Source organism: Telmatherina bonti, assembly GCF_933228915.1.
Source record: "Telmatherina bonti genome assembly, chromosome: 13".
Classification (NCBI taxonomy): Eukaryota; Metazoa; Chordata; class Actinopteri; order Atheriniformes; family Telmatherinidae; genus Telmatherina; species Telmatherina bonti.
Window position 1 is genome coordinate 38,959,752 of NC_136611.1, and position 144,179 is coordinate 39,103,930.

Below are 144,179 nucleotides of genomic sequence, written 5' to 3' on the forward strand. Positions count from 1 at the left end.
GACAGGACGGGGACAGGTGGACAGGACGAGGAGAGGTGGACAGGACGGGGACAGGTGGACAGGACGACGAGAGGTGGACAGGACGGGGACAGGTGGACAGGACGAGGAGAGGTGGACAAGATGGGGACAGGTGGACAGGACGAGGAGAGATGGACAGGACGGGGACAGGTGGACAGGACGAGGAGAGATGGACAGGTGGACAGGACGGGGACAGTTGACCAGGACAGGGACAGGTGGACAGGACGAGGAGAGATGGACAGGACGGGGACAGGTGGACAGGACGAGGAGAGATGGACAGGACGGGGACAGTTGAACAGGACAGGGACAGGTGGACAGGACGAGGACAGGTGGACAGGACGGGGACAAGTGGACAGGACGAGGAGAGATGGACAGGACGGGGACAGGTGGACAGGACGAGGAGAGATGGACAAGTGGACAGGACGAGGAGAGATGGACAGGACGGGGACAGGTGGACAGGACGAGGAGAGATGGACAAGATGGGGACAGGTGGACAGGACGGGGAGAGGTGGACAAGATGGGGACAGGTGGACAGGACGAGGAGAGGTGGACAGGACGGGGACAGGTGGACAGGACGAGGAGAGGTGGACAGGACGGGGAGAGGTGGACAGGACGGGGACAGGTGGAAAAGATGGGGACAGGTGGACAGGACGACTGGAGGTGGACAGGACGGGGACAGGTGGACAGGACGAGGAGAGGTTGACAAGATGGGGACAGGTGGACAGGACGGGGAGAGGTGGACAAGATGGGGACAGTTGAACAGGACAGGGACAGGTAGACAGGACGAGGAGAGGTGGACAGGATGGGGACAGGTGGACAGGACGAGGAGAGATGGACAGGACGGGGACAGGTGGACAGGACGAGGAGAGATGGACAAGATGGGGACAGGTGGACAGGACGAGGAAAGATGGACAGGACGGGGACAGGTGGACAGGACGAAGAGAGATGGACAAGACGGGGACAGGTGGACAGGACAAGGAGAGATGGACAGGACGGGGACAGGTGGACAGGACGAGGAGAGATGGACAGGACGGGGACAGGTGGACAGGACGAGGAGAGATGGACAAGATGGGGACAGGTGGACAGGACAAGGAGAGATGGACAGGACGGGGACAGGTGGACAGGACGTGGAGACATGGACAGGACGGGGACAGGTGGACAAGACGAGGAGAGATGGACAGGACGGGGAGAGATGGACAGGACGAGGACAGGTAGACAGGACGAGGAGAGATGGACAAGAATGGGACAGGTGGACAGGACAACGAGAGATGGACAAGACGAGGACAAGTGGACAGGACAAGGAGAGATGGACAGGACGGGGACAGGTGGACAGGACGAGGAGAGATGGACAGGACGGGGACAGGTGGACAGGACGAGGACAGGTGGACAGGACGAGGAGAGATGGACAGGACGTGGACAGGACGAGGAGAGATGGACAAGATGGGGACAGGTGGACAGGACGGGGAGAGGTGGACAGGACGAGGAGAGATGGACTGGACGGGGACAGGTGGACAGGATGAGGAGAGATGGAGAGGACGAGGAGAGATGGACAGGACGGGGACAGGTGGACAGGATGAGGGGAGGTGGACAGGACAAGGAGAGGTGGACAGGACGGGGACAGGTGGACAGGACGAGGAGAGATGGACAAGATGGGGACAGGTGGACAGGACGGGGACAGGTGGACAAGATGGGGACAGGTGGACAGGACGAGGAGAGATGGACAGGACGGGGACAGGTGGACAGCATGAGGAGAGATGGAGAGGACGAGGAGAGATGGACAGGACGGGGACAGGTGGACAGGATGAGGAGAGGTGGACAGGACGAGTAGAGATGGACAAGATGGGGACAGGTGGACAGGACGAGGACAGGTGGACAGGACAAGGAGAGGTGGACAGGACGGGGACAGGTGGACAGGACAAGGAGAGGTGTACTGGAAGGGGACAGATGGACAGGACCGGGACAGGTGGACAGGACGTGGAGAGATGGACAAGATGGGGACAGGTGGACAGGACGAGGACAGGTGGACAGGACAAGGAGAGTTGGACAGGACGGGGACAGGTGGACAGGACGGGGAGAGGTGGACAGGACGAGGAGAGATGGACAGGACGGGGACAGGTGGACAGGACGAGGAGAGATGGACAAGATGGGGACAGGTGGACAGGACGGGGACAGGTGGACAGGACGAGGAGAGATGGACAGGACTGGGACAGGTGGACAGGATGAGGAGAGATGGACAAGATGGGGACAGGTTGACAGGACGAGGAGAGATGGACAGGACTGGGACAGGTGGACAGGACAAGGAGAGGTGGACAGGACGGGGAGAGATGGACAAGATGGGGACAGATGGACAGGACGAGGACAGGTGGACAGGACAAGGAGAAGTGGACAGGACGAGGAGAGATGGACAAGATGGGGACAGGTGGACAGGACAATGAGAGGTGGACAGGACGGGGACAGGTGGACAGGACGGGGAGAGATGGACAAGATGGGGACAGATGGACAGGACGAGGACAGGTGGACAGGATAAGGAGAGGTGGACAGGACGAGGAGAGATGGACAGGACGGGGACAGGTGGACAGGACGTGGAGAGATGGACAAGATGGGGGATAGGTGGACAGGACGAGGACAGGTTGACAGGACAAGGAGAGGTGGACAGGACGGGGACAGGTGGACAGGACAAGGAGAGGTGGACAGGACGGGGACAGGTGGACAGGATGAGGAGAGATGGACAAGATGGGGACAGGTGGACAGGACGGGGACAGGTGGACAGGACGAGGAGAGATGGACAAGATGGGGACAGGTGGACAGGACAATGAGAGGTGGACAGGACGGGGACAGGTGGACAGGACGGGGAGAGATGGACAAGATGGGGACAGATGGACAGAACGCGGACAGGTGGACAGGATAAGGAGAGGTGGACAGGACGAGGAGAGATGGACAGGACGGGGACAGGTGGACAGGACGTGGAGAGATGGACAAGATGGGGACAGGTGGACAGGACGAGGACAGGTTGACAGGACAAGGAGAGGTGGACAGGACGGGGACAGGTGGACAGGACAAGGAGAGGTGGACAGGACGGGGAGAGTTGGACAAGATGGGGACAGGTGGACAGGACGATGAGAGATGGACAGGACGGGGACAGGTGGACAGGACGAGGAGAGATGGACAGGACGGGGACAGGTGGACAGGATGAGGAGAGATGGACAAGATGGGGACAGGTGGACAGGACGGGGACAGGTGGACAGGACGAGGAGAGATGGACAGGACTGGGACAGGTGGACAGGACAAGGAGAGGTGGACAGGACGGGGACAGATGGACAGGACGAGGACAGGTGGACAGGACAAGGAGAGGTGGACAGGACGAGGAGAGATGGACAAGATGGGGACAGGTGGACAGGACGAGGACAGGTGGACAGGACAAGGAGAGGTGGACAGGATGAGGACAAGTGGACAGGACGGGGAGAGATGGACAAGATGGGGACAGGTGGACAGGACGGGGAGAGGTGGACAAGATGGGGACAGGTGGACAGGACAAGGAGAGATGGACAGGACGGGGACAGGTGGACAGGACGAGGAGAGATGGACAGGACGTGGACAGGACGAGGAGAGATGGACAAGATGGGGACAGGTGGACAGGACGGGGAGAGGTGGACAGGACGAGGAGAGATGGACTGGACGGGGACAGGTGGAAAGGATGAGGAGAGATGGACAGGACGGGGTCAGGTGGACAGGATGAGGAGAGGTGGACAGGACAAGGAGAGGTGGACAGGACGGGGACAGGTGGACAGGACGAGGAGAGATGGACAAGATGGGGACAGGTGGACAGGACGGGGACAGGTGGACAAGATGGGGACAGGTGGACAGGACGAGGAGAGATGGACAGGACGGGGACAAGTGGACAGCATGAGGAGAGATGGAGAGGACGAGGAGAGATGGACAGGACGGGGACAGGTGGACAGGATGAGGAGAGGTGGACAGGACGAGGAGAGATGGACAAGATGGGGACAGGTGGACAGGACGAGGACAGGTGGACAGGACAAGGAGAGGTGGACAGGACAAGGAGAGGTGTACTGGACGGGGACAGATGGACAGGACGGGGACAGGTGGACAGGACGTGGAGAGATGGACAAGATGGGGACAGGTGGACAGGACGAGGACAGGTGGACAGGACAAGGAGAGTTGGACAGGACGGGGACAGGTGGACAGGACGGGGAGAGGTGGACAGGACGAGGAGAGATGGACAGGACGGGGACAGGTGGACAGGACGAGGAGAGATGGACAAGATGGGGACAGGTGGACAGGACGGGGACAGGTGGACAGGACGAGGAGAGATGGACAGGACTGGGACAGGTGGACAGGATGAGGAGAGATGGACAAGATGGGGACAGGTGGACAGGACGAGGAGAGATGGACAGGACTGGGACAGGTGGACAGGACAAGGAGAGGTGGACAGGACGGGGAGAGATGGACAAGATGGGGACAGATGGACAGGACGAGGACAGGTGGACAGGACAAGGAGAAGTGGACAGGACGAGGAGAGATGGACAAAATGGGGACAGGTGGACAGGACAATGAGAGGTGGACAGGACGGGGACAGGTGGACAGGACGGGGAGAGATGGACAAGATGGGGACAGATGGACAGGACGAGGACAGGTGGACAGGATAAGGAGAGGTGGACAGGACGAGGAGAGATGGACAGGACGGGGACAGGTGGACAGGACGTGGAGAGATGGACAAGATGGGGACAGGTGGACAGGACGAGGACAGGTTGACAGGACAAGGAGAGGTGGACAGGACGGGAACAGGTGGACAGGACAAGGAGAGGTGGACAGGACGGGGACAGGTGGACAGGATGAGGAGAGATGGACAAGATGGGGACAGGTGGACAGGACGGGGACAGGTGGACAGGACGAGGAGAGATGGACAGGACTGGGACAGGTGGACAGGACAAGGAGAGGTGGACAGGACGGGGAGAGATGGACAAGATGGGGACAGATGGACAGGACGAGGACAGGTGGACAGGACAAGGAGAGGTGGACAGGACGAGGAGAGATGGACAAGATGGGGACAGGTGGACAGGACAAGGAGAGGTGGACAGGATGGGGACAGGTGGACAGGATGAGGACAAGTGGACAGGACGGGGAGAGATGGACAAGATGGGGACAGGTGGACAGGACGGGGAGAGGTGGACAAAATGGGGACAGGTGGACAGGACAAGGAGAGATGGACAGGACGGGGACAGGTGGACAGGACGAGGAGAGATGGACAGGACGTGGACAGGACGAGGAGAGATGGACAAGATGGGGACAGGTGGACAGGACGAGGAGAGATGGACTGGACGGGGACAGGTGGAAAGGATGAGGAGAGATGGAGAGGACGAGGAGAGATGGACAGGACGGGGACAGGTGGACAGGATGAGGAGAGGTGGACAGGACAAGGAGAGGTGGACAGGACGGGGACAGGTGGACAGGACGAGGAGAGATGGACAAGATGGGGACAGGTGGACAGGACGGGGACAGGTGGACAAGATGGGGACAGGTGGACAGGACGAGGAGAGATGGACAGGACGGGGACAGGTGGACAGCATGAGGAGAGATGGAGAGGACGAGGAGAGATGGACAGGACGGGGACAGGTGGACAGGATGAGGAGAGGTGGACAGGACGAGGAGAGATGGACAAGATGGGGACAGGTGGACAGGACAAGGAGAGGTGGACAGGACGGGGACAGGTGGACAGGACAAGGAGAGGTGTACTGGATGGGGACAGATGGACAGGACGGGGACAGGTGGACAGGACGTGGAGAGATGGACAAGATGGGGACAGGTGGACAGGACGAGGACAGGTGGACAGGACAAGGAGAGTTGGACAGGACGGGGACAGGTGGACAGGACGGGGAGAGGTGGACAGGACGAGGAGAGATGGACAGGACGGGGACAGGTGGACAGGACGAGGAGAGATGGACAAGATGGGGACTGGTGGACAGGACGGGGACAGGTGGACAGGACGAGGAGAGATGGACAGGACTGGGACAGGTGGACAGGATGAGGAGAGATGGACAAGATGGGGACAGGTGGACAGGACGAGGAGAGATGGACAGGACTGGGACAGGTGGACAGGACAAGGAGAGGTGGACAGGACGGGGAGAGATGGACAAGATGGGGACAGATGGACAGGACGAGGACAGGTGGACAGGACAAGGAGAAGTGGACAGGACGAGGAGAGATGGACAAGATGGGGACAGGTGGACAGGACAATGAGAGGTGGACAGGACGGGGACAGGTGGACAGGACGGGGAGAGATGGACAAGATGGGGACAGATGGACAGGACGAGGACAGGTGGACAGGATAAGGAGAGGTGGACAGGACGAGGAGAGATGGACAGGACGGGGACAGGTGGACAGGACGTGGAGAGATGGACAAGATGGGGACAGGTGGACAGGACGAGGACAGGTTGACAGGACAAGGAGAGGTGGACAGGACGGGGACAGGTGGACAGGACAAGGAGAGGTGGACAGGACGGGGACAGGTGGACAGGATGAGGAGAGATAGACAAGATGGGGACAGGTGGACAGGACGGGGACAGGTGGACAGGACGAGGAGAGATGGACAAGATGGGGACAGGTGGACAGGACAATGAGAGGTGGACAGGACGGGGACAGGTGGACAGGACGGGGAGAGATGGACAAGATGGGGACAGATGGACAGGACGAGGACAGGTGGACAGGATAAGGAGAGGTGGACAGGACGAGGAGAGATGGACAGGACGGGGACAGGTGGACAGGACGTGGAGAGATGGACAAGATGGGGACAGGTGGACAGGACGTGGAGAGATGGACAAGATGGGGACAGGTGGACAGGACGAGGACAGGTTGACAGGACAAGGAGAGGTGGACAGGACGGGGACAGGTGGACAGGACAAGGAGAGGTGGACAGGACGGGGAGAGTTGGACAAGATGGGGACAGGTGGACATGACGGGGAGAGGTGGACAGGACGATGAGAGATGGACAGGACGGGGACAGGTGGACAGGACGAGGAGAGATGGACAGGACGGGGACAGGTGGACAGGATGAGGAGAGATGGACAAGATGGGGACAGGTGGACAGGACGGGGACAGGTGGACAGGACGAGGAGAGATGGACAGGACTGGGACAGGTGGACAGGACAAGGAGAGGTGGACAGGACGGGGAGAGATGGACAAGATGGGGACAGATGGACAGGACGAGGACAGGTGGACAGGACAAGGAGAGGTGGACAGGACGAGGAGAGATGGACAAGATGGGGACAGGTGGACAGGACGAGGACAGGTGGACAGGACAAGGAGAGGTGGACAGGATGGGGACAGGTGGACAGGATGAGGACAAGTGGACAGGACGGGGAGAGATGGACAAGATGGGGACAGGTGGACAGGACGGGGACAGGTGGACAAAATGGGGACCGGTGGACAGGACAAGGAGAGATGGACAGGACGGGGACAGGTGGACAGGACGAGGAGAGATGGACAAGATGGGGACAGGTGCACAGGACAAGGAGAGGTGGACTGGACAAGGAGAGATGGACAAGATGGGGACAGGTGGACAGGACGAGGAGAGGTGGACAGGACAAGGAGAGATGGACAAGATGGGGACAGGTGGACAGGACGAGGAGAGGTGGACAGGACGAGGAGAGATGGACAGTACGGGGACAGATGGACAAGATGGGGACACTTGAACAGTACGGGGACAGGTGGACAGGACGAGGAGAGATGGACAAGATGGGGACAGGTGGACAGGACGAGGAGAGATGGACAAGATGGGGACAGGTGGACAGGACGAGGAGAGATGGAAAGGACAGGAACAGATGAACAGGAGGACAGAGTATGGAGGACATCTGCTTATCAGCCTTTAAGCTGATGAAGATGCTTTTCAGCCAAACCGTCTTTGATCCTTCATCATCTTTATCAGCAGAGCATGAAGCTATTTTTATGCAGATATTTTTAGATCCTGGAGACGTCCTGGTCCCTAAAACAGCCTTCTGCTTCCTGGTCCTGCTGAGACTCCTGCTTGATATGCATGTAAAACACTGGACTGAAGTAAACAGCTCTATTTCTTTTAACAGAAGTTCTCTTCCGTTGTCTTCAGTCAGCAAACTATGACTTCTGGGTCTGGATCAGGGTCTGTGATATTGTTGGGAGCCATTTGTCTTCAGCTGTGGTTCCTAGCATTTAACATAAAGCAGTGAAATTGTGAATTAAAAACTCCTGGTTTCTATGATCCCTCTCCAAGCTGACTTCTTTATTGGATACCATCATTTCAGCTTTGCTAAAGTTTGTTTCAGGATAAACATGATATTCTGGAGCTTTTTCAGTCTGAGCCGCAACGGGACATGGCCCAGCTCCTATGTCGTTAAAGGAGTCATCACCCATAAATTGCACTTTTTCAAGTTAAAACGTGTGTATTGGCGTTGATCCCTGGAAGCCTTTCTTTTGAAGACAGTGGAATTTTTCCGTCTGGGCGCTTTGTTTGCAGCAAAACTGTCCACAAGGCCTAAACCCGCCACTGTACTAGGCCTAAACCCGCCGCTGTTCGAGGCCTAAACCCACCCCTGTTCGAGGCCTAAACCCACCCATGTTCTAGGCCTAAACCCACCCCTGTTCGAGGCCTAAACCCACCCATGTTCTAGGCCTAAACCCACCGCTGTTCGAGGCCTAAATCCACCCATGTTCTAGGCCTAAACCCACCCCTGTTCGAGGCCTAAACCCACCCCTGTTCGAGGCCTAAACCCACCCATGTTCTAGGCCTAAACCCACCCCTGTTCGAGGCCTAAATCCACCCCTGTTCGAGGCCTAAACCCACCCCTGTTCGAGGCCTAAACCCACCCCTGTTCGAGGCCTAAACCCACCCATGTTCTAGGCCTAAACCCACCCCTGTTCGAGGCCTAAACCCACCCATGTTCTAGGCCTAAACCCACCCCTGTTCGAGGCCTAAACCCACTCCTGTTCTAGGCCTAAACCCACCCCTGTTCGAGGCCTAAACCCACCCATGTTCTAGGCCTAAACCCACCCCTGTTCGAGGCCTAAACCCACCCATGTTCTAGGCCTAAACCCACCCCTGTTCGAGGCCTAAACCCACCCATGTTCTAGGCCTAAACCCACCCCTGTTCGAGGCCTAAACCCACCCCTGTTCGAGGCCTAAACCCACCCATGTTCTAGGCCTAAACCCACCCCTGTTCGAGGCCTAAATCCACCCCTGTTCGAGGCCTAAACCCACCCCTGTTCTAGGCCTAAACCCACCCCTGTTCGAGGCCTAAACCCACCCCTGTTCTAGGCCTAAACCCACCCCTGTTCGAGGCCTAAACCCACCCCTGTTCTAGGCCTAAACCCACCCATGTTCTAGGCCTAAACCCACCCCTGTTCGAGGCCTAAATCCACCCCTGTTCGAGGCCTAAACCCACCCATGTTCTAGGCCTAAACCCGCCGCTGTTCGAGGCCTAAACCCGCCGCTGTTCGAGGCCTAAACCCACCCCTGTTCGAGGCCTAAACCCACCCCTGTTCGAGGCCTAAACCCACCCCTGTTCGAGGCCTAAACCCACCCCTGTTCTAGGCCTAAACCCACCCCTGTTCGAGGCCTAAACCCACCCCTGTTCTAGGCCTAAACCCACCCCTGTTCGAGGCCTAAACCCACCCATGTTCTAGGCCTAAACCCACCCCTGTTCGAGGCCTAAATCCACCCCTGTTCGAGGCCTAAACCCACCCATGTTCTAGGCCTAAACCCACCCCTGTTCGAGGCCTAAACCCACCCCTGTTCTAGGCCTAAACCCACCCCTGTTCGAGGCCTAAACCCACCCCTGTTCTAGGCCTAAACCCACCCCTGTTCTAGGCTTAAACCCACCCATGTTCTAGGCCTAAACCCACCCCTGTTCGAGGCCTAAACCCACCCCTGTTCGAGGCCTAAACCCACCCATGTTCTAGGCCTAAACCCACCCCTGTTCTAGGCCTAAACCCACCCCTGTTCGAGGCCTAAATCCACCCCTGTTCGAGGCCTAAACCCACCCCTGTTCTAGGCCTAAACCCACCCCTGTTCGAGGCCTAAACCCACCCATGTTCTAGGCCTAAACCCACCCCTGTTCGAGGCCTAAATCCACCCCTGTTCGAGGCCTAAACCCACCCCTGTTCGAGGCCTAAACCCACCCATGTTCTAGGCCTAAACCCACCCCTGTTCGAGGCCTAAATCCACCCCTGTTCGAGGCCTAAACCCACCCCTGTTCTAGGCCTAAACCCACCCATGTTCTAGGCCTAAACCCGCCGCTGTTCGAGGCCTAAACCCGCCGCTGTTCGAGGCCTAAACCCACCCCTGTTCGAGGCCTAAACCCACCCCTGTTCGAGGCCTAAATCCACCCCTGTTCGAGGCCTAAACCCACCCCTGTTCTAGGCCTAAACCCACCCCTGTTCGAGGCCTAAACCCACCCCTGTTCTAGGCCTAAACCCACCCCTGTTCGAGGTCTAAACCCACCCATGTTCTAGGCCTAAACCCACCCCTGTTCGAGGCCTAAATCCACCCCTGTTCGAGGCCTAAACCCACCCATGTTCTAGGCCTAAACCCACCCCTGTTCGAGGCCTAAACCCACCCCTGTTCGAGGCCTAAACCCACCCCTGTTCTAGGCCTAAACCCACCCCTGTTCTAGGCCTAAACCCACCCATGTTCTAGGCCTAAACCCACCCCTGTTCGAGGCCTAAACCCACCCCTGTTCTAGGCCTAAACCCACCCATGTTCTAGGCCTAAACCCACCCCTGTTCGAGGCCTAAACCCACCCCTGTTCGAGGCCTAAATCCACCCCTGTTCGAGGCCTAAACCCACCCCTGTTCTAGGCCTAAACCCACCCCTGTTCGAGGCCTAAACCCACCCATGTTCTAGGCCTAAACCCACCCCTGTTCGAGGCCTAAATCCACCCCTTTTCGAGGCCTAAACCCACCCCTGTTCTAGGCCTAAACCCACCCCTGTTCGAGGCCTAAACCCACCCCTGTTCGAGGCCTAAACCCACCCCTGTTCGAGGCCTAAACCCACCCCTGTTCTAGGCCTAAACCCACCCATGTTCTAGGCCTAAACCCACCCCTGTTCGAGGCCTGAATCCACCCCTGTTCGAGGCCTAAACCCACCCCTGTTCTAGGCCTAAACCCACCCCTGTTCAAGGCCTAAATCCACCCCTGTTCGAGGCCTAAACCCACCCCTGTTCGAGGCCTAAACCCACCCCTGTTCGAGGCCTAAACCCACCCATGTTCTAGGCCTAAACCCACCCCTGTTCGAGGCCTAAATCCACCCCTGTTCTAGGCCTAAACCCACCCATGTTCTAGGCCTAAACCCACCCCTGTTCGAGGCCTAAACCCACCCCTGTTCGAGGCCTAAATCCACCCCTGTTCGAGGCCTAAACCCACCCCTGTTCTAGGCCTAAACCCACCCCTGTTCGAGGCATAAACCCACCCCTGTTCTAGGCCTAAACCCACCCCTGTTCGAGGCCTAAACCCACCCCTGTTCTAGGCCTAAACCCACCCCTGTTCTAGGCCTAAACCCACCCATGTTCTAGGCCTAAACCCACCCCTGTTCGAGGCCTAAATCCACCCCTGTTCGAGGCCTAAACCCACCCCTGTTCTAGGCCTAAACCCACCCCTGTTCTAGGCCTAAACCCACCCCTGTTCGAGGCCTAAACCCACCCCTGTTCTAGGCCTAAACCCACCCCTGTTCGAGGCCTAAACCCACCCCTGTTCGAGGCCTAAACCCACCCCTGTTCGAGGCCTAAACCCACCCCTGTTCTAGGCCTAAACCCACCCCTGTTCGAGGCCTAAACCCACCCCTGTTCGAGGCCTAAACCCACCCCTGTTCTAGGCCTAAACCCACCCATGTTCTAGGCCTAAACCCACCCCTGTTCGAGGCCTGAATCCACCCCTGTTCTAGGCCTAAACCCACCCCTGTTCTAGGCCTAAACCCACCCCTGTTCGAGGCCTAAACCCACCCCTGTTCGAGGCCTAAACCCACCCCTGTTCTAGGCCTAAACCCACCCCTGTTCGAGGCCTAAACCCACCCCTGTTCGAGGCCTAAACCCACCCCTGTTCGAGGCCTAAACCCACCCCTGTTCGAGGCCTAAACCCACCCCTGTTCTAGGCCTAAACCCACCCATGTTCTAGGCCTAAACCCACCCCTGTTCGAGGCCTGAATCCACCCCTGTTCGAGGCCTAAACCCACCCCTGTTCTAGGCCTAAACCCACCCCTGTTCAAGGCCTAAATCCACCCCTGTTCTAGGCCTAAACCCACCCATGTTCTAGGCCTAAACCCACCCCTGTTCGAGGCCTAAATCCACCCCTGTTCGAGGCATAAACCCACCCCTGTTCTAGGCCTAAACCCACCCCTGTTCGAGGCCTAAACCCACCCCTGTTCTAGGCCTAAACCCACCCCTGTTCTAGGCCTAAACCCACCCATGTTCTAGGCCTAAACCCACCCCTGTTCGAGGCCTAAATCCACCCCTGTTCGAGGCCTAAACCCACCCCTGTTCTAGGCCTAAACCCACCCCTGTTCTAGGCCTAAACCCACCCCTGTTCGAGGCCTAAACCCACCCCTGTTCTAGGCCTAAACCCACCCCTGTTCGAGGCCTAAACCCACCCCTGTTCGAGGCCTAAACCCACCCCTGTTCTAGGCCTAAACCCACCCATGTTCTAGGCCTAAACCCACCCCTGTTTGAGGCCTAAACCCACCCCTGTTTGAGGCCTAAACCCACCCCTGTTCTAGGCCTAAACCCACCCCTGTTCTAGGCCTAAACCCACCCCTGTTCTAGGCCTAAACCCACCCCTGTTCTAGGCCTAAACCCACCCCTGTTCTAGGCCTAAACCCACCCCTGTTCTAGGCCTAAACCCACCCCTGTTCTAGGCCTAAACCCACTCCTGTTCTAGGCCTAAACCCACCCATGTTCTAGGCCTAAACCCACCCCTGTTCTAGGCCTAAACCCACCCCTGTTCGAGGCCTAAATCCACCCTGTTCTAGGCCGAAACCCGCCCCTGTGCTAGGCCTAAACCCGCCCCTGTGCTAGGCCTAAACTCGCCCCTGTTTTAGGCCTAAACCCACCCCTGTTTTAGGCCTAAACCCACCCCTGTTTTAGGCCTAAACCCACCCCTGTTTTAGGCCTAAACCCACCCCTGTTTTAGGCCTAAACCCACCCCTGTTTTAGGCCTAAACACACCTCTGTTCTAGACCTGAATACACTTGCTGGGCTGGCCTCAGTCCCTGTTATCAACAAGCTGTGAGAAGATGTGGAAACAGCAGTCCCATGTCCACTGCTCGCTTGTCCAGATTATATTTTGCTGATACTGCACCTGCATCTCCGTCGGCTGCGCCCTGCTTGTGTATTTTGCAAACATTTGGGAGAAAACCAGGTGAAGACGGCATTAACCCTGCTGCGGCTGGAAAGAGGAGCATTTGCAAATTTAAGCGGCTCTTCATCAATGCAGTCGGTAAGTTTCTCTACTGATATTTTTTGCTGTGACTGAGACGTGACATAACCTGATGCAGATAATGCTAATGCTAACGCTAACGGGACAAGCCTAAAGGTTTAACCTCCTGCTGAATAAAAAATGAGTCCCGTGTTTTATTTTCTTATATCTATCTTCTGCTCTACCATGTAAATGTTTCTAGAAGACTCTATTTCTTAATTTTCATGCCTGCTACCACACAGTAAGTACAGTATTCATGATGGTTGGTTTGTCATGATGCCGGTGTTTTCTTCTGACCACGACATGGCAGTTTTTATCTTTTAATCTAACACGGTGACCATCATGTAGTCCGATGCTGCCATCATTTCATCAGGGAGGAGATTTATTTGGATTAAAGAAAAGTGGCATCTTACTGTCTCTTTATTTCCATTAGCATCTGATTTTATCTCTGAACCAGTACGCAATCTTTTTATTTCTCTGAAAATTTCACATAACTTGTGTTAAACGGGAGCTGCGCAGGATGTACCATTTGCACATAAACTTTACTGGTAACACTGGGCAGAAATGAGCCTCCTGGAGGCTGAAACAGGTGAACTGTCTGTGTTTCAGAGGCTGAAGTGTGGTTAGTCAATATTTACTTATCACTCTTTATTACTTCCGTAAAGTCTGGTGGTGGATGGTCCTGCATGTTACCACTGAGGCATGTTACCTGCTATCTGGGTGGTTGCTATGGCAACAGCCTCTGTGGATATGAGGATCTGACTTTTGGCCTGTATGGATCTGAAATATCACATTTCCATCAAGCCAGATAATTATGACTTTTATCTTTATATATTTTAATCAACATGAAGTTTGTGGGGGGCAAAACGTTGTCTGTGTATAGCAGTGTGTGAAATAAAATAAATGTGTTTTTAATATTCTATGTTGTATATTTTGGTGTGAAAACCTGCTTTATTGAATATCCTTTTTTTTTTAAAAAAAAACTTTGGCATGAAAGTTCTTTATAAAGTTTGATTTCATCTATTGGTATTACAATATTTTGATTACTCATTAACTGCAGCTGTTTACACCTACAATCTATTCATGAGATGATCTGATATTTTTCTAACTTCTATCTGCAGATTTTAGTCCAGCACATCTCATGCCATGCGCAGCACCAGCGGTCTACAGGTAGATGTTGGCTGATCGTGACCCGGCAATGCAGGCAACAACTGGAACACAGCTGTCATCAAGGACTTTCCACCCTCACTTCAGAAGTACAGGTTTGTCGTCGTTTTCATTCCTTTTACATACAGAAAATGATAATTAATCAAACACATATACATTATTAATGGAAGCTAAGAGGCACTTTTATTGCTTGTTTTGATGTCAGTATCTGGTTCTGTGCAGAAAAGGAACCCAGGCGACAGCAGTGAAGATGATGCAGGAGTCTGCAGATCTCTTGATAACATGGTTCCAGCCTTCCCTGGTCCTAACAGCCATCCCTGAAGAAGTCTCAACTCAGTCTGGAGGAAGATGAAGATGAAGCTCATCCTTTTTGGATCCAGAATCACAAGACACCACATTTACCACATTTAACCCAGAAAACTCAGCTGTGTTCCCAGAATCAATAACAAAGAGTGGAAAATATCATTTTCATTTTATTACATGAAAAATTATTTTATTTCTGTACACTAATAAAGACATGATGTTTTAATGAGATGGTTTTTTTTTTTACTTCTGCTTTACATTCATTCATTCATTCATTTTCCGAACCGCTTATTCCAATTCAGGGTCGCGGGGAAGCTGGAGCTTATCCCAGCTGGCTTTGGGCAACAGGCAGGGTACACCCTGGACAGCTCACCAGTCCATCGCAGTCTGCTTTACATTTTATATTCAAAAGTCAGATGTAGAAATGTGTATATGGTAAAGTTTTACCATATTTACCATATTTACTTTAATTCAAGTACTTTTGTCCATAGTGACTGCATCAAAGTTACTATTTGTAAGATTAAATGGCAAGAACATATATAATCACCTTTTACAGTTATTTGCCATTTGATTAGCTTTATTTTTTTCATTTTTGGGTCTAGAAGAGAAACTTCCCTCTAATTTCCTCCAATAGGTAAATGTACATCATCCTGCTTATAAATGTTTCTTGCATTTTGTAATGAAAAACATTTAAACAGACAGGTTCTACGCCAGGATGTTGGATCAGACACTGGGGAGTTTGGAGCTTCATCCTTCTTTTCGAGCACCTGAGAAATGAAGAGACATTTTATTTTCTAAGCACAGTAATAAGTAATATCTTGCTGTGTCCCTGTTCTTTTTCTATTTGCAGAATTTCCACATGTGCAGCTCAACAGAGACGATAATTAGAACATAAAAGATGGCAGGTGATGCTGCATATATAAAACACGGGTCTACATAGGTCAGCAGGAAGCCTCATCAGGATGTTGCAGCCAAACCGTGACGCTTTATTTATACAGAATATTTAACTTCATGTTATTTATCTGTACAGTAACACGGCTGCACGGTGGCTAAACCAACCAGAGATCTGTCATGTGGACATCACCACATATTCCAGACTCCTGGCTAAAACATCTAAATAGGCAAATTAAGATAAACGCTGACGGTAAATAAAGCCTAAAGTAAACGCGCTGCTTTGTGCATTTCTGTGTCATTAAAATGTGTGTGTGCTTATCTGGCTGCCAGTAAGTTAGGTGTGGTGTGTGTGTGTAGGTTTGGTAGGGAAATATAATGCAGTGTCAACATTACTTCATTTTTTACATCTCTAACTTTGGATTCTTTAGAAGTACATTCATAGTTTAAAAAATGGTCCAACGCAGAATAAAACTGAGACGTATTAACATGAACAACATGCCTTGTTGTCAACATGCAATCTGACTTTACAGCAAGGTGAGCAGACATTAAATTGACGACTTTACCATTAAGAAACAGTTTGTTGTAAACGTGCTCCTTCCAACATCTACGTATCTTCTGTCTCAGGCACAGAGTTGGGTTCAAACATAAATGATTGGATTCAGAAAGCTGCTGCTGTCAGTTCGCTGCTATCACTAGCTGCTGTTTAGCATTGGTTGTACTGGCCCCGCCCTCCTTCCCGGCACTGGACTTCCACCGACCAATCAGCGTGCACCTCATTAACATTATTTTATGCTAACATTTGTGTTTATCAAAATCTCACATGAAATCTCACGAGAAAAGTTTCATTATGAATAAAGGGTCAGAAAAAGCCCTTTCCAAACTTTTTAGGTTTAATAAGTTTTTAAACAATTATTCAAAAACACTTAGAGGACAGTGGAGACATGGAAAGACCAGGTTATGACTCTGGAAAAGACACTCTGGAAATGGTACCCAAAACTGCCTCTCATGCTGTGGACCAGGACATGTAATATATCATTTTGTAGTTGCCTTTGTGTTTGTTATCCAGGCTTGTTTCCTGCTTGTTAGTTCACCTGGGACTATTAGCTCATCCAGTACACCCGTGTCTCATGTTGTCTGTATATTTATACCTCTTGGTTTCAGTTGTCACTTGCCAGTATGTTGATTTTTCCCTGTTCTTCTTAATGATATTAAAATACTATTCTCAGCATTTTCTCTGCCTTCTGCTATTGTTCCAATTGTGTCAAGAAAAATGTCCACAGACCACACAGTTTCATGTCCACAGACCACATAGTTTTTATGTCCACAAACTTTGTATTTATGTCCTCAGACCACATAGTTTTTATGTCCACAAACTTCCTGTTTATGTCCACAGAAGGTGTGTTTATGTCAAGCTGCAACCTCCGGCGGGTAAAAGTGAAACCCCACTACAGAACAAATCCCCACAAACCCACAGAAAAGACCAACAATACAAAATGGAAAAATGCAACAACAAATTAGGAAACAGCAACAAATTAAAAATGACAACAACAATTACAAAAAACACGATGACAAATTAAAAAACACAACAAATTTAATGAACACTACAAAAGATTCTAAAAAACACAACAAATAAAAAAAAAACACGAAAAAAAAAAGATAAAACACAATGACAAAAAAACGACAACGAACTTAGAAAAAGTAATTACCTTTTCTCAATGGTTCCCATCAGACCATCCTCCAATTGGTTTAAATCACTAGACTCCCACATATCCAGATTTCTCTGGAAAAACAAGCCATCCCGCATTAGTCTAAAAACTTTACAACAGACCAAAGACAGAGGTGGGTTGGACCTGCCAAATTTTAATCAATATTTCTTATGTAATAGGCTGCAATGCATCTCCAAGTGGCTTAATCCAAGGTCTTTGGATGAGCCATGGCTGGATGTTGAGCAAGCATTGTGTGAGGATTTAGTCATCTCTGATTTACCATTCATCAGCTCAACTGTCAAGTCATATAAGTGTTTTAAAAGCATTAACATCAGCTCCAGTTTAACGGCTTGGTGGGAATTCCTGAAAGTAACCAAGTCTGCGCTTATTCCATGTAAGCTACCACCCATCTGGAACAATCCTGACTTCCTGCAAAACAGAAAGATGATAAACTTCCCTCAGTGGAAGAATAAAGGAGTAAAGCAGTTAGAACATATAGTAGAAAATGGAAACTTTCTGCCATTTGATGCAATTTCTTCACGGTATGAATTCAGCAGCACCAAATTCTTAGAATACCACCAACTTAAATCTATCATAAGTAAGAAATACACCACTGATCAACTAAACTTACAGTTACCTATAAGGGTTGCAGAATTCCTAAATCTTAAGGCCCCGAAGCTACGATCCAAAATATACAGATTACTATTGAAGCTAGAAGATTCCATCTCTCTCCCAACTTCTAAATGGGAAGCAGACTTATCCAGCAACTTCAATCAAAATGAATGCTCACAAATCTGCTCAAACACATTCAAAATGACTAAGAATTCAAGCATGCAATTAATACAATTCAAAATTCTACACAGAACTCATTATACGGGACACAGGATGTTCAAGATGGGTCTGTTACACTCACATATCTGTCCACACTGTACTGACAACATGATTGACAGCTACTACCATGCCTTATGGTCTTGTCCACCTGTCCAGAGATTCTGGCTCCAGGTATGTAAAGATCTGTCAGACTGGTTTAAATGTAATATCCCTGCAAACCCCAAACTGGGCCTCTTGAGTCACTTAGGTGAAAATAACAGGGTTTAATTTAGCAAAACCAATCCTCAGCAGCCTGTGCATTGCAAAGAAAACTATCCTTGTGAACTGGAAAAGCAAACAGAATCTGTGTATCCAGCAGTTTAGAAATCTGTTATTAGATTACATCAGCATGGAAATGATGTCTGCCTCCTCAAAGGATCAGTCAGTTGGATTTCACTCTCTCTGGTCTCCTGTGATCAGCTCCATCACTTAGTGTAGGGGGGGGGAGTGTGACCTCATCCTGCTCGGGGCTGGGGAGTGGCTGGGTGGCTCAGGTGGCTGTGGGTCTGGGGTGGACCCCTGGACGGGGATCTTGGCTGCTTCATTACTGGGGGGGCTAGGTTTCCAGACCTGGCGGGAGGCCTTGGGTTGATCAATGGTTGGAGTTGCCTTTTGGCGGTGGGGCGAGGTCGCTGGCGGGGGCTGGATCGGCGGGTATTGGCTCCGTGACGGGTGGCCGTGCCGCTGTGGGGTGGGCGGGGTGCGGGTCCTGGTGCCCGGCAGAGGGACCCGGGCCCAAGATAGTTGAGGATGGGGGGGGTGCCTGTGTATATATGGGGTGTGTATGGAGGAGTGTAGTGGTACATGAATGTATGGGGGGTAGGGGTGCGTGTATGTGGGAGTGTGTTGAGGCATGTATGTGTGGGGGTGTATGTATGAGGGAGTGCGGGGGTGTATATGCGGGGTGTGTATAGAGGATTGTAGCGGTACATGAAGGTATAGGGGGTGAGGGGTGTGTGTATGCGGGAGTGTGTGAGGGGTGTTGGGGTGGAGGTTTAGGGGACTGTGATAGTACATGAGTGTGTGGGGTGTAGGAGGTGTGTGGTGGTTTATATGTGGGGGGTTTATGGGGAGTGTAGTGGAGCATGAGTTTGTGGGGGGTAGGGTTGTGTGTAAGGGGGAGTGTGTTAGGGCATGTAGGTGTGGGGGTGGAGGTTTTGGGGCGTGTGATAGTACATGATTGTGTGGGGGGGGGTGTGTGGATGAGGGAGTGCGTGGTGTGTGTGTGTGGGGGGGAAGGGGTAAGGGCTTGTGTGTGGATAATCTGGTGTTAAATGCATGGGAGATAGGGGTGTGTATATAGAGGAGTATTGAGGTGCATGTGTATGGGGGGTAGTGGCCCGTGTGTAGGGGGGAGTGGGGGGGGGGGGGGGGGGGGGGTGCATGTGTATGTAGGTGTATAGGGGGGTGAAGGGTCATGATTAGGAAGGGGGGAGGACTTCAGTGAGAGAAGTGGGGAGTTGTGGTGGTTTGTTCTAGGGTAGGTAGAATGAGAAGGGGTGTTGTGGTGGGCGGGGGGGGGAGTGGGATGTAGGGTTTTGGAGGTGGACTAAACTTTTGGCCGTGTATCTGTTAGAATGGGTGTGTATGTGTATAGATGTATGTGTGGGTCTGTAGGTGTGTGTGTGTGTGTAGATGTGTGTGTATACCAGGCTGATGGTGAGGGGGTGTGAATGTGTTGGTGTGTAAAGGAGGAGGGAATGCAACGTGTCTCTGGGTGGGGGCGTCTCCTAGGGGTGTGGGGGCGGTGGGCCCTTGGTCTGTCTCTCCTTCTCCCGCCCCTCCTCTTCTTTGCCCCCCCCCCCACTTTTGCATGTGGTTCGTTGGTGCCTTCTGGGGCCGGTGGCGGCTCCTTTGTTGGTGTTGCTGAGGGCCCAGGTTGTTGGGGCAGCTGCCCTTGGCCTGTCCTGGCCTTCGGGGGCCCCGGGAATGGGGGACATGCCTCGTGCCGCAGGTGGCTCATCTTCTTGAGGGAGGCGCGCTTCCCTCGGGACCTAAATCCCCGGACCCCCCTCCTTCCCTTCTTCCACCACACACAGGCAGGGCGTTGGGAGGTGGACACGTTGATCTGGATGGTGAGAGAGGCCATCAAGGTGGTCTCCATCGCTGCACCCAGCATCGGTTCACCTCCCAGTTTTAATTACACTTAGTCAACATAACACAAAACACACACTGACAACACATGGACATATTTTGGGGGGCGGGCCATGCAGTGTGCGGTGGGCGGGGCTGCTTTGGTGGTCCCGCTCCCAACATGATGTGGTTACTTCTTCCCAATTTTAATTGCAAACAACACACACTTCACAATCATTCATAAGCTGGGAGGGAGGGGGTGACAATGGGGTCCTGCCACGCCCCTATTTCTGGGGCTGTGCCGGGGGGGTTTGGGCGGGGGAGTGGTGCTGTTCAGGGGGCCTGGGTCTGGGCTGGCCTGGCGGGGGTGGGACTGCTGCTGGCCCTGGGTGGTGCTGGATCGGCTGCATGTGTGGGGTGGTGGGGGGGCGTTGACAGGGGTGGGGGGTAGTTGTGGGGCCCTGATCGGGGCCCTCCTATCCCCTGCTCCCCCGGGGGTGTCTCACAGGGGACACGTTGGGAAAGAAAGGTGAGGGCGTGCAGGAGCCAATGGATGAAGTGGTGAATGAATGTTAGGGTAGAGGGGGGGGTGGGGGGGTCAGGGTGAAAGAATTTAGGAAAGTGGGTGGCCGCTGGGATAGGAGGAAGGGGGGGTGTATGCAGATGGGTGGGGGTGTGTATGTGGGGTTATGTTGGTGGTACAGGGAAGTGATGTGGTGGGTGTACAATGAGGACTGTGAATGTGGATAGAGGGGTGTAGGGAGGTGTGTGTGTGTGTGTGTGTGTGTGCACATGTGTGTGCGTGTGTGCGTATGTGTGTGTGTGCGTATGTGTGTGTGTGTGTGTGTGTGTGTGTGTTTGTGTGCGTGGAGGGTCTTGGTGCTCGGGGAGCGCTGCTGGTGCACTGGGGTGCGGCCTGGCTGCCGCTCGGTGGCGGTCTGGGGATCCCAGCCCTCCGTCGGTGTGGGCTGGGCCCTCTGCCTGCGGGGGTGGGGGGTTGCCTCTGGGCTCTTGGGGCCGTGGGGCCCGCGCTCTGTCTGCCCTGGGGGGCCGGTGCCCGGCGGGGCCGGTCCTCGCTGGTCCGGGCCTGCTGGGGCCTGTTCCCCCTGACTGCGGGGGACTCTGGCTGGGACCCCCCTCTGCCGCCTCCTGGGTCGGTGCATGGCTGGCTCCGGGGTGGGGCGGTTGGGGTCTGTGCCTGGGGGTGGCTGCCGATGGCCCTGGTCTCGGGGGTCCTCCTGGCGTGCCTCTTGCCTTTGTGTGGGAGGGGTCACACTGGCATGATCACCTTTTCCGGAACACGTTCCACTCTGCATGTTCTGCATGTGACGCAGTCACCGAGTCGTCTGCAGGTTTATTCACTAACAGCAGCTGGTTTTCTCATTTCTGTTTGTTTCTCATTTATATTTAACTTTTTACATTCATAGTTTAGTTACTATGATCTAAAGTTGGCTTGTATGTGTATGTATATGTGTTAATACTGGCAAGTGCGTATATGTTTGTACGTATGTATGTGTGTGTATGTGTGTGCATAGAGGTGTGTGTGTATATGTATATGTGTACATATGTATATATTTGTGTATATATATATATATTATGTGTGTATACGTGTGTGTATATGTATGTGTATGTATGCGTGTGTATGTGTGTGTATATGTATGTGTGTGCCTGTATGTGTGTATGTATACATCTGTAGGTTGTTTTCTTTCTTTTTGTTTTTGGGTTATTTTTTAGTTGTTGTTTTTTTCTCTCCCTTTTCTCTCCCTTTATCTCTTTCCCTTTTCTTATGAGGTGTTTCTTCTCCTTTCTCTTTCTGTCTTTTGTCTGTCCTCTCTGGTCCAGCAGTACAAACTCTACAATTCAAACAACAATACAAAATAAACATAGAAATAAAATAAAAATTCAGAAAGTCAAGGGGATCATTATATCTATAAAGCTTCCCTTGGCAGAGAAAATTTGCTCAGCAGAACATCCAGACCATCATTCTGCTGCCTAAATGCTGGACATGACAAAAAAAAAAAAAAAAAAGAAAAAGCACAACGACATTAACATACCGGAAGAGGTAGGTACCAGCAGGCAACAAGAGAGATCGCTGATTGGACGATGCTGCCAGACGACGTAATGAACCGGAAGTTGTAGTTTTGTACCTCGTTCTGTTTGGAGTCGAGGAAAGGCTGAAGTCGTACTAAATTTGTTGTGTTAAATACTACAGAAGTCTTCAAAATAGTTTCAGTGTGCTGATTGAGACACATTTTGTGTAAAGTGTGTAAAGGGCTTGGCAACGGACGTGATGACGTAATGCGGGACGTAAATAGTAGACCAGTGACATTTTCTGAGGCCGTTCCTGAGGATCATTGATACAGATTATTAGAGCAGTGATTTTTATGTTGGAACAACTGCTGTCAACCAAAAGATAAAACGTTTCTTTTATTCACCTATCAAAAGCCAGCTGGTCTGAACCAGCCGATTAACGTGTTGCTATGGTGACGTCCGCAACCGAGTGATATGAACTTGTTATAATTAGGCGAACTACGTGTGCATGCAGACTAAAATAATGCACGCCAATATATATATATATATATATATATATATATATATATATATATATATATATATATATATATATATCGATATATAATTTTTATTTCACTTTCATCGGTCCTGCATTCTCAGCGGATGAACGAGCCTCCTCTCTGCCTGGGTGATGGTGAGCAGTATGCGGCCGCTGCACCTGCATGGCAGGAGTAGCTGACACCTGTACGCATGTAGCTGCACTCCTGTTTAAACTGGAGGCAACTGTCCACATCCGGGGAATGAAGACTGTGACAGATGTGCGAGCAGCATACTGGGTTTTGCGCAGCAACTTAACACAGATTTAACCAGTAGTGGGATATGAGATTACTATGAGGTTACTCAGTCAGATGACTGACCAGGTTGTTTGGACAGAACAGGACTTTGTAGCGGTGCGTCTTCCCAGACAGGGACTTCTTGAAAACTATCTTACAGAAGCACAGGTCTTCTTTAGGAGGGTGTGCTTCCAGAGCTACTTGCTAAATATTACACTAAGGCTGTGGAGCCCAGTGAGTAAAATGAACTTGAAAACAAGATTTTAACTTTGTTTTGCAACGATTACATTTTTGTCCATTATACTTTTTATTAATAAAGTAAATACTTCTACTGTCACTAAGTTTACCTTATTTGTCATTTCCAGGCAGTGTACAAACTGGGACTGTTGTAGTTTTAGTACACATACATATATATATATAAATAACTACACATATATACATATATATATATATATATATTTATATATATATATATATATATATATATATATATATATATATATATATATATATATATATATATATATATATATATATATATATAAATACATATGTGTGTATATATACACACATATCTACATATGTACACTCATACATCCATTCTTTTTACTTGAATCAGTATTAAGTAATAAGTACAAAATTTACCTCAGTTTCACTCTGTCAAGCTGTAATAAGTTTAATTTTTTTTATTGAAGAATCAGACATTTCATCGCTTTACATCAGTGGTTTTACACCATTATAGACACTCTTCAACATGCACACATCTCACTTGCATCCGGTCTTACAACAACACTTGGACACATGATTACAAGTATACAACAAACATTAACAATCTTATGAAGAGTAAATTCTTCCTCCTCACAGGGAAACAACAAACTTATTGGTAGTGTTTTGTGTAACAGTGTGTACTTGTTGCACAAGCTGCCTATCACTCTTTCTACATGTCTCCTCAGGTGGGCTAAAACACAAGTATCTTTAACATCTTTAGCATCAGCTTGATGTTGAAGTAGCTCCTCTCCTACAGCTCCTGCATCCGCTTGGATTCCACCTCTCTCATTTCCATTCATGCACATTTGTTTATTATTGCCTCTTCCTATGGATTCTCCACATCTGCGCCGTCTGCAGGTCTGGCGGTCTGAGACTGTGGCTTTCACCTCAGAGTGACCCAGATGTTGGAGCCCAGTCTGGATGTGACTCCTCCATCTCATATGCTGGTTTACCTTCGGGGGGGCAAAATAATTCACATGAGGACGTATTAACATCCAAGGTATGCTGTGAATGCATCAGACTAGAGACACCGTTCAGTTTCAGGTCTCACTAATTATTTATTGGTTAAGTCATATAAAAGTTTATTAATAAACCATTTTAAATTAAAAACTAACCCCCCCCCCCCCCCCCCCCCCCCCCCCCCCCCACCAAAAAAAGAAAAGAAAAAGAAAATAGCACAAAGTGAATGATGGTAGAAGTCATATTTTAACACATTATAAATCCAAGTTCCTCCACAATTAAGAATATAACCTAACAACAAAAAAACCCACATCTGTTTGTAAAGAAAAACAAAATCACATAAAAATCCAGCTACAAGTTATGTAAGAAAATAACGATTCTGTAAAGATCAACAGTCTTTGCAGCCTGGGGCTGTTTGGCAGGTGTCTCTGTCGATCAGCTTTAACCTTGCAGATATCAGGAATATAATATAAGAAACTTTTGTCAGGCTTAACTTGCTGACAAATTGAGCAAAATAGCTGAAAAAGGACTCGGCTGGTTGTTAATCAGTGTATCTAATGGGCCCGGCTGGGTGTTGTTTGGGTTTTATTTATCTGTGAGAGTCAGAGAGTCCACTGGCGGACCTCGGCTGCTTGGTTTCCGTCAGTGTGCTGCAGGACAGCTGTGGCTACACATGTTGCTTACTGTCACAAAGTATGAATGAGTGATGGATTAAAAGTAAAGCGCTCTAATGCCTTGTAAGGCGCCATATAAATCTAAACATTTATCACGATTATTATGTGATCTTTGCGTTAGCGTTCACTTAGCATGCTAGCTTGCTAGGCGCTATGTCAACAGATGCTCTACCAGCCAAAAGTACCTTTGGGTTATTTGATTGAAATCGGAACAAAATAAGAACACAATAATCGAATTACACTAAACAGTCACACTTACCGTAATGAAATGTCGGGAGCAGACTTTCAAAGATGTTGGGATGTTAGTAAAACTTAAGTCAGTGCGTCTAACGGCAGATATCCATCCGTCTCCTCCGGGTTACATCAGATACAGGACTCCTTTGGTTCTGCTTCCATGTAGGAAACGAGTGAAAAGATGAGCCGTAATCTATTTTTTCCCGATCGATCGTGTGCTCGGACATTGCAGCCGACTACACAGCAAGTTCTTCCCATATTTACTGCGATCCTTCTCTATGGCCTCAAACAATGGCAACTTTTCCCATCAGCCACTGCGTGGCCAACATCGTGACATCACGTTGCCAAGCCCTATAATCAAAATATTCTTGGATAGCAGCAGCTATGTCTGGGCTACGGGCATAGACTGTATATAAAGAGCTACAGGTTACGTTTATCTTTTGAAAACTACACAACAACTTCCAGTTCATTACGTCATCACGTCCGTTGCCAAGCCCTTTACACACTTTACACAAAATGTGTCTCAATCAGCACACTGAAACTATTTTGAAGACTTCTGTAGTATTTAACACAACAAATTTAGTACGACTTCAGCCTTTCCTCGACTCCAAACTGAACGAGGTACAAAACTACAACTTCCGGTTCAAAAGCCGTCTGGCAGCATCATCCAATCAGCGATCTCTCTTGTTGCCAGCTGATACCTACCTCTTCCGGTATGTTAATGTCGTTGTGCTTTTTCTAAGTTCGTTGTTGTTTTTTATTTGTCATTGTGTTTTATCTTTTTTTTTTGTGTGGTTTTTTTTTTTATTTGTTGTGTTTTTTTTAGAATTTTTTGTAGTGTTCATTAAATTTGTTGTGTTTTTTAATTTGTCATCGTGTTTTTTGTAATTCTTGTCATTTTTAATTTGTTGCTGTTTCTTAATTTGTTGTTGCGTTTTTTTGTTTTGTATTTGTGTTTTTTGTTTTGTTGTTGTGGTTTGCACTTCAGGGCCACCGTAGAAATAAACATGTTGACAGCAGAAATAAACACGTTTACAGCAGAAATAAAGCCCCGTGTGGGAACTCCAGAGCGTTATGACAGTGCTGAAAAGACTTGTGGCCCCTTCCTCACTAACTGTTCTCTTTTTTTTTGTACTGTAGCCCTGCACCTTCGCATCTGAATCGGCAAAGGGAGCTGTTGTCATCAACCACCTGACAGGCACAGTTCACTTATTATCAGAGTTTGGAGAGGAGGTCACCAGCCTGTGCTTCTTTTGACCTGTTTGCCACTGAACTTCACAAGGTTTGCTGGGCTTAAAGCAAGGCACAAAAACTGTGGTGGTCCTTCAGCTGGGACTCAAGCGGGTTCCCTTGCCTCACCCAGTTCTTGCTAGCGGATTAGATGGCCACATCTTGGGCACTGTTACACATCAGACCTCTCCTGTCCGTCTGTTTTCAGGAAACCATCATGAAGCAATCCAGTTCCACATCCTGAGCTCTGCCTGCCTGCCACTCATCCTTGGGTATCCATGGCTTCATCTTCATAACCCTCACATTGACTGGACCACTGGAGCCATTTTGGAGTGGAGTGCTTCTTGTCACCAAAGGTGCCTCCAGCAAGCCTCATCTCCATTCCACTCCTCCAGTTCTAAATCTTCTGCTGACCTTACCAGAGTGCCTCCAGAGTATCATGATTTCAGCGAGGTCTTCAGTAAAGTCAGGGCCACGTCTCTGCCCCCCCACCGCCCCTATGACTGCACCATAAATCTACTGCCCAGAACATCACCACCCAGAGGACACCTGTACTTCCTCTCAGAACTTGATCAAAGGGCCATGGAGACTTATATCAATGACTCCCCAGCTGCTGGAATCATTCGTCCTTCATCATTTCCTGCTGGTGCAGGGTTTTTCTTTGTTGAAACGAAGGATAAGACTCTGAGATCATGTATTGATTATCGTGGATTAAACAATATTACAATAAAGAACAGATACCCTTTGCCTCTCATGTCCACTGCATTCGAACTTCTTCAGGGGGCTACGATTTTTTTCCTAAGCTAGACCTGCGTAACGCCTACCACCTTGTTCGGATCAGGGAAGGGGATGAGTGGAAGACAGCCTTTAATACCCCGACTGGACACTATTAGTATCTCGTAAAGCCTTTTGGGCTTACAAACGTCCCTGCTGTCTTCCAGGCTCTGGTAAACGATGTGGTCAGGGACATGCTCAATCGCTATAGCTTTGTTTACCTTGATGACATTTTCATCTCCTTTCAGTCTAAGGAGCAACACATCGATGTCCAGTCTGTCCTTCAGCACCTCCTGGAGAAAGCCCTGTATGTCAAGGCTGAAAAGTGAGCTTCATGTCCCTTCTGTTTCTTTTCTAGGGCATATAATTGCGCTGGGGAACATGAAAATGGATCCAGAAAAGGTCTCTGCTGTCTCCTCCTGACCTGTCCCTGAGAATTGCAAGCAGCTTCAGCGTTTCCTGGGATTCGCCAACTTCTACCGTCGCTTCATCCACAACCACAGCTCAGTGGAACTTATGGACACCCTGCAACCAATCAGAATCAAGTATTCACCCAAACCGTGATATAAATACATTTATATCAATATATATATATATATATATATATATATATATATATATATATATATATATATATATATATATATATATATATATAAATAAATGTATAATAAATGTATAATATATTATAAATGTATAATATATAAATGTATTTATATCACAGTTTGGGTGAATACTTGATTCTGATTGGTTGCAGGGTGTCCATTTAAAAGTGATAAAGGACACCAGTTGAAAAAAAATCTGTCAAATAGCCCAATAGTTCTAAATCAGTGCACTGGCTCAAATAGCAGTTGGTAACCATGGCAAAAGAAATGTTAGCGACAAACTGGCAGAAAGAATATCTGAACTGACAATGTCAGATATCACATAAACATGATAAACATCATCCCGATTTCCTTCATCGTCAATCGCCCTCAACGTGGGCACATCATCGGGTATTTGTTGCAATAGTATCTGCTGCCGAACGTGTTGCAGGTGCTCTCAAAGCTGGTTACCTTGGAAACGCCACAACAAAAGACATTAAATTGTCCGCTCTGCCCTTTCTTGTGAAAAACATTATTTTAACAGCAAAAACAATATTAGTAATTGATCTTATATCATTTACTTTGTGAGTGACCATGGTATAAGCGGGATAATGCCCTCCAAGGTTTCCATTATCAGAAATTAATGGGCGACACGGGGACGTGAACTGTCCATTGCAAAGTCCATTAATTTCTGATAATGGACACCTTGTCGGGCATTATTCCTTATGTGTGTATGTGGAAATTTGAAACATTGAATTATTTTTTCGGCTAGTTAACTGATTGCTTGGATCTACAAGGCTTGTGTGAATTTCTTGTTACAGTAAACTGCGTTCTTTTACTATTGTGTTACTTAGCCACAGCTAACAAATACTTTTTTCAGTTTCTGGCAGGATTTATTTCAAGACATAAAAGTGATTTTCAGATTTATTACTTTATATATACTAGCTAATTTACTGTTGAATAAATTAGCCCTTAGGGATTAGTAAAGTAATGTGAAACTTATAAATGTACGGTTGCTGGTATACCATCTTGTTGCTGTTAGAGATGGTTATGGATGTAAATATGTCAACTGATCACCCTCCATCCATCCATCTTCTGCCACTTATCAGGGGTCGGGTCGCAGGGGCACCAGCCTAAGCAGGGAAGCCCAGACTTACTTCCCCCCTGCCACATTTTCCAACTCTGCGGGGGAGATCCCAAGGCGTTCCCAGATCCGAGAGATATAATCCCTCCAGCGTGTCCTGGGTCTTCCCCGGGGTCTCCTCCCAGAGGGACGTGCCTGGAACACCTCACCAGGGAGGCGTCCAGGAGGCATCCTGACCAGATGCCCAAGCCACCTCAATTGGTTCCTCTCGATGCGGAGGAGCAGCGGCTCTACTCTGATCTCCTCCCGGATGACCGAGCTCCTCACCCTATCTCTAAGGGAGAGCCCGGCCACCCTGCGGAGGAAACTCATTCCAGCCGCCTGTATACGAGATCTCGTTCTTTCCGTCACGCCCTACAGCTCATGACCATAGGTGAGGGTAGGAACGTAGATCGACTGGTAAATCGAGAGCTTCGCGTTCACGGCTCACCTTCTTTATTCAACATCCTTCCCTCACTCGTGAACAAGACCCAGAGATATTTAAACTCCTCCACTTGAGGCAGGACCTGACTCCCGACCCGGAGAGGGCAATCCACCCTATTCCGGCTGAGGACCATGGTCTCAGATTTGGAGGTGCTGATTCTCATCCCAGCCGCTTCACACTCGGCCGCGAATCGCTCAAGTGAGAGCTGGAGATCATGACCAGATGAAGCCAGCAGGACCACGTCATCTGCAAAAAGCAGAGACCCGATCCTGAGGCCACCAAGTCAGATCCCCTCAACACCTTGGCTGCACCTAGAAATTCTGTCCATATAAGTTATGAACAGAATCGGTGATAAAGGGCAGCCTTGGTGGAGTCCAACCCTCTCTGGAAACAAATCCGACTCAGGACCAGCAATGCGGACCAAGCTCTGACACCTGTCGTACAGGGACCGGACAGCTCGTACAAGGGGGTCCAGCACCCCATACTCCCGGAGTACCCCCCACAGGAGCCCCCGGGGGACACGGTGGACCGCCTTCTCCAGGTCCACAAAGCACATGTAGACTGGTTGGGCAAACTCCCATGTCCCTGCCAGGACCCCAAAGAGGGTATAGAGCTGGTCCACTGTTCCACGTCCAGGATGAAAACCGCACTGCTCCTCCTCAATCCGGGATTCAACTATCCGGCCGGACCCTCCTCTCCAGGACCCCTGAGTAGACTTTACCAGGGAGGCTTAGGAATGTGATTCCCATGTAATTGGAACACACCCTCTGGTCCCCCATGAGAAGGGGGACCAACACCCCAGTCTGCCAGTCCAGAGGCACTGTCCACAAACTCCATGCGATACTGCAGAGTCGTGTCAGCCAGGACAGCCCCACAGCATCCAGAGCCTTAAGGAACTCCGGGCGAATCTCATCCACCCACGGGCCTTGCCGCCAAGGAGCTTTTTGACCACATCAGCTACTTCAGCCTCAGAGATAGGAGAGTCCACCCATGAGTCCCCAGAGCCGTCTGGAAGTCTTTCTCAATGGCCTCGCCGAACTCCTCCTTTGCCTGAGTTTTTGCCTTGGCGACAGCCGGAGCCGCATGCTACTTAGCCTGTCGGTACCCATCAGTTGCCTCGAGAGTCCCACAGGCCATGAAGGCCCGATAGGACTCCTTCAGCTTGACGGCATCCCTCACTGCTGGTGTCCACCAACGAGTTCTGGGATTATCGCCACGACAGGCACCAACGACCTTACAGCCACAGCTCCAGCTGGCTGCCTCAACAATAGAGACACGGAACACAGCATATAAGATCTTCATTAATTGCAAATCATTTAGCTGGAAATTGGGCTAAATAAAAATGCTAAAAGTAAAAAAGAAACAAAAAGACACCAGACCTCATTATTCTGTTGCCGAAGGATATAGGCTACCAGCCCATGCAACAGATCAAATGTGTTTTTCCCCAAATACTTGTTTCATTTTCACAATGGACAATGGGGACAAATCCCTGTAAAACTACTGGTTTTTGTTGTTAACAAAGTTGTAGCTGCAAACCAGTTAGAGGAGGAGCTTACTGTTAAGCAGTGGCGTTGGGCATTTTAAACAGCCGTTGACTGTAGAAATGGAAACTACCACGGCATTTGCTGTTACAGGATTGGCAGTTGCCGTTTGCAGTTTCTGGATCTCAGCGTCTCTCAGTAGCAGTAGATCTGCAACTGGTTTAAAAGTGTGGAAAAAATGTATGGAGCCGTACAATTGGCTGAAAGCAAACATACCTGGTTAACTGATGAACCTGTCAATCAGAGTTGTAAATTTGGTTGACAGATTTATCAACCAATGGTGACATTCGTCGAACTCTGAGGTCAGAGGAGTCTCAAAATCCACCAAACATGTTTCTCTCACAAATGCGGAGATGTTCAGAAATGAGAAGCAGGTTGTAAATTGTAGCGTATTATCATTAATGCTTCCCCTGGGCTCTATTTTAAGGAAACATGGCATTGCTTTTCATTGTTATGCAGATGATTGTCAAATTTATGTCCCGCTTAAAAAGAAAGACAATTTCTCTGTCAGTGCACTACAAAAATGCCTGCGTGACATTAAAGATTGGATGGCGTTAAACTTCCTCCATTTCAATAATTCAAAGACTGAGGTTTTGGTTGTTAGTCCCAGTAATGTAGTTAAGACTGTGGACCTAGAAACACTAACTAAATATTCAAAAACTGAAATCAGGAACCTTGGTTTTAAAATGGACAGTGACTTTAAGTTGGACAGTCAGATTCGCTCTGTGGTGAAGTCCAGTTTTTACCACCTAAGGCAGCTAGCCAAAATAAAGCACTTTTTATCACGACAGCACCTCCTGAGTGTACCAAAAACCCACCGTAAACTCAGAGGGGACAGAGCCTTTTCAGTTGCAGCTCCAAAACTATGGAACGAGCTGCCTTTGCACATCCGACAGGCCTCTTCTGTACCTGTTTTTAAATCACGTCTTAAAACCCACCTGTTTTCATTGGCTTTTAACACCACCTGAGATGTTGACATTATTAATCTGACTGTTTTTATCATGATTCTACCAATTTTAGAAATCTTATTGCACTCTGTATTTGTATTATGATCATTATCTCTGTTTTATTCTGTACAGCACTTTGGTCAACTGTGGTTGTGTTAAAAGTGCTATATAAATAAAGTTGCAGTTGCAGTTGCAGTTAATGTTCATCTGTGATCCAATGTCTGAGCGACAGTGGGTGTTTTTATTAATTCGCTGTGTCCTTAGACAAGCGGACGATCTCGGGGCACCAACCAGCCCTAAATTTGTTATACGGTCAGGCAGGGAATACCGTAATATGACAATGATATTTGTCTAATAACAGATGATCATCAGCCTCAGAATACGCTTACCGTAAGTTCTCGTCAGAGGGAACAAATCACTTCTCAAAGATCGATCACGCTACCACGACTTCTTAAAATATAACACACTTTATTAAAACCACACCGGTTAAAATCATCAGGCACAAATAATAACATGTAAACCAGAAATAGCGACAGCAAGCATCAAATAGTGGATTAGCCAAGATGAGAGAGAGAGAGAGAGAGAGAGAGAGAGAGAGAGAGAGCGTATGGAAGCTCAAGCCGAGCCAACAAAAAAAAGTAAAATAAAATTATTAAAGGTAAAGTTATGTAAGCAGCTTACATAACTTACACAACTAGGAAGATTGGAAAGATGGCAAGTCTAATGAAGTTAACTAAATATGTCAGGGTAGACTATCAGGTGGATACCGGGGGAATGGGTTTAAAAAGGGCAGCTTCTGCTTACTAAGATACCAGCTGGTGATCGGAGACAGTGGGTCTATCTTATACAATGTCGGTGGTCGAGAACCCGGACCTTGGGTCCAGTGGGCAAGAATTCAGTGGTCGTCCTGATACTTGTCCAAAGGGGGCCTCTGCAGAAGTCAGGAGCTCGCCTGGAACTGCCTGGTTCAGCGTCTGAAACTGGATCAACTCCGAGTAGAATCCACGGGTCACGGGTAGCGGCAAAGTCCTGGGATCGTTGGACAAGTAACGTGCGGGTCATCCGTACGTTATCGATCACAGTCTTGGGGAGGCCGGAGTGTGACTTGATGATGTCAGAAGCTAGAATTGTTCAGCTAGAATTGGATGAGTTTTCTGGTGTTAAGCAGTCGAGCGAGCTTAGTGTAATAAAAAACGAACACGGCGCCAGACGGACAAAAACACGACTAAAGCAAACATCAAACGAACATGAAGAGAAAAAAACAAAAAGACAACAAGAAAAACAACAGGAAAAACAAAACAAGAGAGAAAAAGTAAGACTAGAGAAGAGAAACAAAAAAAGAGCGAGTTGCAGGAAGACCTGCAGTTAAATTTGCCGGCGCTCTGGGGCGGACCTTAGATTATCCAATCAGAGCGCAGGGGTCAGGACATGGGGTCTGAAGGTTTGGTCAAAATACTAAGACTGACGCATCCTCCAGTGTAGATGCCCCATGCTCATAACATTTTGCCTGAAGGATGGGATCCAACCCGGCAACAAAACGACGAATGCGTTCCATCAAAATGGCTGCTTCACCATAATTAGGAAATGCCTCCAGCACCAGCCTTGTAATTTCTGCAGCATAAACTTCCAATGGTTCCTTAGGCAAATGCTGTCTAGCATTGACAAAGGTTTGAAAGTGAAGCAAAAATAGTTTCGTTCCAAAGACATCATTTAGCTTTACCACAAATGTTTCATAGTCCCACTTCACATCCAGTGCTAAAGACAACCAGAAGATGAGTACATCTCCGCCGAGGCGGGTAGTAAGGATTGTGGCGATATCAAGCTGTTGTGTGTCTGAGCATGCATTCACTGCCAGTTCCAGTCTAGTTTTCCACAGAGAGAAATTTTCTTTATCCTTACCATCCCCATGGAAATATGGAGGTAAATCCACTCGGTAATGCACAACAGTCTTTGTGAGGTCTTATTTCTCGTGTCGTAGCGTATACTGGTCTCTTCAGGCGTGGATGAATGCGGGCTACAGTTGATAATTTCTTGGTATAATGTTTATTAACCAAATGGCAGGACAGCATTTATATCTTAGCACTTTGTGTTCACTCTCCACAAACTTTTTCTTTTTTTAACTGGAAGTCCCTTACTCTCCCTTTTCCCCCCAGAAACAAGGAGTGGGTGGGAACCAAAATATTTTTGCAACTATAATGACAGAATTAATCACGGTAACACATACAAAGCCCTCCACAGCCAGGCACCACTATATATCAAAGACCTCATAGTTCCTTATATACCAAGCAGAGTACTTCGTTCGCAGACTGCAGGCTTACTTGTGGTTCCTAGAGTCTCAAAGAGCCGAGCAGGAGGCAGAGCCTTTGGTTATCAGGCCCCTCTCTTATGGAATAAGCTCCCAGTTAGTGTTAGGGAAGCAGACACCCTCCCCACCTTTAAGACTAGGCTGAAGACTTATCTTTTTGATAAGTCCTATAGCTAGGGATGGTTAGCATCCCTTAGTTATGCTGCTATAGGTTTAGACTGCTGAGGGACATTTCCTGATACACTGAGCTTCTTTCTCTCTCTCTTTTACCCCCCCCCCCCCCCCCCCATAACAGTGTTGCATCATTGACATGTATGTCTCCTGTCTCAGCAGGTCTCCCTGGCCGGGAGTAGCAGTTCCTGTTGTCTGTTGTCTTTCTGTCCTCTTCCCCCCACACAGCAGAGGCAGATGGCTGCCTGTCCTTGAGCCGGGTTCTGCCGGAGGTTTCCTTCCTGTTAAAAGGGAGTTTTTTCCTTCCCACTGTCGCCAGTGTGCTTGCTCAGGATGGGAGATTGAGTTGGACTCAACTCAATCTGTTGGTTTTCTTATATAGACTGTTATGAATTGGCCTTCATTATGTTTTCCCCTCTGTCTGTAAAGCGTCTTGAGATGGCATTGCCGTGATTTGACGCTATATAAATAAAGCTGAATTGAATTGAATTGAATTGATCAGGAAACTTCTGGAGTATCTGGTCTACAACAAGTGACAGGATGACCACCCTGATGTGTCTTCCCAGGTATTCCCAGCACCAGCTAACAAAGCTGCAGTTGGAGCTGGCACTGGAGCTAATGGATATCAAACAGTCAAACAAAAGGACAGCGCCACCATTACGGACATGGGGAGTCCTAATTACCTTGTATCTGCCAACATAGACAGGAATATCAGGACTGGGTGATTAGTTGGTTTAGTTGGCGTTTCCTTATTACAGATAAAAGCGTGGGGTCCTAAATATAGTGTTTTTCACACTAGACATCAGCAGTGTTCCTCATTCCTCTAATAGACTAAATACACTAGACTAAAAACAGCCTAGGCAAAAGTTTAAAAATAATTTTTATGTATTGTTTTTTTTAAAAAATGATCAAATAAAAACTATATCAATTCTACATGTAATACGCCTCTTCAGCAGAAGGTTGTCCTTTGTACATTGAAACAAGTACAGTCAGCTTGCTTGAACGTGCGTCGACGGGCACATGGAAGACATGCTGTTTCCCGCATCAAACTGGCACGTTAGCTCTGGTTCGGCAGAAATATTTTTAACAAACACAAACATGATAGACTAATATAGTTTGTGTCACTCATATACTAATATTTTACTGAACAATCATTTTAAGGCGATCACTGCAATCAGGTGTTTTGCTGTAACTCTTGATAAGACTTCTGCACCTGTCAACAGATATTTTGTCCCACAGTTCATGGTCGCAGCTCTAGCTGCAGTTTCTGATCTCTGATTATCCAGCACTGGAATTTTAAGCCATTTTATTTCACTAATACTGCTCCATTTCCAGGCTTAAAGAAATGCCTTGTATTTAGCTCCACCCATGAAGTTAATACTTTCCCAGTCCCTAACTGTTGTGTTTTTGGTGTGCTAAGGCTTGTTGGGAAATTGCAAACTGTTTTCTTTCTTGTCCGTTTTAGCCTCCTCCAAACAGAAATCTTTCTTCCAGATGTTTGTGGAGTCTACTGCATGTATTTTTGTGAAGTTTTTCTGTTAGTGGTGTCTTTCTTCTGAACAGTCTTTCATTAATCAGCAGTTTGTGCAATTTACAGCTCAAAGTGACCAGACCAATCCAGTTCTCTGTGCTGTGAAGCCACGACCTTCTTCAAGTTTACTTTTTGTGTATATGTTGACAGTTTTATAAATGGCCTTTTTGCTTGGTCATAACCATGGCTGTCCTGGCAGATTTATGATGGTGTCATATTCTTGTAATGTTGGAATAATCAGTGCTTTTTAAGATTTCCAAAGTTTCTGATATTTTTTTAGCCCAAACCAAATTCTTCTCCACAAGGTTCCTGACTTTGTTGTGGAGATCCTTGGCCTGCAAATATCTCATACTTGTGGTTAGATTGTCTCCTGATTAATGGTGTTTCAGTGTCTGGAGCCTTTCAGATACTAACATCTTTTACCACTAAATTTATTAAACTTAATCCATTCTTAAGATAACTGTAAAACAGAGCTTATTAGTTACGGGTTTCATAGCAAATTAAGTGAATAAACGGGCACACAAAACTACTTTATAAGAATATTTTTAATTTAAATTCTATAAAGGTTTATAGTTACTTTATTTTGAGTATTTTATATTATAAAAAATACCAAATTATATATTTTAATTTTACCACACACACACATGCGCGTTCGTTCACTCCCACACACACAGAGGTAGTGTCCAATGTCCTCACTGTTCCTTATATATGGTAGTGTTCATGCCATTTATTGGGGTCCCGAGAGAATAAAGTAATGCACTCAAAATTACCCACAATGTATCTTGAAAAGTAGTGAGCATCGATTGCTACAAGACGAGACAATATGGACCACAATGCATTGTGGGCAGGAGCTCAAAGTGGCGCAAATGACACGAACGTCAAAGAAAAAACTAGAAAAGCACTCGGAGAGTGCAAACCCAAATAAAAAAATCCCTGGATCCAAACAGGGATCTGGATCACCAGCAAAAATAAATCAGTTCTTCCTTTTCACATTTCCAACAAGTCCTGAACATGTAATGAAAACAGAATGAAAATCCGTCCATAACTTTTTGAGTTATCTTGAACACAAACAAACAAACAAATAATCAAGCAAGTGAAAATATAACATCCTGGTTTTGAATGGATGGAATGGATGGAAAGAAACCAATTCATCAATAACCCCATGTAAACTCACACCTATCTGGAACAACCCTGACATTCTTCTAAACAAAAATATGATCAACTTTAAACAATGGATTAATAAAGGAATTAATTATTTAGAGCATATTATCCATAACAGAAGAATTTTATCTTTTGACACTCTATCATCACAATATGGAATTAATAGTAGCAGATTTCTAGAATATCAGCAACTCAAATCCATTATACGAAATTCCCCCTTCATCAAATAGACTTGGAACTTCCTCCCACAGTAGCAGAATTTATGGAACTTCGTAGCCCAAAGTTACTTTAAAAAATATACAGGTCGATGTCAAAAATAGATGATTGAAATTCCTTGCCAACTTCCAAATGGGAGGCAGACCTATCTATCAGTCTCAGTCAACCTTCTTGGCTGCAAATATGTCTAAATGCTTTTAATATGACAGACAGTTCAAATCTACAACTCATCCAATACAAAATCCTTCATAGAACACATTACACAGGACAAAGAATGTTCAAGATGGGTCTAAATCACTCAGAGATCTGCACACAGTGCACATGTAACGCAGTAGATAATTATTTACATGCTCTATGGCTCTGTCCACCTGTTCAAAATGTCTGGAATAAGGTTTGTGGGGAATTATCAACATGGTTCAGATGCAGCATTCCTGCATGCCCCAAGCTTTGCTTACTGGGAGACCTTAGTGACATCAACATGGACCCCAACAACACACACACTATCCTTGTGGCCCGATGTATAGCAAAAAAACTGTCCTGTTAAACTGGAAGTCCAAAAGAAGTCTAAGTATTAATCACTACAAAAATCTCCTGTTGGAACACATCAGTCTCCAGATCACATCTGCTTCCATCAAAAATGAATCGGCCAATGCTCGCTCTCCCTGGACCCTGCTAATTAATCACATCACGTATTGGAGAGGGAGGTTAGGACTTTGGCGGCCCTGGGGGGTGGATTGGGGGGACTTGGGGTCCTCGGGGCGGGGCGGCTCTCGGGCTGGTGGTCTGGGCAGGTCATTGCTTTGGGCGCTGCTCGCCTGGCCGGCTTGGAGCTCTGGTGGCCCGGAGGCTGGGGTCGCTTGGGGGCGGCCGGGAGTTCGGGGCGGTCGGGGGCTGGCCTGGGCTGGGTGGCCGGGTTGCTGTTGTGCGAGCTGCGTGGGGGGCCGGGGCCCCCCGGTTTCAGGGCTGCCTCCCTCTGGGATGGGGGGGCCTGGCCTGGACCTGGGGGGCCTTGGTCGCCTCGGGCATGCCCTCGGGGTCGCGCTGCTATGGTACCTGGCGGGTTCCCTGGGGATTGTGATGTGTCCGTAGAGGGATGGGGTTTGGTGCGGGTTAATAGAGGGAGGGGGTGGGGGGGGGGCATGGGGGGCGCGTAGGAGATGGGGGGAGGAAGGGCGGTGTAGGGGGGGGTGGCAGCAGAGAAGGGGGTGGACGGGGGGAGGGGGGGGGCGTGGGAGGGAGGGGGATGGTTGGGAATGGGTGGGGTAGGAATAGGGTCCATGGCGGAGGCGATCCTCCCTCTGTCTCCTCCCGTCGGCGGCAGTCTTGGCGTTGCTGGTGGCGCCGGGCCCCGGACCTGGATGGATGTCTGGGTGGGGGCCGGGGACTCTCCGGCCCCTGGAGTGCTGGCGCTGGGCTGCCGGGGATGGGGGGGACAACAGGGGTGCTGCCTCCTGCTCCACTTGGCGGGCCGGCACTTGCCCTTCTGCCCTGGGGCTGTCCCGGTGAGGTGGGGGCACCTACTGCGGCCAGCTGAGGAGTTGGTCGCCCAGGGGAGGAGTCCTTCTCCCCTGGTTGTGCCCCTCCCCATGCCCCCCTCCTCTTCCGCCACCCGACATCATACATACAGCATATAGGGCACGGTGGGGGGGTGAAGTCGGTGGTCCCGGGAACCCTAAGGGGCATTTTCCGATGGACCCCGGCGACCACCTGCCCCACTAAATTTTAACTGCAACATAGACACCAATATACATTTAGGGTTTGGAGGGGACAGGCGCCTTGGCCATGGGGGGGGTGGACAGGAGCTACAGCGGTGGCCCTTGCCCATCCCCTCCCATTGGGGTCTTTCTCCCCCCGATTTTACTCACAACTTAGACACTATTACATTTACACAAGCAGCACACACACTTAACACACACACACACTCACATAAACAAGGGAATGCTGGGGAGGGGGGGGTCTGGCTGTCTGGCAGCAGCTGGTCCCACCCCCCCACGGCCACCCCTTTTTTTACTTGCACTACAACCACGACCCACCCATGCACACACCACAGAGGCGGGCGGGTGGGGGGGGCAGGGGTCTTCCTATGCCCCCTCTTCGTGGGGAGCACTTTGGGTGCAGAGGGCGGGCCTGGTGCTGGCCTGGGGGTTGGGGACGGGGTGCTGCGGGGGGCCCTCTGTCCTGGGCGATGCCTGGGCCGCATGGGGGGGCCGGCAGGGTCTCTGGTTGGCTGCATGGGGGGTGTGGGGGTGTGAATGTGGAGAGTTCAGGTCTGGGGCCTGCAGTCCTCCGGCTCCGGCTGTCGCTGGGGGGGGGGGGATTGGGAGGGAGGGTTGAATGGGAGGGGGTGGGTGGAGGAAGGGGGGGCTTGGAGTGTTGGGGACAGTAGGGCTTGGGAGGGAGAGGGATGGGGAGGGTGCTGGTCAGGGGGGATAGGAAGCAGCGGGAGGGTTGTGGGAGGGGGTTGTTGGGGGGAGGGTCTACGGACGTGTCCTTGTCCTTGGGGATCCCGCCCCTGGTATCGTGGTGGCGCCGGCCCGCGATGGTTTCGCTCTGGGTGGGCGGGGCCCGCTGGGTCTTGGCCGGGGCTCTGCCGGGGGGACGGGTGGTCCTGGGGCCTGTGGGCTGCCGGCTCTCTGTGCGGCCCGCGCTTCAGCGCCCGCCGGGCCGGCGTGCCGTCGCCCTGTGCTACCCGGTGCCCCTGCCTCGTGGCGCCGGGTGGCGCCTGCCTGGAGGCTTCCACTGCTCTGGGCTTCGGGGGACGGAGGCTCTCTCTGCTTTGCCTGCCCGGGCTCTGTGTGCGGTGGGCTTGCCGGGCCCTGGGGGCCTTGGCTTCCTCCCCTACACCTCGGGTCGTGGTCGTGCTCCCCTACAAGCACTCAGCTGATCTTTGATTGCATGATCACAGGTTGAACACTCACACGTGCACGCCCACATGCGCTCATCTTCCCATCTGCTTCCTACTAAATGTTGCTGATGACTCTCTGTAGGTATGTTTAATAACAGTTGGTATTGGAATTGTTATTTTATTCATTCATTTACTTTTTTTTTACTTTTATTTTTCATTTTTTTGTCTGTTTTTGAATATTGTCACTATCCTACTGATGTCTTGTTGTATTTTTTCAGTACTTTATATTGTTTTGCAAATACTGTAACTTTAGCAGCTTAGACACGCCTTTCTTTTCTCTCTCTCTTTTTCCTCCTTTCATTTCCTCTTTTTTTCCCCTTTCCCTGCCAGGTCCAGCTCGGCCGTATCAAGACTGACGATAGCAAAATGATAAAAGGAAAAAAAAAAAAAAAAAAAAATTATCATAATAAAAATATTCAGATTATCAAGGGCAGCTATTTACATGAGATGTCTCCCTTGACAGAGCAAATCTGTCTGGCAAAAATACGGCACGCAGATTGTTGTTCTGTCTGCTGAGATGCTGGACAGGACAGGTTGAAAAATAAAAAATAAAAAAAATAACATCCTTGGCACAGGTAATAAAAATATATCTTTTTCACAAGAGTTTAGGTTGTATTTGGAACGATGGTGGAACGGCGTGATGTGTATTAAACAGACTTATCTGTTCGTATGACCGCAGTGATCAAGGTTGCCACCCACCCTGTAAAATATACAATCGTCCTTTAATTGACAGACAAATGTTGTGTCCCAGATAGAACCAATACAGGACGGACTTTGAGCTGTTGGAAAGTTATGAAAATACAGAACAATCTAAACAAAAAGTCCAACCGCCCCATCTGCCCAGGCCCCTCGCCCTTATGCACATGTCCATACCCCTCCCCCTCTGCACCGGCCCCGCCCCATCCCCCCTCTGCACATGTCCAGGCCCCGCCCCCTCTCCCTCTCCCCGCCCCCTCTCCCTCTATACATGCCCCCCCCCCCCCCCCCCCCCCGCACATGCCCTGGCAGACATGAGTCATGTGCCCTCCTCAGAGGACCCGCGCCTTTTAAACATGTCTACTGTAGCCTATCTAGTTTTTACTCTACGTCCTCAACATCAAAAGCTCTGCTGAACAGACGAGGGAGAAGAGCGTCCTTCATCCTCAGCTGCAGCAGCGCGATGTTTACAAGGCAAATTGTAAAAAGTGTCAGCGACTGTTCAGTCTCACACGGCGTATTGTCCCACATCTAACAGCATGGATTAGAAGACCAGGATCATTTATTTATATGACGTATTAGCCAATATAAATAACATATTGTCATGGTGTGTCTCATCTTGTGTTTTCTAAGTTCCAGATTCCTGTTTTATTTTGTAGTTTTTTCCTTTTTAGAGGTGAACCTTGAGTTTTCTCTGTAATGCACAAACATACGCTAGGAGTGATGAAGTGCAGCCGTGTGCACCACATAGCATGACAGCGCGCACTGCACAGAGTGAGAACGCACGGCTTCTTCTGACTCGAGAGGAGGAGGATAGAAACAACTCGTGTAAAAACTTTGGATCTGAATGAGCTGTTTTTTGGAGTGTATGCTGGGTTAGGGCGCAGCTCGACCAAGCTGCCGTCCCCTTGTATTCTGAGGCAGGAAGGCACCACCAAGAGAGCAGATAAATCACTGACTCTCCTTGCAGATGTCAGAGCAATTAACAGGGCAGTTTTCATGGACAAAAACTTTAGTGGGAACTGATCCAGAGGTTTGAAAGGTGCCTAAGTCAGTGTGTTTATAACCATGGATAAATCCCACTGAGGTGATAGGGCGTGTGACATCGATTTGCGCCTATGTACACCTTTCGTTTGAACATTTAACAGAGAACTGTCAGCAAAACCTTCATGACATGAGATAACCGTAGCGTAAGTTTTAAAAGTGTTGAAAGCCAGATTCCTCTCCAACAGCATCTGGAGGAAGGAGCGGGCGTAGGGCAGTGTGCACGCTGTGGGATTTTTTCCTCTTTCCAGACACCAGCGCTGGAAAGTTGGCCACTTAGACAAGTAGGACACCCTTGTTGAAGTGTCCCTTGTGTGGTGGAATGAGATTCCTCCCTCCCACATTGCACCTCCAGGCTGCAGCAGATTGGCAATCATTACTGGGCGGAGCCTTTATATTCAGCCAGGTGACTCCTTCAGCAGATCTTCCTTGCCTGGAGTAGCAGACTGGTAGCTGTGGCTAGACTAGCCTGAATGCCAATTCCGCTGCTCTGCATGCCACTGGCAGCTTAATTGAGCATCAGCGGAGTTGGGCGGCCTCACTTCTAAGGGTTTGTGGATGGCTAAATTTGAGCCGGGACAGCGGTATTCCTGTTCTCTTCCTTGTGGGAGAGGCAAACATTGGGTAAGGGCATGTTTTTTCCAAATCAACCAACAATTAACCCAGGTAATAAATAAATCTGTGCTTCAACAGGCCTGAGGAACTCCTACTGTTTTTGTCTCTCTGTGATCCCTGGTCATTCGTCCAGACTGCAGGCGGCCAATGACCAGGCTTTGAACATTGTCCCCCCCCCCCCCACACACACACACACACTTTTTGGTTGGTTTTTTTTTATACCTGCATTTCTAATAACCATACTGAGGTGTGCTGTTTTCTTTTGCATGTTTCTCTTCTGTTCTCTCAGGGCAAAGCCCGAGCCAGTTGTGCCTATGTACAAAAAGGGTGGAGGATTTTTAATACTTTTATTGACTTGTTAAATAAAATATTGTAACGAATCTGCCTACCATGGTGTATGTAATCGGACCTGTGGATCATTTCTGGTGACTGGGGTGAGAGTACAATTTCCCCCTGCCCCCGCCCCACCCCCAGTCTGGCGTTGTTGGACAATCAAAGTTCTCCCTTGGCTCCATGTCACACTTGTGTTCTGAATTGTGCACACAACCTCCTAAGAGTCCAAGCCCCTCTAACCATTCTTGCTCAGCGGCCAGATGCGGAGACGCTGACCCATCACTGGGTAACTCCAGATTGCTCCCCTCGCTTGTGCAAGCACCTCCATGCTCCATGGGAGTTTCCACAGTAGGCTCGACAGCAGCTGCCATAACATTTTTGTCTGTGTGGATCAGCACATGCAGATCCTACAGCAGTGGAGCAAATTGTTGGACTACCTTCCACACTGTGAGAAGTTCCAGCATGAGAGAGACATGTGAGCTGGATGCTTTCCTTCCACCTCTTGAGACCGACATGCTCCCAGTTTATAGAGAAGCTCAAGCCCGATGGATGACTGGAACTTCTTAAACTTATAATCGCAATCCAAATCTGCAAATATATCAACATTGAATTTTTAATTTTTTTTTCTTTGTCTTGTCCAGCATTTGAGCAAGCAGAATGGTCTGGATGCTGTTTTCTGCGGAGCAAATTTACTTTGGATTCTTTTATTATTTTAATAGAGTTTCTACAGCTGGAGAAGAGAGAGAGAGAGAGAGAGAGAGAGACATTTGCATAAACATATGCATATACACCCATATGCATTCACCTATATAAATGCAGGTTCAGACACAAACAGGCCAATCTTAGATTCTTATTCCCCCTGCGGAGGACTAGACTTTCAAGTGACGGCAGCATCAAAAACTCAGGTTAAATATTAATGGGAGACAAAGAAAACCAGCTGCTGTTAGGAATAATCCTGCACACAACTCAGTGAAAAGAGGGTTCAAAGAAGAGTGGCCACGCCCACACAGTGTGACCCCGCCCACACAAAGGCAAGGAGCAGGCCACCTCGAAATTCAGGTGGCAGGCAGCCACCCCCAAGCACTGGATCCAACCACTCCAGAGCCAGCTATGGACCCACCCAGGAGGCATTAGAGGAGACCCCCCCCAGAGCTGACAGAGCAGGGGCCCCAACCCTCAACCCCCGCAGAGGGTCCAGCCACGCTAATGGAGGGCTAAGATCCCCAGACCACAGTCAGGCCGCTGCCCCAGTGCACCAGCCGTGTTCCCCGGGCACAACACCCCCCCCACCACACATATCAATCTACTCATACACACATACTCCCTCCCAACACACACCCCCACTCCCTTTCCCCGCTCACATACTCCCCGATGCACACATACACCACATAACACAACACCCCTCACAAGCTCCCTCTCTACACACCTCGACACGCACGCCCCTTCTCACCCTTAGTTCACACACTCCCTTTTTTTTTTATCAGAACACACACCCCACCACACCTCAAATCATCCACTCCTCCCCTACACACACGCACCCCAACTCACCTTTCTGTCTCCATTCATACCCTACCTCCTGTACGTGCCCACACCTCCAACCCCCACCCCCCACCTCTATTCTCTTACATTCCATCCGCAACTTAATCCAGTCAGTACTGGACCAACTCAGCACAACGTGCACAACGTGCACACCTCCCAGCACCCTACCTGTGTGTGGTGGAGAGCGGGGAAGGAGATTCAGGACCAGAGGAAAGTGAGCCTCCTGGCACTAGCTACCATGTCTCCAAAAATTTAATCCGAAAGATTATGTCTACAAATGTGGCAGAGCTCTCTGGTTCCGATGCTAGCCTTGATGAGGCTAAAACTAGCCCTTGCACATTTCAAGATGCTATTATCTGCTTAGGGCTGCACGGTGGAATAGTGGTTACCACTGTGGCCTCACAGCAAGAAGGTCACTGGTTCAATCCTTAGCTCAGGTGGGGGTTGGGCTGTGACTGTGTGGAGTTTGCATGTTCTCCCCATGCATGGGTTCTTTCCAGGAACTCCAGCTTCCTCCCACCATCCGAACCTATGATGTTAGGTTAACTGGGTACTCTACACTGCCCATTGGAGTGAGTGTGAGCAGGAGTGGCTGTTTGTCTCTGTGTGGCCCTGTGATGGACCACACAGGGTGTCTTGGGTTATATCCTGCCTGTTGCCCAAAGACTGCTGGGATAGGCTCCAGCTTCTCTGAGACCCTTCACTGGATGACGCTATTGGGATAATGAATTAATAAATTATCCACTTAGTGAAAGAAGAGTTCTCTGCAATGAAGAACAACTTTAATAAGAAGGTTTACGGGCTAATGGACGCTGTCGACAAAGGGAATAATTATATTAATACACTGACAGGGCAAAGCTGGAGAGAGAACTGCTGCCTATGAGAATGACGAAGCTAGCCTGTCCACAGACGCCACCATTAAAGCTGCGATGAAAGATCTAATTCAGAAGGAAAATGATTTGCGAACGTCAGATTTATGCCTGATGGGATTTTACAAGCATGAAGAAAAAGGAAATATGTTTATGTATTTGGAGACGTGGATCCCCAAAACATTTGGCAAAGATAACTTTCCAGAACCGCTGATAATTGAAAGAGCGCACAAGGTGGTTGGACTAAACCACTGCACCTGGAAACCGATTCCACTCCCCTATCTCGAGCTGTGGTAAATAAGTTATTAAACTATGCAATGTGTTGCTGAAGGATCGCGATGTGAAAGTACATGTCTCCCAGGTCAATGGAGGTGAACCAGTCACCTCTGAGGACACATTCCAACACCTGTGTGATTGTCAGCATCTGAAACAATCTGATGATAAATTTGTTGAACAGCGAATGACTTGAGGATGGGTCTCAACCTCAACCATTCTCTTTGGAACTAGGAGGTAGTGGAAGTAAAAACCCTGATTTTCCTCTCCATGATTAACTCTGGGGATAACATCCTTCAACAGTAGCTTCAGCGGCTCTGACTGGAGAGCGAGATGCTGTTTGTGGCATGAGTGCACTGTTTCCAGGGCTCATATGCCAAAGGCTCCTCTTGGCACAGTAAATGTATCCAGCAAAAAACAGCAGCCTGACCCTCGTTCGGCTGTCATGATGGACAGGACAGAAAAATACAGTCCTACGCCTTACTAAAAGTGTGAGTCAGATGCTGGATAAAGGACTCTTGTTTTGTCCCTTTTTTTTCTTTAAATTTTAATCTTCTTTGCTGAATTGTGAGACGTTGCATGTTCCAGTTCCTTATTATACCATGACGCGAAACATCACGTCCAACATGAAGCTGATATTAGTTTCACTGAGCCCCGTATACCTACAGAAGACTGTGGGTGTTGAGGCTGTGCCTTAGAGAGCAGGGCTGGGATTAGAGGCATCCAGTCAGCAATCTTTACATCTGCCATTTGTGATGACAGCTCAAAGCACCTGACATTTTCCTTGATGACCATTAATGACAAAACCAGCCAAGTTCCCACAATTCTGGGATGATAAAACGTCCCACCTGACAACTCAGAATACAATTAGTATTTTCAACCAATCATCTTGAAGGCAGGAGGACATAAAGGATGTACCTTGATCCTCTTATGTACTCTGTAAATGTTTTTACTTAAAGAAAGTGATCCAGACGTATTCTGCCACAAATGCATCTTCTGGTAGGCCTATCCACCATCACCAACATTTTAGAGGGGACAGTCCTTGAAATTCAAGGATAAGGAGACAGTGTTTACCTGAGGTGCTGTTGAGAGGTTGGAAGGTCCAACTTCTAAGCAACTCGTTGCTTCAGTTCGTGATATGGTGTGTCCAGGGGGACCGACAGGGTCACAGTGTAGTGGGCTTTTACCATCACAGACCCTGCCTCTGCTCCCTCAGCCTGAGAGTTTGCCGTCTGAGATGACTTTGCTGTGAGTTGGTGAAAGTGGACCAAACAGCGGCAGTGTTCAACTTGAGATTAGATTTTAGACAAAAGAATCTATTTCTTACTTTAATATACTAATAAAATCAGTTGTCCCCTTCCAGGTTAGGACCTGTTTGTTCAAACATTCACACAGAGATCAGACTTTTTATGCTCTTCATGGAACATGAACGTCTAATGGTTATTAAAGGTGCAATATGTAGCATTACTGACATCCAGTGGTAAATATGGGGATAGCACAGCTGTGAAAGTACAGAGGCCAACATCTTCCAGACATTCAAGATTTAAGATTCCTTTATTTGTTATTTATTCATAAGAGTCTTCTTCTATGGCCTTTTTTGCGGCATTAATAATCCCAAACAGGGCTCAAGCACCGAGGGTACACCCAAAGTAGAGGGTTGCGTCAGGAAGGTCGTTCAGCGTAAAACATATGCCGAAGTACAGTGGTTGGTAGCCGATGATAAGCTATGGCAACCACTTCAGAGGGAGAAGCCGAAAGCAAGACAACCAAGTACCTTCATAGCCTGAACCCCATCGGGAACTGTGCTGTGTTCCCATGGAAGAAAAAGATACAGTAAAAGGTTTGGTTTTGCCACCCTGCAGGAAGTGAGCCATCCAGCCTCGTCATGTCCACCTGATCGGGATTTTGTGGCTTCCTGAGGAGATATTTAAGAATCACATTTCTGTCCTGCACTCAGCTTTCTTTCATTTTCATGAGTGGCTGGTTGTTTGAAAATGCTGGATGCTGTCACGGAGAGGTGGTGGTGTGGCCTCAAAACGCAGAGACGGGAGCCGGAGATGCAGAATCAAGACGTTTTTAATCCCAAAAAAACGAAACTGAGGCAAACCAACACATGAAGCAAAAACATGAAGCTAACACAACGAACCAGCGAACAGAGCTACAACCAAGAGCTAGAAGTACAGACAGTAACAGAAGACAGGTGAATCTAACCAACGGGAAAGCTACAAGATACAACAGGAATCCGGAACTAAAAGAGGACACAAAAAGTCCAAACCATGACAGATGCAAGATGGGTGGAGCCAGGTTTTTGTGTGCTGGGCCAAGTTTTCTCTCCAACTAATGTGAGCCATTTCAGCTGCAACCGTCGGTCATCCGAGCTGCAAACAGCGTCTACATTTAGGCCAAGCAGCTCTTCATGCAGGGATCTCCAAATCCAGGTTTTCAGGGCAGAACTGGATGTTTCCCTGCTGCAACAAACCGATTAAAGTAAAGTGGCTCTGTGAAGGACCAGTTCATCTGAACAAGGTCCAGTCCCTTCAGGACCCCGGCCCATCAGAACTGGATTTGGAGATCCCTGCTGTAGAATGTCCTTCAAAGCGCAGAAGTAGATGTCTTCAGTCATGGCATCCATTTAATGGACACATCAGAGACTTTAACTTTATTTCATTCAAACCACAGAAAAAAAACCAAAGCTGCTCCACCTCAGTCCATCATGTGTCCATCCGGATGCATGTCGTCCAGACCGGGGCCGGACCCCCTGAGGATTGCAGTTTTTACCCGATCTCTGAACCAACAGAAATGAATCATTGTGTCGGACTTTATAGACTGTTGAATCCATTTGATTTGAGTCATCAATCAAACCAAGAAGCTTGTAGCTCAGAAAGGATCTGGAAACAAGCAACAGCTCCTTTTACATCTCAGAATGAGGATTTATTTCAGTTTGGAAAGTGTGTGTGAACCGCTTTGCTTTGGTCAGGTCGTCGGGTCAGTTCACTTCAGGTTTATTTATGTTGCATGCTTACAACATTAACCATCACACAGAATGCTAAATTAAATGGTTATATACAAATATACGTATATCCACAGAGCCCACATATACATAAAAGTAGTTCTACCAAGAATAAAATGAAGAGTAAGGCAATAAATACTTCAAATGAAATAAAATATACCTGCAGATAATGAGGGACAGTAATACCTGTTGACTTTTTAGCCATTATTTTGTAAAAGAAAAACAAAACAAAAAAAAAAACTCCACTTGCCTATGCAGATTTTCACAATGTGGTGTTTACCGAAACTGTTTTTGGTTCATGACAAAAATCAAAGGAAACCATTTAAAAGCAGGCTATGTGTGTATTGTTAGACTAGGTGTGAAATTTCAAACTGTTCCACTCGAGAGATGCTGGATAAAGGGTACATGACAAATGTGAGAAAAGGTTGAAAGCTTCTAGCTTCTTTTTGTGATGACTGAAACAATGCAGTACGTTTTGAAAGTCCCTTCCAGTCCCTTACTCAGGAGAAAAGTTATCAGCAGACATTTTGGTGGCTGTTTTTACCAAACCCCTTCCCCCAATGTGAGTGTGTCCATGTGAGACATGTCCTGCTTCAGGAATGTCGCTTCATAAATTGCTAATCCGGAAGGTAATGGCTGCTTGGCTCAATGAAGACAGGGGGGGCGCTTGGCTTGATGAAGACAGGGGGGTGGGGGGGGGGGCGCTTGGGTGAAGCAGCTGGGCCAGGTTACTGGTTCTACAAGGCACTAGAACTGGGAGCAGTGGGGGGCGTTCTCTCTGTAGGCGAAGCAGCTGGGGAAGATGCCGATGTTGCCTCCACAGTGGCCCTCCAGCCACTCCTCGTTAACTGTGGGAAGGAAACAGAAACTGGGAGGTCTGGAGCTGTAAAATGGACCAGTAGCCAACCTGCAGCCGCTCACCTTCCCCCAGGATGTCGATGGTGTCTCCTTCACTGAACTCCAGGTCCTCTGGGCCCTGAGCAGCGTAGTCGTACAGCGCCACCATGTGGTAGAGGATGGTCCGACCGCTCAGAGGGTCTTCTCTCTACAAACATGAAGGAGGACGGTTAACAGCGTGTCCCCGCTCCATGACATGTCCTTTATGTCTCTGTGCAGTCTGGGGTTGGACTGCAGCATTTTCTATGTTGTTTATTTCTATTTGTCTTCTGTTTATTTTCCTTTCTGTTCTCATTCTATCCTTTTCTGTCTTCTCCAGTGAACCATGTCTAGTCCAGTTGAACCATGAAACCATGTCCACGTGTCCTCCCGAGACATGTCCACATGTCCTCTCAACACAGGTCCTCTCAACACATGTCCACATGTCCTCTCAACACATGTCCACATGTCCTCTCAGCACATGTCCACATGTCCTCTTAGCACATGTCCACATGTCCTCTCAGCACATGTCCACATGTCCTCTCAACACATGTCCACATGTCCTCTCAGCACATGTCCACATGTCCTCTTAGCACATGTCCTCTCAGAACATGTCCACATGTCCTCTCAGAACATGTCCACATGTCCTCTCAACACATGTCCACATGTCCTCTCGGCACATGTCTACATGTCCTCTCGGCACATGTCCACAAATCCTCTCAGCACATGTCTTCTCAGAACATGTCCTCTCAGCACATGTCCACATGTCCTCTCAACACATGTCCTCTCGGCACATGTCCTCTCAGCACATGTCCACATGTCCTCTCAGCACTTGTCCTCTAAGCACATGTCCACATGTCCTTTCAGCACATGTCCTTTCAGCACATGTCCACAAATCCTCTCAGAACATGTCCTCTCAGCACATGTCCACATGTCCTCTCAGAACATGTCCTCTCGGCACATGTCCTCTCAGCACATGTCCACATGTCCTCTCAGCACTTGTCCTCTAAGCACATGTCCACATGTCCTTTCAGCACATGTCCTTTCAGCACATGTCCACATGTCCTCTCAGCACATGTCCTTTCAGCACATGTCCACATGTCCTCTCAACACATGTCCACATGTCCTCTCAGCACATGTCCACATGTCCTCTCAGCACATGTCTACATGTCCTCTCAGCACATGTCCACATGTCCTCTCAACACATGTCTACATGTCCTTTCAGCACAGGTCTACATGTCCTCTCAGCACATGTCCACATGTCCTCTCAACACATGTCCACATGTCCTCTCAGCACATGTCCACATGTCCTCTCAACACATGTCCACATGTCCTCTCAGCACATGTCTACATGTCCTCTCAGCACATGTCCACATGTCCTTTCAACACATGTCCACATGTCCTCTCAGCACATGTCCACATGTCCTCTCAACACATGTCCACATGTCCTCTCAGCACATGTCTACATGTCCTCTCAGCACATGTCCACATGTCCTTTCAACACATGTCCACATGTCCTCTCAACACATGTCCACATGTCCTCTAAGCACATGTCCACATGTCCTCTCAACACATGTCCACATGTCCTCTCAGCACATGTCCACATGTCCTCTTAGCACATGTCCACATGTCCTCTCAGAACATGTCCACATGTCCTCTCAGAACATGTCCACATGTCCTCTCAACACATGTCCACATGTCCTCTCAGAACATGTCCACATGTCCTCTCAGAACATGTCCACATGTCCTCTCAACACATGTCCACATGTCCTCTCGGCACATGTCCACATGTCCTCTCGGCACATGTCCACAAATCCTCTCAGCACATGTCCTCTCAGAACATGTCCTCTCGGCACATGTCCACAAATCCTCTCAGCACATGTCCTCTCAGAACATGTCCTCTCAGCACATGTCCACATGTCCTCTCAGAACATGTCCTCTCGGCACATGTCCTCTCAGCACATGTCCACATGTCCTCTCAGCACTTGTCCTCTAAGCACATGTCCACATGTCCTTTCAGCACATGTCCTTTCAGCACATGTCCACATGTCCTCTCAGCACATGTCCTTTCAGCACATGTCCACATGTCCTCTCAGCACATGTCCACATGTCCTCTCAGCACATGTCTACATGTCCTCTTAGCACATGTCCACATGTCCTCTCAGAACATGTCCACATGTCCTCTCAGAACATGTCCACATGTCCTCTCAACACATGTCCACATGTCCTCTCAGAACATGTCCACATGTCCTCTCAGAACATGTCCACATGTCCTCTCAACACATGTCCACATGTCCTCTCGGCACATGTCCACATGTCCTCTCGGCACATGTCCACAAATCCTCTCAGCACATGTCCTCTCAGAACATGTCCTCTCGGCACATGTCCACAAATCCTCTCAGCACATGTCCTCTCAGAACATGTCCTCTCAGCACATGTCCACATGTCCTCTCAGAACATGTCCTCTCGGCACATGTCCTCTCAGCACATGTCCACATGTCCTCTCAGCACTTGTCCTCTAAGCACATGTCCACATGTCCTTTCAGCACATGTCCTTTCAGCACATGTCCACATGTCCTCTCAGCACATGTCCTTTCAGCACATGTCCACATGTCCTCTCAGCACATGTCCACATGTCCTCTCAGCACATGTCTACATGTCCTCTCAGCACATGTCCACATGTCCTTTCAACACATGTCCACATGTCCTCTCAACACATGTCCTCTAAGCACATGTCCACATGTCCTCTCAACACATGTCCACATGTCCTCTCAACACATGTCCACATGTCCTCTCAGCACATGTCCACATGTCCTCTTAGCACATGTCCACATGTCCTCTCAGAACATGTCCACATGTCCTCTCAGAACATGTCCACATGTCCTCTCAACACATGTCCACATGTCCTCTCGGCACATGTCTACATGTCCTCTCGGCACATGTCCACAAATCCTCTCAGAACATGTCCTCTCAGAACATGTCCTCTCAGCACATGTCCACATGTCCTCTCAGAACATGTCCTCTCGGCACATGTCCTCTCAGCACATGTCCACATGTCCTCTCAGAACATGTCCTCTCAGCACATGTCCACATGTCCTCTCAGAACATGTCCTCTCAGCACATGTCCACATGTCCTCTCAGAACATGTCCTCTCAGAACATGTCCTCTCAGCACATGTCCACATGTCCTCTCAGAACATGTCCTCTCGGCACATGTCCTCTCAGCACATGTCCACATGTCCTCTCAGCACTTGTCCTCTAAGCACATGTCCACATGTCCTTTCAGCACATGTCCACATGTCCTCTCGGCACATGTCCACATGTCCTCTCAACACATGTCCACATGTCCTCTCAGCACATGTCCACATGTCCTCTCAGCACATGTCCACATGTCCTCTCAGCACATGTCTACATGTCCTTTCAGCACATGTCTACATGTCCTCTCAGCACATGTCCACATGTCCTCTCAACACATGTCTACATGTCCTTTCAGCACATGTCCACATGTCCTCTCAGCACATGTCCACATGTCCTCTCAACACATGTCCACATGTCCTCTCAGCACATGTCCACATGTCCTCTCAACACATGTCCACAAATCCTCTCAGCACATGTCCTCTCAGAACATGTCCTCTCAGCACATGTCCACATGTCCTCTCAACACATGTCTACATGTCCTTTCAGCACATGTCTACATGTCCTCTCAGCACATGTCCACATGTCCTCTCAACACATGTCCACATGTCCTCTCAACACATGTCCACATGTCCTCTCAGCACATGTCCACATGTCCTCTCAACACATGTCCACATGTCCTCTCAACACATGTCCACATGTCCTCTCAGCACATGTCCACATGTCCTCTCAACACATGTCCTCTCAGAACATGTCCTCTCAGCACATGTCCACATGTCCTCTCAACACATGTCTACATGTCCTTTCAGCACATGTCTACATGTCCTCTCAGCACATGTCCACATGTCCTCTCAACACATGTCCACATGTCCTCTCAGCACATGTCCACATGTCCTCTCAACACATGTCCACATGTCCTCGCAGCACATGTCTACATGTCCTCTCAGCACATGTCCACATGTCCTTTCAACACATGTCCACATGTCCTCTCAACACATGTCCACATGTCCTCTCAGCACATGTCTACATGTCCTCTCAGCACATGTCCACATGTCCTTTCAACACATGTCCACATGTCCTCTCAACACATGTCCACATGTCCTCTAAGCACATGTCCACATGTCCTCTCAACACATGTCCACATGTCCTCTCAGCACATGTCCACATGTCCTCTTAGCACATGTCCACATGTCCTCTCAACACATGTCCACATGTCCTCTCGGCACATGTCTACATGTCCTCTCGGCACATGTCCACAAATCCTCTCAGCACATGTCCTCTCAGAACATGTCCTCTCAGCACATGTCCACATGTCCTCTCAACACATGTCCACATGTCCTCTTAGCACATGTCCAGATGTCCTCTCAGAACATGTCCACATGTCCTCTCAACACATGTCCACATGTCCTCTCGGCACATGTCTACATGTCCTCTCGGCACATGTCCACAAATCCTCTCAGCACATGTCCTCTCAGAACATGTCCTCTCAGCACATGTCCACATGTCCTCTCAGAACATGTCCTCTCGGCACATGTCCTCTCAGCACATGTCCACATGTCCTCTCAGCACTTGTCCTCTAAGCACATGTCCACATGTCCTTTCAGCACATGTCCTTTCAGCACATGTCCACATGTCCTCTCAGCACATGTCCTCTCAGCACATGTCCTTTCAGCACATGTCCACATGTCCTCTCAACACATGTCCACATGTCCTCTAAGCACATGTCCACATGTCCTCTCAACACATGTCCACATGTCCTCTCAACACATGTCCACATGTCCTCTCGGCACATGTCTACATGTCCTCTCGGCACATGTCCACAAATCCTCTCAGCACATGTCCTCTCAGAACATGTCCTCTCAGCACATGTCCACATGTCCTCTCAGAACATGTCCTCTCGGCACATGTCCTCTCAGCACATGTCCACATGTCCTCTCAGCACTTGTCCTCTAAGCACATGTCCACATGTCCTTTCAGCACATGTCCTTTCAGCACATGTCCACATGTCCTCTCAGCACATGTCCTTTCAGCACATGTCCACATGTCCTCTCAACACATGTCCACATGTCCTCTCAGCACATGTCCACATGTCCTCTCGGCACATGTCCACATGTCCTCTCAACACATGTCCACATGTCCTCTCGGCACATGTCTACATGTCCTCTCGGCACATGTCCACAAATCCTCTCAGCACATGTCCTCTCAGAACATGTCCTCTCAGCACATGTCCACATGTCCTCTCAGCACATGTCCTCTCGGCACATGTCCACAAATCCTCTCAGCACATGTCCTCTCAGAACATGTCCTCTCAGCACATGTCCACATGTCCTCTCAGAACATGTCCTCTCGGCACATGTCCTCTCAGCACATGTCCACATGTCCTCTCAGCACTTGTCCTCTAAGCACATGTCCACATGTCCTTTCAGCACATGTCCACATGTCCTCTCAGCACATGTCCTCTCAGCACATGTCCACATGTCCTCTCAACACATGTCCACATGTCCTCTAAGCACATGTCCACATGTCCTCTCAACACATGTCCACATGTCCTCTCAACACATGTCCACATGTCCTCTCGGCACATGTCTACATGTCCTCTCGGCACATGTCCACAAATCCTCTCAGCACATGTCCTCTCAGAACATGTCCTCTCAGCACATGTCCACATGTCCTCTCAACACATGTCCACATGTCCTCTTAGCACATGTCCACATGTCCTCTCAGAACATGTCCACATGTCCTCTCAACACATGTCCACATGTCCTCTCGGCACATGTCTACATGTCCTCTCGGCACATGTCCTCTCAGAACATGTCCTCTCGGCACATGTCCACAAATCCTCTCAGCACATGTCCTCTCAGAACATGTCCTCTCAGCACATGTCCACATGTCCTCTCAGAACATGTCCTCTCGGCACATGTCCTCTCAGCACATGTCCACATGTCATCTCAGCACTTGTCCTCTAAGCACATGTCCACATGTCCTTTCAGCACATGTCCTTTCAGCACATGTCCACATGTCCTCTCAGCACATGTCCTTTCAGCACATGTCCACATGTCCTCTCGGCACATGTCCACGTGTCCTCTCGGCACATGTCTACGTGTCCTCCCGGCACATGTCTACGTGTCCTCTCGGCACATGTCTACATGTGCTCTCGGCACATGTCCACATGTCCTCTCAGCACATGTCTACATGTCCTCCCGGCACATGTCTACATGTCCTCTCGGCACATGTCCAAATCTCCTCCCGGCACATGTCTACATGTCTTCTGAGCACATGTCCTCTCAGAACATGTCCTCTCAGCACATGTCTTCCTGAGATGAAAAGCCTAAAGTCTCCGTATGTTTTCATGTTCTGGATCATAGAATCCGGAATGCTTTCCGAACCTGATCCGTCCTCCAACAGGTCCTTTACAACCTGTTGGAGGCTGTCCTGTTTTGTCCCTTCGCGCTCCGACCGTCTTCGTTGGAGTTGTGAGCAGAAATGTTGAAAATGTTCCGATCTTACAAAGTTAAAGAATCCTTTCAACAGTTCCTGGATCCACACAGGAACATAAAACCTGTTCTATGACCCACATAGGAAACAGGTCTCTGGGACCACCTTCCATCCTGTCTCAGAGCGATGCAGGAAAACTGGTTCATGTTGGACTCCAGTGAGTTCTGGTGGTTCCATCCATGTTCCAAACCGTTAGTCCGATTAAGGGTGGCAGGGAGCTGGAGGCTATCCCAGCTGTTTGGGCGAAAGGCGGGGACATTCTGGACAGCTCGCCAGTCCATCGCAGGGCCTTCCTATCCACCCCAACTGGTCCACGAACATGGCCACAGTTCTGTTCCTGGTTCTGGTCCTGAGGGCCTCCACATCCAGCTCAGGATGGAGGATTGACTGAATGGGAAGATTTGAGCCAATCTGTCGACATGTTTCTGAGTTGCTATCAGAAACCAGTTCCAAACTGGACAGAGGCAGATTGGACATCATACGACATCATAGTGAACTGACTTGAGTTGATGACGTGACGGTTGTGGATCGGCTCTGAACAAAAAAGCTCACCTGGCACCACAGCGTGACTCTGCCAGCCTCAGCGATGTCCTGCACGGTCTGGTCCAGCTCCACCTCCCCGCTCAGAGGGGTCAGCACATGGGAGCCATGCTGCTTATGTCTGAGAGGAACAGATATGTTTCCTTCTAATCCTCACAAAGCATCTCGGTGGAAGAACACACAGCTCTGTTTAACTGCAATGACGAGGAGAGGTTTACCTGAGGCGCAGCTGAGAGGCTGGAAGGTCCAACTTCTGAGCAATTTCTTGCTTCAGTTCAAGATAAGGCGTGTCCAGAGGGACAGACAGGGCCATGGTGTATGAGTAGTGGACTTTTACCACCACAGACCCGGCCTCTGCTCCCTCAGCCCGGGACCTAGAGGTCTGGAAGCAAACAACAGAAAATCTGAAGAGTAAATCCACGTCTGTATCATTTTAAAGAGAAACGTAGGGCAAATCAGGAACACACATTCCAGTTCCAGCTTATCTTTATGGTATTAAATGGCTTCGGGCTAATTGTGAGAATTTGTTGCAATTCTGGGTATGTTGCATTTTATATGAATACATGAAGTGTTGGAGGCATTAAAGTAAATAGGATGTGCAGAAAGCCGAGCTCTGCAGGCGGATGGAAGAAGAATCACTTTACTGACCTCAGTTCCACAACATGATGAGAAAGAAATCTTATCATCCAATGATGGGCAAAAACACAATGTAGAAATTCAAAGATGGAGCCCAGAAGGATCTCCAAGTGCAGGCTGATCCCAATCCGTTTCTGTTAGACTTTATCTTTACAGCCGGAAGAAGCACATACTTCATGGAAACAGACTTATCTGCATGTTTCTAAGTTTTGCTCTCCTTGTCGGCCACACATGAATAATTAACACCCTATAGGTCCTAGTTTCCCGTCCAGTCCGATCCCCATCTACAGGCGGTCCTTGGGTTATACAGTTCTCGACTTACGTCGTCTTGACTTTACGACAGCCATTAAATAAATGTAAAGAATAAAATAGAGCAAGTTTCAAAGTGACGAGGTTCCATGTAAGGTCTTACGAAGCGTGACGTGGAGGCACATATATTTAATTAATTTACATTGAAATGTCTATTTTCATTGCCTGTATTGTTGTCCCACATTGTTTTTCAATTAATATGATGTATAATACTTGTATTTAGATAGTTTTTTAGTGGGTAAGGGGGTTATGAAGGGTGAAAATCCAACTTACGTAGATTTCGGGTTACACCATGGCATAGGAACGGAACTCGTTCTTAAACCGAAGACTGCCTGTATTCCCAGACTACTTCCTGTCTACTTCCGAGCCACTTCCAGACTACTTCCAGTCTACTTCTGAGCCACTTCCAGACTACTTCAAGACTACTTCCAGACTACTTCCGGTCTACTTCCGAGCCACTTCCAGACTACTTCAAGACTACTTCCAGACCACTTCCAGACTACTTCCAGACTACTTCCGGTCTACTTCCGAGCCACTTCCAGACTACTTCAAGACTACTTCCAGACTACTTCCAGACTACTTCCGGTCTACTTCTGAGCCACTTCCAGACTACTTCCAGTCTACTTCCGGTCTACTTCTGAGCCACTTCCAGTCTACTTCCGAGCAACTTCTAGACTACTTCCAGACTACTTCCGAGCCACTTCCAGACTACTTCCGAGCCACTTCTAGACTACTTCCAGACTACTTCTAGTCTACTTCCGAGCCACTTCCAGACTACCTCTGAGTGTCTTCCAGACTACTTCCAGTCTACTTCCGAGCCACTTCCAGACTACTTCCAGACTACTTCCAGTTTACTTCCGAGCCACTTCCAAGCCACTCCCAGACTACTTTCAGACTACATCCAGTCTACTTCCGGTCTACTTCTGAGCCACTTCCAAACTACTTCCAGACTACTTCCAGTCTACTTTCGAGCCACTTCTAGACTACTTCCAGACTACTTCCAGTCTACTTCCGAGCCACTTCCAGACTACTTCCAGACAACTTCCAGTCTAGTTCCGAGCCACTTCCAGACTACTTCCAAGCCACTTCCAGACTACTTCCAGTCTACTTCCGAGCCAGTTCTAGACTACTTCCAGTCTACTTCCAGTATACTTCCATTCTACTTCCAAGCCACTTCCAGACTACTTCCGAGTCACTTCCGGTCTACTTCCGAGCCACTTCCAGATTACTTCCAGTCTACTTCCGAAGCACATCCAGAGTACTTCCAAGCAACTTCCAGACTACTTAAAGTCTACTTCCAGACTACTTCCAGTCTACTTCCGGTCTACTTCCGAGCCACTTCCAGACTGCTTCCAAGCCACTTCCAGACTACTTCCCGTCTACTTCTGAGCAACTTCCAGACTACTTCAAGACTACTTCCAGACTACTTCCAGACTACTTCCGGTCTAATTCCAGACTACTTCCAGACTACTTCCAGTCTACTTCCGAGCCACTTCCAGACCACTTCCAGACTACTTCCAGTCTAGTTCCAAGCCACTTCCAGACTACTTCCGAGTGACTTCCAGACTACTTCCAGTTTACTTCCGAGCCACTTCCAAGCCACTTCCAGACTACTTTCAGACTACTTCCAGTCTACTTCCGGTCTACTTCTGAGCCACTTCCAGACTACTTCCGAGCCACTTCTAGACTACTTCCAGACTACTTCTAGTCTACTTCCGAGCCACTTCCAGACTACTTCCGAGTCACTTCCAGACGACTTCCAGTGTACTTCCGAGCCACTTCCAGACAACTTCCAGACATCTTCCAGTCTACTTCCGAGCCACTTCCAGACTACTTCCGAGCCATTTCCAGACTTCTTCCAGTCTACTTCCGAACCACATCCAGAGTACTTCCGAGCCACTTCCAGACAACTTACAGTCTAGTTCCGAGCCACTTCCAGACTACTTGCAAACCACTTCAAGACTACTTCCAATCTACTTCTGAGCCAGTTCTAGACTACTTCCAGTCTACTTCCAGTATACTTCCATTCTACTTCCAAGCCACTTCCAGACTACTTCCGAGTCACTTCCAGACTACTTCCAGACTACTTCCAGTTTACGTCCGAGCCACTTCCAAGCCACTTCCAGACTACTTTCAGACTACTTCCAGTCTACTTCCGGTCTACTTCTGAGCCACTTCCAGACTACTTCAGAGCCACTTCCAGTCTACTTCCGAGCCACTTCCAGACTACTTCCGAGCCACTTCTAGACTACTTCCAGACTACTTCTAGTCTACTTCCGAGCCACTTCCAGACTACTTCCGAGTCACTTCCAGACAACTTCCAGTGTACTTCCGAGCCACTTCTAGACTACTTCCAGACTACTTCTAGTCTACTTCCGAGCCACTTCCAGACTACTTCCGAGTCACTTCCAGACGACTTCCAGTGTACTTCCGAGCCACTTCCAGACAACTTCCAGACATCTTCCAGTCTACTTCCGAGCCACTTCCAGACTACTTCCGAGCCATTTCCAGACTGCTTCCAAGCCACTTCCAGACTACTTCCCGTCTACTTCTGAGCAACTTCCAGACTACTTCAAGGCTACTTCCAGACTACTTCTAGACTACTTCCGGTCTAATTCCAGACTACTTCCAGACTACTTCCAGTCTACTTCCGAGCCACTTCCAGACCAATTCCAGACTACTTCCAGTCTAGTTCCAAGCCACTGCCAGACTACTTCCGAGTGACTTCCAGACTACTTCCAGTTTACTTCCGAGCCACTTCCAAGCCACTTCCAGACTACTTTCAGACTACTTCCAGTCTACTTCCGGTCTACTTCTGAGCCACTTCCAGACTACTTCCGAGCCACTTCTAGACTACTTCCAGACTACTTCTAGTCTACTTCCGAGCCACTTCCAGACTACTTCTGAGTCACTTCCAGACGACTTCCAGTGTACTTCCGAGCCACTTCCAGACAACTTCCAGACATCTTCCAGTCTACTTCCGAGCCACTTCCAGACTATTTCCGAGCCATTTCCAGACTTCTTCCAGTCTACTTCCGAACCAAATCCAGAGTACTTCCGAGCCACTTCCAGACTACTTCCAGTCTACTTCTGAGCCACTTCCAGACTACGTAAAGTCTACTTCCAGACTACTTCCAGTCTACTTCCGGTCTACTTCCGAGCCACTTCCAGACTATTTCCAGTCTACTTCCGAGCCACTTCCAGACTACTTCCGAGTCACTTCCAGACTACTTCCAGTCGACTTCTGAGCCACTTCCAGACTACTTCTGAGCCACTTCCAGACTACTTCAAGACTACTTCGAGACTACTTCCGGGCTACTTCCGAGCCACTTCCAGACTACTTCCAAGCCACTTCCAGACTACTTTCAGACTACTTCCAGTCTACTTCCGGTCTACTTCTGAGCCACTTCCAAACTACTTCCAGACTACTTCCAGTCTACTTTTGAGCCACTTCTAGACTACTTCCAGACTATTTCCAGTCTACTTCCGAGCCACTTCCAGACTACTTCCAGAAAACTTCCAGTCTAGTTCTGAGCCACTTCCAGACTACTTCCAAGCCACTTCCAGACTACTTCCAGTCTACTTCCGAGCCAGTTCTAGACTACTTCCAGTCTACTTCCAGTATACTTCCATTCTACTTCCAAGCCACTTCCAGACTAATTCCGAGTCACTTCCGGTCTACTTCCGAGCCACTTCTAGACAACTTCCAGTCTACTTCCGTAGCACATCCAGAGTACTTCCAAGCCACTTCCAGACTACTTAAAGTCTACTTCCAGACTATTTCCTGTCTACTTCCGGTCTACTTCCGACCCACTTCCAGACTGCTTAGGAGCCACTTCCAGACTACTTCCCGTCTACTTCTGAGCCACTTCCAGACTACTTCTGAGCCACTTCCAGACTACTTCAAGACTACTTCCATACTACTTCCGGTCTACTTCCGGTCTACTTCCAGACTACTTCCAGACTACTTCCAGTCTACTTCCAATCTACTACCAAGCCACGTCCAGACTACTTAAAGTCTACTTCCAGACTACTTCCAGTCTACTTCCGGTCTACTTCCGAGCCACTTCCAGACTATTTCCAGTCTACTTCCGAGCCACTTCCAGACCACTTCCAGTCGACTTCTCAGCCACTTCCAGACTACTTCCAGTCTACTTCTGAACCACATCCAGAGAACTTCCGAGCCACTTCCAGACTAAGTACGAGCCACTTCCAGACTACTTCCAGTCTACTTCTGAGCCACTTCCAGACTACTTCAAGACTACAACCGGTCTACTTCCGAGCCACTTCCAGACTACTTCCAGTCTACTTCTGAGCCACTTACAGACTACTTCCAGTCTACTTCTGAGCCACTTACAGACTACTTCTGAGCCACTTAAAGACTACTTCTGAGCCACTTCCAGTCTACTTCCAGTCTACTTCCGGTCTACTTCCGAGCCACTTCCAGACTATTTCCAGTCTACTTCCGAGCCACTTCCAGTCTACTTCCGAGCCACTTCTAGACTACTTCCAGTCTACTTCCATTCTACTTCCAAGCCACTTCCATAATACTTCCAAGCCACTTCCAGACTATTTTCAGACTACTTCCAGTCTACTTCCGGTCTACTTCTGAGCCACATCCAAACTACTTCCCTACTACTTCCAGACTACATCCAGTCTACTTCCGAGCCACTTCCAGACCACTTCCGAGTCACTTCCAGACTACTTCCAGTGTACTTCCGAGCCACTTCCAGACATTTCCAGTCTACTTCCGAGCCACTTCCAGACTACTTCCGAGCCACTTCCAGACTACTTCCAGTCGACTTCTCAGCCACTTCCAGACTACTTCCAGTCTACTTCCGAACCACATCCAGAGTATTTCCGAGCCACTTCCAGACTACTTAAGAGCCACTTCCAGACTGCTTCCAGTCTACTTCTGAGCCACTTACAGACTGCTTCTGAGCCACTTACAGACTACTTCAAGACTACAACCGGTCTACTTCCGAGCCACTTCCAGACTACATCCAGTCTACTTCCAGACGACTTCCAGACTACTTCCAGTCTACTTCCAATCTACTACCAAGCCACGTCCAGACTACTTAAAGTCTACTTCCAGACTACTTCCAGTCTACTTCCGGTCTACTTCCGAGCAACTTCCAGACTATTTCCAGTCTACTTCCGAGCCACTTCCAGTCTACTTCCGAGCCACTTCTAGACTACTTCCAGTCTACTTCCATTTTACTTCCAAGCCACTTCCATAATACTTCCAAGCCACTTCCAGACTACTTTCAGACTACTTCCAGACTACATCCAGTCTACTTCCGAGCCACTTCCAGACTACTTCCGAGCCACTTCCAGACTTCTTCCAGTCTACTTCCGAGCCACTTCCAGAGTACTTCCGAACCCCTTCCAGACTACTTACAGACTACTTACGAGCCACTTCCAGACTACTTCCAGTCTACTTCTGAGCCACTTCCAGACTACTTCTGAGCCACTTCCAGACTACTTCAAGACTACAACCGGTCTACTTCCGAGCCACTTCCAGACTACATCCAGTCTACTTCCAGACTACTTCCAGTCTACTTCCAGACGACTTCCAGACTACTTCCAGTCTACTTCCAATCTACTACCAAGCCACGTCCAGACTACTTAAAGTCTACTTCCAGACTACTTCCAGTCTACTTCCGGTCTACTTCCGAGCCACTTCCAGACTATTTCCAGTCTACTTCCGAGCCACTTCCAGACCACTTCCAGTCGACTTCTCAGCCACTTCCAGACTACTTCCAGTCTACTTCCGAACCACATCCAGAGTACTTCCGAGCCACTTCCAGACTAAGTACGAGCCACTTCCAGACTACTTCCAGTCTACTTCTGAGCCACTTCCAGACTACTTCAAGACTACAACCGGTCTACTTCCGAGCCACTTCCAGACTACTTCCAGTCTACTTCTGAGCCACTTACAGACTACTTCCAGTCTACTTCTGAGCCACTTACAGACTACTTCTGAGCCACTTACAGACTACTTCTGAGCCACTTCCAGACTACTTCAAGACTACAACCGGTCTACTTCCGAGCCACTTCCAGACTACATCCAGTCTACTTCCAGACGACTTCCAGACTACTTCCAGTCTACTTCCAATCTACTACCAGACGACTTCCAGACTACTTCCAGTCTACTTCCAAGCCACGTCCAGACTACTTTAAGTCTACTTCCAGACTACTTCCAGTCTACTTCCGGTCTACTTCCGAGCCACTTCCAGACTATTTCCAGTCTACTTCCGAGCCACTTCTAGACTACTTCCAGTCTACTTCCATTCTACTTCCAAGCCACTTCCATAATACTTCCAAGCCACTTCCATAATACTTCCAAGCCACTTCCAGACTACTTTCAGACTACTTCCAGTCTACTTCCGGTCTACTTCTGAGCCACTTCCAAACTACTTCCAGACTACTTCCAGACTACATCCAGTCTACTTCCGAGCCACTTCCAGACTACTTCCGAGTCACTTCCAGACTACTTCCAGTGTACTTCCGAGCCACTTCCAGACATTTCCAGTCTACTTCCGAGCCACTTCCAGACTACTTCCGAGCCACTTCCAGACTACTTCCAGTCGACTTCTCAGCCACTTCCAGACTACTTCCAGTCTACTTCCGAACCACATCCAGAGTACTTCCGAGCCACTTCCAGACTACTTACGAGCCACTTCCAGACTACTTCCAGTCTACTTCTGAGCCACTTACAGACTACTTCTGAGCCACTTACAGACTACTTCAAGACTACAACCGGTCTACTTCCGAGCCACTTCCAGACTACATCCAGTCTACTTCCAGACGACTTCCAGACTACTTCCACTCTACTTCCAATCTACTACCAGACGACTTCCAGACTACTTCCAGTCTACTTCCAAGCCACGTCCAGACTACTTAAAGTCTACTTCCAGACTACTTCCAGTCTACTTCCGGTCTACTTCCGAGCCACTTCCAGACTATTTCCAGTCTACTTCCGAGCCACTTCTAGACTACTTCCAGTCTACTTCCATTCTACTTCCAAGCCACTTCCATAATACTTCCAAGCCACTTCCATAATACTTCCAAGCCACTTCCAGACTACTTTCAGACTACTTCCAGTCTACTTCCGGTCTACTTCTGAGCCACTTCCAAACTACTTCCAGACTACTTCCAGACGACATCCAGACTACATCCAGTCTACTTCCGAGCCACTTCCAGACTACTTCCGAGTCACTTCCAGACTACTTCCAGTCTACTTCCAGACTACTTCCAGTCTACTTCCAATCTACTACCAGACGACTTCCAGACTACTTCCAGACTACTTCTGAGCCACTTCCAGACTACTTCAAGTCTACAACCGGTCTACTTCTGAGCCACTTCCAGACTACATCCAGTCTACTTCCAGACTACTTCCAGTCTACTTCCAATGTACTACCAGACGACTTCCAGACTACTTCCAGTCTACTTCTGAGCCACTTCCAGACTACTTCCGAGCCACTTCCAGACTACTTCCGAGTCACTTCCAGACTACTTCCAGTGTACTTCCGAACCACTTCCAGACAAATTCCAGTCTACTTCCAATGTACTACCAGACGACTTCCAGACTACTTCCAGTCTACAACCGGTCTACTTCCGAGCCACTTCCAGACTACATCCAGTCTACTTCCAGACTACTTCCAGTCTACTTCCAATGTACTACCAGACGACTTCCAGACTACTTCCAGTCTACTTCTGAGCCACTTCTAGACTACTTCCAGTATACTTCCATTCTACTTCCAAGCCACTTCCAGACTACTTCCGAGTCACTTCCGGTCTACTTCCGCGCCACTTCCAGACTACTTCCAAGCCACTTCCAGACTACTTTCAGACTACTTCCTGTCTACTTCCGGTCTACTTCTGAACCACTTCCAAACTACTTCCAGACTACCTCCAGTCTACTTCCGAGCCACTTCCAGACTACTTCCGAGCCACTTCTAGACTACTTCTGAGTGTCTTCCAGACTACTTCCAGTCTACTTCCAAGCCACTTCCAGACCACTTCCAGACTACTTCCAGTCTAGTTCCAAGCCACTTCAAGACTACTTCCGAGTCACTTCCAGACTACTTCCAGACTACTTCCAGTTTACTTCCGAGCCACTTCCAAGCCACTTCCAGTCTACTTCCGAGCCACTTCTAGACTACTTCCAGTCTACTTCCATTCTACTTCCAAGCCACTTCCATAATACTTCCAAGCCACTTCCAGACTACTTTCAGACTACTTCCAGTCTACTTCCGGTCTACTTCTGAGCCACTTCCAAACTACTTCCAGACTACTTCCAGACTACATCCAGTCTACTTCCGAGCCACTTTCAGACTACTTCCGAGTCACTTCCAGACTACTTCCAGTGTACTTCCGAGCCACTTCCAGACAACTTCCAGTCTACTTCCGAGCCACTTCCAGACTACTTCCGAGCCACTTCCAGACTATTTCCAGTCTACTTCCGAGCCACTTCTAGACTACTTCCAGTCTACTTCCATTCTACTTCCAAGCCACTTCCATAATACTTCCAAGCCACTTCCAGACTACTTTCAGACTACTTCCAGTCTACTTCCGGTCTACTTCTGAGCCACTTCCAAACTACTTCCAGACTACTTCCAGACTACATCCAGTCTACTTCCGAGCCACTTCCAGACTACTTCCGAGTCACTTCCGAGCCACTTCCAGACTACTTACGAGCCACTTCCAGACTACTTCCAGTCTACTTCTGAGCCACTTACAGACTACTTCTGAGCCACTTACAGACTACTTCAAGACTACAACCGGTCTACTTCCGAGCCACTTCCAGACTACATCCAGTCTACTTCCAGACGACTTCCAGACTACTTCCACTCTACTTCCAATGTACTACCAGACGACTTCCAGACTACTTCCAGTCTACTTCCAAGCCACGTCCAGACTACTTAAAGTCTACTTCCAGACTACTTCCAGTCTACTTCCGGTCTACTTCCGAGCCACTTCCAGACTATTTCCAGTCTACTTCCGAGCCACTTCCAGACTACTTCCAGTCTACTTCCATTCTACTTCCAAGCCACTTCCATAATACTTCCAAGCCACTTCCATAATACTTCCAAGCCACTTCCAGACTACTTTCAGACTACTTCCAGTCTACTTCCGGTCTACTTCTGAGCCACTTCCAAACTACTTCCAGACTACTTCCAGACAAAATCCAGACTACATCCAGTCTACTTCCGAGCCACTTCCAGACTACTTCCGAGTCACTTCCAGACTACTTCCAGACTACTTCCAGACTACTTCTGAGCCACTTCCAGACTACTTCAAGTCTACAACCGGTCTACTTCCGAGCCACTTCCAGACTACATCCAGTCTACTTCCAGACTACTTCCAGTCTACTTCCAATGTACTACCAGACGACTTCCAGACTACTTCCAGTCTACTTCTGAGCCACTTCCAGACTACTTCCGAGCCACTTCCAGACTACTTCCGAGTCACTTCCAGACTACTTCCAGTGTACTTCCGAACCACTTCCAGACAACTTCCAGTCTACTTCCAATGTACTACCAGACGACTTCCAGACTACTTCCAGTCTACAACCGGTCTACTTCCGAGCCACTTCCAGACTACATCCAGTCTACTTCCAGACTACTTCCAGTCTACTTCCAATGTACTACCAGACGACTTCCAGACTACTTCCAGTCTACTTCTGAGCCACTTCTAGACTACTTCCAGTATACTTCCATTCTACTTCCAAGCCACTTCCAGACTACTTCCGAGTCACTTCCGGTCTACTTCCGCGCCACTTCCAGACTACTTCCAAGCCACTTCCAGACTACTTTCAGACTACTTCCAGTCTACTTCCGGTCTACTTCTGAGCCACTTCCAAACTACTTCCAGACTACTTCCAGACTACATCCAGTCTACTTCCGAGCCACTTCCAGACTACTTCCGAGTCACTTCCGAGCCACTTCCAGACTACTTACGAGCCACTTCCAGACTACTTCCAGTCTACTTCTGAGCCACTTACAGACTACTTCTGAGCCACTTACAGACTACTTCAAGACTACAACCGGTCTACTTCCGAGCCACTTCCAGACTACATCCAGTCTACTTCCAGACGACTTCCAGACTACTTCCACTCTACTTCCAATGTACTACCAGACGACTTCCAGACTACTTCCAGTCTACTTCCAAGCCACGTCCAGACTACTTAAAGTCTACTTCCAGACTACTTCCAGTCTACTTCCGGTCTACTTCCGAGCCACTTCCAGACTATTTCCAGTCTACTTCCGAGCCACTTCCAGACTACTTCCAGTCTACTTCCATTCTACTTCCAAGCCACTTCCATAATACTTCCAAGCCACTTCCATAATACTTCCAAGCCACTTCCAGACTACTTTCAGACTACTTCCAGTCTACTTCCGGTCTACTTCTGAGCCACTTCCAAACTACTTCCAGACTACTTCCAGACAAAATCCAGACTACATCCAGTCTACTTCCGAGCCACTTCCAGACTACTTCCGAGTCACTTCCAGACTACTTCCAGACTACTTCCAGACTACTTCTGAGCCACTTCCAGACTACTTCAAGTCTACAACCGGTCTACTTCCGAGCCACTTCCAGACTACATCCAGTCTACTTCCAGACTACTTCCAGTCTACTTCCAATGTACTACCAGACGACTTCCAGACTACTTCCAGTCTACTTCTGAGCCACTTCCAGACTACTTCCGAGCCACTTCCAGACTACTTCCGAGTCACTTCCAGACTACTTCCAGTGTACTTCCGAACCACTTCCAGACAACTTCCAGTCTACTTCCAATGTACTACCAGACGACTTCCAGACTACTTCCAGTCTACAACCGGTCTACTTCCGAGCCACTTCCAGACTACATCCAGTCTACTTCCAGACTACTTCCAGTCTACTTCCAATGTACTACCAGACGACTTCCAGACTACTTCCAGTCTACTTCTGAGCCACTTCTAGACTACTTCCAGTATACTTCCATTCTACTTCCGCGCCACTTCCAGACTACTTCCGAGTCACTTCCGGTCTACTTCCGCGCCACTTCCAGACTACTTCCAAGCCACTTCCAGACTACTTTCAGACTACTTCCTGTCTACTTCCGGTCTACTTCTGAACCACTTCCAAACTACTTCCAGACTACCTCCAGTCTACTTCCGAGCCACTTCCAGACTACTTCCGAGCCACTTCTAGACTACTTCTGAGTGTCTTCCAGACTACTTCCAGTCTACTTCCAAGCCACTTCCAGACCACTTCCAGACTACTTCCAGTCTAGTTCCAAGCCACTTCAAGACTACTTCCGAGTCACTTCCAGACTACTTCCAGACTACTTCCAGTTTACTTCCGAGCCACTTCCAAGCCACTTCCAGTCTACTTCCGAGCCACTTCTAGACTACTTCCAGTCTACTTCCATTCTACTTCCAAGCCACTTCCATAATACTTCCAAGCCACTTCCAGACTACTTTCAGACTACTTCCAGTCTACTTCCGGTCTACTTCTGAGCCACTTCCAAACTACTTCCAGACTACTTCCAGACTACATCCAGTCTACTTCCGAGCCACTTCCAGACTACTTCCGAGTCACTTCCAGACTACTTCCAGTGTACTTCCGAGCCACTTCCAGACAACTTCCAGTCTACTTCCGAGCCACTTCCAGACTACTTCCGAGCCACTTCCAGACTATTTCCAGTCTACTTCCGAGCCACTTCTAGACTACTTCCAGTCTACTTCCATTCTACTTCCAAGCCACTTCCATAATACTTCCAAGCCACTTCCAGACTACTTTCAGACTACTTCCAGTCTACTTACGGTCTACTTCTGAGCCACTTCCAAACTACTTCCAGACTACTTCCAGACTACATCCAGTCTACTTCCGAGCCACTTCCAGACTACTTCCGAGTCACTTCCAGACTACTTCCAGTGTACTTCCGAGCCACTTCCAGACATTTCCAGTCTACTTCCGAGCCACTTCCAGACTACTTCCGAGCCACTTCCAGACTACTTCCAGTCGACTTCTCAGCCACTTCCAGACTACTTCCAGTCTACTTCCGAACCACATCCAGAGTACTTCCGAGCCACTTCCAGACTACTTACGAGCCACTTCCAGACTACTTCCAGTCTACTTCTGAGCCACTTACAGACTACTTCTGAGCCACTTACAGACTACTTCAAGACTACAACCGGTCTACTTCCGAGCCACTTCCAGACTACATCCAGTCTACTTCCAGACGACTTCCAGACTACTTCCAGTCTACTTCCAATCTACTACCAGACGACTTCCAGACTACTTCCAGACTACTTCCAAGCCACGTCCAGACAACTTAAAGTCTACTTCCAGACTACTTCCAGTCTACTTCCGGTCTACTTCCGAGCCACTTCCAGACTATTTCCAGTCTACTTCCGAGCCACTTCTAGACTACTTCCAGTCTACTTCCATTCTACTTCCAAGCCACTTCCATAATACTTCCAAGCCACTTCCAGAATACTTTCAGACTACTTCCAGTCTACTTCCGGTCTACTTCTGAGCCACTTCCAAACTACTTCCGAGTCACTTCCAGACTACTTCCAGTCTACTTCCAGACTACTTCCAGTCTACTTCCAATCTACTACCAGACGACTTCCAGACTACTTCCAGACTACTTCTGAGCCACTTCCAGACTACTTCAAGTCTACAACCGGTCTACTTCCGAGCCACTTCCAGACTACATCCAGTCTACTTCCAGACTACTTCCAGTCTACTTCCAATGTACTACCAGACGACTTCCAGACTACTTCCAGTCTACTTCTGAGCCACTTCCAGACTACTTCCGAGCCACTTCCAGACTACTTCCGAGTCACTTCCAGACTACTTCCAGTGTACTTCCGAACCACTTCCAGACAACTTCCAGTCTAGTTCCGAGCCACTTCCAGACTACTTGCAAACCACTTCAAGACTACTTCCAATCTACTTCCGAGCCAGTTCTAGACTACTTCCAGTCTACTTCCAGTATACTTCCATTCTACTTCCAAGCCACTTCCAGACTACTTCCGAGTCACTTCCAGTCTACTTCCGCGCCACTTCCAGACTACTTCCGCGCCACTTCCAGACTACTTTCAGACTACTTCCTGTCTACTTCCGGTCTACTTCTGAACCACTTCCAAACTACTTCCAGACTACCTCCAGTCTACTTCCGAGCCACTTCCAGACTACTTCCGAGCCACTTCTAGACTACTTCTGAGTGTCTTCCAGACTACTTCCAGTCTACTTCCAAGCCACTTCCAGACCACTTCCAGATTACTTCCAGTCTAGTTCCAAGCCACTTCCAGACAACTTCCGAGTCACTTCCAGACTACTTCCAGACTACTTCCAGTTTACTTCCGAGCCACTTCCAGTCTACTTCCGAGCCACTTCTAGACTACTTCCAGTCTACTTCCATTCTACTTCCAAGCCACTTCCATAATACTTCCAAGCCACTTCCAGACTACTTTCAGACTACTTCCAGTCTACTTCCGGTCTACTTCTGAGCCACTTCCAAACTACTTCCAGACTACTTCCAGACTACATCCAGTCTACTTCCGAGCCACTTCCAGACTACTTCCGAGTCACTTCCAGACTACTTCCAGTGTACTTCCGAGCCACTTCCAGACAACTTCCAGTCTACTTCCGAGCCACTTCCAGACTACTTCCGAGCCACTTCCAGACTACTTACGAGCCACTTCCAGACTACTTCCAGTCTACTTCTGAGCCACTTACAGACTACTTCTGAGCCACTTCCAGACTACTTCAAGACTAAAACCGGTCTACTTCCGAGCCACTTCCAGACTACATCCAGTCTACTTCCAGACGACTTCCAGTCTACTTCCGAGCCACTTCTAGACTACTTCCAGTCTACTTCCATTCTACTTCCAAGCCACTTCCATAATACTTCCAAGCCACTTCCAGACTACTTTCAGACTACTTCCAGTCTACTTCCGGTCTACTTCTGAGCCACTTCCAAACTACTTCCAGACTACTTCCAGACTACATCCAGTCTACTTCCGAGCCACTTCCAGACTACTTCCGAGTCACTTCCAGACTACTTCCAGTGTACTTCCAAGCCACTTCCAGACAACTTCCAGTCTACTTCCGAGCCACTTCCAGACTACTTCCAGTCGACTTCTCAGCCACTTCCAGACTACTTCCAGTCTACTTCCGAACCACATCCAGAGTACTTCCGAGGCACTTCCAGACTACTTACGAGCCACTTCCAGTCTACTTCTGAGCCACTTACAGACTACTTCTGAGCTACTTCCAGACTACTTCAAGACTACAACCGGTCTACTTCCGAGCAACTTCCAGACTACTTCCGAGCCACTTCCAGACTACTTTCAGTCTACTTCCGAGCCACTTCCAGACCACTTCCAGACTACTTCCAATCTAGTTCCAAGCCACTCCCAGACTACTTCCGAGTCACTTCCAGACTACTTCCAGACTACTTCCAGTTTACTTCCGAGCCACTTCCAAGCCACTTCCAGACTACTTTCAGACTACTTTGTCTACTTCCGGTCTACTTCTGAGCCACTTCCAGACTACTTAAGAGCCACTTCCAGTCTACTTCCGAGCCACTACTAGACTACTTCCAGACTACTTCTAGTCTACTTCCGAGCCACTTCCAGACTACTTCCGAGTCACTTCCAGACTACTTCCATTGTACTTCCGAGCCACTTCCAGACAACTTCCAGACAACTTCCAGTCTACTTCCGAGCCACTTCCAGACTACTTCCGAGCCACTTCCAGACTTCTTCCAGTCTAATTCCGAACCACATCCAGAGTACTTCCGAGCCCCTTCCAGACTACTTACAGACTACTTACGAGCCACTTCCAGACTACTTCCAGTCTACTTCTGAGCCACTTACAGACTACTTCCAGTCTACTTCTGAGCCACTTACAGACTACTTCTGAGCCACTTCCAGACTACTTCAAGACTACAACCGGTCTACTTCCGAGCCACTTCCAGACTACATCCAGTCTACTTCCAGACTACTTCCAGTCTACTTCCAGACGACTTCCAGACTACTTCCAGTCTACTTCCAATCTACTACCAAGCCACGTCCAGACTACTTAAAGTCTACGTCCAGACTACTTCCAGTCTACTTCCGGTCTACTTCCGAACCACTTCCAGACTATTTCCAGTCTACTTCCGAGCCACTTCCAGTCTACTTCCGAGCCACTTCTAGACTACTTCCAGTCTACTTCCATTCTACTTCCAAGCCACTTCCATAATACTTCCAAGCCACTTCCAGACTACTTTCAGACTACTTCCAGTCTACTTCCGGTCTACTTCTGAGCCACTTCCAAACTACTTCCAGACTACTTCCAGACTACATCCAGTCTACTTCCGAGCCACTTCCAGACTACTTCCGAGTCACTTCCAGACTACTTCCAGTGTACTTCCGAGCCACTTCCAGACATTTCCAGTCTACTTCCGAGCCACTTCCAGACTACTTCCGAGCCACTTCCAGACTACTTCCAGTCGACTTCTCAGCCACTTCCAGACTACTTCCAGTCTACTTCCGAACCACATCCAGAGTACTTCCGAGCCACTTCCAGACTACTTCCAGTCTACTTCTGAGCCACTTCCAGACTACTTCAAGACTACAACCGGTCTACTTCCGAGCCACTTCCAGACTACATCCAGTCTACTTCCAGATGACTTCCAGACTACTTCCAGTCTACTTCCAATCTACTACCAGACGACTTCCAGACTACTTCCAGTCTACTTCCAAGCCACGTCCAGACTACTTAAAGTCTACTTCCAGACTACTTCCAGTCTACTTCCGGTCTACTTCCGAGCCACTTCCAGACTATTTCCAGTCTACTTCCGAGCCACTTCCAGAGTACTTCCGAGCCCCTTCCAGACTACTTACGAGCCACTTCCAGACTACTTCCAGTCTACTTCTGAGCCACTTACAGACTACTTCTGAGCCACTTCCAGACTACTTCAAGACTACAACCGGTCTACTTCCGAGCCACTTCCAGACTACATCCAGTCTACTTCCAGACGACTTCCAGACTACTTCCAGTCTACTTCCAATCTACTACCAGACGACTTCCAGACTACTTCCAGTCTACTTCCAAGCCACGTCCAGACTACTTAAAGTCCACTTCCAGACAACTTCCAGACAACTTCCAGTCTACTTCCGAGCCACTTCCAGACTACTTCCGAGCCACTTCCAGACTTCTTCCAGTCTAATTCCGAACCACATCCAGAGTACTTCCGAGCCCCTTCCAGACTACTTACAGACTACTTACGAGCCACTTCCAGACTACTTCCAGTCTACTTCTCAGCCACTTCCAGACTACTTCCAGTCTACTTCCGAGCCACTTCCAGACTACTTCCGAGCCACTTCCAGACTTCTTCCAGTCTAATTCCGAACCACATCCAGAGTACTTCCGAGCCCCTTCCAGACTACTTACAGACTACTTACGAGCCACTTCCAGACTACTTCCAGTCGACTTCTCAGCCACTTCCAGACTACTTCCAGTCTACTTCCGAACCACATCCAGAGTACTTCCGAGCCACTTCCAGACTACTTCCAGTCTACTTCTGAGCCACTTCCAGACTACTTCAAGACTACAACCGGTCTACTTCCGAGCCACTTCCAGACTACATCCAGTCTACTTCCAGATGACTTCCAGACTACTTCCAGTCTACTTCCAATCTACTACCAGACGACTTCCAGACTACTTCCAGTCTACTTCCAAGCCACTTACAGACTACTTCTGAGCCACTTCCAGACTACTTCAAGACTACAACCGGTCTACTTCCGAGCCACTTCCAGACTACATCCAGTCTACTTCCAGACTACTTCCAGTCTACTTCCAGACGACTTCCAAACTACTTCCAGTCTACTTCCAATCTACTACCAAGCCACGTCCAGACTACTTAAAGTCTACGTCCAGACTACTTCCAGTCTACTTCCGGTCTACTTCCGAACCACTTCCAGACTATTTCCAGTCTACTTCCGAGCCACTTCCAGTCTACTTCCGAGCCACTTCTAGACTACTTCCAGTCTACTTCCATTCTACTTCCAAGCCACTTCCATAATACTTCCAAGCCACTTCCAGACTACTTTCAGACTACTTCCAGTCTACTTCCGGTCTACTTCTGAGCCACTTCCAAACTACTTCCAGACTACTTCCAGACTACATCCAGTCTACTTCCGAGCCACTTCCAGACTACTTCCGAGTCACTTCCAGACTACTTCCAGTGTACTTCCGAGCCACTTCCAGACATTTCCAGTCTACTTCCGAGCCACTTCCAGACTACTTCCAGTCGACTTCTCAGCCACTTCCAGACTACTTCCAGTCTACTTCCGAACCACATCCAGAGTACTTCCGAGCCACTTCCAGACTACTTCCAGTCTACTTCTGAGCCACTTCCAGACTACTTCAAGACTACAACCGGTCTACTTCCGAGCCACTTCCAGACTACTTCCAGTCTACTTCTGAGCCACTTACAGACTACTTCTGAGCCACTTCCAGACTACTTCAAGACTACAACCGGTCTACTTCCGAGCCACTTCCAGACTACATCCAGTCTACTTCCAGACGACTTCCAGACTACTTCCAGTCTATTTCCAATCTACTACCGAGCCACGTCCAGACTACTTAAAGTCTACTTCCAGACTACTTCCAGACTACTTCCAGTCTACTTCCGGTCTACTTCCGAGCCACTTCCAGACTATTTCCAGTCTACTTCCGAGCCACTTCTAGACTACTTCCAGTCTACTTCCATTCTACTTCCAAGCCACTTCCATAATACTTCCAAGCCACTTCCAGACTACTTTCAGACTACTTCCAGTCTACTTCCGGTCTACTTCTGAGCCACTTCCAAACTACTTCCAGACTACTTCCAGACTACATCCAGTCTACTTCCGAGCCACTTCCAGACTACTTCCGAGTCACTTCCAGACTACTTCCAGTGTACTTCCGAGCCACTTCCAGACATTTCCAGTCTACTTCCGAGCCACTTCCAGACTACTTCCGAGCCACTTCCAGACTACTTTCAGACTACTTCCAGTCTACTTCCGGTCTACTTCTGAGCCACTTCCAAACTACTTCCAGACTACTTCCAGACTACATCCAGTCTACTTCCGAGCCACTTCCAGACTACTTCCGAGTCACTTCCAGACTACTTCCAGTGTACTTCCGAGCCACTTCCAGACATTTCCAGTCTACTTCCGAGCCACTTCCAGACTACTTCCGAGCCACTTCCAGACTACTTCCAGTCGACTTCTCAGCCACTTCCAGACTACTTCCAGTCTACTTCCGAACCACATCCAGAGTACTTCCGAGCCACTTCCAGACTACTTACGAGCCACTTCCAGACTACTTCCAGTCTACTTCTGAGCCACTTACAGACTACTTCTGAGCCACTTCCAGACTACTTCAAGACTACAACCGGTCTACTTCCGAGCCACTTCCAGACTACATCCAGTCTACTTCCAGATGACTTCCAGACTACTTCCAGTCTACTTCCAATCTACTACCAGACGACTTCCAGACTACTTCCAGTCTACTTCCAAGCCACGTCCAGACTACTTAAAGTCTACTTCCAGACTACTTCCAGTCTACTTCCGGTCTACTTCCGAGCCACTTCCAGACTATTTCCAGTCTACTTCCGAGCCACTTCCAGAGTACTTCCGAGCCCCTTCCAGACTACTTACGAGCCACTTCCAGACAACTTCCAGTCTACTTCTGAGCCACTTACAGACTACTTCTGAGCCACTTCCAGACTACTTCAAGACTACAACCGGTCTACTTCCGAGCCACTTCCAGACTACATCCAGTCTACTTCCAGACGACTTCCAGACTACTTCCAGTCTACTTCCAATCTACTACCAGACGACTTCCAGACTACTTCCAGTCTACTTCCAAGCCACGTCCAGACTACTTAAAGTATACTTCCAGACTACTTCCAGTCTACTTCCATTCTACTTCCAAGCCACTTCCATAATACTTCCAAGCCACTTCCATAATACTTCCAAGCCAGTTCCAGACTACTTTCAGACTACTTCCAGACTACATCCAGTCTACTTCCGAGCCACTTCCAGACTACTTCCAAGTCACTTCCAGACTACTTCCAGTGTACTTCCGAGCCACTTCCAGACAACTTCCAGTCTACTTCCAGACTACTTCCAGTCTACTTCCGAGCCAGTTCTAGACTACTTCCAGTCTACTTCCAGTATATTTCCATTCTACTTCCAAGCCACTTCCAGACTACTTCCGAGTCACTTCCGGTCTACTTCCGAGCCACTTCTAGACAACTTCCAGTCTACTTCCGAAGCACATCCAGAGTACTTCCAAGCCACTTCCAGACTACTTCCAGTCTACTTCCGAGCTGGTTCTAGACTACTTCCAGTCTACTTCCAGTATACTTCCATTCTACTTCCAAGCCACTTCCAGACTACTTCCGAGTCACTTCCGGTCTACTTCCGAGCCACTTCTAGACAACTTCCAGTCTACTTCCGAAGCACATCCAGAGTACTTCCAAGCCACTTCCAGACTACTTAAAGTCTACTTCCAGACTACTTCCTGTTTACTTCCGGTCTACTTCCGACCCACTTCCAGACTGCTTCCGAGCCACTTCCAGACTACTTCCCGTCTACTTCTGAGCCACTTCCAGACTACTTCAAGACTACTTCCAGACTACTTCCAGACTACTTCCGGTCTACTTCCAGACTACTTCCAGACTACTTCCGAGCCACTTCTAGACTACTTCCAGTCTTCTTCCATTCTACTTCCAAGCCACTTCCATAATACTTCCAAGCCACTTCCAGACTACTTTCAGACTACTTCCAGTCTACTTCCGGTCTACTTCTGAGCCACTTCCAAACTACTTCCAGACTACTTCCAGACTACATCCAGTCTACTTCCGAGCCACTTCCAGACTACTTCCGAGCCACTTCCAGACAACTTCCAGACAACTTCCAGACAACTTCCAGTCTACTTCCGAGCCACTTCCAGACTACTTCCTAGCCACTTCCAGACCACTTCCAGTCGACTTCTCAGCCACTTCCAGACTACTTCCAGTCTACTTCCGAACCACATCCAGAGTACTTCCGAGCCACTTCCAGACTAAGTACGAGCCACTTCCAGACTACTTCCAGTCTACTTCTGAGCCACTTACAGACTACTTCTGAGCCACTACCAGACTACTTCAAGACTACAACCGGTCTACTTCCGAGCCAATTCCAGACTACTTCCAGTCTACTTCTGAGCCACTTACAGACTACTTCCAGTCTACTTCTGAGCCACTTACAGACTACTTCTGAGCCACTTACAGACTACTTCCGAGCCACTTCCAAGCCACTTCCAGACTACTTTCAGACTACTTCCAGTCTACTTCCGGTCTACTTCTGAGCCACTTCCAGACTACTTAAGAGCCACTTCCAGTCTACTTCCGAGCCACTACTAGACTACTTCCAGACTACTTCTAGTCTACTTCCGAGCCACTTCCAGACTACTTCCGAGCCACTTCCAGACTTTTTCCAGTCTACTTCCGAACCACATCCAGAGTACTTCCGAGCCCCTTCCAGACTACTTACGAGCCACTTCCAGACTACTTCCAGTCTACTTCTGAGCCACTTACAGACTACTTCTGAGCCACTTCCAGACTACTTCAAGACTACAACCGGTCTACTTCCGAGCCACTTCCAGACTACATCCAGTCTACTTCCAGACGACTTCCAGACTACTTCCAGTCTACTTCCAATCTACTACCAAGCCACGTCCAGACTACTTAAAGTCTACTTCCAGACTACTTCCAGTCTACTTCCGGTCTACTTCCGATTCACTTCCAGACTATTTCCAGTCTACTTCCGAGCCACTTCTAGACTACTTCCAGTCTACTTCCATTCTACTTCCAAGCCACTTCCATAATACTTCCAAGCCACTTCCAGACTACTTTCAGACTACTTCCAGTCTACTTCCGGTCTACTTCTGAGCCACTTCCAAACTACTTCCAGACTACTTCCAGACTACATCCAGTCTACTTCCGAGCCACTTCCAGACTACTTCCGAGTCACTTCCAGACTACTTCCAGTGTACTTCCGAGCCACTTCCAGACATTTCCAGTCTACTTCCGAAGCCACTTCCAGACTACTTCCGAGCCACTTCCAGACTACTTTCAGACTTCTTCCAGTCTACTTCCGGTCTACTTCTGAGCCACTTCCAAACTACTTCCAGACTACTTCCAGACTACATCCAGTCTACTTCCGAGCCACTTCCAGACTACTTCCGAGTCACTTCCAGACTACTTCCAGTGTACTTCCGAGCCACTTCCAGACATTTCCAGTCTACTTCCAAGCCACTTCCAGACTACTTCCGAGCCACTTCCAGACTACTTCCAGTCGACTTCTCAGCCACTTCCAGACTACTTCCAGACTACTTCCGAACCACATCCAGAGTACTTACGAGCCACTTCCAGACTACTTCAAGACTACAACCGGTCTACTTCCGAGCCAATTCCAGACTACTTCCAGTCTACTTCTGAGCCACTTACAGACTACTTCCAGTCTACTTCTGAGCCACTTACAGACTACTTCTGAGCCACTTACAGACTACTTCCGAGCCACTTCCAAGCCACTTCCAGACTACTTTCAGACTACTTCCAGTCTACTTCCGGTCTACTTCTGAGCCACTTCCAGACTACTTAAGAGCCACTTCCAGTCTACTTCCGAGCCACTACTAGACTACTTCCAGACTACTTCTAGTCTACTTCCGAGCCACTTCCAGACTACTTCCGAGTCACTTCCAGACTACTTCCATTGTACTTCCGAGCCACTTCCAGACAACTTCCAGACAACTTCCAGTCTACTTCCGAGCCACTTCCAGACTACTTCCGAGCCACTTCCAGACTTCTTCCAGTCTACTTCCGAACCACATCCAGAGTACTTCCGAGCCCCTTCCAGACTACTTACAGACTACTTACGAGCCACTTCCAGACTACTTCCAGTCTACTTCTGAGCCACTTACAGACTACTTCTGAGCCACTTCCAGACTACTTCAAGACTACAACCGGTCTACTTCCGAGCCACTTCCAGACTACATCCAGTCTACTTCCAGACGACTTCCAGACTACTTCCAGTCTACTTCCAATCTACTACCAAGCCACGTCCAGACTACTTAAAGTCTACTTCCAGACTACTTCCAGTCTACTTCCGGTCTACTTCCGAGCCACTTTCAGACTATTTCCAGTCTACTTCCGAGCCACTTCCAGTCTACTTCCGAGCCACTTCTAGACTACTTCCAGTCTACTTCCATTCTACTTCCAAGCCACTTCCATAATACTTCCAAGCCACTTCCAGACTACTTTCAGACTACTTCCAGTCTACTTCCGGTCTACTTATGAGCCACTTCCAAACTACTTCCAGACTACTTCCAGACTACATCCAGTCTACTTCCGAGCCACTTCCAGACTACTTCCGAGTCACTTCCAGACTACTTCCAGTGTACTTCCGAGCCACTTCCAGACATTTCCAGTCTACTTCCGAGCCACTTCCAGACTACTTCCGAGCCACTTCCAGACTACTTTCAGACTTCTTCCAGTCTACTTCCGGTCTACTTCTGAGCCACTTCCAAACTACTTCCAGACGACTTCCAGACTACATCCAGTCTACTTCCGAGCCACTTCCAGACTACTTCCGAGTCACTTCCAGACTACTTCCAGTGTACTTCCGAGCCACTTCCAGACATTTCCAGTCTACTTCCGAGCCACTTCCAGACAACTTCCGAGCCACTTCCAGACTACTTCCAGTCGACTTCTCAGCCACTTCCAGACTACTTCCAGACTACTTCCGAACCACATCCAGAGTACTTACGAGCCACTTCCAGACTACTTACGAGCCACTTCCAGACTACTTCCAGTCTACTTCTGAGCCACTTACAGACTACTTCTGAGCCACTTCCAGACTACTTCAAGACTACAACCGGTCTACTTCCGAGCCACTTCCAGACTACATCCAGTCTACTTCCAGACGACTTCCAGACTACTTCCAGTCTACTTCCAATCTACTACCAGACGACTTCCAGACTACTTCCAGTCTACTTCCAAGCCACGTCCAGACTACTTAAAGTCTACTTCCAGACTACTTCCAGTCTACTTCCGGTCTACTTCCGAGCCACTTCCAGACTATTTCCAGTCTACTTCCGAGCCACTTCCAGACCACTTCCAGTCGACTTCTCAGCCACTTCCAGACTACTTCCAGTCTACTTCTGAACCACATCCAGAGTACTTCCGAGCCACTTCCAGACTAAGTACGAGCCACTTCCAGACTACTTCCAGTCTACTTCTGAGCCACTTCCAGACTACTTCAAGACTACAACCGGTCTACTTCCGAGCCACTTCCAGACTACTTCCAGTCTACTTCTGAGCCACTTACAGACTACTTCCAGTCTACTTCTGAGCCACTTACAGACTACTTCTGAGCCACTTACAGACTACTTCTGAGCCACTTCTAGACTACTTCAAGACTACAACCGGTCTACTTCCAAGCCACTTCCAGACTACATCCAGTCTACTTCCAGACTACTTCCAGTCTACTTCCGGTCTACTTCCGAGCCACTTCCAGACTATTTCCAGTCTACTTCCGAGCCACTTCCAGTCTACTTCCGAGCCACTTCTAGACTACTTCCAGTCTACTTCCATTCTACTTCCAAGCCACTTCCATAATACTTCCAAGCCACTTCCAGACTATTTTCAGACTACTTCCAGTATACTTCCGGTCTACCTCTGAGCCACATCCAAACTACTTCCCTACTACTTCCAGACTACATCCAGTCTACTTCCGAGCCACTTCCAGACCACTTCCGAGTCACTTCCAGACTACTTCCAGTGTACTTCCATTCTACTTCCAAGCCACTTCCAGACTACTTCCAGTCTACTTCCGAGCCAGTTCTAGACTACTTCCAGTCTACTTCCAGTATATTTCCATTCTACTTCCAAGCCACTTCCAGACTACTTCCGAGTCACTTCCGGTCTACTTCCGAGCCACTTCTAGACAACTTCCAGTCTACTTCCGAAGCACATCCAGAGTACTTCCAAGCCACTTCCAGACTACTTAAAGTCGACTTCCAGACTACTTCCTGTCCACTTCCGGTCTACTTCCGACCCACTTCCAGACTGCTTCCGAGCCACTTCCAGACTACTTCCCGTCAACTTCTGAGCCACTTCCAGACTACTTCAAGACTACTTCCAGACTACTTCCAGACTACTTCCGGTCTACTTCCAGACTACTTCCAGACTACTTCCGAGCCACTTCTAGACTACTTCCAGTCTTCTTCCATTCTACTTCCAAGCCACTTCCATAATACTTCCAAGCCACTTCCAGACTACTTTCAGACTACTTCCAGTCTACTTCCGGTCTACTTCTGAGCCACTTCCAAACTACTTCCAGACTACTTCCAGACTACATCCAGTCTACTTCCGAGCCACTTCCAGACTACTTCCGAGCCACTTCCAGACAACTTCCAGTCTACTTCCGAGCCACTTCCAGACTACTTCCTAGCCACTTCCAGACCACTTCCAGTCGACTTCTCAGCCACTTCCAGACTACTTCCAGTCTACTTCCGAACCACATCCAGAGTACTTCCGAGCCACTTCCAGACTAAGTACGAGCCACTTCCAGACTACTTCCAGTCTACTTCTGAGCCACTTACAGACTACTTCTGAGCCACTTCCAGACTACTTCCAGTCTACTTCTGAGCCACTTCCAGACTACATCCAGTCTACTTCCGAGCCACTTCCAGACTACTTCCGAGTCACTTCCAGACTACTTCCAGTGTACTTCCGAGCCACTTCCAGACAACTTCCAGTCTACGTCCAGACTACTTCCAGTCTACTTCCGAGCCAGTTCTAGACTACTTCCAGTCTACTTCCAGTATATTTCCATTCTACTTCCAAGCCACTTCCAGACTACTTCCGAGTCACTTCCGGTCTACTTCCGAGCCACTTCTAGACAACTTCCAGTCTACTTCCGAAGCACATCCAGAGTACTTCCAAGCCACTTCCAGACTACTTCCAGTCTACTTCCGAGCAAGTTCTAGACTACTTCCAGTCTACTTCCAGTATACTTCCATTCTACTTCCAAGCCACTTCCAGACTACTTCCGAGTCACTTCCGGTCTACTTCCGAGCCACTTCTAGACAACTTCCAGTCTACTTCCGAAGCACATCCAGAATACTTCCAAGCCACTTCCAGACTACTTAAAGTCTACTTCCAGACTACTTCCTGTCTACTTCCGGTCTACTTCCGACCCACTTCCAGACTACTTCCCGTCTATTTCTGAGCCACTTCCGAGCCACTTCTAGACTACTTCCAGTCTTCTTCCATTCTACTTCCAAGCCACTTCCATAATACTTCCAAGCCACTTCCAGACTACTTTCAGACTACTTCCAGTCTACTTCCGGTCTACTTCTGAGCCACTTCCAAACTACTTCCAGACTACTTCCAGACTACATCCAGTCTACTTCCGAGCCACTTCCAGACTACTTCCGAGCCACTTCCAGACAACTTCCAGACAACTTCCAGACAACTTCCAGTCTACTTCCGAGCCACTTCCAGACTACTTCCTAGCCACTTCCAGACTACTTCCAGTCGACTTCTCAGCCACTTCCAGACTACTTCCAGTCTACTTCCGAACCACATCCAGAGTACTTCCGAGCCACTTCCAGACTAAGTACGAGCCACTTCCAGACTACTTCCAGTCTACTTCTGAGCCACTTACAGACTACTTCTGAGCCACTTCCAGACTACTTCCAGTCTACTTCTGAGCCACTTACAGACTACTTCCAGTCTACTTCTGAGCCACTTACAGACTACTTCCAGTCTACTTCTGAGCCACTTACAGACTACTTCTGAGCCACTTACAGACTACTTCCGAGCCACTTCCAAGCCACTTCCAGACTACTTTCAGACTACTTCCAGTCTACTTCCGGTCTACTTCTGAGCCACTTCCAGACTACTTAAGAGCCACTTCCAGTCTACTTCCGAGCCACTACTAGACTACTTCCAGACTACTTCTAGTCTACTTCCGAGCCACTTCCAGACTACTTCCGAGTCACTTCCAGACTACTTCCATTGTACTTCCGAGCCACTTCCAGACAACTTCCAGACAACTTCCAGTCTACTTCCGAGCCACTTCCAGACTACTTCCGAGCCACTTCCAGACTTCTTCCAGTCTACTTCCGAACCACATCCAGAGTACTTCCGAGCCCCTTCCAGACTACTTACAGACTACTTACGAGCCACTTCCAGACTACTTCCAGTCTACTTCTGAGCCACTTACAGACTACTTCTGAGCCACTTCCAGACTACTTCAAGACTACAACCGGTCTACTTCCGAGCCACTTCCAGACTACATCCAGTCTACTTCCAGACTACTTCCAGTCTACTTCCAATCTACTACCAAGCCACGTCCAGACTACTTAAAGTCTACTTCCAGACTACTTCCAGTCTACTTCCGGTCTACTTCCGAGCCACTTCCAGACTACATCCAGTCTACTTCCAGACGACTTCCAGACTACTTCCAGTCTACTTCCAATCTACTACCAAGCCACGTCCAGACTACTTCCAGTCTACTTCCATTCTACTTCCAAGCCACTTCCATAATACTTCCAAGCCACTTCCAGACTACTTTCAGACTACTTCCAGTCTACTTCCGGTCTACTTCTGAGCCACTTCCAAACTACTTCCAGACTACTTCCAGTCTACTTCCGAACCACATCCAGAGTACTTCCGAGCCACTTCCAGACTAAGTACGAGCCACTTCCAGACTACTTCCAGTCTACTTCTGAGCCACTTACAGACTACTTCTGAGCCACTTCCAGACTACTTCCAGTCTACTTCTGAGCCACTTCCAGACTACATCCAGTCTACTTCCGAGCCACTTCCAGACTACTTCCGAGTCACTTCCAGACTACTTCCAGTGTACTTCCGAGCCACTTCCAGACAACTTCCAGTCTACGTCCAGACTACTTCCAGTCTACTTCCGAGCCAGTTCTAGACTACTTCCAGTCTACTTCCAGTATATTTCCATTCTACTTCCAAGCCACTTCCAGACTACTTCCGAGTCACTTCCGGTCTACTTCCGAGCCACTTCTAGACAACTTCCAGTCTACTTCCGAAGCACATCCAGAGTACTTCCAAGCCACTTCCACACTACTTCCAGTCTACTTCCGAGCAAGTTCTAGACTACTTCCAGTCTACTTCCAGTATACTTCCATTCTACTTCCAAGCCACTTCCAGACTACTTCCGAGTCACTTCCGGTCTACTTCCGAGCCACTTCTAGACAACTTCCAGTCTACTTCCGAAGCACATCCAGAATACTTCCAAGCCACTTCCAGACTACTTAAAGTCTACTTCCAGACTACTTCCTGTCTACTTCCGGTCTACTTCCGACCCACTTCCAGACTACTTCCCGTCTATTTCTGAGCCACTTCCGAGCCACTTCTAGACTACTTCCAGTCTTCTTCCATTCTACTTCCAAGCCACTTCCATAATACTTCCAAGCCACTTCCAGACTACTTTCAGACTACTTCCAGTCTACTTCCGGTCTACTTCTGAGCCACTTCCAAACTACTTCCAGACTACTTCCAGACTACATCCAGTCTACTTCCGAGCCACTTCCAGACTACTTCCGAGCCACTTCCAGACAACTTCCAGACAACTTCCAGACAACTTCCAGTCTACTTCCGAGCCACTTCCAGACTACTTCCTAGCCACTTCCAGACCACTTCCAGTCGACTTCTCAGCCACTTCCAGACTACTTCCAGTCTACTTCCGAACCACATCCAGAGTACTTCCGAGCCACTTCCAGACTAAGTACGAGCCACTTCCAGACTACTTCCAGTCTACTTCTGAGCCACTTACAGACTACTTCTGAGCCACTTCCAGACTACTTCCAGTCTACTTCTGAGCCACTTACAGACTACTTCCAGTCTACTTCTGAGCCACTTACAGACTACTTCCAGTCTACTTCTGAGCCACTTACAGACTACTTCTGAGCCACTTACAGACTACTTCCGAGCCACTTCCAAGCCACTTCCAGACTACTTTCAGACTACTTCCAGTCTACTTCCGGTCTACTTCTGAGCCACTTCCAGACTACTTAAGAGCCACTTCCAGTCTACTTCCGAGCCACTACTAGACTACTTCCAGACTACTTCTAGTCTACTTCCGAGCCACTTCCAGACTACTTCCGAGTCACTTCCAGACTACTTCCATTGTACTTCCGAGCCACTTCCAGACAACTTCCAGACAACTTCCAGTCTACTTCCGAGCCACTTCCAGACTACTTCCGAGCCACTTCCAGACTTCTTCCAGTCTACTTCCGAACCACATCCAGAGTACTTCCGAGCCCCTTCCAGACTACTTACAGACTACTTACGAGCCACTTCCAGACTACTTCCAGTCTACTTCTGAGCCACTTACAGACTACTTCTGAGCCACTTCCAGACTACTTCAAGACTACAACCGGTCTACTTCCGAGCCACTTCCAGACTACATCCAGTCTACTTCCAGACTACTTCCAGTCTACTTCCAATCTACTACCAAGCCACGTCCAGACTACTTAAAGTCTACTTCCAGACTACTTCCAGTCTACTTCCGGTCTACTTCCGAGCCACTTCCAGACTACATCCAGTCTACTTCCAGACGACTTCCAGACTACTTCCAGTCTACTTCCAATCTACTACCAAGCCACGTCCAGACTACTTCCAGTCTACTTCCATTCTACTTCCAAGCCACTTCCATAATACTTCCAAGCCACTTCCAGACTACTTTCAGACTACTTCCAGTCTACTTCCGGTCTACTTCTGAGCCACTTCCAAACTACTTCCAGACTACTTCCAGACTACATCCAGTCTACTTCCGAGCCACTTCCAGACTACTTCCGAGTCACTTCCAGACTACTTCCAGTGTACTTCCGAGCCACTTCCAGACATTTCCAGTCTACTTCCGAGCCACTTCCAGACTACTTCCGAGCCACTTCCAGACTACTTTCAGACTACTTCCAGTCTACTTCCGGTCTACTTCTGAGCCACTTCCAAACTACTTCCAGACTACATCCAGTCTACTTCCGAGCCACTTCCAGACTACTTCCGAGTCACTTCCAGACTACTTCCAGTGTACTTCCGAGCCACTTCCAGACACTTCCAGTCTACTTCCGAGCCACTTCCAGACTACTTCCAGTCGACTTCTCAGCCTCTTCCAGACTACTTCCAGACAACTTCCGAACCACATCCAGAGCACTTACGAGCCACTTCCAGACTACTTACGAGCCACTTCCAGACTACTTCCAGTCTACTTCTGAGCCACTTACAGACTACTTCAAGACTACAACCGGTCTACTTCCGAGCCACTTCCAGACTACATCCAGTCTACTTCCAGACGACTTCCAGACTACTTCCAGTCTACTTCCAATCTACTACCAGACGACTTCCAGACTACTTCCAGTCTACTTCCAAGCCACGTCCAGACTACTTAAAGTATACTTCCAGACTACTTCCAGTCTACTTCCGGTCTACTTCCGAGCCACTTCCAGACTATTTCCAGTCTACTTCCGAGCCACTTCCAGTCTACTTCCGAGCCACTTCTAGACTACTTCCAGTCTACTTCCATTCTACTTCCAAGCCACTTCCATAATACTTCCAAGCCACTTCCATAATACTTCCAAGCCACTTCCAGACTACTTTCAGACTACTTCCAGTCTACTTCCGGTCTACTTCTGAGCCACTTCCAAACTACTTCCAGACTACTTCCAGACTACATCCAGTCTACTTCCGAGCCACTTCCAGACTACTTCCGAGTCACTTCCAGACTACTTCCAGTGTACTTCCGAGCCACTTCCAGACAACTTCCAGTCTACTTCCAGACTACTTCCAGTCTACTTCCAATCTACTACCAGACGATTTCCAGACTACTTCCAGACTACTTCTGAGCCACTTCCAGACTACTTCAAGTCTACAACCGGTCTACTTCCGAGCCACTTCCAGACTACATCCAGTCTACTTCCAGACTACTTCCAGTCTACTTCCAATGTACTACCAGACGACTTCCAGACTACTTCCAGTCTACTTCTGAGCCACTTCCAGACTACTTCCGAGCCACTTCCAGACTACTTCCAGTCTAGTTCCGAGCCACTTCCAGACTACTTGCAAACCACTTCAAGACTACTTCCAATCTACTTCCGAGCCAGTTCTAGACTACTTCCAGTCTACTTCCAGTATACTTCCATTCTACTTCCAAGCCACTTCCAGACTACTTCCGAGTCACTTCCGGTCTACTTCCGAGCCACTTCCAGACTACTTCCAAGCCACTTCCAGACTACTTCCGAGTCACTTCCAGACTACTTCCAGACTACTTCCAGTTTACTTCCGAGCCACTTCCAAGCCACTTCCAGTCTACTTCCGAGCCACTTCTAGACTACTTCCGAGCCACTTCTAGACTACTTCTGAGTGTCTTCCGGTCTACTTCTGAACCACTTCCAAACTACTTCCAGACTACTTCCGAGCCACTTCCAGACTACTTCCGAGCTCCTTCTAAACTACTTCTGAGTGTCTTCCAGACTACTTCCAGTCTACTTCCGAGCCACTTCCAGACTACTTCCGAGCTCCTTCTAAACTACTTCTGAGTGTCTTCCAGACTACCTCCAGTCTACTTCCGAGCCACTTCCAGACTACTTCCGAGCTCCTTCTAAACTACTTCTGAGTGTCTTCCAGACTACTTCCAGTCTACTTCCGAGCCACTTCAATGATCACTTCCAGACTACTTCCAGTCTAGTTCCAAGCCACTTCCAGACTACTTCCGAGTCACTTCCAGACTACTTCCAGACTACTTCCAGTTTACTTCCGAGCCACTTCCAAGCCACTTCCAGTCTACTTCCGAGCCACTTCTAGACTACTTCCAGTCTACTTCCATTCTACTTCCAAGCCACTTCCATAATACTTACAAGCCACTTCCAGACTACTTTCAGACAACTTCCAGTCTACTTCCGGTCTACTTCTGAGCCACTTCCAAACTACTTCCAGACTACTTCCAGACTACATCCAGTTTACTTCCGAGCCACTTCCAGACTACTTCCGAGTCACTTCCAGACTACTTCCAGTGTACTTCCGAGCCACTTCCAGACAACTTCCAGTCTACTTCCGAGCCACTTCCAGACTACTTCCGAGCCACTTCCAGACTACTTACGAGCCACTTCCAGACTACTTACGAGCCACTTCCAGACTACTTCCAGTCTACTTACGAGCCACTTCCAGTCTACTTCTGAGCCACTTACAGACTACTTCTGAGCCACTTCCAGACTACTTCAAGACTACAACCGGTCTACTTCCGAGCCACTTCCAGACTACTTCCAGACTACTTACGAGCCACTTCCAGACTACGTCAAGACTACTTCCAGTCTACTTCCGAGCCACTTCCAGACCACTTCCAGACCACTTCCAGACTACTTCCAGTCTACTTCCGAGCCACTTCTAGACTACTTCCAGTCTACTTCCACTATACTTCCATTCTACTTCCAAGCCACTTCCAGACTACTTCTGAGTCACTTCCGGTCTACTTCCGAGCCACTTCCAGACTACTTCGAGACTACTTCCAGTTTACTTCCGTTCTACTTCCAAGCCACTTCCAGACTACTTCCAAGCACTTCCAGACTACTTTCAGACTACTTCCAGTCTACTTCCGGTCTACTTCTGAGCCACTTCCAAACTACTTCCAGACTACTTCCAGACTACATCCAGTCTACTTCCGAGCCACTTCCAGACTACTTCCGAGTCACTTCCAGACTACTTCCAGTGTACTTCCGAGCCACTTCCAGACATTTCCAGTCTACTTCCGAGCCACTTCCCGACTACTTCCAGTCGACTTCTCAGCCACTTCCAGAGTACTTCCAGTCTACTTCTGAGCCACTTACAGACTACTTCTGAGCCACTTCCAGACTACTTCAAGACTACAACCGGTCTACTTCCGAGCCACTTCCAGACTACATCCAGTCTACTTCCAAACGACTTCCAGACTACTTCCAGTCTACTTCCAATCTACTACCAGACGACTTCCAGACTACTTCCAGTCTACTTCCAAGCCACGTCCAGACTACTTAAAGTCTACTTCCAGACTACTTCCAGTCTACTTCCGGTCTACTTCCGAGCCACTTCCAGACTATTTCCAGTCTACTTACGAGCCACTTCCAGTCTACTTCCGAGCCACTTCTAGACTACTTCCAGTCTACTTCCATTCTACTTCCAAGCCACTTCCATAATACTTCCAAGCCACTTCCAGACTACTTTCAGACTACTTCCAGTCTACTTCCGGTCTACTTCTGAGCCACTTCCAAACTACTTCCAGAATACTTCCAGACTACATCCAGTCTACTTCCGAGCCACTTCCAGACTACTTCCGAGTCACTTCCAGACTACTTCCAGTGTACTTCCGAGCCACTTCCAGACAACTTCCAGTCTTCTTCCAGACTACTTCCAGTCTACTTCCAATCTACTACCAGACGAATTCCAGACTACTTCCAGACTACTTCTGAGCCACTTCCAGACTACTTCAAGACTACAACCGGTCTACTTCCGAGCCACTTCCAGACTACATCCAGTCTACTTCCAGACTACTTCTAGTCTACTTCCAATCTACTACCAGACGACTTCCAGTCTACTTCCAGTCTACTTCTGAGCCACTTCCAGACAACTTCCAGTCTAGTTCCGAGCCACTTCCAGACTACTTGCAAACCACTTCAAGACTACTTCCAATCTACTTCCGAGCCAGTTCTAGACTACTTCCAGTCTACTTCCAGTATACTTCCATTCTACTTCCAAGCCACTTCCAGACTACTTCCAAGTCACTTCCGGTCTACTTCCGAGCCACTTCCAGTCTACTTCCAAGCCACTTCCAGACTACTTTCAGACTACTTCCAGTCTACTTCCGGTCTACTTCTGAACCACTTCCAAACTACTTCCAGACTACCTCCAGTCTATTTCCGAGCCACTTCCAGACTACTTCCGAGCCACTTCTAGACTACTTCTGAGTGTCTTCCAGACTACTTCCAGTCTACTTCCGAGCCACTTCCAGACCACTTCCAGACTACTTCCAGTCTAGTTCCAAGCCACTTCCAGACTACTTCCGAGTCACTTCCAGACTACTTCCAGACTACTTCCAGTTTACTTCCGAGCCACTTCCAAGCCACTTCCAGACTACTTTCAGACTACTTCCAGTCTACTTCCGGTCTACTTCTGAGCCACTTCCAGACTACTTCAGAGCCACTTCCAGTCTACTTCAGAGCCACTACTAGACTACTTGCAGACTACTTCCAGTCTACTTCCGAGCCACTTCCAGACTACTTCCGAGTCACTTCCAGACTACTTCCAGTGTACTTCCGAGCCACTTCCAGACAACTTCCAGACAACTTCCAGTCTACTTCCGAGCCACTTCCAGACTACTTCCGAGCCCCTTCCAGACTACTTACAGACTACTTCCGAGCCACTTCTAGACTACTTTCAGACTACTTCCAGTCTACTTCCGGTCTACTTCTGAGCCACTTCCAAACTACTTCCAGACTACTTCCAGTCGACTTCTGAGCCACTTCCAGACTACTTCTGAGCCACTTCCAGACTACTTCAAGACTACTTCCAGACTACTTCCAGTCTGCTTCCATTCTACTACTTACGAGCCACTTCCAGTCTACTTCTGAGCCACTTCCAGACTACTTCAAGACTACAACCGGTCTACTTCCGAGCCACTTCCAGACTACTTCCAGACTACTTACGAGCCACTTCCGGACTACTTCCAGTCTACTTCTGAGCCACTTACAGACTACTTCCAGTCTACTTCTGAGCCACTTACAGACTACTTCTGAGCCACTTCCAGACTACTTCAAGACTACAACCGGTCTACTTCCGAGCCACTTCCAGACTACATCCAGTCTACTTCCAGACGACTTCCAGACTACTTCCAGTCTACTTCCAATCTACTACCAGACGACTTCCAGACTACTTCCAGTCTACTTCCAGTCTACTTAAAGTCTACTTCCAGACTACTTCCAGTCTACTTCCGGTCTACTTCCGAGCCACTTCCAGACTATTTCCAGTCTACTTCTGAGCCACTTCCAGACTACTTCCGAGCCACTTCCACACTACTTCCAGTCGACTTCTGAGCCACTTCCAGACTACTTCTGAGCCACTTCCAGACTACTTCAAGACTACTTCCAGACTACTTCCGGTCTACTTCCGAGCCACTTCCAGTCTACTTCCAGACTAATTCCAGTCTACTACCGAGCCACTTCTAGACTACTTCCAGTTTACTTCCAGTATGCTTCCATTCTACTTCCAAGCCACTTCCAGACTACTTCTGAGTCACTTCCGGTCTACTTCCGAGCCACTTCCAGACTACTTCGAGACTACTTCCAGTTTACTTCCCGTTTACTTCCAAGCACTTCCAGACTACTTTCAGACTACTTCCAGTCTACTTCCGGTCTACTTCTGAGCCACTTCCAAACTATTTCCAGACTACTTCCAGTGTACTTCCGAGCCACTTCCAGACAACTTCCAGACAACTTCCAGTCTAGTTCCGAGCCACTTCCAGACTACTTCCAAGCCACTTCCAGACTACTTCCAATCTACTTCCGAGCCAGTTCTAGACTACTTCCAGTCTACTTCCAGTATACTTCCATTCTACTTCCAAGCCACTTCCAGACTACTTCCAAGCCACTTCCAGACTACTTCCAATCTACTTCCGAGCCAGTTCTAGACTACTTCCAGTCTACTTCCAGTATACTTCCATTCTACTTCCAAGCCACTTCCAGACTACTTCCGAGTCACTTCCGGTCTACTTCCGAGCCACTTCCAGACTACTTCTAGACTACCTCCAGTCTACTTCCGAGCCACAACCAGACTACTTCCGAGCCACTTCTAGACTACTTCCAGTCTACTTCCGAGCTACTTCCAGACCACTTCCAGACTACTTCCAGTCTAGTTCCAAGCCACTTCCAGACTACTTCCGAGTCACTTCCATTCTACTTCCGAGCCACTTCCAGACTACTTCCAGTCTACTTCCGAAGCACATCCAGAGTACTTCCAAGCCACTTCCAGACTACTTAAAGTCTACTTCCAGACTACTTCCTGTCTACTTCCGGTCTACTTCCGAGCCACTTCCACACTGCTTCCGAGCCACTTCCAGACTACTTCCCGTCTACTTCTGAGCCCCTTCCAGACTACTTCTGAGCCACGTCCAGACTACTTCTGAGCCACTTCCAGACTACTTCAAGACTACTTCCAGACTACTTCCAGACTACTTCCAGTCTACTTCCGAGCCACTTCTAGACTACTTCCAGTCTACTTCCATTCTACTTCCATTCTACTTCCAAGCCACTTCCATAATACTTCCAAGCCACTTCCAGACTACTTTCAGACTACTTCCAGTCTACTTCCGGTCTACTTCTGAGCCACTTCCAAACTACTTCCAGACTACTTCCAGACTACATCCAGTCTACTTCCGAGCCACTTCCAGACTACTTCCGAGTCACTTCCAGACTACTTCCAGTGTACTTCCGAGCCACTTCCAGACAACTTCCAGTCTACCGAGTTACTTCCAGACTACTTCCGAGCCACTTCCAGACTACTTCCGGTCTACTTCCGACCCACTTCCAGTCTACTTCCAGTCTACTTCCGAGCCACTTCTAGACTACTTCCAGTCTACTTCTAGTTTACTTTCAGTCTACTTCCAAGCCACTTCCAGACTACTTAAAGTCTACTTCCAGACTAATTCCGGGCCATTTCCAGACTACTTCCAGTCTACTTATGAGCCACTTCCAGACTACTTCTAGGCCATTTCCAGACCACTTTCAGTGTACTTCCACACAACTTCCAGATTACTCCCAGTCTACTTCAGAGCCACTTCCAAACCTCTTTCAGATCACTTTCAGACCACTTCTAGTCTACTTCAGAGCCACTTCTGGACTACTTCCAGTCTACTTCCAGACTACCTTCAAATGACTTCAAGGCCTATTTCAGACTCCTTCCAGTCTACTTCCAGACCACTTCCTGAATACTTCCAGTCTATTTCCAGACTACATTCAGAACATTTACAGACTACTTCCTGATTACCTCCAGACTACTTCCGGTCTACTTCCAAATTACCTCAAGACCGCTTTCAGTCTACTTCCAGCCCCTTTTTATACTTATTTTAGACGACTTCCAGACTACTTCCAGTCTACTTCCGGTCTACTTCGGAGCCACTTCCAGACTACTTCCAGACTACTTCTAGACTACATCCGGTCTACTTCCGAGCCACTTCCAGACTACTTCCAAGCCACTTCCAGACTACTTTCAGACTACTTCCAGTCTACTTCCGGTCTACTTCTGAACCACTTCCAAACTACTTCCAGACTACCTCCAGTCTACTTCCGAGCCACTTCCAGACTACTTCCGAGCCACTTCTAGACTACTTCTGAGTGTCTTCCAGACTACTTCCAGTCTACTTCCGAGCCACTTCCAGACCACTTCCAGACTACTTCCAGTCTAGTTCCAAGCCACTTCCAGACTACTTCCGAGTCACTTCCAGACTACTTCCAGACTACTTCCAGTTTACTTCCGAGCCACTTCCAAGCCACTTCCAGACTACTTTCAGACTACTTCCAGTCTACTTCCGGTCTACTTCTGAGCCACTTCCAGACTACTTCAGAGCCACTTCCAGTCTACTTCAGAGCCACTACTAGACTACTTCCAGACTACTTCTAGTCTACTTCCGAGCCACTTCCAGACTACTTCCGAGTCACTTCCAGACTACTTCCAGTGTACTTCCGAGCCACTTCCAGACAACTTCCAGTCTACTTCCGAGCCACTTCCAGACTACTTCCGAGCCCCTTCCAGACTACTTACAGACTACTTCCGAGCCACTTCTAGACTACTTCCAGTCTACTTCCATTCTACTTCCAAGCCACTTCCATAATACTTCCAAGCCACTTCCAGACTACTTTCAGACTACTTCCAGTCTACTTCCGGTCTACTTCTGAGCCACTTCCAAACTACTTCCAGACTACTTCCAGTCGACTTCTGAGCCACTTCCAGACTACTTCTGAGACACTTCCAGACTACTTCAAGACTACTTCCACACTACTTCCAGTCTGCTTCCATTCTACTACTTACGAGCCACTTCCAGTCTACTTCTGAGCCACTTCCAGACAACTTCTGAGCCACTTCCAGACTACTTCAAGACTACAACCGGTCTACTTCCGAGCCACTTCCAGACTACTTCCAGACTACTTACGAGCCACTTCCGGACTACTTCCAGTCTACTTCTGAGCCACTTACAGACTACTTCCAGTCTACTTCTGAGCCACTTACAGACTACTTCTGAGCCACTTACAGACTACTTCAAGACTACAACCGGTCTACTTCCGAGCCACTTCCAGACTACATCCAGTCTACTTCCAGACGACTTCCAGACTACTTCCAGTCTACTTCCAATCTACTACCAGACGACTTCCAGACTACTTCCAGTCTACTTCCAGACTACTTAAAGTCTACTTCCAGACTACTTCCAGTCTACTTCCGGTCTACTTCCGAGCCACTTCCAGACTATTTCCAGTCTACTTCTGAGCCACTTCCAGACTACTTCCGAGCCACTTCCAGACTACTTCCAGTCGACTTCTGAGCCACTTCCAGACTACTTCTAAGCCACTTCCAGACTACTTCAAGACTACTTCCAGACTACTTCCGGTCTACTTCCGAGCCACTTCCAGTCTACTTCCAGACTAATTCCAGTCTACTACCGAGCCACTTCTAGACTACTTCCAGTTTACTTCCAGTATACTTCCATTCTACTTCCAAGCCACTTCCAGACTACTTCTAAGTCACTTCCGGTTTACTTCCGAGCCACTTCCAGACTACTTCGAGACTACTTCCAGTTTACTTCCAGTTTACTTCCAAGCACTTCCAGACTACTTTCAGACTACTTCCAGTCTACTTCCGATCTACTTCCAGACTACTTCCAGTCTACTTCCAGTATACTTCCATTCTACTTCCAAGCCACTTCCAGACTACTTCCGAGTCACTTCCGGTCTACTTCCGAGCCACTTCCAGACTACTTCTAGACTACCTCCAGTCTACTTCCGAGCCACAACCAGACTACTTCCGAGCCACTTCTAGACTACTTCCAGTCTACTTCCGAGCTACTTCCAGACCACTTCCAGACAACTTCCAGTCTAGTTCCAAGCCACTTCCAGACTACTTCCGAGTCACTTCCATTCTACTTCCGAGCCACTTCCAGACTACTTCCAGTCTACTTCCGAAGCACATCCAGAGTACTTCCAAGCCACTTCCAGACTACTTAAAGTCTACTTCCAGACTACTTCCTGTCTACTTCCGGTCTACTTCCGAGCCACTTCCACACTGCTTCCGAGCCACTTCCAGACTACTTCCCGTCTACTTCTGAGCCCCTTCCAGACTACTTCTGAGCCACGTCCAGACTACTTCTGAGCCACTTCCAGACTACTTCAAGAATACTTCCAGACTACTTCCAGACTACTTCCGGTCTACTTCCAGACTACTTCCAGACTACTTCCAGTCTACTTCCGAGCCACTTCTAGACTACTTCCAGTCTACTTCCATTCTACTTCCATTCTACTTCCAAGTCACTTCCATAATACTTCTAAGCCACTTCCAGACTACTTTCAGACTACTTCCAGTCTACTTCCGGTCTACTTCTGAGCCACTTCCAAACTACTTCCAGACTACTTCCAGACTACATCCAGTCTACTTCCGAGCCACTTCCAGACTACTTCCGAGTCACTTCCAGACTACTTCCAGTGTACTTCCGAGCCACTTCCAGACAACTTCCAGACAACTTCCAGTCTACTTCCGAGCCACTTCCAGACTACTTCCGAGCCACTTCCAGACTACTTCCGGTCTACTTCCGACCCACTTCCAGTCTACTTCCAGTCTACTTCCGAGCCACTTCTAGACTACTTCCAGTCTACTTCTAGTTTACTTTCAGTCTACTTCCAAGCCACTTCCAGACTACTTAAAGTCTACTTCCAGACTAATTCCGGGCCATTTCCAGACTACTTCCAGTCTACTTATGAGCCACTTCCAAACCTCTTTCAGATCACTTTCAGACCACTTCTAGTCTACTTCAGAGCCACTTCTGGACTACTTCCAGTCTACTTCCAGACTACCTTCAAATGACTTCAAGGCCTATTTCAGACTCCTTCCAGTCTACTTCCAGACCACTTCCTGAATACTTCCAGTCTATTTCCAGACTACATTCAGAACATTTACAGACTACTTCCTGATTACCTCCAGACTACTTCCGGTCTACTTCCAAATTACCTCAAGACCTCTTTCAGTCTACTTCCAGCCCCTTTTTATACTTATTTTAGACGACTTCCAGACTACTTCCAGTCTACTTCCGGTCTACTTCGGAGCCACTTCGAGACTACTTCCAGACTACTTCTAGACTACATCCGGTCTACTTCCGAGCCACTTCCAGACTACTTCCAAGCCACTTCCAGACTACTTTCAGACTACTTCCAGTCTACTTCCGGTCTACTTCTGAACCACTTCCAAACTACTTCCAGACTACCTCCAGTCTACTTCCGAGCCACTTCCAGACTACTTCCGAGCCACTTCTAGACCACTTCCAGACTACTTCCAGTCTACTTCCGAGCCACTTCCAGACCACTTCCAGACTACTTCCAGTCTAGTTCCAAGCCACTTCCAGACTACTTCCGAGTCACTTCCAGACTACTTCCAGACTACTTCCAGTTTACTTCCGAGCCACTTCCAAGCCACTTCCAGACTACTTTCAGACTACTTCCAGTCTACTTCCGGTCTACTTCTGAGCCACTTCCAGACTACTTCAGAGCCACTTCCAGTCTACTTCAGAGCCACTACTAGACTACTTCCAGACTACTTCTAGTCTACTTCCGAGCCACTTCCAGACTACTTCCGAGTCACTTCCAGACTACTTCCAGTGTACTTCCGAGCCACTTCCAGACAACTTCCAGTCTACTTCCGAGCCATTTCCAGACTACTTCCGAGCCACTTCCAGACTACTTACAGACTACTTCCGAGCCACTTCTAGACTACTTCCAGTCTACTTCCATTCTACTTCCAAGCCACTTCCATAATACTTCCAAGCCACTTCCAGACTACTTTCAGACTACTTCCAGTCTACTTCCGGTCTACTTCTGAGCCACTTCCAAACTACTTCCAGACTACTTCCAGTCGACTTCTGAGCCACTTCCAGACTACTTCTGAGCCACTTCCAGACTACTTCAAGACTACTTCCAGACTACTTCCAGTCTGCTTCCATTCTACTACTTACGAGCCACTTCCAGTCTACTTCTGAGCCACTTACAGACTACTTCTGAGCCACTTCCAGACTACTTCAAGACTACAACCGGTCTACTTCCGAGCCACTTCCAGACTACTTCCAGACTACTTACGAGCCACTTCCGGACTACTTCCAGTCTACTTCTGAGCCACTTACAGACTACTTCCAGTCTACTTCTGAGCCACTTACAGACTACTTCTGAGCCACTTCCAGACTACTTCAAGACTACAACCGGTCTACTTCCGAGCCACTTCCAGACTACATCCAGTCTACGTCCAGACGACTTCCAGACTACTTCCAGTCTACTTCCAATCTACTACCAGACGACTTCCAGACTACTTCCAGTCTACTTCCAGTCTACTTCCAGTCTACTTAAAGTCTACTTCCAGACTACTTCCAGTCTACTTCCGGTCTACTTCCGAGCCACTTCCAGACTATTTCCAGTCTACTTCTGAGCCACTTCCAGACTACTTCCGAGCCACTTCCACACTACTTCCAGTCGACTTCTGAGCCACTTCCAGACTACTTCTGAGCCACTTCCAGACTACTTCAAGACTACTTCCAGACTACTTCCGGTCTACTTCCGAGCCACTTCCAGTCTACTTCCAGACTAATTCCAGTCTACTACCGAGCCACTTCTAGACTACTTCCAGTTTACTTCCAGTATACTTCCATTCTACTTCCAAGCCACTTCCAGACTACTTCTGAGTCACTTCCGGTCTACTTCCGAGCCACTTCCAGACTACTTCGAGACTACTTCCAGTTTACTTCCAGTTTACTTCCAAGCACTTCCAGACTACTTTCAGACTACTTCCAGTCTACTTCCGGTCTACTTCTGAGCCACTTCCAAACTATTTCCAGACTACTTCCAGTGTACTTCCGAGCCACTTCCAGACAACTTCCAGTCTAGTTCCGAGCCACTTCCAGACTACTTCCAAGCCACTTCCAGACTACTTCCAATCTACTTCCGAGCCAGTTCTAGACTACTTCCAGTCTACTTCCAGTATACTTCCATTCTACTTCCAAGCCACTTCCAGACTACTTCCGAGTCACTTCCGGTCTACTTCCGAGCCACTTCCAGACTACTTTTAGACTACCTCCAGTCTACTTCCGAGCCACAACCAGACTACTTCCGAGCCACTTCTAGACTACTTCCAGTCTACTTCCGAGCTACTTCCAGACCACTTCCAGACTACTTCCAGTCTAGTTCCAAGCCACTTCCAGACTACTTCTGAGTCACTTCCATTCTACTTCCGAGCCACTTCCAGACTACTTCCAGTCTACTTCCGAAGCACATCCAGAGTACTTCCAAGCCACTTCCAGACTACTTAAAGTCTACTTCCAGACTACTTCCTGTCTACTTCCGGTCTACTTCCGAGGCACTTCCACACTGCTTCCGAGCCACTTCCAGACTACTTCCCGTCTACTTCTGAGCCCCTTCCAGACTACTTCTGAGCCACGTCCACACTACTTCTGAGCCACTTCCAGACTACTTCAAGACTACTTCCAGACTACTTCCAGTGTACTTCCGAGCCACTTCCAGACAACTTCCAGACTACTTCCAGTCTACTTCCGAGCCACTTCCAGACTACTTCCGAGCCACTTCCAGACTACTTCCGGTCTACTTCCGACCCACTTCCAGTCTACTTCCAGTCTACTTCCGAGCCACTTCTAGACTACTTCCAGTCTACTTCTAGTTTACTTTCAGTCTACTTCCAAGCCACTTCCAGACTACTTAAAGTCTACTTCCAGACTAATTCCAGGCCATTTCCAGACTACTTCCAGTCTACTTATGAGCCACTTCCAGACCTCTTTCAGATCACTTTCAGACCACTTCTAGTCTACTTCAGAGCCACTTCTGGACTACTTCCAGTCTACTTCCAGACTACCTTCAAATGACTTCAAGGCCTATTTCAGACTCCTTCCAGTCTACTTCCAGACCACTTCCTGAATACTTCCAGTCTATTTCCAGACTACATTCAGAACATTTACAGACTACTTCCTGATTACCTCCAGACTACTTCCGGTCTACTTCCAAATTACCTCAAGACCTCTTTCAGTCTACTTCCAGCCCCTTTTTATACTTATTTTAGACGACTTCCAGACTACTTCCAGTCTACTTCCGGTCTACTTCGGAGCCACTTCCAGACTACTTCCAGACTACTTCTAGACTACATCCGGTCTACTTCCGAGCCACTTCCAGACTACTTACGAGCCACTTCCAGTCTACTTCCAGTCTTCTTCCGGTCTACTTACGTGCCACTTCCAGACTACTTCTAGGCCATTTCCAGACCACTTTCAGTCTACCTTAAACCACTTACAGTCTACTTCCTGACTGCTTCAAGACTACTTCCAGTCTGCCTCCAGACCACTTCTAGTTCATTTCCAGGCTACCTTCATTGTACTTCCACACAACTACCAGATTTCTCCCAGTGTACTTCCACACCACTTCCAAAACTCTTCCAGATCACTTTCAGAGCCACTTCTGGACTACTTCCAGTCTACTTCCAGACCACTTCCTGAATACTTCCAGTTTAATTCCAGACTACCTTCAAATGACTTCAAGGCCTATTTCAGACTACTTCCAGTCTACTTCCAGACCACTTCCAGACCACTTCCTGAATACTTCCAGTCTACCTCCAGACTACTTCGTCTACTTCCAGACTACTTCCGGTCTACTTCGGAGCCACTTTCAGAACATTTACAGACTACTTCCAGACTACCTCCAGACTACTTTCAGTCTACTTCCAGATTACCTCAAGACCTCTTTCAGTCCCTTTTTATACTTATTTTAGAGTACTTCCAGACTACTTCCATTCTACTTCCGGTCTACTTCGGAGCCACTTCCAGACTACTTCCAGACTACATCCGGTCTACTTCCAAGCCACTTCCAGACTACTTCCAGACTACTTCCAGTCTACTTCCAGACTACTTCCAGTCTACTTCCAGACTTCTTCCGGTCTACTTCGGAGCCACTTCCAGACTACTTCCAGACTAAATCCAGACTACATCCGGTCTACTTCCAAGCCACTTCCAGACTACTTCCAGACTACATCTGGTCTATTTCCAAGCCACTTCCGGTCTACTTCGGAGCCACTTCCAGACTACTTCCAGACTAAATCCAGACTACATCCGGTCTACTTCCAAGCCACTTCCAGACTACTTCCAGACTACATCTGGTCTATTTCCAAGCCACTTCCGGTCTACTTCCAATCCACTTCCAGACTACTTCCATACTACTTCCAGTCTACTTCCAGTTTTTTTCCCGGTCTACTTCCAGTCTACTTCCAGTCTACTTCCGAGTCACTTCCAGACTAATTCTGAGCCACTTCCAGACTACTTCCAGACTACTTCCAGTCTACTTCCGGTCTACTTCCAAGCCACTTCCAGACTACTTCCAGACTACTTCCAGTTTACTTCCAGACTACTTCCAGTCTACTTCCAGACTACTTCCGGTCTACTTCGGAGCCACTTCCAGACTACTTCCAGACTAAATCCAGACTACATCCGGTCTACTTCCAAGCCACTTCCAGACTACTTCCAGACTACATCTGGTCTATTTCCAAGCCACTTCCGGTCTACTTCCAATCCACTTCCAGACTACTTCCATACTACTTCCAGTCTACTTCCAGTTTTTTTCCCGGTCTACTTCCAGTCTACTTCCAGTCTACTTCCGAGTCACTTCCAGACTAATTCTGAGCCACTTCCAGACTACTTCCAGACTACTTCCAGTCTACTTCCGGTCTACTTCCAAGCCACTTCCAGACTACTTCCAGACTACTTCCAGTTTACTTCCAGACTACTTCCAGTCTACTTCCAGACTACTTCCGGTCTACTTCGGAGCCACTTCCAGACTACTTCCAGACTAAATCCAGACTACATCCGGTCTACTTCCAAGCCACTTCCAGACTACTTCCATACTACTTCCAGTCTACTTCCAGTTTTTTTCCGGTCTACTTCCAGTCTACTTCCGGTCTACTTCCGAGCCACTTCCAGACTACTTCCAGTCTACTTCCGAGCCACTTCCAGACTACTTCCAGACTACTTCCAGTCTACTTCTGAGCCACTTCCAGACTACTTCCAGTCTACTTCCGAGCCACTTCCAGACTACTTCCAGGTTACTTCCAGTCTACTTCAGAGCCACTTCCAGACTACTTCTGAGCCACTTCTAGACTACCTCCAGACTACTTTCAGTCTACTTCCGAGCCACTTCCAGACTACTTCCAGTCTACTTACGCGGCACCTCCAGACTACTTCTAGGCCATTTCCAGACCACTTTCAGTCTACTTCCAGAGTACCTCCAGTCTATTTCCAAAATATTTTCAGACCACTTCCTGAATACTCCTCGACCACTTCCAGACTACTTCAAGACCACTTCCAGTCTACTTCCAAACCACTTCCAGACCACCTCCAGACTACTTCCAGACCACCTCCAGACCACCTCCAGACTACTTCCAGACCACCTCCAGACTACTTCCAGACCACTTCCAGAATACTTAAAGACTACTTTCAGACTACATTGCTGTCTGATACCAATCTGCTTTATAGTTTACTTCCCAATCTGTGTCTAGTTTACTCTAGAGACCAATTTTCCAATTGGGAATAATTAAGTATCATTATCATTATTAATATTATGATCTTTATTAACTATTATTGCTATTGTTATTGTAGTTTGGTCAGTGTGGACCAGGAGACAGAACATTTAATAACTTAGTCTGAATAAAATTCTCTGAAAGCTGAGAAGTTTCTTTTTAGCAACAAACAGGAAGTATCCTGACATAAAAACAAATATTTTCAGGATGCTGTGACATGAAGAGAAAAAAGGGATATTTATACCCTCCCGCTCCTCATCTTTCCCTGACTATCCCAGTGACTTAACTGGGACACATCTGCAGTCCCAGATAAGTTAATCGTGAGAGGGCAGTTTCTTCACAAGTCATCTAAAAACTGCTGCTATATTTAGATCAGGCAGAAAGATACACTGTGGATGTGTGAGTCCCAGGTTCTGGGTCTATCTGATGACATTCAGCTTTCCAGCTCTGCTGGCGCTGATTACCTTACTGCTTGCTGCGTTGGCTGAATACTTCGGGGGTTGGGTGGCTTGTGGCAGGGTGTGGGTGGCAATGGTGTGGGATGGAGGTGGCGTGTCTGTGGAAAAATGTCCTGCAGGAAAAAACACAACAGTTCAGTATCCAGCGAGATGTCAGCAGGAGTTTCTGTTTTAATTTGGTAACTCCTCATTGGTAACAATGTCAGCATGAGGAGGAAATGCCAAAATGACGGCAAATTCTGTCTCTTCCATCAAATCATAGACATTAGGGAGGTCAGGATGAGTAACAGAAGCTGAGATTAAGATATTTACCCGGTAGAGGGGCAGCAGGGCTTGGCCGCACCTGTGGACGAGTGGGTGGCTTCAGCTCCGGTGGGAGGGGGATTCCACTGGGAACTGTCTGTGGGAGTGGAGCATGGTCATCTTCCTGCAGAAATAATCAGTCTGGTCCCATAGTTGTGGTAGATACACACTACCTTCTCCTTTTTTCTTTTGGATGTCTTTACATCTGCAGGTTCCAGCAGGGACACCGGCAGCAGTCCTCTCTGGAAATAAACAACCAGCTATCAAATGAAGCTGATGTCATTTTAATGCTTCATTCAACTACTTTGTTTATCAAAACCATAGAGGAGGGACTCAGTGACTTGGTCAGCATGCAGAATACACAGAGTGAAACACATTCACAGAAGGGTGATCATGCAAATGTGACCCCACCTACACAAAGGTCAGAGGTAGGCCAGCAGGACCCGAGACCCTGGTAAACAGCAGTCATCCCCGAGCACACACCCCAGCCACCCCACCCAAAAGTCAGCCCAGCCATGAGGCGGAAGAGGGAGGGCTTGGCCAGAGCTCCCCACAGTCAGTGAGCATGTGTAAAGAGAATGATGCTGGATAATGCTGGATGGATGCTGGGAATGATGCAGGTGCAATGAGGGAATGATGCTGGAATCAAAGCCAGCTCTAGGAATGCATACATGAAGGGGCAGATATGTACCGCCTGGGTGTCCCAGCAGAAATCCCTCAAGGGGGAAATGGAATATGAACATTATAGATACATTAAAATATGAAAAAAATTTCAATAATCAAAATTTTAACAACCAACAACATAAATGAATGAATGAAATTAAATTAATGAAAAATACGTTATTAATCCCCAAAGGGAAATTCAATATTGTAGAATATAATAATTAATTTGAGGAGGTCTTGTTCCGGAGGCTGATGGCTGCTGGCAGGAATGATCTTCTGTATCTTTCAGTCTTACATCGGACCTGAAGAAGCCTCTCACTGAACACACTTTGTTGTTTCATCACTGTGTTGTGGAGAGGGTGTGAAGAATCCTCCATCATCTTCATCAGCTTGTGCAGCATTCTTCTTTGGACAATCAGCTCCAGCGGCTCCAGAGTTACTCCAAGCACAGAAGCAGCTTTCTGGATCAGTTTGTTGATTCTCTTCAAGTCTCTGGTTCTGATGCTACTACCCCAGCAGATGCTGCAAAGCTGACTGCACTCTCCACAACAGACTTATAGAAGATATGCAACATCTTGGTGCAGACGTTAAACCATCTCAGCTTCCTTAAGAAGTACAGTCTGCTCTGACCTTTCTTGTAGATGTAGTCAGTGTTGCATTTCCAGTCCAGTTTGTTGTCCAGCTGAACTCCAAGATACTTGTATTCCTCCACCACCTCCACCTCCTCTCCCAGGATGGAAACAGTGCTTTGTTTATTCTTCTTCCTCCTGAAGTCAACAATCATCTCTTTTGTTTTGCTGCTATTTAATATGAGATGATTGTCACCGCACCATTTAACAAACTGGCTGACCAGTTCTCTGTACTCTGCTTCTTGTCCATCCCTGATACACCCCACAACTGCAGAGTCATCAGAGTATTTCTGCAGATGACAGGACTCAGAGTTGTACTGGAAGTCTGAGGTGTACAGAGTGAAGAGGAATGGCCAGAGTACAGTTCCTTGTGGTGCACCAGTGCTGCTGACCTCCATCTCAGACACACAACCGTTCAGTCTCACAAACTGGGGTCTGTTTGTGAGGTAGTCATAGATCCAGGTGGTTGTGGAGGTATCCACCTGGAATTTATGGAGCTTCTCACATAACAAAGCAGGCTGAATGGTATTAAAAGCACTGAGAAATGAAAGAACATGACCCTCAGAGTGCTGCCTGAATGGTCCAGATGAGAGTGTGCTCTCTGGAGCAGGTATATGATGGCATCTTCAACCCCAAGTCCATTACGATATGCAAACTGGAATGGGTCCTGAAAGGTGTTTACTTGCTTGTTGAGGTGAGCCAGTAAGAGTCTCTCCAGGACTTTCATGATGTGAGATGTCAGGGCAACTGGTCTGTAGTCACTTGGTTCAGCTGGTTGGGTTTTTTTAGGCACTGGAACAAGGCAGGAGGTTTTCCACAGCACTGGGACTCTATTTTGTCTCAGACTGGTGTTGAAAAGGTGCTGGAGAATCGGACATAGTTGTTTTGAGCAGGTCTTGAGAACTCTGGGACTGACACCATCTGGACCTGCAGCCTTGTTCTGGTTCAGTTTCTCAAGTTGCTTCTTAACCTGATTGCAGGAGACAAACAAGGTGGAGGTCTCAGGATGTCCTGATGTGGAGGGAGATGAAGCTGTGTTCTGGTCCATGACTGAGCTGCAGGGTGACAGATTGGAGGCGTGACAGGAAAGCAGTGGGCTTATGGAGGGTGTGTGGTCTGTTGGGCTGGAGGTAGGGGGTGAACTGAACCTGGTGAAGAATATGTTCAGCTCATTAGCTCTGTCCAGACCTCCATCAGGCTGGTCCCCCTTTAACTTGAAGCCGGTGATCTTCTTCATTCCAGACCACACATCCCTCAGGTTATTCTGCTGGAGCTGACTTTCTAACTTCTTCCTGTAGTCCTTCTTGCACTTCTTAGTTTGTGTTTTAAGTTGTTTTTGTGTTGCCCTCAATAACTCCCTGTCTCCATCCCTGAAGGCTTTCTTTTTGATGTTCAGCAGCTTTTTCAGCTCACTGGTGATCCAGGGTTTGTTATTGGGGAAGCACCTCACTGTTCTTGTTGGGACGATGCTGTCCACACAGAAGTTTATGTAATCTGTCACACACTCAGTCATGGTGTTGATGTCGTCTCCATGAGGTTCACAGAGGACGTTCCAGTCTGTAGCCTCAAAGCCTCCTCTAAGAGCATCTTCAGCTTCAGCAGACCAGATGTTGATATTCTTTGTGATGACTGGTTGCTGCTGAACGATGGGCTTGTGGGTGGAGGTGAGAAGAACCAGATTATGGTCAGATCTTCCTAAAGGAGGCAGGGCAGAACAACTGGATCCATTATTCATGTTTGCATAAAATAAGTCCAACATCTTATTTTCTCTGGTGGAGCAGCTGACAAACTGCTGGAATGTTGGTAGAGTTGCAGAGAGGGAGACGTTGTTGAAGTCTCCGGAGATCGCCATGAATGAGTTTGGATGCTGTGTTTGTAGCCGAGCAACGACGGAGCTGATGACGTCACAGGCTGTGTCTGGTGCGGTACCAGGTATTATATAAACCGCTACCAGAATAACACAGGTAAACTCTCTGGGTAAATAATATGGACGGAAGCTCACAGCTAACAGTTCCATGTCCCTTGTCCATATCTTCTCCTTGACAGTAACATGTCCAGGATGACACCAATGCTGGTTAACCAGCACTGCAATTCTACCACCCTTTAGCTTTCCGCTGTGTTGTCTACTGCGGTCTGCACGGACCGTTTTAAAGCCCGGTACAGACACATTACAGTCAGGGATGTGTTCATGCAGCCATGTCTCAGTGAAGCACATAATACTGCACTCTCTGTATTCTTTCTGAGACCTTGTTAGCATCTCCAGCTCGTCCGTTTTGTTAGCTAGCGATCTCACATTACCCATGAGGACGGTCGGGAGAAATGGTTTAAATCTCCATCGCTTTCTTCGTTCTCTGACTCCCGCTCTGCATCCTCTTCTCTTTCTTTTCAACTCCATCGGGATTTGATGTGTTGTTTCGCTGATAATCCTGATTTGGGAGAGGTTAATCAGTTGATCCCGATTGTAAACAAGTCTTTCATTGCCATGGAGACTCATCATAACAAGTCTTCAAAAGAGCCAAAAATATGCAGAAAAATCTTCCTTGAAACACCCTCCAAACTGGCATGAAATCCTCAGAAAAGAATGATACTGGAATAGTGTTGGAAAGATGCCGGAATGATGCTGGGAATGATGTTGGTATGATGCTGAAATTATACTGGTACGATGCAGGAATGGTACTGGAATGATACTGGAATGGTGCTGGAATGATGCTGGGAATGATATTGGTATGATGCTGGAATGATGCTGGGAATGATATTGCTATGATGCTGGGAAGGGTGCTGGCAATGATGCTGGAATGGTGATGGAATGATGAATGATGATGATGGAATGATGCTGGAATGATGGTATGATGCTAGAATGATGGTATGATGCTGGGAATGGCTCTGGGAATGAGGCTGGAATTATACTGGTATGATGCTGGAATGTTGCTGGAATGATGCAGGGATTGGTGCCGGAATGAAGCTGGGAGTGGTGCTGGGAATGATGCTGGAATGGTGTTGGAATGATGCTGGGAATGATGTTGGTATGATGCAGGGAAATGATGGGTGTATTATGCTGGAATGTTGCTGGAATGGTGCTTGAATGATGCAAGGAATGACATTGGTATGATGCTGGGAAGGGTGCTGGCAATGATGCTGGAATGATGGTATGATGCTGGGAATGGTGCTGGAATGATCCTGGGAATGATGTTGGTATGATGCTGGGAATGGCTCTGGGAATGAGGCTGGAATTATACTGGTATGATGCAGGAATGTTGCTGGAATGATGCTGGAATGGTGCTGGAATGATGCAGGGAATGGTGCTGGAATGAAGCTGTGATGTTGCTGGAATGATACTGGAAGAGTGTTGGAAAGATGCTGGAATGATGCTGGGAATGATGTTGGTATGATGCTGGAATGATACTGGAATGGTGTTGGAATGATGCTGGCAATGATTCTGGGAATAACATTGGTATGATGCTGTAGTGGTGCTGGCAATGACGCTGGAATGTTGGAATGATGCTGGGAATGATGTTGGTGTGATGCTGGGAATGGTGCTGGAATGATTGTGCAATGATGCTCGAATGGTGCTGGAATGATGATTGAATGATGTTGGTATGATGCTGGGAACGGCGGTGGGAATGAGGCTGGAATTATACTGGTGTGATGCAGGAATGATGCTGGAATGGTGCTGGAATGATGATGGGAATGACATTGGGAATGACATTGGTGTGATGTTGGAAATTGTGCTGGAATGAGGGTGGAATCATGTTGGGATGTTGCTTGGAATGACATTGGTATGATTCTGGGAATGTTGCTGGAATGATGCTGGAATGCTGTGGGAGTGATCCTGAATGGTGCTGGAATGATGTTTGTATGATGCTGGGAATCACATTGGCATGATGCTGGAACTATACTCGTACATTGCCGGAATGATGCTGGAATGGTTCTCGAATGAAGGTGAAATGATGCTGGTTTGATGTTGGAATGGTGCTGGAATGATGCTGGGAATGAAGCTGATATGATACTGGAATGACGCTGGAATGATGCTAGAATGATGCTAGAAGTGGTGCTGAAATGGAATGATGCTGGGAATCATATTAGTATGATGCTGGGAAGTATGTTGATATGATGCTGGGAATGATGCTGGGAATGGTGCTGGCAATGATACTGGAATGATGGTATGATGCTGGGAATGGTGCTGGAATGATTGTGCAATGATGCTGGCATGGTGCTGGAATGATGCTGGGAATGATGTTGGTATGATGCTGGGAATGGTTGCGGGAATGAGGCTGGAATTCTACTGGTATGATGCAGGAATGTTGCTGGAATAATGCTGGAATTGTCCTGGAATGATGCAGGGAATGGTGCTGGAATGATGCTGGAATGGTGTTGGAGAGATGCTGGAATGATGCTGGGAATGACGCTGGTATGATGCTGGAATTATACTGGTACGATGCAGGAATGGTACTGGAATGATGCTAGAATGATGATGGGAATGACCTTGGTAATGACATTGGTATGATGCTGGGAATATTGCTGGAATTATGCTGGAATGATGCTTGAGTGATGCTGGATCGGTGCTGGAATGGTGCTGGAATGATGCTGGAATGGTGTTGGAGAGACGCTGGAATGATGCTGGGAATGACGCTGGTATGATGCTGGAATTATACTGGTACGATGCAGGAATGGTACTGGAATGATGCTAGAATGATGATGGGAATGACCTTGGTAATGACATTGGTATGATGCTGGGAATATTGCTGGAATTATGCTGGAATGATGCTTGAGTGATGCTGGATCGGTGCTGGAATGGTGCTGGTATGATGCTGGAATGACATTGGGAATGACATTGGTATAATGCTGGAAATGGTGCTGGAATGGTGCTGGAATGAGGGTGGAATGATGTTGGGATGTTGCTTGGAATGACATTGGTATGATGCTGGGAATGTTGCTGGAATGATGCTGGAGTGATGCTAAAATGATGATGGGAATGCATTGGTGTGATGCTGGGAGTGGTGCTGGCAATGATGCTGGAATGGTGTTGGAATTATCCTGGGAATGATGTTGGTATGATGCTGGGAATGGTGCTGGAATGATCCTGAGAATGATGTTGGAATGATGGTGGGAAATATGTTGATATGATGCTAGAATGATGCTGGAATGGTGTTGGAATGACGCTGGAATGGTGCTGGGAATGATGCTGGAATGATGCTGGAATGGTGTTGGAATGATGCTGGAATGGTGCTGGGAATGATGCTGGAATGATACTGGAATGGTGTTGGGAATATGTGTGAAAGTAACATCAAATCAAATCGTCATCTCCACAGAACATATCAAACCACTGAAGGTACTAGCTTTAGGGTACTAGTGCAGCATCCAGATATGGATGTTCTGTAGATATCTGTCCTCCAGCTGTAGAAACGTCTCGTTGTGTGCCGTGACGCTTTGTGAAACAGGTTTATTGAACTGTTTTTATTATTTGATCTTGGACAATTTGATAACAGCTGTTGTTGTGTCTATCCGTAAGCATGTTTAGACATGAGTTTGAGAACATCGAGCAGCAATGTCCAAATATGTCACTATAATATTTAATTCTTCAGATATGTAAAACTTCTTCTTTAAACTGACTGACGTAAAGGTCTCTCCTACCTGTCCATCATATATGACATTTATCATCCCATCTCTGTCCTCCTCTCCAAATAAAAAGACCAAGGCCCCTCCTGGAACAGCCAGCTGTCCTGGGCCCCGGGCCATGTAAGGGGTCCTCACACGCATGTACCGAGAATCCCTGATAAAGAGTGAAAAGACAAAAAGATTCAAACATTTTTAGGAATTGTTGCACAAAGCCATGTGACCGGCTAGAGGCAAAGCAAACTTACTGAGCTCCTTCTAGTTTGGGTTCATAGAAACCAGGTTTCTGTGAAAGAAATCAGCATGACAGTCAGCATGTGGAGGAACCGTCATCAGTCCCACCAGCACCAGCGTCACACTCACCTGCTGCCGCAGAGGTTCAAAGCCTCCAAAGTCATCATTAGGGATCATCGAGGAAATAACCTGTAACATGGATCAGGACTCATCATCATCATCATCATCATCATCATTAATCATCATCATCGCCATTGTCATCATGATCATCATCATCACCATCGTCATCATGATCATCATCATCACCATCGTCATCATGATCATCTTCATCACCATCATCATCACCATTATCATCATCATCATCATCATCATTAATCATCATCATCATCATCAACATTATCATCATCATCATCACCATCATCACCATCATTACCATCATCATCATTAATCATCATCATCACCATTATCATCATCATCACCATCATCATCATCATCATCATTACCATCATCATCATTAATCATCATCATCACCATTATCATCATCATCATCATTAATCATCATCATCACCATTATCATCATCACCATTATCATCATCATCATCATCATTAATCATCATCATCACCATTATCATCATCATCATCATTAATCATCATCATCACCATTATCATCATCATCATCATCATCATTACCATCATCATCATTAATCATCATCATCACCATTATCATCATCATCATCATTAATCATCATCATCACCATTATCATCATCACCATTATCATTAATCATCATCATCATCATCATTACCATCATCATCATTAATCATCATCATCACCATTATCATCATCATCATCATTAATCATCATCATCACCATTATCATCATCATCACCATTATCATCATCATCACCATTATCATCATCATCATCATCATCATTACCATCATCATCATTAATCATCATCATTAATCATCATCATCATCATTATCATCATCATCACCATTATCATCATCATCATCATTAATCATCATCATCACCATTATCATCATCATCACCATTATCATCATCATCACCATTATCATCATCATCATCATCATCATTACCATCATCATCATTAATCATCATCATTAATCATCATCATCATCATCATCATCACCATTATCATCATCATCATTACCATCATCATCATCACCATTATCATCATCATCATCATCATCATCATCATCATCATCATTACCATCATCATCATTAATCATCATCATTAATCATCATCATCACCATTATCATCATCATCATCATTAATCATCATCATCACCATTATCATCATCACCATTATCATCATCATCATCATTAATCATCATCATCACCATTATCATCATCATCATCATTAATCATCATCATCACCATTATCATCATCATCATTACCATCATCATCATTAATCATCATCATCATCATTATCATCATCATCATCATTAATCATCATCATCACCATTATCATCATCATCACCATTATCATCATCATCACCATTATCATCATCATCATCATCATCATTACCATCATCATCATCATCATCATTACCATCATCATCATTAATCATCATCATTAATCATCATCATCACCATTATCATCATCATCATCATTAATCATCATCATCACCATTATCATCATCACCATTATCACCATCATCATCATCATTAATCATCATCATCGCCATTATCATCATCATCATTACCATCATCATCATTAATCATCATCATTAATCATCATCATCACCATTATCATCATCATCATCATTAATCATCATCATCACCATTATCATCATCACCATTATCATCATCACCATTATCATCATCATCATCATCATTAATCATCATCATCACCATTATCATCATCATCACCATTATCATCATCATCATCATTAATCATCATCATCACCATTATCATCATCATCATTACCATCATCATCATTAATCATCATTAATCATCATCATCACCATTATCATCATCATCATCATTAATCATCATCATCACCATTATCATCATCACCATTATCATCATCATCATCATCATTAATCATCATCATCACCATTATCATCATCATCATCATTAATCATCATCATCACCATTATCATCATCATCATCATCATCATTACCATCATCATCATTAATCATCATCATCACCATTATCATCATCATCATCATTAATCATCATCATCACCATTATCATCATCACCATTATCATCATCATCATCATCATTAATCATCATCATCATCATCATTACCATCATCATCATTAATCATCATCATCACCATTATCATCATCATCATCATTAATCATCATCATCACCATTATCATCATCATCACCATTATCATCATCATCACCATTATCATCATCATCATCATCATCATTACCATCATCATCATTAATCATCATCATTAATCATCATCATCACCATTATCATCATCATCACCATTATCATCATCATCATCATTAATCATCATCATCACCATTATCATCATCATCACCATTATCATCATCATCACCATTATCATCATCATCATCATCATCATTACCATCATCATCATTAATCATCATCATTAATCATCATCATCATCATCATCATCACCATTATCATCATCATCATTACCATCATCATCATCACCATTATCATCATCATCATCATCATCATCATCATCATTACCATCATCATCATTAATCATCATCATTAATCATCATCATCACCATTATCATCATCATCATCATTAATCATCATCATCACCATTATCATCATCACCATTATCATCATCATCATCATCATTAATCATCATCATCACCATTATCATCATCATCATCATTAATCATCATCATCACCATTATCATCATCATCATTACCATCATCATCATTAATCATCATCATCATCATTATCATCATCATCATCATTAATCATCATCATCACCATTATCATCATCATCACCATTATCATCATCATCACCATTATCATCATCACCATTATCACCATCATCATCATCATTAATCATCATCATCACCATTATCATCATCATCATTACCATCATCATCATTAATCATCATCATTAATCATCATCATCACCATTATCATCATCATCATCATTAATCATCATCATCACCATTATCATCATCACCATTATCATCATCATCATCATCATTATCATCATCATCACCATTATCATCATCATCACCATTATCATCATCATCATCATTAATCATCATCATCACCATTATCATCATCATCATTACCATCATCATCATTAATCATCATCATTAATCATCATCATCACCATTATCATCATCATCATCATTAATCATCATCATCACCATTATCATCATCATCATCATCATTAATCATCATCATCACCATTATCATCATCATCACCATCATCATCATCATCGCCATTATCATCATCATCATTAATCATCATCATCACCATTATCATCATCATCATCACCATTATCATCATCATCATCATCATTATCATCATCATCATCATAATTGCCTTTTAGTCTAACTACAACTTCTGTCATTTCAAGCAGCTTAGAAACAAACAATAAAATCCAATATTCATATAAAATGGTATATTGTTATCAAATCATGTCATCCAACGACTAACTGAACTGCTGGAGCAGCTGGAAATGTTTAATCACTAATCATTTACATTCGTCCCGTTGTTTTTGTTTCCTTATTGTTTGTTTTTTTACAGAGTTGTAAGCTAACATTTGGCTTACAGGCAAGCTACCTTAGCCTTCCCCAGGAAGTCTCTTTGCTGCAGCTGTTCAATGTCCTGCTTCCTGGGACGAAACACCACCCCTTCAGGTACCAGGAGAGGAGCTGGGGCCACCTTCCTCTGTGGGAAACATCATAGTTTTAGCTCAGACATCATAAAACCACTAGTCATCTATATACAGAACATATGCTGCCATATTCATCCATTCATTATCTGGACCGCTTCATCCAATCAAGGCTCATAGGGGAGCTGGAGTCTATCCCAGCAGCCTTCAGACAAGAGGCGCAGTACACCCTGGACAGGACAGAACCCACACGGGGAGAACCTGCAAACTCCACACAGAAAGGCCCCAGATGAGGATCGATCCAGCGACCTTCTTGTGAGGCCTCAGTGCTAACCACTACACCGCTGTGCAGACACATCTGTGACAAATTGTGATTTTAAATGATTTCCATTGATTGACCGATTCATTGAGGTGGTTGTTGATGGTAAAATGTAAAACTGAGATGTCGTCTGAGATTGTAAATGAAAGGGACTGAAAGGACTGGAAAGACTAGACTCTGGAGCTGGAAGAAGGAGCAGCGTTATATGTCTGCCCCATACCGAGAGGAGCGTATTCATCAGTTATAACTGTCTTAATAATGGAGGACGTGCATTGCTCTGATTGCTTGAATTACTTATGGGCCCATGAAGGCACCACAGTGAAGCATCCTCACTGTCCGTTATACCACGTTATACCACGGCCCAGAACTCCATTCTGATTGGCTGCAGGGTGTCTGTTAAAAAGTCTCTACGTAGACATGGAGGTCTCAGATGGGGACTCTACGTAGACATGGAGGTCTCAGATGGGGACTCTACGTAGACATGGAGGTCCCAGAGGGGGACTCTACGTAGACCTGGAGGTCTCAGACGGGGACTCTACGTAGACATGGAGGTCTCAGACGGGGACTCTACGTAGACATGGAGGTCTCAGATGGGGACTCTACGTAGACATGGAGGTCCCAGAGGGGGACTCTACGTAGACCTGGAGGTCTCAGACGGGGACTCTACGTAGACATGGAGGTCTCAGACGGGGACTCTACGTAGACATGGAGGTCTCAGACGGGGACTCTACGTAGACCTGGAGATCTCAGACGGGGACTCTACGTAGACATGGAGGTCTCAGACGGGGACTCTACGTAGACATGGAGGTCTCAGACGGGGACTCTACGTAGACATGGAGGTCTCAGACGGGGACTCTACGTAGACCTGGAGGTCTCAGACGGGGACTCTACGTAGACATGGAGGTCTCAGACGGGGACTCTACGTAGACATGGAGGTCTCAGACGGGGACTCTACGTAGACCTGGAGGTCTCAGACGGGGACTCTACGTAGACCTGGAGATCTCAGACAGGGTCTGTCTTCATGAATTAAAGGTTCATGTTCTCTGCATTCAGTTTTTTGCACAGCTGAAGTTTCCACTGCTGTTAGAACAACCAAGAACTGCATGTCCTCCTAGATTTGCTTGACATAGAGAAGCAATAAGCAGCATCAAGCCAAAATGACTGGATTCTCATCAGAATGACATGTCACAGAGCCATAATGACAACAGCAGACAGTCTCCTTCTGGCATTTGCTTGGATTAATCTGAACATTCCCTACTTGTCCATTTTCAGCATCAAGCAGAAATGGGTCCTAAGATGACAATGCCAGGATTCATGGGGCTTACATTGTGAGAGTGGTTTGGGGAACAGGAGACACCATTTTCACACATGGATTGGTCAGTACAGACTCCAGACTTGAACCCCACTGAGGATCTTTGGGATGTGCTGAAGAAGGCTTTGCACAGTTGTTAGACTCTCCCATCATCACTACAGGTAGCATATTTATAGCTGTATTTCAGAAGAAGCATTTGACCCCGACCCGTCTTTCCTCCCCCCACCTCCGCTCAGCATCTTACGTGACAACAATGAGTCTTTTTCTGTAGCTGGTAGGTGTCACCAGCAGCATGTCATCACTGTTCAATATAGCAGCCTGAACAACGTTTTCATTCATCAGTTTCACCTCACCTCAACGCTGTCCAAAGCCAGCTCTATGTCCCCTCCCCGTCCAGTTCCTCTCTCCTGGTAGGCCATCAGCAGAAATTCCTTGGCCTGCTCCCATTGGCCCATCCGACAGTAAACAGCTGCCGCGTTATACAACACCTAGAGGACATATTAAATACAAATCTCAGCGTTGTCACATATTTATGTCATTGTTAGGTTGATGAAAACTCTCTTCAGGGTACCATTTACACAGGTAAACAGTTCAGGCAGTGGCGTCACCGGCAGGGGCTCCAGCCACGGATGTTTCGAGTCTCACCTCGGTAGCCAAAACCAACTTACATAGGTGCTCTTAAACTAAGCTGCCACCTGCTGCTCCAGTGGATCCACTCCATTTATTCTACGCAGCCACAGGCTCACATGCTCACACACACAACCAAAGCAACGCTACAACACAGGGCTGGCTGGGCTGTGGGATGGAGGCAAAGAGTGGCTAATCTAGAGGTTCAAGACATGCAGACATGGTGCTGTTTACAGGGTGTGTTAAAAGAACAGCGTTGCCCCTTTAAGAATGGTCGAGCTAGAGAGAGAAGAGAGAGAGACGTATGGCATGTCAGCTGCGTTGGCAGCAGAGGCAGTTAGCTTTGAGAAGCTAACTATTTAGCAGGGAATGTTCTGCTACAAGCTTTAGCAATAAACAGCCCGAAGCGGTGTCTGCTTCACCGCTGTTGGGTGAAGTGAAGGGAGTTTACCCGAAGCTATCTGCAGCTTTTCTCAGCCTCCCGAGCTGATTTGGAGGCAGAGAGCTTAACAATTGTTTCTGACTGAGTTTTCAGACAGTGGAGGCAACAGATTAGAGCAGCACTGTTACTAGACTGTAAAATAACAGTTGCACCTTAGGACCAAAATTACAAGACGGAAAGACAATACAAATAACTAGCTTTGTTGGAGCTGAATGCTTATGTAGGTGTTTAGTTCATCAGCTCCTTACATGCAAGTGTAAGGTTCAGTTCTGATATCTCCCTGATCCACTTTCTCATCTACTGCTGAACATTAAATGACACTAGAGCCCACACAATGTTAAACATCTGACACTTGTGTATGGATCACACAGTATTCAAATATGTTTCATAGTTTCCACTAGAATATAATTTAGAAATACATGTATAAGAACAAACAACAGGTTTTAGCTGTAAAGAGGAAAGAGGACCAAAAGCCAAATCTATGAACAGGCTAATTAGTGATGAGGTACAGATCAAAACTGAAACATCTATTACTCCTATCCCAGCATTTATATAACAGGTAGAAACTGCTGAGCAGCAGAGGTCTCTAAAAACAGCCAAGATGTGCAGGTCCATGTGTGGAAAACTGCATATGTATATATCTATATCTATATATATATATATATATATATATATATATATATATATATATATATATATATATATATATATATATATATATATATACACACACATTTAGTGGAAACGGGACTCAGGACAGGGGCCAACCAGTCTCACATTGTCATTATAAAATGAGGTCTTATTTATTTATTTGGCTTAAATTCATCTGATTTTACAAAGTCTGCAGCAATTATCAATCCAAAACTTCTGTTTCTTCTGAAATGGCACCTTTCAGGCTTAAATAACACATGTTTGTGCCAGGAGAAGAGTCTTTTTAAGATTACTATTTCATTTCTGGCAGGTCTATTATCTGTGCATGGCTCAAGGAGCTCTTACCTTCAGTCTTATCTTCAGTATGAAAACTATGTGAAGTATTCACATTTTTTGGGCATCTGTGAGTGAGGCTTTGAGAGATCCCTAATGTTTGACCACTCATCTCCTATTATGAATTGACAGGTATGTAAAGACTTGAAGGGACTAGTTTTCCTGATATGAGTGGAGTAAAGGGTGTGTGAGTATGGAGCTGAAAGTCCAACCTGCCAGCTGAGGAGTTTGTATCTCAGGCCCAGCTGTCTGTAGTCGATAACAATGTTCCCTCTCATGTGTTTCTGAGCCCAAATACAGTCTGATAGAGCCTCTTCCAGCCTGGACGCAAAGCAAAGAAAAAGATGAAAAATAAGTTCTGGAAATGAAAAAACAAAACCTGGTTTACAAATGATCTGTTTTCTTCTGCCTGCAAGCTACCATATGTCTTCTGGTGTCCTCTGACTGAGTTTTATGAAAATATGACCAAATCAAGATCAAAACCTGAAATGTCTAAATCAGCGCTGCAAAACTGGACTCTGCTGAATACATATGTAGGAAGAAAACCAAAGTATTCCATTTATTCATGATCAATATTGTAACTGAAGCACAACTTCCTGAAGTTCATTTGAGAAGATACAAACTGCAGTCGGCTAGTTGTTAGGAAGAAAATGTCTTGTTATTTCTGAGTTTAGAGATGTATGGTCCAGACGGAGTCTACCTGCCCATCTGCATCATGACTGCAGCTCTCTGGAAGAAGCCAACGGCCAGACGCTCGTCCTTGGCAATGGTGAGGTCTAAATCCTGTACAGGAAAGACAGAAGACAAGTTCAAGTTGCTGCAGGACACAAGATAGGATTGTTTGCACTGAAAGCCATCAGTGTGTGCAGAGGAAAACGTCACAAGATGTGAACGATCAAGTTACCTCAGATTTTAAACTGGCACAAAAAGATATATTCCAGGTTTTATTTCACTTTAGTTGGGAAACAACCAAAGGTGAATGCAGATCAGCAGGGCTGGCAGAAAGTCTATCATGCTCTCAGTGGCTCTCGGCCAATCATCCAGGGGTCATGCATCATGTTGCAGGGGATATGAAAGGCAATGCTTAGGGATTCATTATGAGCTTGCAAATGCTTTTTGAAAGAGCCTGGACAAGCATAGGATCAGCAGTTTATATTCTCTGAATCGGTTTGTGCTGCAGGTGCACCTGAATCCAGCATCGCAGGCTTCAAACACAAAGGAGACTGTGCTGACAAATGCTGAACGGAGCGGCAGAAGGCAGAGGAAATGCTGAGAATCCTTTTTATAAACTGAGGAACAGGGAAGACCTACGCACTATAAACCAGGATGTGACAACTGAAATTAAATGGTATTAAAACATAATGTATAGGACAGATGAGCAAAATGAACCCAGATAACAAACAAACAAGTAATGAGGCAACACAGAAAACACAAGAAACTACAAACTAAAACAGAAAACTAGAACTAAGACTACACAACAAACTCCACACCATGACAGTAGAGCTTTGTGAGGGATGTCAGCTCCCAATTTTCCCTCCCAACCAGCAGCCCATAAGTCTGATTGGTTGTAAAGACACGCTTCTCATTTCTATCTCTGTTATCTTCTTCCATCAGCAGCTCATCCAGATGCTGCTGCAGCCGGAACTACAAACACACCGCACAAGTTTTAACAACTGCACTGGCTTCCAGTTTACATTGGGTTTCAGTTTACAGTGGGATCCAGTTTGCACCGGGATCCAGTTTACATTGGGTTTCAGTTTACAGTGGGATCCAGTTTGCACCGGGATCCAGTTTACATTGGGTTTCAGTTTACAGTGGGATCCAGTTTGCACCGGGATCCAGTTTACATTGGGTTTCAGTTTACAGTGGGATCCAGTTTGCACCGGGATCCAGTTTACATTGGGTTTCAGTTTACAGTGGGATCCAGTTTGCACCGGGATCCAGTTTACATTGGGTTTCAGTTTATATTGGGTTTCAGTTTACAGTGGGATCCAGTTTACAGTGGGATCCAGTTTGCACCGGGATCCAGTTTACATTGGGTTTCAGTTTATATTGGGATCCAGTTTGCACCGGGATCCAGTTTACAGTGGGATCCAGTTTGCACCGGGATCCAGTTTACAGTGGGTTTTAGTCAGTCGAAGACTAGACTTTAGGACCCTACTGATGGTTTTCATAATACATTGTGGATTGGACCCACACTTTATCTGCTTGAGACCAGACTAGAGTCCAGACTAGAGACCGGACTAGAGACCGGACCAGAGACTGGACTAGAGACCAGACCAGAGACCAGACCAGAGACCAGACCAGAGACCAGACTAGAGACCAGACTAGAGACCGGACCAGAGACCAGACCAGAGACCAGACTAGAGACCGGACCAGAGTCCAGACTAGAGACCAGACCAGAGACCAGACTAGAGACCAGACCAGAGACCAGACTAGAGACCAGACTAGAGACCGGACCAGAGACCAGACCAGAGACCAGACTAGAGACCAGACTAGAGACCAGACCAGAGTCCAGACTAGAGACCAGATCAGAGACCAGACCAGAGTCCAGACTAGAGACCAGACCAGAGACCAGACTAGAGACCAGACTAGAGACCGGACCAGAGACTGGACCAGAGACCAGACCAGAGACCAGACCAGAGACCAGACCAGAGACCAGACCAGAGACCAGACTAGAGACCAGACTAGAGACCAGACCAGAGACCGGACCAGAGACCAGACCAGAGACCAGACTAGAGACCAGACCAGAGACCAGACCAGAGACCAGACTAGAGACCAGACTAGAGACCAGACCAGAGACCGGACCAGAGACCAGACCAGAGACCAGACCAGAGACCAGACCACGGTAACGTTAAATCTTTATCTTCACCATGTGTAATTCTGTCGGTTTATGTGAAACATTTAGAACGGTACATGCTAGCTGCTCGACAGATAACCACGCTTTGCCTCTTTCTCTATGTTCCTTCTCTCCTGTTTTTCTACACTAAGTTCATGCTGGATTTTAAGAGGGGAAACTTCTGGAAAATCTCTCAACACCCCAAGAATGATCAATAAAAGACTGTTAAGACAAACGAAATAAACTTCCTGTTGGGGCAGCAGAACTGACACTCATCAACAGATGAATGAAGCAAACTTCTTAGGTCCAGTTTGTATCAGGAAACTCGACCTGTAGCATGAAGGCATGTTGCTGGGCTAATAGCATGTCTGGATCACACTGCTTCATCATCAGCTCGCTTCAGACTTCCTAATGAAACCATGTCGCATACTCACCTTCAGAGCCATGTCCAGCTGTCCCAGGGCCAGGTGAACCGACGCCGCGTTAAAAAGGATACGAGAACTTGGTTCAGTGATCTGCTGGAGTTTAGCCAGAGCTCCCTTCAAGTCCTTGGCATCCAGGGCCTGGACAGACTCATTCCACAGCTGCAGTAACTCTGTGTAAAGCATGCTGGACAGCGCAGACTGCACAGCAGCAAAAAGTCAAAGATGAGAAACAAACATTGGAATCATTCTGAACACAGTGAGGAGTTCAAATTTCCACCAACAGTGAATGGTTTGTCTTATTCCGCAGGTCTTTTTCCCCGTATTATGAGAATGAATAACTAATCATTAACTGTCTGAGAGACACGGTGGAGGAGTGGTTAGCACTGTGACCTCTCAGCGAGAAGGTCGCTGAGTTGAGTCTTGACTGATCTGAACAGTGGCACTTCTGTGTGGAGTATTTGTGTTGTCCAGAGTATGCATGGCTTCTCTGGCCTCTTCCAACCCACTAGACATTCAGGTTGGGCTGCTATAGAGAATAAATGAATCATCTGAGTACAGGTGATGGCCCTATAATAAGAATATCAATAAAAAGTGGATTTATTTCAGTAATTCTATTTAAAAAGGTTAAACTAGTGTAATTTAGGCACGCTTTCCTCACAAACCGACAAATTTAAAATCATAATTTCTTTTAATTTTGATGTTTGTAACTGACCATCCATCCATCCATCCATCCATCTTCTGCCGCTTATCCGGGGTCGGGTCGCGGGGGCAGCAGCCTAAGCAGGGAAGCCCAGACTTCCCTCTCCCCAGCCACATTTGCCAACTCTGCGGGGGGGATCCCGAGGTGTTCCCAGGCCAGCCGAGAGATATAATCCCTCCAGCGTGTCCTGGGTCTTCGCCGGGGTCTCCTCCCAGAGGGACGTGCCTGGAACACCTCACCAGGGAGGTCCAGGAGGCATCCTGACCAGATGCCCAAGCCACCTCAACTGGTTCCTCTCGATGCGGAGGAGCAGCGGCTCTACTCTGATCTCCTCCTGGATGACAAAGCTCCTCACCCTATCTCTAAGGGAGAGCCCGGCCACCCTGCGGAGGAAACCCATTTCAGCCGCCTGTATACAAGATCTCCTTCTTTCGGTCACGACCCACAGCTCATGACCATAGGTGAGGGTAGGAACGTAGATCGACTGGTAAATCGAGAGCTTCACCTTCTGGCTCAGCTCCTTCTTCACCACGACAGACCGGTGCAGAGTCCGCATTACTGCAGACGCCGCACCGATCCGTCTGTCCATCTCGCGCTCCATCCTTCCCTCACTCGTGAACAAGACCCCGAGATATTTAAACTCCTCCACTTGAGGCAGGACCAGACCCCCGACCCGGAGAGGACAATCCACCCTATTCCGGCTGAGGACCATGGTCTCAGATTTGGAGGTGCTGATTCTCATCCCAGCCGCTTCACACTTACGGTACCCCATACTCCTGAGGTCCCCCCCCCTTCCCAGCAGCCCCGGGGGACACGGTCGAACGCCTTCTCCAGGTCCACAAAGCACATGTAGACTGGTTGGGCAAACTCCCATGCCCCCTCCAGGACCCCAAAGAGGGTATAGAGCTGGTCCACTGTTCCGCGACCAGGACGAAAACCACACTGCTCCTCCTCAATCCGGGATTCGACTATCCGGCGAACCCTCCTCTCCAGGACCCCTGAATAGACCTTACCAGGGAGGCTGAGGAGTGTGATTCCCCTGTAATTTGGACACACCCTCCAGTCCCCCTTCTTGAAAAGGGGGACCACCACCCCAGTCTGCCAGTCCAGAGGCACTGTCCCCCCCCTCACCATCGGATCAGAAATTTTTTACATGAATCATTTTCATTTAAGACTGGTCTGAATACTGGTTACCCTATCAACTGTCTGCAGTCGCCACATCAGCTGTAAGACAAGTTTCATGGAAATCAGTGAATGATTACATCACCAACTCCAACATTTGAGGTGAACAAGAAAGAAGGAACGATAAGAATGACATTTTGAGAAAGAGTAACTTTCCGAAGGAAGACTGGGAGAACTGGCAGAAGCTGGATCAATATCTGAATTATTTGATTTTGTAAAGAAAAGAAAACTGGTAACGAAATGCCAAACATTCAGAAACACGTCCGTCTCTAAAACCTTACCTTTTTCCTCTGAATGAGAAGATGGTGTAGTTTGTGTGAGCTGTCGTGTCTCTCCTGAAGCTGCTGCACTCTGAAGCGAAACAAACCAGTCTCACCTGAGTCTCCACCCAGCTGCCACCAGGAAGACTTGAGTCCACATTCCCCACTCATGAGCCATGATTATGTGCCTCTTAGTCAGGATCTAGAAATACCTGCTTTACTCCACTCCATGAACATCCACACCTGATTATGTGCTGTTTCTGTGTGGTAGAGTCTGTAAACAACATGTAAACTCCCTGTAAACAACACGTAAACTACCTGGAAACTACCTGTAAACAACATGTTAACTACTTGTAAACAACATGTAAACGACCTGGAAACTACCTGCAAACAACATGTAACCTACCTGTAAACAACATGTCAACTACCTGTAAACAACATGTAAACTACCTAGAGGTAAATCTACACATAAACAATATGTGAAACAGGTGAAAACACCTGTTCCTCCAGGTTTTTTTTTTATTTGCTCACAGCAGGAAGCTGCAGAAATTTCCTGGAGTTTATGTCACTTTCGTGCTGAAAATGAGCTCTATTCAGACTTTTGACCTCCCAGAAGGAAAAAAGTTTCCTCTTTCCAGAAGTTACATGACAGAAATAAAAAACCCCAGAGATAAGCAGGTTAGTCAGACAAAGGCAGAGCCTGCTGTACAGGCGGGCTTTTCCACGCCGAAGCCCCGCCCACCACGCAGCAGGACATAAACCCCGCCCACCACGCAGCAGGACATAAACCCCGCCCACCACGCAGCAGTAGTTGTTACTTATCAATGTATTCATCAATCTACCAACTCATCGGTTCATAGCAGCAGCATTATTAACTCTTTCATGCCTGGTCTCACACGACTGACATTCCCTTTTTATCAAATTGTTTTATTTCCTTTAATATATTCATTCACTATTTATTATGTAGTTGTTTTATTTATTTATTTATTGTTATTAACTCCTTCAATATGTAACTGCATTTTGATGTCGTTTTTTTTCTTTATTTAATCACTGTCTGATTATGTGACCTTGTCGATTTTAATTTATTTAGTGTATTTTGTTTTATCCAAGAAATAATCAGTGGATGATTTTTTTTTTTTAAATTGTTTTTTAATTGTCTCAAGCTTATTAAATACTCTCTCTCTCTCTCTCACTCTTTTCCCTTCTTTCTTTTTTCATAATAAGTCACTGATGGTGAAATATTTCCCCTGCTTCCATACATGTCTATAAACAGAGGATTTATCCCTTTTCAGAAGCTGCAAACGATCTTTATGAGTGTCATTAGGTTTATGTGTGAAAACAGGAGGAAAAAATAAATAAAAACAATGATATTTACAGACACTATGGCTGTGTCTCAATCAGCGCACTGACACTACTTCGCGCACTATGTTTCAGTGCGTTTACACTGACTTTTGTGCCAAAAAACTCAGTGCACTGAAAGTACCCGGATGCTGCCCTAACCCCGCCCACAAATGCAGTGTGGAACGATGGACACTTCGCGCACTAAGTCGACGCCATTTTGCTGACGTAGCGGAAGAGGATGGACTTTCCATCAGTTTACCAGGTAAATAATGGCGGAGTTTAACGCCGGTCCAGGCGGGGATTCATTTGTATAAATGTAAGTATTTAATTATTCCGTTATGATTGTGATGTATACTGCAGCCTGCTAATCTATCCCTGACGACAGTTATGGATCTGACCATTTGTCAGACTCGGTAGTTAGCACCGTAGGTTAGCACACTGTTAGCAGTTTTTATCCGCTGTAGTGGACGTATACAGGTTATATGTGTTATAAATGATGAATGTTATAGGTTCTGTATGTTCATTCATCCTTGTTGAACGTCCAGATGAAGCATTGTGGTGTTTATAACCTAAACTATTAATACCGATATAGCGCCAGTTTTTAGAGAGCGGTCCGTTACTATGGTTACCACTGATGCCATAAATCTGCATCGTATCGTCAGATCTGAACTGCTGAGACTGAACGAGAAAATATAGATATAAAATAAGCATAGTAGTGAATTTAGTTGGTTTGATTATTAGAGTCCAAAGTGTGAGGTGTGTAACTTTCTTCTGCATGGCTCCACCTCGTCTGTCCCTGATTGAAAATTGATCGAGTGTGTGTGTGAGTGTGTGTGTGTGTTTAGTTTACGTTGTAGTTGGTGTCATGTAATATTTACTGAATGTTTTGTGTGTTTTGTGTATGGTAATAAATGAATCATTACAAAATATTTAATTATATTAGAAAAATGTAAAGAGAAGTTCATTGTAGATCTTCATCATATAGAGACACACAATTTGTTTCCCATTCGCCAAATTATTTATTGTTTAGATATAAATGCAGTCATGATCTGGGGAGTAACACATCATTACCATCCTCTGCCTCTCATCAGCCTCACAGACGGTTCCTGGAGATGCTGCTGGTTCTCCTGCTGGTTGTTCCCCAGCTGCCCTCCTGACATCTTCATCATCATCATCATCATCATCATCATCTGGCTCCAGAAGGTCACCGCTGCTCATGCAGATGTTGTGGAGGACGGTGGACGTGCTTCACCTCCTTCCAGAGCCTTTAGGAAGACGGTCCTCCGCCCGGTCTCTGGGATCCTGAAAGACGGACCTCCACCTGGTCTCTAGGATCCTGAAAGACGGACCTCCACCTGGTCTCTGGGATCCTGAAAGACGGACCTCCACCTGGTCTCTGGGATCCTGAAAGACGGACCTCCACCTGGTCTCTAGGGTCCTGAAAGACGGACCTCCACCTGGTCTCTGGGATCCTGAAAGACGGACCTCCACCTGGTCTCTAGGATCCTGAAAGACGGACCTCCACCTGGTCTCTGGGATCCTGAAAGACGGACCTCCACCTGGTCTCTGGGATCCTGAAAGACGGACCTCCACCTGGTCTCTAGGGTCCTGAAAGACGGACCTCCACCTGGTCTCTAGGGTCCTGAAAGACGGACCTCCACCTGGTCTCTAGGATCCTGAAAGACGGACCTCCACCTGGTCTCTAGGATCCTGAAAGACGGACCTCCACCTGGTCTCTAGGATCCTGAAACACGGACCTTCACCTGGTCTCTAGGATCCTGAAAGACGGACGTCCACCTGGTCTCTAGGATCCTGAAAGACGGACCTCCACCTGGTCTCTAGGATCCTGAAAGACCTCCACCTGGTCTCTAGGACCCTGAAAGACGGACCTCCACCTGGTCTCTGGGATCCTGAAAGACGGACCTCCACCTGGTCTCTAGGATCCTGAAAGACGGACCTCCACCTGGTCTCTGGGATCCTGAAAGACGGACCTCCACCTGGTCTCTAGGATCCTGAAAGACCTCCACCTGGTCTCTAGGATCCTGAAAGACGGACCTCCACTCAGTCTCTGGGATCCTGAAAGACGGACCTCCACCTGGTCTCTAGGATCCTGAAAGACGGACCTCCACCTGGTCTCTAGGATCCTGAAAGACCTCCACCTGGTCTCTAGGACCCTGAAAGACGGACCTCCACCTGGTCTCTGGGATCCTGAAAGACGGACCTCCACCTGGTCTCTAGGATCCTGAAAGACGGACCTCCACCTGGTCTCTAGGATCCTGAAAGACGGACCTCCACCTGGTCTCTAGGGTCCTGAAAGACGGACCTCCACTTGGTCTCTAGGATCCTGAAAGACGGACCTCCACCTGGTCTCTAGGATCCTGAAAGACGGACCTCCACCTGGTCTCTGGGATCCTGAAAGACGGACCTCCACCTGGTCTCTAGGATCCTGAAAGACGGACCTCCACCTGGTATCTAGGATCCTGAAAGACGGACCTACACCTGGTCTCTGGGATCCTGAAAGACGGACCTCCACCTGGTCTCTAGGATCCTGAAAGATGGACCTCCACCTGGTCTCTAGGGTCCTGAACGACGGACCTCCACCTGGTCTCTAGGGTCCTGAAAGACGGACCTCCACCTGGTCTCTAGGATCCTGAAAGACGGACCTCCACCTGGTCTCTAGGATCCTGAAAGACGGACCTCCACCTGGTCTCTAGGATCCTGAAAGACGGACCTCCACCTGGTCTCTAGGGTCCTGAAAGACGGACCTCCACCTGGTCTCTAGGATCCTGAAACACTGACCTCCACCTGGTCTCTAGGATCCCGAAAGACGGACCTCCACCTGGTCTCTAGGATCCTGAAAGACGGACCTCCACCTGGTCTCTAGGATCCTGAAAGACCTCCACCTGGTCTCTAGGATCCTGAGAAACGGACCTCCACCTGGTCTCTAGGATCCTGAAAGACGGACCTCCACCTGGTCTTTAGGGTCCTGAAAGACGGACCTCCACCTGGTCTCTAGGGTCCTGAAAGACGGACCTCCACCTGGTCTCTAGGGTCCTGAAAGACGGACCTCCACCTGGTCTCTAGGATCCTGAAAGACGGACCTCCACCTGGTCTTTAGGGTCCTGAAAGACGGACCTCCACCTGGTCTCTAGGGTCCTGAAAGACGGACCTCCACCTGGTCTTTAGGATCCTGAAAGACGGACCTCCACCTGGTCTCTGGGATCCTGAAGGACCTCCACCTGGTCTCTGGGATCCTGAAAGACGGACCTCCACCTGGTCTCTGGGATCCTGAAAGACGGACCTCCACCTGGTCTCTAGGGTCCTGAAAGACGGACCTCCACTTGGTCTCTAGGATCCTGAAAGACCTCCACCTGGTCTCTAGGATCCTGAAAGACGGACCTCCACCTGGTCTCTAGGATCCTGAAAGACGGACCTCCACCTGGTCTCTAGGATCCTGAAAGACGGACCTCCACCTGGTCTCTAGGACCCTGAAAGACGGACCTACACCTGGTCTCTGGGATCCTGAAAGACGGACCTCCACCTGGTCTCTAGGATCCTGAAAGACGGACCTCCACCTGGTCTCTAGGATCCTGGAAGACGGACCTCCACCTGGTCTCTAGGATCCTGAAAAACGGACCTCCACCTGGTCTCTAGGATCCTGAAAGACGGACCTCCACCTGGTCTCTAGGGTCCTGAAAGACGGACCTCCACCTGGTCTCTGGGATCCTGAAAGACGGACCTCCACCTGGTCTCTAGGGTCCTGAAAGGCGGACCTCCACCTGGTCTCTAGGATCCTGAAAGACGGACCTCCACCTGGTCTCTGGGATCCTGAAAGACGGACCTCCACCTGGTCTCTAGGATCCTGAAAGACGGACCTCCACCTGGTCTATAGGATCCTGAAAGACGGACCTCCACCTGGTCTCTGGGATCCTGAAAGACGGACCTCCACCTGGTCTCTGGGATCCTGAAAGACGGACCTCCACCTGGTCTCTAGGATCCTGAAAGACGGACCTCCACCTGGTCTCTAGGATCCTGAAAGACGGACCTCCACCTGGTCTCTAGGATCCTGAAAGACGGACCTCCACCTGGTCTCTAGGATCCTGAAAGACGGACCTCCACCTGGTCTCTGGGATCCTGAAAGACGGACCTCCACCTGGTCTCTGGGATCCTGAAAGACGGACCTCCACCTGGTCTCTAGGATCCTGAAAGACGGACCTCCACCTGGTCTCTAGGATCCTGAAAGACGGACCTCCACCTGGTCTCTAGGATCCTGAAAGACGGACCTCATCCTGGTCTCTAGGGTCCTGAAAGACGGACCTCCACTTGGTCTCTAGGATCCTGAAAGACCTCCACCTGGTCTCAAGGATCCTGAAAGACGTACCTCCACCTGGTCTCTAGGATCCTGAAAGACGGACCTCCACCTGGTCTCTAGGATCCTGAAAGACGGACCTCCACCTGGTCTCTAGGATCCTGAAAGACGGACCTCCACCTGGTCTCTAGGATCCTGAAAGACGGACCTCCACCTGGTCTCTAGGATCCTGAAAGACGGACCTCCACCTGGTCTCTAGGGTCCTGAAAGACGGACCTCCACCTGGTCTCTAGGATCCTCAAAGACGGACCTCCACCTGGTCTCTGGGATCCTGAAAGACGGACCTCCACCTGGTCTCTAGGGTCCTGAAAGACGGACCTCCACCTGGTCTCTGGGATCCTGAAAGACCTCCACCTGGTCTCTAGGATCCTGAAAGACGGACCTCCACCTGGTCTCTAGGATCCTGAAAGACGGACCTCCACCTGGTCTCTAGGATCCTGAAAGACGGACCTCCACCTGGTCTCTAGGATCCTGAAAGACGGACCTCCACCTGGTCTCTAGGATCCTGAAAGACGGACCTCCACCTGGTCTCTAGGACCCTGAAAGACGGACCTACACCTGGTCTCTGGGATCCTGAAAGACGGACCTCCACCTGGTCTCTAGGACCCTGAAAGACGGACCTCCACCTGGTCTCTAGGATCCTGAAAGACGGACCTCCACCTGGTCTCTAGGGTCCTGAAAGACGGACCTCCACCTGGTCTCTAGGGTCCTGAAAGACGGACCTCCACCTGGTCTCTAGGATCCTGAAAGACGGACCTCCACCTCGTCTCTAGGATCCTGAAAGACGGACCTCCACCTGGTCTCTAGGGTCCTGAAAGACGGACCTCCACCTGGTCTCTAGGATCCTGAAACACTGACCTCCACCTGGTCTCTAGGATCCCGAAAGACGGACCTCCACCTGGTCTCTAGGATCCTGAAAGACGGACCTCCACCTGGTCTCTAGGATCCTGAAAGACGGACCTCCACCTGGTCTCTGGGATCCTGAAAGACGGACCTCCACCTGGTCTCTGGGATCCTGAAAGACCTCCACCTGGTCTCTGGGATCCTGAAAGACGGACCTCCACCTGGTCTCTGGGATCCTGAAAGACGGACCTCCACCTGGTCTCTAGGATCCTGAAAGACGGACCTCCACCTGGTCTCTAGGATCCTGAAAGACGGACCTCCACCTGGTATCTAGGGTCCTGAAAGACCTCCACCTGGTCTCTGGGATCCTGAAAGACGGACCTCCACCTGGTCTCTGGGATCCTGAAAGACGGACCTCCACCTGGTCTCTGGGATCCTGAAAGACGGACCTCCACCTGGTCTCTAGGATCCTGAAAGACGGACCTCCACCTGGTCTCTGGGATCCTGAAAGACGGACCTCCACCTGGTCTCTGGGATCCTGAAAGACGGACCTCCACCTGGTCTCTAGGGTCCTGAAAGACGGACCTCCACCTGGTCTCTAGGGTCCTGAAAGACGGACCTCCACCTGGTCTCTAGGATCCTGAAAGACGGACCTCCACCTGGTCTCTAGGATCCTGAAAGACGGACCTCCACCTGGTCTCTAGGATCCTGAAACACGGACCTTCACCTGGTCTCTAGGATCCTGAAAGACGGACGTCCACCTGGTCTCTAGGATCCTGAAAGACGGACCTCCACCTGGTCTCTAGGATCCTGAAAGACCTCCACCTGGTCTCTAGGACCCTGAAAGACGGACCTCCACCTGGTCTCTGGGATCCTGAAAGACGGACCTCCACCTGGTCTCTAGGATCCTGAAAGACGGACCTCCACCTGGTCTCTGGGATCCTGAAAGACGGACCTCCACCTGGTCTCTAGGATCCTGAAAGACCTCCACCTGGTCTCTAGGATCCTGAAAGACGGACCTCCACTCAGTCTCTGGGATCCTGAAAGACGGACCTCCACCTGGTCTCTAGGATCCTGAAAGACGGACCTCCACCGGGTCTCTGGGATCCTGAAAGACGGACCTCCACCTGGTCTCTAGGATCCTGAAAGACCTCCACCTGGTCTCTAGGACCCTGAAAGACGGACCTCCACCTGGTCTCTGGGATCCTGAAAGACGGACCTCCACCTGGTCTCTAGGATCCTGAAAGACGGACCTCCACCTGGTCTCTAGGATCCTGAAAGACGGACCTCCACCTGGTCTCTAGGGTCCTGAAAGACGGACCTCCACTTGGTCTCTAGGATCCTGAAAGACGGACCTCCACCTGGTCTCTAGGATCCTGAAAGACGGACCTCCACCTGGTCTCTGGGATCCTGAAAGACGGACCTCCACCTGGTCTCTAGGATCCTGAAAGACGGACCTCCACCTGGTATCTAGGATCCTGAAAGACGGACCTACACCTGGTCTCTGGGATCCTGAAAGACGGACCTCCACCTGGTCTCTAGGATCCTGAAAGATGGACCTCCACCTGGTCTCTAGGGTCCTGAACGACGGACCTCCACCTGGTCTCTAGGGTCCTGAAAGACGGACCTCCACCTGGTCTCTAGGATCCTGAAAGACGGACCTCCACCTGGTCTCTAGGATCCTGAAAGACGGACCTCCACCTGGTCTCTAGGATCCTGAAAGACGGACCTCCACCTGGTCTCTAGGGTCCTGAAAGACGGACCTCCACCTGGTCTCTAGGATCCTGAAACACTGACCTCCACCTGGTCTCTAGGATCCCGAAAGACGGACCTCCACCTGGTCTCTAGGATCCTGAAAGACGGACCTCCACCTGGTCTCTAGGATCCTGAAAGACCTCCACCTGGTCTCTAGGATCCTGAGAAACGGACCTCCACCTGGTCTCTAGGATCCTGAAAGACGGACCTCCACCTGGTCTTTAGGGTCCTGAAAGACGGACCTCCACCTGGTCTCTAGGGTCCTGAAAGACGGACCTCCACCTGGTCTCTAGGGTCCTGAAAGACGGACCTCCACCTGGTCTCTAGGATCCTGAAAGACGGACCTCCACCTGGTCTTTAGGGTCCTGAAAGACGGACCTCCACCTGGTCTCTAGGGTCCTGAAAGACGGACCTCCACCTGGTCTTTAGGATCCTGAAAGACGGACCTCCACCTGGTCTCTGGGATCCTGAAGGACCTCCACCTGGTCTCTGGGATCCTGAAAGACGGACCTCCACCTGGTCTCTGGGATCCTGAAAGACGGACCTCCACCTGGTCTCTAGGGTCCTGAAAGACGGACCTCCACTTGGTCTCTAGGATCCTGAAAGACCTCCACCTGGTCTCTAGGATCCTGAAAGACGGACCTCCACCTGGTCTCTAGGATCCTGAAAGACGGACCTCCACCTGGTCTCTAGGATCCTGAAAGACGGACCTCCACCTGGTCTCTAGGACCCTGAAAGACGGACCTACACCTGGTCTCTGGGATCCTGAAAGACGGACCTCCACCTGGTCTCTAGGATCCTGAAAGACGGACCTCCACCTGGTCTCTAGGATCCTGGAAGACGGACCTCCACCTGGTCTCTAGGATCCTGAAAAACGGACCTCCACCTGGTCTCTAGGATCCTGAAAGACGGACCTCCACCTGGTCTCTAGGGTCCTGAAAGACGGACCTCCACCTGGTCTCTGGGATCCTGAAAGACGGACCTCCACCTGGTCTCTAGGGTCCTGAAAGGCGGACCTCCACCTGGTCTCTAGGATCCTGAAAGACGGACCTCCACCTGGTCTCTGGGATCCTGAAAGACGGACCTCCACCTGGTCTCTAGGATCCTGAAAGACGGACCTCCACCTGGTCTATAGGATCCTGAAAGACGGACCTCCACCTGGTCTCTGGGATCCTGAAAGACGGACCTCCACCTGGTCTCTGGGATCCTGAAAGACGGACCTCCACCTGGTCTCTAGGATCCTGAAAGACGGACCTCCACCTGGTCTCTAGGATCCTGAAAGACGGACCTCCACCTGGTCTCTAGGATCCTGAAAGACGGACCTCCACCTGGTCTCTAGGATCCTGAAAGACGGACCTCCACCTGGTCTCTAGGATCCTGAAAGACGGACCTCCACCTGGTCTCTGGGATCCTGAAAGACGGACCTCCACCTGGTCTCTAGGATCCTGAAAGACGGACCTCCACCTGGTCTCTAGGATCCTGAAAGACGGACCTCCACCTGGTCTCTAGGATCCTGAAAGACGGACCTCATCCTGGTCTCTAGGGTCCTGAAAGACGGACCTCCACTTGGTCTCTAGGATCCTGAAAGACCTCCACCTGGTCTCAAGGATCCTGAAAGACGTACCTCCACCTGGTCTCTAGGATCCTGAAAGACGGACCTCCACCTGGTCTCTAGGATCCTGAAAGACGGACCTCCACCTGGTCTCTAGGATCCTGAAAGACGGACCTCCACCTGGTCTCTAGGATCCTGAAAGACGGACCTCCACCTGGTCTCTAGGATCCTGAAAGACGGACCTCCACCTGGTCTCTAGGGTCCTGAAAGACGGACCTCCACCTGGTCTCTAGGATCCTCAAAGACGGACCTCCACCTGGTCTCTGGGATCCTGAAAGACGGACCTCCACCTGGTCTCTAGGGTCCTGAAAGACGGACCTCCACCTGGTCTCTGGGATCCTGAAAGACCTCCACCTGGTCTCTAGGATCCTGAAAGACGGACCTCCACCTGGTCTCTAGGATCCTGAAAGACGGACCTCCACCTGGTCTCTAGGATCCTGAAAGACGGACCTCCACCTGGTCTCTAGGATCCTGAAAGACGGACCTCCACCTGGTCTCTAGGATCCTGAAAGACGGACCTCCACCTGGTCTCTAGGACCCTGAAAGACGGACCTACACCTGGTCTCTGGGATCCTGAAAGACGGACCTCCACCTGGTCTCTAGGACCCTGAAAGACGGACCTCCACCTGGTCTCTAGGATCCTGAAAGACGGACCTCCACCTGGTCTCTAGGGTCCTGAAAGACGGACCTCCACCTGGTCTCTAGGGTCCTGAAAGACGGACCTCCACCTGGTCTCTAGGATCCTGAAAGACGGACCTCCACCTCGTCTCTAGGATCCTGAAAGACGGACCTCCACCTGGTCTCTAGGGTCCTGAAAGACGGACCTCCACCTGGTCTCTAGGATCCTGAAACACTGACCTCCACCTGGTCTCTAGGATCCCGAAAGACGGACCTCCACCTGGTCTCTAGGATCCTGAAAGACGGACCTCCACCTGGTCTCTAGGATCCTGAAAGACGGACCTCCACCTGGTCTCTGGGATCCTGAAAGACGGACCTCCACCTGGTCTCTGGGATCCTGAAAGACCTCCACCTGGTCTCTGGGATCCTGAAAGACGGACCTCCACCTGGTCTCTGGGATCCTGAAAGACGGACCTCCACCTGGTCTCTAGGATCCTGAAAGACGGACCTCCACCTGGTCTCTAGGATCCTGAAAGACGGACCTCCACCTGGTATCTAGGGTCCTGAAAGACCTCCACCTGGTCTCTGGGATCCTGAAAGACGGACCTCCACCTGGTCTCTGGGATCCTGAAAGACGGACCTCCACCTGGTCTCTGGGATCCTGAAAGACGGACCTCCACCTGGTCTCTAGGATCCTGAAAGACGGACCTCCACCTGGTCTCTAGGATCCTGAAAGACGGACCTCCACCTGGTCTCTAGGATCCTGAAAGACGGACCTCCACCTGGTCTCTAGGATCCTGAAAGACGGACCTCCACCTGGTCTCTAGGACCCTGAAAGACGGACCTCCACCTGTTCTCTGGGATCCTGAAAGACGGACCTCCACCTGGTCTCTAGGATCCTGAAAGACGGACCTCCACCTGGTCTCAAGGACCCTGAAAGACGGACCTCCACCTGGTCTCTGGGATCCTGAAAGACGGACCTTCACCTGGTCTCTAGGGTCCTGAAAGACGGACCTCCACCTGGTCTCTAGGATCCTGAAAGACGGACCTCCACCTGGTCTCTAGGGTCCTGAAAGACGGACCTCCACCTGGTCTCTGGGATCCTGAAAGACGGACCTCCACCTGGTATCTAGGGTCCTGAAAGGCGGACCTCCACCTGGTCTCTAGGATCCTGAAAGACGGACCTCCACCTGGTGTCTGGGATCCTGAAAGACGGACCTCCACCTGGTCTCTAGGATCCTGAAAGACGGACCTCCACCTGGTCTCTGGGATCCTGAAAGACGGACCTCCACCTGGTCTCTAGGGTCCTGAAAGACGGACCTCCACTTGGTCTCTAGGATCCTGAAAGACCTCCACCTGGTCTCTAGGATCCTGAAAGACGGACCTCCACCTGGTCTCTAGGATCCTGAAAGACGGACCTCCACCTGGTCTCTAGGATCCTGAAAGACGGACCTCCACCTGGTCTCTAGGACCCTGAAAGACGGACCTACACCTGGTCTCTGGGATCCTGAAAGACGGACCTCCACCTGGTCTCTGGGATCCTGAAAGACGGAGCTCCACCTGGTCTCTAGGATCCTGAAAGACGGACCTCCACCTGGTCTCAAGGGTCCTGAAAGACGGACCTCCACCTGGTCTCTAGGGTCCTGAAAGACGGACCTCCACCTGGTCTCTAGGATCCTGAAAGACGGACCTCCACCTGGTCTCTAGGATCCTGAAAGACGGACCTCCACCTGGTCTCTAGGGTCCTGAAAGACGGACCTCCACCTGGTCTCTAGGATCCTGAAACACTGACCTCCACCTGGTCTCTAGGATCCCGAAAGACGGACCTCCACCTGGTCTCTAGGATCCTGAAAGACGGACCTCCACCTGGTCTCTAGGATCCTGAAAGACCTCCACCTGGTCTCTAGGATCCTGAAAAACGGACCTCCACCTGGTCTCTAGGATCCTGAAAGACGGACCTCCACCTGGTCCTTAGGGTCCTGAAAGACGGACCTCCACCTGGTCTCTAGGGTCCTGAAAGAGGGACCTCCACCTGGTCTCTAGGGTCCTGAAAGACGGACCTCCACCTGGTCTCTAGGATCCTGAAAGACGGACCTCCACCTGGTCTCTGGGATCCTGAAAGACCTCCACCTGGTCTCTGGGATCCTGAAAGACGGACCTCCACCTGGTCTCTGGGATCCTGAAAGACGGACCTCCACCTGGTCTCTGGGATCCTGAAAGACGGACCTCCACCTGGTCTCTAGGGTCCTGATAGACGGACCTCCACCTGGTCTCTAGGATCCTGAAAGACGGACCTCCACCTGGTATCTAGGGTCCTGAAAGACCTCCACCTGGTCTCTAGGATTCTGAAAGACGGACCTCCACCTGGTCTCTAGGATCCTGAAAGACGGACCTCCACCTGGTCTCTGGGATCCTGAAAGACGGACCTCCACCTGGTCTCTAGGATCCTGAAAGACGGACCTCCACCTGGTCTCAAGGGTCCTGAAAGACGGACCTCCACCTGGTCTCTAGGGTCCTGAAAGACGGACCTCCACCTGGTCTCTAGGATCCTGAAAGACGGACCTCCACCTGGTCTCTAGGATCCTGAAAGACGGACCTCCACCTGGTCTCTAGGGTCCTGAAAGACGGACCTCCACCTGGTCTCTAGGATCCTGAAACACTGACCTCCACCTGGTCTCTAGGATCCCGAAAGACGGACCTCCACCTGGTCTCTGGGATCCTGAAAGACGGACCTCCACCTGGTCTCTGGGATCCTGAAAGACGGACCTCCACCTGGTCTCTAGGACCCTGAAAGACGGACCTCCACCTGGTCTCTGGGATCCTGAAAGACGGACCTCCACCTGGTCTCTAGGGTCCTGAAAGACGGACCTCCACCTGGTGTCTGGGGTCCTGAAAGACGGACCTCCACCTGGTCTCTAGGGTCCTGAAAGACGGACCTCCACCTGGTCTCTGGGATCCTGAAAGACGGACCTCCACCTGGTCTCTAGGGTCCTGAAAGGCGGACCTCCACCTGGTCTCTAGGATCCTGAAAGACGGACCTCCACCTGGTCTCTAGGATCCTGAAAGACGGACCTCCACCTGGTCTCTAGGATCCTGAAAGACGGACCTCCACCTGGTCTCTAGGATCCTGAAAGACGGACCTCCACCTGGTCTCTAGGGTCCTGAAAGACGGACCTCCACCTGGTCTCTAGGATCCTCAAAGACGGACCTCCACCTGGTCTCTGGGATCCTGAAAGACGGACCTCCACCTGGTCTCTAGGATCCTGAAAGACGGACCTCCACCTGGTCTCTAGGATCCTGAAAGACGGACCTCCACCTGGTCTCTGGGATCCTGAAAGACGGACCTCCACCTGGTCTCTAGGGTCCTGAAAGACGGACCTCCACTTGGTCTCTAGGATCCTGAAAGACCTCCACCTGGTCTCTAGGATCCTGAAAGACGGACCTCCACCTGGTCTCTAGGATCCTGAAAGACGGACCTCCACCTGGTCTCTAGGATCCTGAAAGACGGACCTCCACCTGGTCTCTAGGACCCTGAAAGACGGACCTCCACCTGGTCTCTAGGACCCTGAAAGACGGACCTCCACCTGGTCTCTGGGATCCTGAAAGACGGACCTCCACCTGGTCTTTAGGGTCCTGAAAGACGGACCTCCACCTGGTCTCTAGGGTCCTGAAAGACGGACCTCCACCTGGTCTCTAGGGTCCTGAAAGACGGACCTCCACCTGGTCTCTAGGATCCTGAAAGACGGACCTCCACCTGGTCTCTGGGATCCTGAAAGACCTCCACCTGGTCTCTGGGATCCTGAAAGACGGACCTCCACCTGGTCTCTAGGATCCTGAAAGACGGACCTCCACCTGGTCTCTGGGATCCTGAAAGACGGACCTCCACCTGGTCTCTAGGATCCTGAAAGACGGACCTCCACCTGGTCTCTAGGATCCTGAAAGACGGACCTCCACCTGGTATCTAGGGTCCTGAAAGACCTCCACCTGGTCTCTGGGATCCTGAAAGACCTCCACCTGGTCTCTGGGATCCTGAAAGACGGACCTCCACCTGGTCTCTGGGATCCTGAAAGACGGACCTCCACCTGGTCTCTAGGATCCTGAAAGACGGACCTCCACCTGGTCTCTAGGATCCTGAAAGACGGACCTCCACCTGGTCTCTAGGATCCTGAAAGACGGACCTCCACCTGGTCTCTAGGACCCTGAAAGACGGACCTACACCTGTTCTCTGAGATCCTGAAAGACGGACCTCCACCTGGTCTCTGGGATCCTGAAAGACGGACCTCCACCTGGTCTCTAGGACCCTGAAAGACGGACCTCCACCTGGTCTCTGGGATCCTGAAAGACCTCCACCTGGTCTCTGGGATCCTGAAAGACGGACCTCCACCTGGTCTCTGGGATCCTGAAAGACGGACCTCCACCTGGTCTCTAGGGTCCTGAAAGACGGACCTCCACTTGGTCTCTAGGATCCTGAAAGACCTCCACCTGGTCTCTAGGATCCTGAAAGACGGACCTCCACCTGGTCTCTAGGATCCTGAAAGACGGACCTCCACCTGGTCTCTAGGATCCTGAAAGACGGACCTCCACCTGGTCTCTAGGACCCTGAAAGACGGACCTACACCTGGTCTCTGGGATCCTGAAAGACGGACCTCCACCTGGTCTCTAGGATCCTGAAAGACGGACCTCCACCTGGTCTCTAGGATCCTGGAAGACGGACCTCCACCTGGTCTCTAGGATCCTGAAAAACGGACCTCCACCTGGTCTCTAGGATCCTGAAAGACGGACCTCCACCTGGTCTCTAGGGTCCTGAAAGACGGACCTCCACCTGGTCTCTGGGATCCTGAAAGACGGACCTCCACCTGGTCTCTAGGGTCCTGAAAGGCGGACCTCCACCTGGTCTCTAGGATCCTGAAAGACGGACCTCCACCTGGTCTCTGGGATCCTGAAAGACGGACCTCCACCTGGTCTCTAGGATCCTGAAAGACGGACCTCCACCTGGTCTATAGGATCCTGAAAGACGGACCTCCACCTGGTCTCTGGGATCCTGAAAGACGGACCTCCACCTGGTCTCTGGGATCCTGAAAGACGGACCTCCACCTGGTCTCTAGGATCCTGAAAGAAGGACCTCCACCTGGTCTCTAGGATCCTGAAAGACGGACCTCCACCTGGTCTCTAGGACCCTGAAAGACGGACCTACACCTGTTCTCTGAGATCCTGAAAGACGGACCTCCACCTGGTCTCTGGGATCCTGAAAGACGGACCTCCACCTGGTCTCTAGGACCCTGAAAGACGGACCTCCACCTGGTCTCTGGGATCCTGAAAGACCTCCACCTGGTCTCTGGGATCCTGAAAGACGGACCTCCACCTGGTCTCTGGGATCCTGAAAGACGGACCTCCACCTGGTCTCTAGGGTCCTGAAAGACGGACCTCCACTTGGTCTCTAGGATCCTGAAAGACCTCCACCTGGTCTCTAGGATCCTGAAAGACGGACCTCCACCTGGTCTCTAGGATCCTGAAAGACGGACCTCCACCTGGTCTCTAGGATCCTGAAAGACGGACCTCCACCTGGTCTCTAGGACCCTGAAAGACGGACCTACACCTGGTCTCTGGGATCCTGAAAGACGGACCTCCACCTGGTCTCTAGGATCCTGAAAGACGGACCTCCACCTGGTCTCTAGGATCCTGGAAGACGGACCTCCACCTGGTCTCTAGGATCCTGAAAAACGGACCTCCACCTGGTCTCTAGGATCCTGAAAGACGGACCTCCACCTGGTCTCTAGGGTCCTGAAAGACGGACCTCCACCTGGTCTCTGGGATCCTGAAAGACGGACCTCCACCTGGTCTCTAGGGTCCTGAAAGGCGGACCTCCACCTGGTCTCTAGGATCCTGAAAGACGGACCTCCACCTGGTCTGTGGGATCCTGAAAGACGGACCTCCACCTGGTCTCTAGGATCCTGAAAGACGGACCTCCACCTGGTCTATAGGATCCTGAAAGACGGACCTCCACCTGGTCTCTGGGATCCTGAAAGACGGACCTCCACCTGGTCTCTGGGATCCTGAAAGACGGACCTCCACCTGGTCTCTAGGATCCTGAAAGAAGGACCTCCACCTGGTCTCTAGGATCCTGAAAGACGGACCTCCACCTGGTCTCTAGGATCCTGAAAGACGGACCTCCACCTGGTCTCTAGGATCCTGAAAGACGGACCTCCACCTGGTCTCTAGGATCCTGAAAGACGGACCTCCACCTGGTCTCTGGGATCCTGAAAGACGGACCTCCACCTGGTCTCTAGGATCCTGAAAGACGGACCTCCACCTGGTCTCTAGGATCCTGAAAGACGGACCTCCACCTGGTCTCTAGGATCCTGAAAGACGGACCTCATCCTGGTCTCTAGGGTCCTGAAAGACGGACCTCCACTTGGTCTCTAGGATCCTGAAAGACCTCCACCTGGTCTCAAGGATCCTGAAAGACGTACCTCCACCTGGTCTCTAGGATCCTGAAAGACGGACCTCCACCTGGTCTCTAGGATCCTGAAAGACGGACCTCCACCTGGTCTCTAGGATCCTGAAAGACGGACCTCCACCTGGTCTCTAGGATCCTGAAAGACGGACCTCCACCTGGTCTCTAGGATCCTGAAAGACGGACCTCCACCTGGTCTCTAGGGTCCTGAAAGACGGACCTCCACCTGGTCTCTAGGATCCTCAAAGACGGACCTCCACCTGGTCTCTGGGATCCTGAAAGACGGACCTCCACCTGGTCTCTAGGGTCCTGAAAGACGGACCTCCACCTGGTCTCTGGGATCCTGAAAGACCTCCACCTGGTCTCTAGGATCCTGAAAGACGGACCTCCACCTGGTCTCTAGGATCCTGAAAGACGGACCTCCACCTGGTCTCTAGGATCCTGAAAGACGGACCTCCACCTGGTCTCTAGGATCCTGAAAGACGGACCTCCACCTGGTCTCTAGGATCCTGAAAGACGGACCTCCACCTGGTCTCTAGGACCCTGAAAGACGGACCTACACCTGGTCTCTGGGATCCTGAAAGACGGACCTCCACCTGGTCTCTAGGACCCTGAAAGACGGACCTCCACCTGGTCTCTGGGATCCTGAAAGACGGACCTCCACCTGGTCTCAAGGGTCCTGAAAGACGGACCTCCACCTGGTCTCTAGGGTCCTGAAAGACGGACCTCCACCTGGTCTCTAGGATCCTGAAAGACGGACCTCCACCTGGTCTCCAGGATCCTGAAAGACGGACCTCCACCTGGTCTCTAGGATCCTGAAAGACGGACCTCCACCTGGTCTCTAGGATCCTGAAAGACGGACCTCCACCTCGTCTCTAGGATCCTGAAAGACGGACCTCCACCTGGTCTCTAGGGTCCTGAAAGACGGACCTCCACCTGGTCTCTAGGATCCTGAAACACTGACCTCCACCTGGTCTCTAGGATCCCGAAAGACGGACCTCCACCTGGTCTCTAGGATCCTGAAAGACGGACCTCCACCTGGTCTCTAGGATCCTGAAAGACGGACCTCCACCTGGTCTCTGGGATCCTGAAAGACCTCCACCTGGTCTCTGGGATCCTGAAAGACGGACCTCCACCTGGTCTCTAGGATCCTGAAAGACGGACCTCCACCTGGTCTCTGGGATCCTGAAAGACCTCCACCTGGTCTCTGGGATCCTGAAAGACGGACCTCCACCTGGTCTCTGGGATCCTGAAAGACGGACCTCCACCTGGTCTCTAGGATCCTGAAAGACGGACCTCCACCTGGTCTCTAGGATCCTGAAAGACGGACCTCCACCTGGTATCTAGGGTCCTGAAAGACCTCCACCTGGTCTCTGGGATCCTGAAAGACGGACCTCCACCTGGTCTCTGGGATCCTGAAAGACGGACCTCCACCTGGTCTCTGGGATCCTGAAAGACGGACCTCCACCTGGTCTCTAGGATCCTGAAAGACGGACCTCCACCTGGTCTCTAGGATCCTGAAAGACGGACCTCCACCTGGTCTCTAGGATCCTGAAAGACGGACCTCCACCTGGTCTCTAGGATCCTGAAAGACGGACCTCCACCTGGTCTCTAGGACCCTGAAAGACGGACCTCCACCTGTTCTCTGGGATCCTGAAAGACGGACCTCCACCTGGTCTCTAGGATCCTGAAAGACGGACCTACACCTGGTCTCAAGGACCCTGAAAGACGGACCTACACCTGGTCTCTGGGATCCTGAAAGACGGACCTCCACCTGGTCTCTAGGGTCCTGAAAGACGGACCTCCACCTGGTCTCTAGGATCCTGAAAGACGGACCTCCACCTGGTCTCTAGGGTCCTGAAAGACGGACCTCCACCTGGTCTCTGGGATCCTGAAAGACGGACCTCCACCTGGTATCTAGGGTCCTGAAAGGCGGACCTCCACCTGGTCTCTAGGATCCTGAAAGACGGACCTCCACCTGGTGTCTGGGATCCTGAAAGACGGACCTCCACCTGGTCTCTAGGATCCTGAAAGACGGACCTCCACCTGGTCTCTGGGATCCTGAAAGACGGACCTCCACCTGGTCTCTGGGATCCTGAAAGACGGACCTCCACCTGGTCTCTAGGATCCTGAAAGACGGACTTCCACCTGGTCTCTAGGATCCTGAAAGACGGACCTCCACCTGGTCTCTAGGATCCTGAAAGACGGACCTCCACCTGGTCTCTAGGATCCTGAAAGACGGACCTCCACCTGGTCTCTAGGACCCTGAAAGACGGACCTCCACCTGTTCTCTGGGATCCTGAAAGACGGACCTCCACCTGGTCTCTAGGATCCTGAAAGACGGACCTCCACCTGGTCTCAAGGACCCTGAAAGACGGACCTACACCTGGTCTCTGGGATCCTGAAAGACGGACCTCCACCTGGTCTCTAGGGTCCTGAAAGACGGACCTCCACCTGGTCTCTAGGATCCTGAAAGACGGACCTCCACCTGGTCTCTAGGGTCCTGAAAGACGGACCTCCACCTGGTCTCTGGGATCCTGAAAGACGGACCTCCACCTGGTATCTAGGGTCCTGAAAGGCGGACCTCCACCTGGTCTCTAGGATCCTGAAAGACGGACCTCCACCTGGTGTCTGGGATCCTGAAAGACGGACCTCCACCTGGTCTCTAGGATCCTGAAAGACGGACCTCCACCTGGTCTCTGGGATCCTGAAAGACGGACCTCCACCTGGTCTCTAGGGTCCTGAAAGACGGACCTCCACTTGGTCTCTAGGATCCTGAAAGACCTCCACCTGGTCTCTAGGATCCTGAAAGACGGACCTCCACCTGGTCTCTAGGATCCTGAAAGACGGACCTCCACCTGGTCTCTAGGATCCTGAAAGACGGACCTCCACCTGGTCTCTAGGACCCTGAAAGACGGACCTACACCTGGTCTCTGGGATCCTGAAAGACGGACCTCCACCTGGTCTCTGGGATCCTGAAAGACGGAGCTCCACCTGGTCTCTAGGATCCTGAAAGACGGACCTCCACCTGGTCTCAAGGGTCCTGAAAGACGGACCTCCACCTGGTCTCTAGGGTCCTGAAAGACGGACCTCCACCTGGTCTCTAGGATCCTGAAAGACGGACCTCCACCTGGTCTCTAGGATCCTGAAAGACGGACCTCCACCTGGTCTCTAGGGTCCTGAAAGACGGACCTCCACCTGGTCTCTAGGATCCTGAAACACTGACCTCCACCTGGTCTCTAGGATCCCGAAAGACGGACCTCCACCTGGTCTCTAGGATCCTGAAAGACGGACCTCCACCTGGTATCTAGGATCCTGAAAGACCTCCACCTGGTCTCTAGGATCCTGAAAAACGGACCTCCACCTGGTCTCTAGGATCCTGAAAGACGGACCTCCACCTGGTCCTTAGGGTCCTGAAAGACGGACCTCCACCTGGTCTCTAGGGTCCTGAAAGAGGGACCTCCACCTGGTCTCTAGGGTCCTGAAAGACGGACCTCCACCTGGTCTCTAGGATCCTGAAAGACGGACCTCCACCTGGTCTCTGGGATCCTGAAAGACCTCCACCTGGTCTCTGGGATCCTGAAAGACGGACCTCCACCTGGTCTCCAGGATCCTGAAAGACGGACCTCCACCTGGTCTCTGGGATCCTGAAAGACG

The 144,179-nt window shown here is 48.6% G+C and overlaps 1 protein-coding gene across 1 annotated transcript; it reads right to left on the minus strand.

Annotated features, from left to right (window-relative positions):
• Positions 1–49,523: 49,523 nt before the first annotated feature.
• Positions 49,524–121,571, minus strand: LOC306764583 (neutrophil cytosol factor 2-like; the record flags this gene model as incomplete). Its single annotated transcript, XM_079251757.1, has 15 exons — positions 49,524–49,624; positions 49,698–49,821; positions 56,834–56,942; positions 57,040–57,197; positions 103,181–103,287; positions 103,487–103,574; positions 103,651–103,719; positions 110,401–110,539; positions 110,631–110,668; positions 110,746–110,805; positions 114,389–114,496; positions 116,425–116,559; positions 118,337–118,445; positions 118,825–118,907; positions 121,398–121,571. 15 exons carry the CDS (start codon positions 121,569–121,571, stop codon positions 49,524–49,526), a joined length of 1,602 nt encoding a protein of 533 aa, XP_079107883.1.
• Positions 121,572–144,179: the final 22,608 nt, after the last annotated feature.